Below are 144,179 nucleotides of genomic sequence, written 5' to 3'. Positions count from 1 at the left end.
ATATTGTGGAAAAAGTTAAGGGGTGTGAATACTTTCTGAAGGCTCTAATTTAAGACCATTTTAGTCATCTAAGGTGTCAGTCTCCATCGGGCAAAAACTGGTTGAATCTACGTTGCTTCCACGTCATTTCAACAAAGAAAATCAATGTGATGATGTTGAATCATCTTGGAAAACTGATTGGATTTGCAAAAAGTCATCAACGTAAGGGAAGATGGTATTTTCTTCACTCACTTTAAAAAAATTTTTTTTGCTGAATTTATCTTCAATTCACGTTAGTTGACACCTCAACCAAATATAAATCAAAACTACATGTTGAACCAACGTCTGTGCCCAGTGGGTACGGCCCACTATCCTTGATTGATTATAAAGTTTAATTGTAGAAGCATTGAGACAAAACAGCTCCTGTTATTACCTGCCTAGTTGACAACTCTGTGTTGTTCCCAGAACGACATGGCGTCTTCAGATGAAAGTTGAGCCTCGAACAGATGAATCATTAAAGAGCGATATGTCTCCCACCTCGTTATTGTTTTTACACAATCATCCTGCCGCCACTAGATCGAAGCCAGCGTGGGCTCTGTTTGGATAAGGTGTCTGGGACCACCTGGACGAATGGAACTTCTGTTTACCAGACCGCACGTTGCACACCTGTAGATTTTTAAACGTTTTTTTTTTTTTTACAATGGGCTTTCCTCCACCTTCACAGTTTAAGCTTTTCATCTTTACTGGCTTCTTCATCTACAGAGGGGGAGATGTGACGACACGTTGCTACAGAAGAAACGACTGACTGACTGACTGACACTGACTGGGCAGGCAGAAGTTGTAGCTAGCCTAGTGGAGCGGATGTCTTGTCTGTACACAAATGAACAAGAATGGGAAATATTTCCCAACACTGATGAGGCCAGAGATAAAAGCAGGTGTTTGTGTTTGAAGGTAAAGGAGGAAGATTGAAGGTGTGTTTGAAGGTAAAAGAGAGATTGGAGGCTGAGGAAGACAGACAACAGTTGGTTACTGTAGAACACAAGGAAACCTAATCCCTCCTTATATTTTCCTTTCACAGCTGTTTTCATAGCTGTACTCCTCTTTCAACTCAATTTGGCACCAGAGAACTATGACCTTGCCATTCCAAACATATTTACTTTGCATTTTATGACTACCGATGACAACAACATAACATATTTCCCAACTTGTTTACATCATATTATTTCCAGCAATTCAAACCATATTTTTTGTCAATCATCTTTTTCATGGGGACAGATAAAATCTACCCCTGCTGCCTTTTCCTGAGCCTCTTACACACATATGTAGTCATCCACCCTGGACTCTGTGGGTAGGAAACCCTGTGTCATTGTAATCCAGAGTTCCTAGGTCTATCCCTGTACTGAAGAAACCCTCTTCTCTGCTGCAGCTTCAAAGCATTTTTCCCTGAGTGGCAGAGTTACAGGCTCTTTGTGGCTTGGGCTATTTGTAAGAGGGTTTGGAGAGTGACTTGTTTCCCTCTGCTTTCTGAAAGGGCCCAGTGCGTGTCTGAGGCGGTCTAAAGTTACGGCCAGGAGCACCGGCATTACAACCCGACGACTGACTGGAAAAATGGGGTGAGCTCCCTTCGACCAGCTTCTAACAAAAACACCAATAGGACGGAGCAGAGTGAGTGGAGCAGGAAACAACAGATTAGAGCTCTGATCTCAATCTAGCCTCCTCTGGTTATTGAGAAATAATAGCACTGAAGAGGAAGTCATTTAAACTGCCTTTAATCAATTTCTCTTTGACGAACGAGGGGAACGAGCAGCATGAAAGGCCAGAGAGAAGAGGAGAGAAGAGAGGAGAAGGCAGAGTGGGGTCGTACTAGCTCTAACCAACAGGGGCTGGTGGGTGTAGAAGGGAAGGGATGGGCTCTAATTTGTCTTCTCAGGGTGTCTGGGCATCTGAAGACGTGATCATCACCGCAGTGCAGCCCAGCACAGCTCACAGGTCTTGAAGCCATGTGTAAGTGTAAATGGTTCCAAGGCTCCCTGACAGTAAAATCACGTTGCCAGAATTACCACCAACTCCAAATGAAACACTAACCCACTTTTAAAGGTCTCATTCAAAATCCTGTGGCTTTTTTTAAATGGGACATAAGGGAGCAATTTCCCCCAAAATATGGTATAGCCTAACAAGTGTTGAAGAAACTGACACAGTGTCAGTGTAAATCAAAGAGATATCTCAGATAAGTATGTTGCATTATTGAAGCATAATACATTAGTATTCATGTATGATGAATTACAAATGCAAATAATGTAATATACAAGAGACTTTAGGGATTGATTAAACAAATACAAAGTTTAGAGTTTGCTCTGAAAGACACCATAATTGTTACGTTTCGTGCTTTGGTTTTACAGCTATGAAATGCACATAAATTGTAGCTATGTGTGCCTATCCACTCAAAAGACTGCAGCCTACAAATCTGCCCATTTTAAATTCAAGAGAGGAGGAACCCTTTAATTTAAGCCCTGAAAAATGAAGTCATTCATTCCGTGCTGAACTGCACCACGACCCACGAGGTTAGATAAACAAGTCCCTTAATTGCATTACTGTCAAAACACCCTGCCCTTGTTCCTGCCATGATGTAAACTCCCTCCCACTATCACATTACACTTACATTAGCCAGTGAAACTGACAGATGACAAAAAGACAGCAGGATATTCATGCCTGGTTTTGAGGATAGGGAGGGAGAGAAGCAGGGTGGGCCTGTAGCTGCAACCTGGACTCAAGAGTAGACATAACATAGTAAATTTAAATCTGAGACACTCCAATTAATATGATATGTTACATTTTGTATGGTATATATACATTTGTGGATGTCCATCATCCATTTCGTTTGATAATTGACTTATTTGATACATGTATAATACAATATGTTACGAGTTCCAATTTGTTGTGGCTAATGTTAGCTAGGTGTCTAACGCTAACGTTATGTAGGTGGCTAACGTTAGCTAAACTAGGGGTTAGGGGTTAAGGTTAGGGCCAGGAGTTAGGTTAAAGGGCAAAGGTTAGCTAACATGCTAAGAAGTAGTAAGTAGTTGCAACGTTGCTAAATAGCTAAAATGCTGAAGTTGCTAGACGTTTTGCATTATACGCCTACCCATCCAACCTAACCAACCATCCTACTTGAATTTTTACCTTAAGTAACCTTCTGTCTTATGGTACCTGGGACTGTTCTCAGCTAGTTGTCTAAAGGGAGAACAGTGGAACATGATAGAAAAAGTGAAGGAAGACAAGAACCAAAGTCCTGCGTTATGTTAGGATGAAGACAGGCTACAAACCACCAACCCAGCTGGTCTCCCAGATCTTACCATCCTACAGTACATAACAGCCCCTACAGGAATATCCGGAAGCCTACCAGACTGCTGGGGCTCCAACCTCAACACCGGAGTCCAATCTGGACCTAATACTGTGTTCATCCTCAGTTTCTCCAGTTTTCTGACCTGTTTGTTTCTGCTCAATAGGATTTGTAGGGCTGTAAGAACGGTCCAACAGCAAAAAGGCCATAAAGGCAAAAAGGATCTGAGGAGCTATAGGTCCACATGGGAATGTTACGTTTTCAACTAAAATCACGGAAGCTGGGTATGGAAGCCATCTTTCCCTTTGAAAGCAGTTCAGCCAAGCCTTAATTGTTTACAATTATAACCAGTCCAAATGTCGTGAATGATATACAGTACCAGTCAAAACTTTGGACACACATACTACTTCCAGGATTTTTCTTTAGTTGTACTATTTTCTTCGTTGTAGAATAATAGTGAAGACATCAAAAATATGAAATAACACATATGGAATCATGTAGGAACCCAAAAAGTGTTAAACAAATCAAAATATGTTTTATATTTGAGGTTCCTCAAAGTAGCCACCCTTTGCCTTGATGACAGCTTTGCACACTCCTGGTAATCTCACAACCAGCTTCTTGAGGTAGTCACCTGGAATGTGTTTCAATTAACAGGTGTGCCTTGTTAAAAGTTAATTTGTGGAATTTCTTTCCTTCTTAATGCATTTAAGCCAATCAGTTGTGTTGTGACAAGGTATGTGGTATACAGAAGATAGCCCTATCTGATAAAATACCAACTCCATATAATGGCAAGAACAGCTCTGTGATGTGCACGCCGAGGAACTTAAAACTTTCCACCTTCTCCACTGCTGTCCCATCGATGTGGATTGGGGGGTGCTCTCTCTGCTGTTTCCCGAAGTTCACGACATCTCCTTTGTTTTGTTGACGTTGAGTGAGAGGTTGTTTTCCTGACACCACACTCAGTGCCCTTATCTCATCCCTATAGGCTGTCTCGTCGTTGTTGGTGATCAAACCTACTACTGTTGTGTCGTTTACAAACTTGATGATTGAGTTTGAGGCGTGCGTAGCCACGCAGTCATGGGTGGACAGGGAGTACAGGAGAGGGCTGAGCACACAGCTTGTGCAGCCCCAGTGTTGAGGGTCAGAAAAGTGGAGATGTTATCTACCTTCACAGCTGGGGGAGGTCCGTCAGGAAATCCAGGACCCAATTGCACAGGGCGGGGTTGAGACCCAGGGCCTCAAGCTTAATGATGAGCTTGGAGGGTACTATGGTGTTGAATGCTGAGCTGTAGTCAATGAACAGCATTCTTACATACAGTTGAAGCCAGAAGTTTACATACACCTCAGCCAAATACATTTAAACTCAGTTTTTCACAATACAGAGCTGGTGTAACTGAGTCAGGTTTGTAGGCCTCCTTGCTCGCACACACTTTTTCAGTTCTGCCCATAAATGTTCTATAGGATTGAAGTCAGGGCTTTGTGATGGCCACTCCAATACCTTGACTTTGTTGTCCTTAAGTCATTTTGCCACAACTTTGGAAGTATGCTTGGGGTCATTGTCCATTTGGAAGACCCATTTGCGACCAAGCTTTAACTTCCTGACTGATGTCTTGAGATGTTGCTTCAATATATGCACATAATTTTCCCACCTCATGATGCCATCTATTTTGTGAAGTGCACCAGTCCCTCCTGCAGCAAAGCACCCCCACAACATGATACTGCCACCCCTGTGCTTCACGGTTGGGATGGTGTTCTTCTGCTTGCAAGCCTCCCCCTTTTCCCTCCAAACATAACAATGGTCATTATAGCCAAACAGTTCTATTTTTGTTTCATCAGACCAGAGGACATTTTTCCAAAAAGTACGATTTTTGTCCACATTTGCTGTTGCAAACCGTAGTCTGGCTTTTTTTATGGCGGTTTTAGAGCAGTGGCTTCTTCCTTGCTGAGTGGCATTTCAGGATATGTCTATATACGACTCGTTGTACTGTGGAAATAAATACGTTTGAACCTGTTTCCTCCAGTATCTTCACAAGGTCCTTTGTTGTTGTTCTGGGATTGATTTGCACTTTTCGCACCAAAGTACGTTCATCTCTAGGAGACAGAACGCGTCTCCTTCCTGAGTGGTAAGACTGCTGCGTGGTCCCATGGTGTTTATAGTTGCATACTATTGTTTGTTCAGCTGAATGTGGTACCTTCAGGTGTTTGGAAATTGCTCCCAAGGATGAACCAGACTTGTGGAGGTCCACAATTATTTTCTGAGGTCTTGGCTGATTTCTTTTGATTTTCCCATGATTTCAAGCAAAGAGCCACTGAGTTTGAAGGTAGGCCGTGAAATACATCCACAGGTACACCTTCAATTGACTCAAATTATGTCAATTAGCCTATCAGAAGCTTCTAAAGCCATGACATAATTTTCTGGAATTTTCTAAGCTGTTTAAAGGCACAGTCAACTCAGTGTATGTAAACTTCTGACCCACTGGAATTGTAATACAGTGAATTATAAGTGAAATAATCTGTCTGTAAACAATTGTTGGAAAAATTACTTGTGTCATGCACAAAGTAGATGTCCTAACCGACTTGCCACAACTATAGTTTGTTAACAAGAAATTTGTGGAGTGGTTGAAAAACGAGTTTTAATGATTCCAACCTAAGTGTATATAAACTTCCGACTTCAACTGTAGGTATTCCTCTTGCCCAGATGGGAAATGCTAGTGTGCAGTGTGATGGCGATTGCATCGTCTGTGGACCAATTGGTGTGGTATCCAAATTGAAGTGGGTCTAGGGTGGCAGGTAAGGTGGAGGTGATATGATCCTTGACTAGTCTCTCAAAACATTTCATGATGACAGAAGTGAGTGCTACGGGGCGATAGCCATTTAGTTCAGTTACCTTTGCCTTCTTGGGTACAGGAACAATGGTGGCCATCTTAAAGCATGTGGGGATAGCAGACTGGGATAGGGAGAAATTGAATATGTCCGTAAACACACCTGCCAGCTGGTCTGCGCATGCTCTAAGGACACGGCTAGGGATGCCGTCTGGGCCGACAGCCAAGCGAGGGCTAACATGCTGACCAGACCGGACACGTCGCGTGCGCGAGCGTCGCAAAATAAATTTAGAAATCCATGTTATTCAATTATTGCGCGCGCCAACGAGCGTCTGCGGTGCCAAGGGCTAAAAGAGAACTCTTTCTATTTCTGACGCAGATCGCGCTGCAAATCCTGCCTCTCCCATCTCATCATTGGTTTATAGAAGCTGGTACCCACGTGCCATCTCCTCATTGGTTATACCCACGTGGGTGAGTGAAAGACGAACTGTTTTGCCAATTGTTGTGGTAATACTATGAAAGTGTAGATGCCAAGTGTCAAGTGAACAAAAGGACTTGAGTTCCTGTATGTTGTTACGATAACACCATGAGTCGTTAATCATGAAGCGTACACCCCAACCTTCTTCTTCCCAAAGAGATGTTTATTTCTGTCGGCGCGACGCATAAAGAATCCCGGTGGCTGTACCGACTCCGACAGCATATCCCGAGAGAGCCATGTTTCCGTGAAACAGAGTATCTTACAATCCCTGATGTCTCTCTGGAAAGCAACCCTTGCCCTAATTTTGTCTACCTTGTTATCTAGAGACTGGACATTGGCGAGTAATATACTCGGAAGCGGTGGGTGGTGTGCACGCTCCCGAAGTCTGACCAGAAGGCCGCTCCGTCTACTTCTTCTGCAGCGACGATGTTTTGAGTTGGCCTCTGGAATCAGATCAAATGCCCTGGGTGGGGGTGCGAACAAAGGATCCGCTTCGGCAAAGTTGTGTTCCTGGTCGTAATGTTAGTAAGTTGACGTCGCTCTGATATACAATAGTTATTCCCGGCTGTATGTAATAAGACTTAAGATTTACTGGGCTAACAATGTAAGAAATAATACATAAAAATACAAAATACTGCATAGTTTCCTAAGGACTAGAAACGAGGCAACCCTCTCTGTCGGCGCCATCTTGCTTTCTTCTATGAGAATGCACAAGATTTAACAAGGCAATCTAATTAGAATGACCCACATGACCGCAGTGAAACGTCACTCCATGAGGTACTGTAGCTACCTATCTGGCCATGGAGGAGGAAGCCTAAAGAGGACTACGCCTCATAAGGAAGATTTTGGTGCAGCAGATTAGTAACAGGCTCTGCTTATCAGTAATACAACAGTAATTGCTCCTTGATGCTGGAGAGAGTGAGAGATGGAGAGAGAAAGAAAAGGAGAAAAAGAAAGAGAGAAAGGGGAATAAAGAGAATGATAGACAGAGAGACAGAAAGAAACAGAAAGACATACAGCCAGAGAGAGAGTGAGAGACAGATGGAGAGACAGAGAGAGAGAGACAGAGAGAGAGAGACATACAGCCAGAGAGACAGAGGGAGAGACAGAGAGAGAGACAGAGAAAGGGAGGGACAGAGAGAGAGACAGAGAGAGAAAGAGAGAGAAAGGGAGGGACAGAGAGAGAGAGAGACAGAGAAAGGGAGGGACAGAGAGAGAGAGAAACACAGAGAGAGAAACACAGAGAATGAGAGAGAGAGAAAAGAAAAGTCCCCTCATCGAGCTGATCCTGGGGCGGAGTTCATAAACTTGTTCTACTAACACACTGAAGCCTCAGGACCAGAACATCCAATCAATCAGAATAAACCAAATTACAACACAGTCAAAACAAAACTACATTGCTTATTGGGAAATACAAGCACAAAACAAAATGCAGTGCTATCTGTCCCTAAATCGACAGTACACCGTGGCTAACTATTTGACCATGGTTACTGATCAAAACCTTAGAAAAACCTTGACAAAGTACAGGCTCAGTGAGCACAGCCTTGCCATTGAGAATGGTAGACACAGGGAAACCTGGCTCCCTGTAGAGGAAAGGCTGTGCAACCACTGCACAACAGCAGAGCCTGAGACGGAGCTGCATTTCCTGACAAAATGTCAAAAAATATCAAACAATTAGAGTGTCATTTCCCCAAATTTGAAACCCTTATTCAAGGTTTCAAAGACCTCTCTGATGAGAGTAGGCTACCCGTCCTGTTGGGGGAGGATGCAGAGAGCCGCGCACTACATTGCTGCCTGCCATAATTTGAGGGACAGTGTCTGACAGACTAATCAACCTGCACATGTCCTCTACTGTATGCTTATTGTTATTGTTCAATGTATGGTTATTTTGACCCTTGGTTATTGTTGTCCCGTAAATATCCAAAGTAAGCTTTGGCAATATCAAATCAAATGTATTTATATAGCCCTTCTTACATCAGCTGATATCTCAAAGTGCTGTACAGAAACCCAGCCTAAAACCCCAAACAATGCAGGTGTAGAAGCACGGTGGCTAGGAAAAACTCCCTAGAAAGGCCAAAACTTAGGAAGAAACCTAGAGAGGAACCAGGCTATGAGGGGGACAGAGAGAGAGAGAGAGAGCGAGAGAGAGAGAGAGGGAGAGGAGATCCCTTTGCTCTGACTGACTGAAGGTAATGACTGCCAATTGACTCCCTGTTCCCATAATCCCCTGTGTCACCATCGACAGATCCTCTTGACCTCTGACCCCTGAATGTAAGGGAGGAATGACAGGAAGTGACAACTTAATAAAACAAACTCATAGGTCAGGGTTCAGCAGAGAAGGTGGCAGTACTTTGACTGCAACCGTTTAGGACAGAGCTAATGAATTAATGTCACAAAGATGACCAAAGGATTCTGACTTTCATAAGTGCTTGACTCAACAGTGAACCCAACAAAGCAGAAACGGCTAAATATTCTGCAGTTTAAAATCTGTGTTTACAAATGTGTTGTGCTTCTATCTTCAGTATCTGTGATGGAAAGACCTTGCATTAGTCTACATCCCTGTTCTTTTGGATTCTATGGCTAGTTCACTGTGTAACCTTTCGGTAGGCTACTCCAACCCACCCGGTCAAAGAACAGTGGACAGGTGGTTTGTTTTTACACTTAAACACATGCAGTGATGTGACCTAAGCAGTGAGTTTGTATTTGAATGCTCAAATGTATGCAGTAAATATTTCCACTCGAGCTCAAGTGACTGACTTCATGGCTGAATCAAAGGTTGTTAGCATTGGCACACACATACTCAACAAGTTTGAACTGAAGCTAAATCACAGACAGTTAACTTCACCAGTAAACACAAGTTATAGCATTACATTGGGACTGGAATCAACAGCTAAACACATATAAAACTCATACATGTAAGCATCAATAATACTATGACACCGTCAGTTAGTTTAATGCACAAACTCAAGCAGCTAGAACCATTCCAACATAAGCAACCATTAACTTTCAAACACTTACTTGTCATAGTATAAGTTAACCCCGCACACATTTCCCAGCTCTAAACAAACAGTCATACTGGAATCAAACCCCCTGAGCATTTAGACAGCTATGTCTGTAACTATGTAACTTCTGACAAGGCAGGCTGAATGGCTTGGGACTGTCTGCTAGCAGCTAGTTATCTCTCTCCCACATTACAGGGGTATCTATAGAGCTGAGAGAAGGAGCTGTGTGAGTGATCTACATGTCAGCAGCCTGCTGAGCCGAGGTCTGAAGAGACCAGCCAAATCAGGGAATTTGTCATCGATCCCTCCGCCTTGTCATCCACCTTATCTGATCCTGCTACATTTCTGCTTCCATCCATGTCCCCTTCCTCCTACATGCACTGCTCCTTCCCCTCCATGCGCCCCCCTCCTCCTCCTCTATGCCCCCTCCTCCTCCTCCTCCTCCTCCCCCTCCATGCACTCCTTCTCCTCTTCCTCTAACCCTCCTCTTCCTCCCCCTCCATGCCCTCCTCCTCTTCCTCATCCATGCCCTCCTCCCCCTTCATGCACTCTCCTCCTCCTCCCCTCCATGCACCCCTCCTCCTCCTCCTCTTCCTCCATAGCCTCCTTGGCCTGCTCCTGCTGCTCCTCTTCCTCCCATCCCCCTCATCCTCTCTCGGAGCAAATAGAAAAATGGAATCTGTCCTTGGGAATGCAAAGTATGTATTAGAACAATAAAGAAATGTTGTTTTGATTTTCACCAGATGTCTTTACGTTTCACCAGATGTCTTCACGTTTCACCAGATGTCTTCACGTTTCACCAGATGTCTTCACGTTTCACCACATGGCTTCACGTTTCACCAGATGTCTTCACGTTTCACCACATGGCTTCACGTTTCACCACATGGCTTCACGTTTCACCACATGGCTTCACGTTTCACCACATGGCTTCACGTTTCACCACATGGCTTCACGTTTCACCACATGGCTTCACGTTTCACCACATGGCTTCACGTTTCACCAGATGTCTTCACGTTTCACCAGATGTCTTCATGTTTCACCAGCTGTCTTCACGTTTCACCAGATCTCTCAAGTTTCACCAGCTGTCTTCACGTTTCACCAGCTGTCTTCACGTTTCACCAGATGTCTTCACATTTCACCAGATCTCTCAAGTTTCACCAGATGGCTTCACGTTTCACCAGATGGCTTCACGTTTCACCAGATGGCTTCACGTTTCACCACATGGCTTCACGTTTCACCAGATGGCTTCACGTTTCACCAGATGGCTTCACGTTTCACCAGATGGCTTCACGTTTCACCACATGGCTTCACGTTTCACCAGATGGCTTCACGTTTCACCAGATGGCTTCACGTTTCACCAGATGGCTTCACGTTTCACCAGATGGCTTCACATTTCACCAGATGGCATCATATTTCACCAGATAGCTTCACGTTTCACCAGATGACTTCACGTTTTACGTCTGCCGTTTTGGGTACAGAATATGCTAATATTTTCTCAATATCACCTTCACTTCCCTTAATAGACCATATTGTTATATGTAATACATTGTGAAAAGCCTTAGTATGTTTCATTTTACCAGGTTTGAATGCTCTAATGTTATAACTCCAGTTACACTGTGGCCTAGACCATCTCAGTGGTCTAGGAGATGAGTCCTTCATGCACCATGTGCTTGGAAGTGGTTCCAATCACATGGAAACTATAATCAACCACCCACTCCGGTCTCAACAACACGTCTGCTGGCTCCTAGCATGTCCAGGCTACGTGTGTCTACAGTGCAGGGTTTATTCTCTCTGTCTCTGTGGGTCTGGCTTGGTGTCACTAGGTGATTTATATGACTGGGAGAGAAAGGACTGCTCTGGATATTCGTCCTGTGTAACCATGTCATCTTCATGTTTCTGGCTCTCCTCTCTGCAGTCTCTCTGCTGCACCGACAATTTGGTGGACAAATATACAATCAACCTCGCTACAGACAGCCCCTTTAGTTAAGGCCGAGCAGTGTGTGAGTTATGGTCGCCAAATGGAAACTGTGGAATTATGGGTGAGCTGCAGGGACTCTTGTCCGTGGGAGGAGGGAGGGAGTGAGAGAGAGACAGATGTCTACAGCCTTGTGGCACAGCATTCACTATAGAACTATACTCAACAAACGATCAGAAACATTGGTTGTTCTCGACAGTGTTTGTGTGCTTGAGCGTGCTTGTATGTGTGCACAGTGTGTGTGTGAGGTAAAGAGGAGGTTACTGCTAGCCCTCTCACCATGCACAAGCTTCTGTAAAGACCAACGGCAGGCTCAAAAACAGCATTGCAGGAATTCCTTCCTAATTGTACATTTTGGCGTCATTTCAAAGAGGAGAAGAAGAGAAGTGCTAGGGCCAGATACTGAGAGTCTTGTGATAGGCCGATATGGGCCAGCACCAACCTCCCCTGGGCTATTTAAAGGTACAGTAGGCTATATTTTCCGCTGTGCAGCGGGGCACCCACCCTTCCGCCGGTCTCCATATTGGAACCAGATGCTGCTGGATGCGAGGCCCCACTAATTGAAGTGGACAGGGCAGATGGAAGTTCCTCGCCCTGCCTGCATACCACCCCCTGTTGGCTTTCATGTGATCGAAAATCTCTGCTGCATGGGTGGTGATGGGTGGGGTGGTCCACCCAGGAACACATACACACATACACACACATGTACGTACACATGTACACACATGCATACACATGCACAAACTCACTCACACGTAAACCCCCCCCCCCCCCCAGGTCCAGCAGCAGCAGAGAGGAAGAGGACTTGTCTGACCTTTAGAAGATAGATAGATGTTCCACAGCTGGAGTTAGAGGGGTTACGTACTGTGAAACATCCATGCAATACTTATGACAACGCTGATAAGATTGGCATGTTTACTACAGTTCGCCAAACTCTTCACCGTGGTCTACATGGCACGTGGTGTCACTGAAAGAGAAAAGAGTTCAATGAAATGTTGAAAAACACATTTATAGAGTTGGGAAATAGCTTGAAGGAATTGCATATACAATGTGTATAGCCCCATAGTAGTTAATTTCATAATTTCATAAATTATAATAGTATTATTATTATATTTTTTTTAATGCATCGTTGAACTTTTATTTGTGTGTTACCAGATTTGTTAAAATTGCTACAAAAACACTACACACATCATTTAAAGAAGTATTAATAGCAGCTCATAAGCAGTGGTTCCTATGTGGACAAATTCATTCAGGTTTTAGCTACCGATTGGTTTCATTATGTTATAGTGTTCACAAGTTATTGACATTGTCCTATTGACTGGTAGGGACTCTGGGAGTGTTGTGTGTAGTGGAGCTTGTGTCTACTTTGAGTTCGACCAGAGAGTCTGAAGCCCTTTGAGCGTTCATCACCTGGCCGTAAAACACTGGCATGGCGCTAAGCCTGCAACTCTATCCAGCCATAAATTACTACAGCGCCTAGCAACCATAAGAACACTTGTATGATGTGTGTGTGTGTGTGTGTGAACAAGAAATAGAGCTCCATAGTGTGTTGCAGGTGGTAAGTGAGGCAGAGAGGTAGGAGGAATTATGTCAGGGAGGCAACTTGAAACGCTGCATGGCTTTACACAGCCAAACGCTTGCTGTTTGGTAACCTAACATCGTGACACAACCGTGCACACGTTTGCATTTATTTTTTGTTTTATTTAGTGTAATAATGTTTGATATTTTGACACACAAACATGGCCTTGCAAGTGACCAAAATGTGTCATTAAACACATTATTTTCAGTTCAAGTCAGGTCAAACTGATGCAAATAATGAAATATTCCTTTTATAGGCTTTACAGTGGATTAGAGGCTGCTGAGCACACCTCTTATCTACAGACATTAAAGCATTAGATGCTTTTTAAACTTGATTTAACTAGGCAAGTCAGTTAAGAACAAATTCTTATTTACAATGACGGCCTACCCCGGCCAACGCTGGGCCAATTGTGCACCGCCCTATGGGACTCCCAATGACAGCCGGGTGTGATACAGCCTGGATTTGAACCGGGGACTGTAGTGACACCTCTTGCACTAAGATGCAGTGCCTTAGACAGCTGCGCCACACGGGAGCCAGATATTGTCAGAGTGTGAAGGAAAAGCCTGTGGATTGACAGGAAATGTCTTCTGTGATAGTGTGTGGTGTGTAGCTGGACTTGGTTGACCTGCTGCGACCTCTCCGTTCAGCCTCAGCAATCTCTGCCTGGACCAAGATGCAAGACAACATTAACAACAAATCCCCATCTGTGTAGATTTGGAATATAATCTGATCTATAGTCTGAATATAATCTGACCTGTAGGAGAAGGTCATGACTTGAGGAGTCTGTTGCTATTACAATCATTCTATTAGAAACCTTTCCTGGCTTAGAAACTGTAAAATGCACAAAAAAATACATTTTATAGGAATACCCTGTAGGTTTTCAGATTAAAGGGATTAAATCTGTGAGGGATTCATCCTGACTGAGCCGTGCATTCAGGGACGAGGAAATCAAATGAGTGACAGACTCAGACATGGGTTACCGTACGTTGTCCCCTGAACTGAGAGGTTAAGAGGTTGTATTATAAACACACACACACTCCTTGGGGGGTAAAGAGGTTGTTTTGTTTCTGCTGTCCAAGCCCTATGGCTGTGATTAAGAGAATGTTCCTGTCCTCTGCGTGTCCTGATGTTTATATGTCACAGCTATTGCAGGAATGCTGAGAGGAGAGGCCAGGAGGGGTCATCGCCAGGATGTAAACATCAACAATTTCTTTCTTAAATGGACTTAGGCCACATGAAAGGCCCCTACAGCAGTAGAAAGCCTGATCCAATGGCTAAAAGTCGCCCTGAGGCACCGATCTAGAATCAGATTAAACCCTCCCTAAATCCTAAACTTAACCATTAGGGCGTAAAATGCCAAAATAACCAAAAATCAGCATCTAGGGACAGCTTCATCCTATGTATACTCCGTGGGCGGTTGGCGATTGCACATGAGGTCAGGGTTTGGGAGAGGGGCTTTACACTGAGATGGCTATCAGAAGTCAGGGTTTAACACCCTCTCTGGAGCAGGGCCATGGCAGGGAGCGGACAATAGATCCTTTGTGACTCCCTGATTGGCCTATCTGATCATTACAAACACACTAAATGGGGAAGTCAATGTGGGGGTAAAGAAAAGGCTCTCAGTCACAACTGAAAGTTTCTTTGGCTTCATGTCGAGCTGTCGGTTTTCAGAATGCGAAGTGGATGTTGTTTGAGCTCAAAACAGGGTTTAGTGTTGTACCAGCGATTTACAACTCTGTAACTTTCATTAATCCTTTATTTAGCCAGATAAATCATTGAGAACAAGTTCTCTTTTACAATAACGACCTGGTAAAAGTTAGACAACTGTCAGTATTGTTGTAATGACCATAAAACATTTGCTCCCCCCGTCCTCCCCTCCGTCCCCCCTCCCCAGTGGTCCGGGATCCCTCAGGGTTTTGTTCAATAGGCACTAAACAGCTAAAAACATTTTGAAACAGAATGAGAAGGGGAGGTACTACCTGATCTACTGAACCTGACCCTGTTGACATGGTTTGAATCAACCAGACATACTGACCCTAGTCCTCTGGGGACGGTTTGTAATGATGCAGATATAGATTCTCTGACAAGGCCCTGACACTTGATATGTTGGTCAACTCCCCGGCGCTCCGTGTTCGATTTACCAAACCATAAACACTGTGTCCTTAGGGACTTGTTGCACTATGAGAAAGCCCAGGACATAGGCTGGCAGCCTAGTATATTACTATGGACCTTCAGCCCCATCTACTGTTGCACTAAACACTACCAGGTAGAGGTGCTGATCTAGGATCAGTTCATGATCCAGAATCCTAACCCAAAACCATAACGTAAGAAAACGTCAAACTGATTTTAGATCAGTATGTGGGAGCAATGTGGCTCACAGATACACTACTGACTCCACTTACATAAAGGGGCAATCTGCAAATTAAACAATAACAAAGCCGATTTACCAATCCCAGATTTCCCCTTTAAAGGGGTAGTTCAGGATTTTGGCAACTAAGCACTCTATCTACCTCCCCAGAGTCAGATGAACTCGTGGATAACAGTTTTATGTCTCTGCGTCCAGTATGAAGGAAGTTAGAGGTAGTTTCACAATCTAAGCTAGTTAGCACTGGCTCGCGAAACTACCTCTAACTTCCTTCATACTGGACGCAGAGACATAAAACTGTTATCCACGAGTTCATCTGACTCTAGGGAACGAGATAATTGCCAAAATACTGAATTATCCCTTTTAATGTGTTTTCATTGTGTTTCATCTAATAGCACAACCAAATGACCTGAATTGCCTGTTGAGATTACATTAAAAGTACATAGTGCAAGTGATCAATGCTGTTCTGCACAGATTATTGGAGCAATTGTGAAGATCTCCACAGACCTGCGACCTTTGCATGCTATTTTGAACATGCACGCTTTCAATGATTACATAAGACATTTGTAGCTTATTCATTGACAAAAGTGAACTATCCCTATAAGTTGAGGGAGAGAAACAAATTCATCCTCACAACTACAACCAGACACATTCTTTAAGGTTACAAAAACAAGTTAATGACGTCAGAAAGTAGAGTGAAATTCCCACAGCTGCGGCTGCTGTCCCAGCCCAGGTGAGTGTCTCCAGGACATATGTGTACTGTGTTGTAGTCAGAGTAGATAGGCGTCTGTCTACGTCAGGATGTAGCTGTGAATGACCTCTGTGTGATGTGAGAGTTTCACTACCTCAGGGAAACTTCCTATCTTAACATACAGTACATGTGCATATGTTGGGACTTCAGGGCAAATGATTTACTCAATGAAGTCAATTGGAGATCCTACAACTGCTGCGATGAGTGAAAATGTGTGTTGTGAAAATGTGCCTGAACAGAAAAATTAATACTGCTTAAAATAAGAAGTATCCCCCCTAAAAAGCCTAAATACTTGATATATTGTTATATATAAATACAAAGTTCTATTGAAATCCATATGTGCATTACACATGCAGAATTGAGGTTGGATTGGTCCATCAGAGAGTTGAACACGAACAGTCCCAGCTCCCAGTACCTTCTGAGCTGAGCAGTGTAACCTGAGTTAGTCACAGGTCAGAGGTTCCTTGTCCCCCCTGCCTTCCTTCCTTCTACTGACCTGTATTCTTGTTGGCTTTCTGTTCAGGTTTTCTAATGACAACTAATAATACAAACCCTCACACATCTCCCTCTGTTTATACAGCTGAAGTCGGAAGTTGGCATACACTTAGGTTGGTGTCATTAAAACTCGTTTTTCAAACACTTCACAAATATCTTGATAACAAACTATAGTTTTGGCAAGTCGGTTAGGACATCTACTTTGTGCATGACACAAGTCCTTTTTCCAACAATTGTTTACAGACAGATTATTTCACTTATTTTCACTGTATCACAATTCCAGTGGGTCAGAAGTTTACATACACTAAGTTGATTGTGCCTTTAAACAGCTTGGAAAATTCCCCAAAATTATGTCATTGCTTTAGAAGCTTCTGATAGGCTAATTGACATAATTTGAGTCAATTGGAGGTGTACCTGTGGATGTATTTCAATGCCTACCTTCAAACTCAGCGCCTCTTTGCTTGACATCATGGGAAAATCAAAAGAAATCAGCAAAGACCTCAGAAAAAAAATTGTGGACCCCCGCAAGTCTGGTTCATTCTTGGGAGCAATTTCCAAATGCCTGAAGGTACCACGTTTGTCTGTACAAACAATAGTACGCAAGTATAAACACCATGGGACCACGCAGCCGTCATACCGCTCAGGAAGGAGATGCGTTCTGTCTCCTAGAGATGAACGTACTTTGGTGCGAGTGTAACGGATGTGAAATGGCTAGCTAGTTAGCGGGTGCGCGCTAGTAGCATTTCAATCAGTTACGTCACTTGCTCTGAGACATTAAGTAGGGTTGCCCCTTGCTCTGCAAGGGCCGTGGCCTTTGTGGAGCGATGGGTAACGATGCTTCGTGGGCAACCGTTGTTGATGTGTGCAGAGGTCCCTGGTTCGCGCCCGTTTCGGGGTGAGGGGACGACGTAAAGTTATACTGTTACATTGATGCTGTTGACCCGGATCACTGGTTGCTGCGGAAAAGGAGGAGGTTGAAAGGGGGGTGAGTGTAACGGATGTGAAATGGCTAGCTAGTTAGCGGGTGCGCGCTAGTAGCATTTCAATCAGTTACGTCACTTGCTCTGAGACATTAAGTAGGGTTGCCCCTTGCTCTGCAAGGGCCGCGGCCTTTGTGGAGCGATGGGTAGCGATGCTTCGTGGGCAACCGTTGTTGATGTGTGCAGAGGGTCCCTGGTTCGCGCCCGTGTCGGGGCGAGGGGACGACGTAAGGTTATAACTGTTACATGAAAAGTGCAAATAAATCCCAGAACAACAGCAAAGGACCTTGTGAAGATGCTGGAGGAAAAAGGAACAAAAGTATCTATATCCACAGTAAAACGAGTCCTATATCGATATAACCTGAAAGGCCGCTCAGCAAGGAAGAAGCCACTGCTCAAAAACCACAATAAAAAAGCCAGACTATGGTTTGCAACTGCACATGGGGACAAAGATCGTACTTTTTGGAGAAATGTCCTCTGGTCTGATGAAACAAAAAAATTGTTTGGCCATAATGACCATCGTTATGTTTGGAGGAAAAATGGGGAGGCTTGCAAGCTGAAGAACACCATCCCACGGGGGTGTCAGCATCATGTTGTGGGGGTGCTTTGCTGTAGGGGGGACTGGTGCACTTCACAAAATAGATGGCATCATGAGGTGGGGAAATTACATGGATATATTGAAGCAACATCTCAAGGCATCAGTCAAGAAGTTAAAGCTTGGTAGCAAATGGGTCTTCCAAATGGACAATGACCCCAAGCATACTTCCAAAGTTGTGGCAAAATGACTTAAGGACAACAAAGTCAAGGTATTGGAGTGTCCATCACAAAGCCCTGACCTCAATCCTATAGAAGATGTGTGGGCAGAACTGAAAAAGTGTGTGCGAGCAAGGAGGCCTACAAACCGGACTCAGTTACATCAGTTCTGTCAGGAGGAATGGGCCAAAATTCACCCAACTTATTGTGGGAAGCTTGTGGAAGGTTACCCGAAACGTTTGACCCGAATTAAACAATTTAAAGGCAATGCTACCATCTACTAATTGAATGTATGTAAACTTCTGACCCACTGGGAATGTAATGAAAGGAATAAAAGCTGAAATAAATCATTCTCTCCACTATTATTCTGACATTTCACATTCTTAAAATAAAGTGGTGATCCTAACTGACCTAAAACAGGGAATTTGTACTAGGATTAAATGTCAGGAATTGTGAAAAACTGAGTTTAAATGTATTTGGCTAAGGTGTATGTAAACTTCCGACTTCAACTGTACTGACTGAGACCTCTGTCTGTGTCTGTGTGTGTGTTCCCTTTCATTCCTTCTCCCACCCCCTATTTCCTTCAGTTCTGAAATCTTTAGCCTGAAGGTAAAAACACCTACCAGGTTTTTTCTAGGTAAATGTGAGATAAGACAATAGGATCTGTAGAGGTGTCTTGTTACAGACAGAGAGGCAGAGCTGGGTCCAGACACTGTAAACCTCTCCTTTCTCACCTACAAGGTCGCCTCCACACACCAGGTGTGAAAAATGCTACAAAAACAGCAGCGTTGGGGACCAAAAACGTTTCAGCATTTGCCCCCAAACTCATAATTTGACTTGAACTGTGCCGGGTTGGTTGCAGCTTTGCAAGCTGTTAAGTTTTTGATGTATTATTTTCAAGTGCACATGTTCCGTGTTATGCTAGTCACTGTGGAGGAATGTGGAGTTAATGGACAATGAAGTTATTGAAGAGAGAGATAGAGAGAGAGAGTGCTTTACCTATTTGCACATCGTTACAACACTGTATATAGACATAATATGATATTTGAAATGTCTTTATTATTTTGGAACTTCTGTGAGTGTAATGTTTACTGTACATTTTTGTTGTTTATTTCACTTTTGTTTATTATCTACTTTACTTGCTTTGGCAATGTCAACATGTGTTTCTCATGCCAATAAAGCCCTTAAATGGAATTGAGAGAGTGAGAGTGAGAGATAGAGACAGAGAGAGAGAAAAGGAGAGAGAGAGAGAGAAAGAATTTGACCCCAATAACTACCGTGAAATATGCGTCAACAGTAACCTTGGGAAAATACTCTGCATTATCATTAACAGCAGACTCGTACATTTCCTCGATGAAAACAATGTACTGAGCAAATGTGAAATTGGCTTTTTACCAAATTACCGTAAAACAGACCATGTATTCACCCTACACACCCTAATTGACAACCAAACAAACCAAAACAAAGGCAAAGTCTTCTCATGCTTTGTTGATTTCAAAAAAGCCTTTGACTCAATTTGGCATGAGGGTCTGCTTTTCAAATTGATGGAAAGTGGTGTTGGGGGTAAAACATACGACATTATAAATCACCACCTTCCGGAGACACCTGAAACCCCACCTCTTTAAGGAATACCTAGGATAGGATAAAGCAATCCTTCTGACCCCCCCCCCCCTTAAAAGATTTAGATGCACTATTGTAAAGTGGCTGTTCCACTGGATGTCATAAGGTGAATGCACCAATTTGTAAGTCGCTCTGGATAAGAGCGTCTGCTAAATGACTTAAATGTAAATGTAATAAAATCCATGTACACAAACAACAAGTGTGCGGTTAAAATTGGCAAAAAACACACACATTTCTTCACACAGGGTCGTGGGGTGAGACAGGGATGCAGCTTAAGCCCCACCCTCTTCAACATATATATCAACGAATTGGCGCGGGCACTAGAACAGTCTGCAGCACCCAGCCTCACCCTACTAGACTCTGAAGTCAAATGTCTACTGTTTGCTGATGATCTGTCACCAACCAAGGAGGGCCTAGAGCAGCACCTAGATCTTCTGCACAGATTCTGTCAGACCTGGGCCCTGACAGTAAATCTCAGTAAGACCAAAATAATGGTATTCCAAAAAAGGTCCAGTCGCCAGGACCACAAATTCCGTCTAGACACTGTTGCGCTAGAGCACACAAAAAACTATACATTCCTCGGCCTAAACATCAGCGCCACAGGTAACTTCCACAAAGCTGTGAACGATCTGAGAGACAAGGCAAGAAGGGCATTCTATGCCATCAAAAGGAACATACATTTCAACATACCAATTAGGATCTGGCTAAAAATACTTGAATCAGTCATAGAGCCCATTGCCCTTTATGGTTGTGAGGTCTGGGGTCCGCTCACCAACCAAGACTTCACAAAATGGGACAAACACCAAATTGAGACTCTGCATGCAGAATTCTGCAAAAATATCCTCAGGGTACAACGTAGAACACCAAATAATGCATGCAGAGCAGAATTAGGCCGATACCCACTAATTATCAAAATCCAGAAAATAGCCGTTAAATTCTACAACCACCTAAAAGGAAGCGATTCCCAAACCTTCCATAACAAAGCCATCACCTACAGAGAGATGAACCTGGAGAAGAGTCCCCTAAGCAAGCTGGTCCTAGGGCTCTGTTCACAAACACAAACACACCCCACAGAGCCCCAGGACAGCAGCACAATTAGACCCAACCAAATCATGAGAAAACAAAAAGATAATTACTTGACACATTGGAAAGAATTAACAAAAAAACTGAGCAAACTAGAATGCTATTTGGCCCTAAACAGAGAGTACACAGCGGCAGAATACCTGACCACTGTGACTGACCCAAACTTAAGGAAAGCTTTGACTATGTACAGGCTCAGTGAGCATAGCCTTGCTATTGAGAAAGGCCGCCGTAGGCAGACATGGCTCTCAAGAGAAGACAGGCTATGTGCTCACTGCCCACAAAATGAGGTGGAAACTGAGCTGCACTTCCTAACCTCCTGCCCAATGTATGACCATATTAGAGAGACATATTTCCCTCAGATTACACAGATCCACAAAGAATTCAAAAACAAATTCAATTTTGATAAACTCCCAAATCTTCTGGGTGAAATTCCACAGTGTGCATCACAGCAGCAAGATTTGTGACCTGTTGCCACAAGAAAAGGGCAACCAGTGAAGAACAAACACCATTGTAAATACAACCCATATTTATGGTTATTTATTTTCCCTTGTGCACTTCAACCATTTGTACATTGTTACAACACTGTATATATATAATATGACATTTGTAATGTCTTTATTGTTTTGAAACTTCTGTATGTGTAATGTTTACGGTTAATTTTTATTGTTTATTTCACTTTTGTATATTATTATTACCTCACTTGCTTTGGCAATGTTAACACATGTTTCCCATGCCAATAAAGCTCCTTGAATTGAATTGAGAGAGAGAGAGAGAGGGCCTTCCTAGTTTGTTTCAGAATGATATTGTAGCTCCCTCTGCTGGTGACACTACCACATCGTAACATAATACTACATGGAACTCCTCACTTGAAAGCCTTGTTCTTTTTAGAGGATCGACCACATCCCTCATGGCTTTGAACTGCTTATATTCACTAAGTAGTAGTTTGGCCTGCCCGGCATGACTGACTCACTGCTTTATAAGTTTGAGGGGGAGAGAAACTCTTTGATCCACTCCCATTTAGGCTCCTCCAACTCACTGATGGCTTTATAATCTAGTGGTAAGTATTACATGGATGCCATCTGAGTGACTGTAGATTCTCAGCATGAGGCTTTTGCTCCAGCCCTGCTCTAACACATTTGAATCAGCTAATCACGGTCCAAATGTGAAAATGATTAGTAGTATCAGGTGTTTTAGAGGGGGCAGGAGCAAAAGCCTCCTCCTACAGTTGGCCACTCCTGTATGCTGTCAGTCTACCACAAGTATCCAGTGGATGGCAGGCTTGAGTCATTATTACCCATGTAGTCCTACTATTCAATTAAACTTCTGTGTGTCAATGATTGGAGTTTCTAAATGTGTACATTCTTATGTAACATGTTGGACAGTAACTCAAATGATATTTGATCTTTAGTTTTGTGAATGGATGTGTAATGCCACTACATAAATCAATAAATAAATAGGCTATATTACATATTGTAAGTGTAGTGTTATGATTCATACTGTACAGATTTACACATAGAGACAGGATGTTATTAAAGTAAGGGAAGGTGAGCTGACTATCTGATTCATAAAACTCAGACTATCCTAAATAGGTAGGTTAGGCTACATGTGCTTCTTCCTCACACCTATTGCAAATTATAGTCAGCCTTTGAGAAGTAAACAAGATTATAAAATACAATATGGCCAAAAGTATGTGGACACCTGCTCGTCAAACATCTCATTCCAAAATCATGGTCATTAATATGGAGTTGGTCCCTCCTTCGCTGCTATAACAGCCTCCACTCTTCTGGGAAGGCTTTCCACTAGATGTTGGTACATTACTCTGGGGACTTTCTTCCATCAGCCACAAGAGCATTAGTGAGGATGGGCACTGATGTTGGGCGATTAGGCCTGGCTGGCAGTTGGCGTTCCAATTCACCCCAAAGGTGTTAGATGGAGTTGAAGTCAGGGCTGTGTGCAGGCCAGTCAAGTTCTTCCACACCGATCTCAACAAATCATTTCTGTATGGACCTCACTTTGTGCACTGGTGCATTATCATGTTGAAAGAGGAAAGGGATCCCAAACTTTTGCCACAAAGTTGGACACATAGAATCGTCTAGAATGTCATTGTATGCTGTAGCGTTAAGATTTCCCTTCACTGGAACCAAGGGGCCTAGCCCGAACCATGAAAAACAGCCCCAGACCATTATTCCTCCTCCACCAAACTTTACAGTTGGTACTATGCATTCGGGCAGGTAGCGTTCTCCTGGCATCCTCCAAACACAGATTCGTCCCTTTGGACTGCCAGATGGTGAAGCATGATTCATCACTCCAGAGAAGACATTTCCACTGCTCCAGGTATCCATTGGTGGCTAGCTTTACACCACTCCAGCTGATGCTTGGCATCGCACATGGTAATCTTAGGCTTGTGTGCGGCTGCTCGGCTATGGAAACCCATTTCATGAAGTTCTTGTGCTGATGTTGCTTCCAGAGGCAGTTTGGAACACGTAGTGAGTGTTGCAACCGAGGACAGACGATTTGTACATGCTTCAGCACTCGGTGGTCCCGTTCTGTGAGCTTGTGTGGCCTGATGTAAAAAGGGCTTTATAAATCAATTTGATTGTGGCCTACCACTTCACTGAGCCTTTGTTGCTCCTACAGATTTCCACTTCACAATAACATTGCTTACAGTTGACCGGGGCAGCTTTACCAGGGCAGAAATTTGATTAACTGACTTGTTGGAAAGGTGGTATCCTATGATGGTACCACGTTGAAAGTCACTGAGTTCTTCAGTGTTGGCCATTCTACTGCCAATGTTTGTCTTTGGAGATTGCTGTGTGCTCGATGTTATACACCTGTCAGCAACGGGTGTGGGTGAAATAGCCGAATCCACTAATTTGAAGGGGTTGTGTAGTTGTTCGTAATTTTAAGAGTAATACAGACAGCAGAACTTCATGCTACTGAGACATTTTACAAGACAAGGCTGAAACTTCTAGGCTAGCCTACTTCCTTAACTGTGTGTATGGGGCGGGTACCTGTCCTGAGCGAACGGGACAGCAGACCGCATGAGACCGCACCACACACCACAGGAAAAAAAAGAGAGAAGAGGTTTCAAACTTTTATCAAGGTGAGTTTTCTAACATACCTGTGTTCTGTTACGGTTTTAGCACGATAATAGAGATTGTAGCCTACACATCGCTGAGGTTTCGGTTGCGGCTCATTCGCGGTTGAGCCTTTGAATAGGTCAATCAGGTGAGCTAGTTCAGGGCTACAACAAAATTGTGAAACGTCTGGGGATCCCGAGGAGGTTTGAGAAAAAAACTGGGCCAGTATACAATCGAATCCCCATTTGTTATGGCATGTGCTACTGAATTTAACCTACTCTATTGTAAATCGACATATGAGTCCTTATATATATATATTTTGTCATTCATATTTCACCATAGATGTGTCTCAGAACAGTTTTGAGACCTAAATACGTTTTTTTTTTGTTGCAGATTTCCTCCTGCGAATAAAAATAAGACTTATTTAATAACCAGGTTTCCATCGAAACGTTTTATGCGCGTAAAGTAGATATCGGTAGAAAAAAATGTAATGACAGGCCTGGTGGAAAAATAAACTTTTTCGGTAAACTTTCCAAATACGCTAGACATGGTGGGATATTTTTGTGTTGGTCAAATTAATTATGCTCCCACTACGACGTCGGAAAAGCATGCAGTGTATGAACCCAAACCGGCTGCGCGCGTGCGCTATCGTGCATAAATGTATTCCTAATTTTTCCTGGGATATAAACATTGAGATGTTATTTTACCTGAAATGCACAAGGACCTCTACTCCGACAATTAATCCACACATAAAACGGCCAACCGAATCGTTTCTAGTCATCTCTCCTCCTTCCAGGCTTTTTCATATTTGAACTTATATGGTGATCCCATCTAAACTTTCATTGTATTACCACGACAACCGGCAACACGTGGGTATAACCAATGAGGAAATGGCACGTGGGTACCTGCTTCTATAAACCAATGAGGAGATGACTTTCAGCGCGATCTGCGTCAGAAATAGGAACGACTTCTATTTTAGCCCTATTGAGATAAACTTTTGTTATTGACCAAATACTTATTTTCCACCATAATTTGCAATTAAATTCATAAAAAATCCTACAATGTGATTTTCTGGATTTTCTTTTCTCATTTTGTCTGTCATAGTTGAAGTGTACCTATGATGAAAATTACAGGCCTCTCTCATCTTTTTAAGTGGGAGAACTTGCACAATTGGTGGCTGACTAAATACTTTTTTGCCCCACTGTATAAACATCCTATGTGTTTTAATCAAATAAACAGTGCATTCGGAAAGTATTGAGTTTTGACATTTTGTTACGTTACAGTGTGAGTTACCACTACAATGTAGAGCACTTTTAATTGAAGAAACTGCTATATACCGTAATTTCCGGACTATAAGCCTCTACTTTTTCCCATGCTTTGAACCTAACGGCTTATACAATGACGCTAATTTATGGATTTTTCCCGCTTTCACAAATTCATGCCGCCAAAAAACTGAGCACCGTCACATAATGTGTGATGTGATGAAAGTGACGAGAGCGACAATGAAAACGATCCAACATCGGATGAAGCAATTCTGAGGCTATTCAACTCCGACACCGAAGGAGATGATTTCAGTGGTTTCAGTGCACAGGAGGAAGATGGTGACCAATGACTTTCTTGGTAGGCTACTGTTTACTGCTATTTTTTTATATTTTTGTTACAAGCCGTGTTTCGTTAAAGCCTATTTATTTTTGTTACAAGCCGTGTTTTGTTTAAAGGCTGTGTAAAGTTAATTTGTTTCAATGTACCGGTAGGCACCTGCGGCTTATAGACATGTGCGGCTTATTTATGTACAAAATACTTTTTTTTTTATTCAGTGGGTGCGGCTTATATTCAGGTGCGCTTAATAGTCCAGAAATTACGGTACAGTGCATCCAGAAAGTATTCAGACCCCTTGACTTTTCCACATTTTGTTACTCTACAGCCTTACTCAAATTTAATAGTTTTTTTCGCTCATCAATCTGCACAATATATCATAATGACAAAGCAAAAACAGGTAGATTTTTTTGCAGATTTATAATAAAAAACAGAAATATTACATTTACATAAGTATTCTGACCCTTTACTCAGTACTTTGTTGAAGGACCTGAGGCAGCGATTACAGCCTTGAGTCTTCTTGGGTATGATGCTACAAGCTTGGCACGCCTGTATTTGGGGAGTTTCTCCCATTCTTCTCTGCAGATCCTCGCAAGCTATGTCAGAATAGATGGGGAGCGTCGCTGCACAGCTATTTTCAGGTCTCTCCAGAAAGGTTTGATTAGATTCATTCCGGGCCACTCAAGGATATTCAGAGACTTGTCCCAAAGCCACTCCTGCGTTGTCTTGGCTGTGTGCTTAGGGTCATTGTCCTCTTGGAAGGTGAAGCTTCACCCCAGTCTGAGGTCCTGAGCACTCTGGAGTAGGTTTTCGTCAAGGATCTCTCTGTACTTTGCTCCGTTCATCTTTCCCTCGATCTTGACTAGTCTCCCAATCCCTGCCGCTGAAAAACATCCCCACAGCATGATGATACACCACCATGTTTCACTGTAGTGATGGTGTCGGGTTTCCTCCAGACGTGACGCTTGGCATGCAGGCCAAAGAGTTCAATGTTGGTTTCATCAGACCAGAGAATCTTGTTTCTCATGGTCTGAGAGTATTTTAGGTGCCTTTTGGCAAACTCCAAGCGGGCTGTCATGTGCCTTTTACTGAGGAGTGGCTTCGGTCTAGCCACTCTACCATAAAGGCCTGATTGGTGGAGTGCTGCAGAGATGGTTGCCCTTCTGGTAGGTTTCTCCCATCTCCACAGAGGAACTCTGGAACTCTTTCAGATTGACCATTGGGTTCTTGGTCACCTCCCTCCCTCCCCATATGTGTGCCTTTCCAAATCATATCCAATCAATTGAATTTACCACAGATGGACTCCAATCAAGTTGTAGAAACATCTCAAGGATGATCAATGGAAACAGGATGCACCTGAGCTCAATTTCGAGTCTGATAGCAAAATGTCTGAATAAAATGTCTAAAAACCTGTTTCTGCTTTGTCATTATGGGGTATTGTGGGTAGATTGATGAGGGGGGAAATGTATTTAATCAATTTTAGAATACGGCTGTAACGTAACAACATTTTGAAAAGGGGAAAGGGTCTGAATACTTTCCGAAAGCACTGCATATAGTAGATTTTTTTTCATGTAGGTTGTGTCTATGTATGGAAAAATACACATTTAAAAATGTCAACCAATCGAACAGACAACTTTTGGTTGACCAATATTTGTTTTAGTTGGGGGCAGCCCTACTATATAGAGAATAGGGTGCTATATTTCTTTTAGTCAGTCAGTACTGCAGATGAGACTGAACATGCCCTTTCGCTGACCTGTCTCTTCAGTCAGTGTTTTGGGGAAGCCACAGCAGGGTCAGTCGCTCAATCATCTTTTATTCATACAACACTCTTCACAAATACATTTGTTAATTAATAAGTCCTCAATCTCTCACCTAAACTCCCTGCTCTCCAGGCAGGGTCATGATAAACACGGCAGAGTATGGCAACATGTCGTGGGAGCTGTCAGTACAGGTGGACCAGAGAGATGGAGACGAGGGTATGAGGTTTAAATTCAGAGTCAAGGGAGACCTGCACATTGGAGGACTCATGCTCAAACTGGTGGAGAAGATCAGTAAGTCTCTTTCTCTTTCATTCTCTCTTCCAACCCTCTCTGTCTCTCTCTCTCTCTCTGTCTCCCCCCCTCTCTCAGACACAGTACTAGCCTGGAGAACACACCCTTGTTTGCCCTACATTCATCTATAGTGCTGAGTAGTATTGTACTCCCACAATGCTTCAGTACCACAGCCAGAGGGGCTAAAGTCCACCACTTTATCTTATGTTTATTCACCTGGGAGAAATCTCAAAAGACACCCTATTCCCTGTGTAGTGCGCTACCTTTGACAATTATTACGTCTACAATATGAGTGTCCTACATGGAGAATAGGGTGTGATTTAAGACACATCCTGCCTTCATTCAGGAGGATTAGACACTATGGAATTCCCCTAGTGTAAGAGGGTATGAAAGTGACCTAAGCCTTGGTTTATTTCACATAGATACAAGGTGTGTTGTGTTTGTTACAGCGGAGGTAAGGGGGTGTATGACAACATGTACTTTATATGACTAAGCCATATACAGTTGAAGTCGGACGTTTGCATACACCTTAGCCAAATACATTTAAACTCATTTTTTCACAATTCCTGACATTTAATCCTAGTAAAAAGTCCCTGTCTTAGGTCAGATAGGATCACCACTTTATTTTAAGAATGTGAAATGTCAGAATAATAGTAGAGTGAATTATTTATTTCAGCTTTTATTTCTTTCATCACATTCCCAGTGGGTCAGAAGTTTACATACACTCAATTAGTATTTGGTAGCATTGCCTTTAAATTGTTTAACTTGGGTCAAACGTTTTGGGTAACCTTCGACAAGCTTCCCACAATAAGTTGGGTGAATTTTGGCCCTATCCTCCTGACAGAGCTGGTGTAACTGAGTCAGATTTGTCGGCCTCCTTGCTCGCACACGCATTTTCAGTTCTGCCCACAAATGTTCTATAGGATTGAGGTCAGGGCTTTGTGATGGCCACTTCAATACCTTGACTTTGTTGTCCTTAAACCATTTTGCCACAACTTTGGAAGTATGCTTGGGGTCATTGTCCATTTGGAAGACCCATTTGCGACCAAGCTTTAACTTCCTGACTGATGTCTTGAGATGTTGCTTTAATATATCCACATAATTTCCCTACCTCATGATGCCATCTATTTTGTGAAGTCCCCCAATCCCTCCTGCAGCAAAGCACCCCACAACATGATGCTGCCACCCTGTGCTTCACGGTTGGGATGGTGTTCTTCGGCTTGCAAGCCTCCCCCTTTTTCCTCCAAACATAACGATGGTCATTATGGCCAAACAGTTCTATTTTTGTTTCATCAGACCAGAGGACATTTCTCCAAAAAGTACGATCTTTGTCCCCATGTGCAGTTGCAAACCGTAGTCTGGCTTTTTTTATGGCGGTTTTGGAGCAATGGCATTTCCTTGCTGAGCGGCCTTTCAGGTTATGTCGATATATGACTAGTTTTACTGTGGATATAGATCCTTTTGTACCGGTTTCCTATTAGACGAGAGAATAGAGGTTTTAATTGTGGATAATACATATTTAATGGCAATGTTTGTGCCTTGTGGAAATACTGTCCTTTTACCCAACCATATATCCTCTCTTTCGCTCTTTCCCCCATCTCCATCTCTCCGTCAGAGGCCCCTCAGGACTGGTCAGACCATGCTCTGTGGTGGGAGCAGAGGAGTTGTTGGCTGCTGAAGACCCACTGGACCCTGGACAAGTACGGTGTCCAGGCAGACGCTGACCTGCGATACACTCCCCAGCACAAACCCCTGTGCCTGCAGCTGCCCAACATGAAGACGGTCAAACTCACCGTCAGCTACTCTGCCGTCGTCTTCAAGACCGTCGTAAAGATCTGCAGAGCACTCAGTGAGTACCCTACCCGTGTATGAGGCCCTATCCTCACCCCCTAGCCCCTAATCCCTAAGCACTAGTCCCTTATCACTAGTGTACTGTAGATCTGAATGGATTGGATCAGTGTTTAATATGGTCAAGTTCCCATTACTGATTGGTGGCAAAGAAAACGTTTGTCATATTGTTTATACTTCTCCAGTCCTCTCACATCTTCACCGGGACTGAGGGGGGTAGGGGCTAGGACCTAATGGTTAGGGATTTAAATCTAGGTATAGGGGTTTAGGGATCTAAGGAAGTGGTTCTCAAACCTCTCCTCGGAGACCCTTCCATGTATTTTATCTATTCCAGAGCCAGCACACCTGATTCAACTTGTTAACTATTCATCAAGCCCTTGAATAGGTGAATCAGGTGAGCTAGTTCAGCTCTACAGCAAAATTGGGAAACGTCTGGGGGTCCACGAGGATAAATTTGAGAACCACTGGTCTAGGGGCAAGGGTGTAGGGTTTAGGGGCAGGAACTCTCCTTGACCTCCTCTCTCTCCTCTAGACATCAGGAGGCCAGAGGAGCTGTCCCTGCTGAAGCCTCCAGATAACCCGTCCAAGAAGAAGAAGATGAAGAAAGACAAGAACCCAGCGCTGGAAGACATCTTAGATATGGACATCTTCAATGGAGGCTCTGGGGGAACAGGTGAGAGAAGCAGAGTTAGAATCATGTGTTAATCGACATGGATATTTTCAGTAGACCGTCAGATTCTTCCCGTCTGTTTTCATGTAAAGACTTTTCAACCAAGTTAGCCATATCCTAGGTGACTGCCTGTTTCTGCTTTACCCAACACCATTGTTGTTGTCACTCTGTCAATATACCTTTTATTGAATCACAGAAACCATCAGGACCTCAGGCTAAGTTATCCGCATGGTGAAGTTAGCCTGGCGTAAACTTTCCTCATATCTCGTAGGTCATCTTCAATCATGCTGTGAAGGGATTTCATTCATCACCATGGCAACACAGTCAAAGTTTAGAACCTCAGGCTAACTCAAAGTGGATCTTTTCTGACTTGTATGTCTCACACCACCAGATTAAGCCCACATGGTGGCTTCTGTAGACTTCTGAAACAATCTAAGAAGGAATGGAGAATTGTGAAGATCTAAAAGAATAGAGCGATCACGACGGATATTTGAAAGAATAGTACAGTACGCTGCAATGTTCTCAAGGCTGAAACGCAGACACACACACTTTCTGAGTCTGTTTCAGTAGCTACAGTATAGAGCAGCCGAGGATTCCAACTCATAAAATCAGCATCATTTTGACTGTAGTTCTGAACCATTTCAAAGGAGTTTAACAAATGAAGACCGGCCCATTTTTCCCATAATGCTGCTGGTCCAGGATCAGGTCCCCTTGATATAATCTTATTTGTTATGATCTAAAAGGCTAAACTGATTCTAGATCAGCACTCTAATTATGAATATGGTCCCTGAACTGTGTCTCCTCCTCCACCTGACCCCTCCAGGCAGTCCCTTGTACAGTAAGACCATGGTGCCCACCTATGACCCAGAGAACGGGACTCCAGCCTCGGCCACCAGCTTATGGTTTGGGGACAACCCCCTGACCTCCAGCCAGCCCAACCTGCCCCCTGTAGAGCTGGCCAAGATGTACCAGCAGTTGTCCATGGTGGACAAAGCCATCATCAACGCAGGGTAAGAGTTCTCAGAAACAAAAACCTTGATATGAACCAGACTATGGCTGTACAGGTAGAAGAGTTACTAGTTGTTGGATTTGCTATGCTGGAGGGCAGTTCTGTCTCTTCCCTGAACACTTCCTGGTTTACTGTGATAGGCTGCTGATGTGATTGACAGGTGGCTGGACTCCTCCCGCTCCTTGATGGAACAGGGCATCGGAGAACATGACAGATTGCAGCTACGCTTCAAATACCACTGCTTCTTCGACCTCAACCCAAAGGTAACACTAACCCCTAACTTTAAACCTAAGTGAGTGTTTGAATAACACTGAACCTCAACCCGAAGGTGAGACTAACTGTAACCATAACACCAGCTCTAACCCTAACATTGACTGATTTATTGATGTGTGTTTCAGTATGATGCTGTGAGGATAACCCAGCTGTATGAGCAGGCTCGCTGGTCCATCCTACTGGAGGAGATCAACTGCACTGAGGAGGAGATGCTCATGTTCGCCTCCTTACAGGTACACACATACGCACGCCGCGCACACACACACACGCACACACTATTATCCATCTGGTTTGGTGTCTCAGTCCCAAAGGAGGCATGATGGGAAAGAGGACAATCCCACAGGAGGCAGAGAGGGAGTCTGGTTATCCTCCTGAACTCCTTCGGGTGAGAAAATATAAATAACACAAAAGTATTAAGTGAAAAACATATTGAATTTTAACTGTTCTTCATCTCTGACTGATTTATTCTCAACTGATCTATAAAAATGATTAAATCCATGAGATGGTTATTGCTCTCACCTGCATAGTTACTGGAATCACAAGGCTCTCTCTGTCTACTCCCAGTCTGTGTCATCGTCTGGCCTCAAGTGTTGAACTAAAAGCAGTTTCTAGGTTCAGACCTGCCTTTTACACAGCACAAGACTGGGTATATTTAGGTTTTCAAACCTATCTGTTAGTTTTCTACTCTTCTTATCTACTGTGTATTGTATTCTTATCTACTGTGTATTGTATTCTTATCTACTGTGTATTGTATTCTTATCTACTGTGCATTGTATTCTTATCTACTGTGTATTGTATTCTTATCTACTGTGCATTGTATTCTTATCTACTGTGTATTGTATTCTTATCTACTGTGTATTGTATTCTTATCTGCTGTGTATTGTATTCTTATCTGCTGTGTATTGTATTCTTATCTGCTGTGTATTGTATTCTTATCTGCTGTGCATTGTATTCTTATCTACTGAGCATTGTATTCTTATCTACTGTGTATTGTATTCTTATCTACTGTGTATTGTATTCTTATCTACTGTGCATTGTATTCTTATCTACTGTGTATTGTATTCTTATGTACTGTTTATTGTACAATCTCCTGTTGGTCTTAGTATGATATATCCCCCAATTCCCATCATTAAGTGATGATTATTAATGATTTTGTTAATATTGTTTCAGTATCACATATGTAAGATGAGCATTTCCACGGAACCTCTGGACTTCTCCAATGAACCGGAGATAGATGAAGTAGAGGCTGCCTTATCCAATCTAGAGGTCACACTTGGAGGAAAAACAGACAGAATATTGGTAAGTGGAGTTTTTATTATTTTAAACGATTCATATTCTTTAAATACAGTATAAATGATAAACAAGTGTGTATGTTTTCAACAGTTTCAGAGGGTGCAACACCTGTATTTAAGCAAGGGTTGATGGTTTGTCTGCTTCGATTGCATGTCTCAACATGATGATGTCACTAAGTCACAGGATAATTGACAGTTGCTTGCACCCCCCCCCCCCCCACCACCCCCCCCCCCCCCCCCACCCCCAGGAAGACATCACAGACGTTCCAAAGCTGGCAGACTTCCTTAAGCTGTTCAGGTAAATCCTAAAGGCCCCTGTATATGGCCAGAAACACACATTAATAGGGTATTGTATACTGTAACTCTATATCTGTGTAACAAATGGAAACATGGGTTTTAGAAACCTAGAATGATAAGTCGTAGAAGTAAAATGCCATTACTCTTTACAGAAGGAAAGGTTAATATGCTACACTGTAGATAGTCCATGACACAGACAGTTCACACAACAACGTGCAACAGTGTGACTGTGTGGGGACAATCGTTTTTATTTTGGGGGGATTTTGTTTTGTACCCCAGGCCTAAAAGGCTGGCATTGCGTTCGTATAAGGAGTACTGGTTCGTGTTTAAAGACACCACCGTCTCCTACTACAAGAACAAAGAGGCAGCTAGTGGAGAGCCCATAGAACAGCTGCATCTCAGAGGATGTGAGGTGGTCCCTGACGTCAATGTGACGGACAAGAAGTTTGGCATCAAGCTGCTGCTCCCAGTGGCTGATGGGATGAGCGAGGTCTACATCCGCTGTGACAACGTAAGATGCAATTTCTTATTGAACCAAATTATTATAATATTTTTTTGGGGGGGGCACCAAGAACATGACTCCATTGTTCTCCTTACATATTGTGATGATATTCCTGTTTTTATCCAGGAGACGCAGTATGCCAAGTGGAAGGCAGCATGTACTCTGGCCTCCAAGGGCAAGACCATGGCTTACAGCTCCTACAGGTCACACGTTCTTACTTAATACTTCCCATGCCTTACCACATTAATAGGGTTCTGACTGTAAACTGACTAGGAGAAACTGGGATTGGTCTAGGTCGGAGGTGAAGAACATCCAGTCCTTCCTGCAAATGAAGAGTCTGGCGCCCCCCCCTGGTCAGTCTGCTCCAGACCTGGAAGCCATGGAGATGAACGCTGAGTGCTTTGTCTCTCCTAGATACACCAAGAGGTACAAGACCAAACAGGTGGGGGTCTATCTGCAATATAGGGTGATGATCAATCAAACATGATTCAGTGTTTGTGTGCCACAGACAGGGAGAGGATGTCATCAGAGCTTTCCAGTGGTTTTATAATCTCAGACTGACAATCTATCGACATCCAGATCATTCTATTCCATTCACTTACCCTCTCAGTATTTGTTAAAGGACTGACATAATGTCTGTGTAAAGTAGCCTAAATGTTTCTGTTCTGACTCCTGTCTGCTGTCCAGCTGACAGCGAGGATCCTGGAGGCCCATCAGAACATTGCCAGTCTCTCTCTCAATGAAGCTAAAATGCGCTTCATCCATGCCTGGCAGTCCCTGGCTGAGTTTGGTATCAAATACTACATTGTCAGGTACGTAAATGTGACCGACCAGGTTCAAACACCTCAAGCCTGAGATAATGCCTTAGCCTTAGGCGTTAGCTCAGCGAGCTAATGTAAATCTTCAGGTCCCAGGTAAAGTTACTTATCACACAATCATTGTGTGTGTGTGTGTGTGTGTGTGTGTGTGTGTGTGTGTGTGTGTGTGTGTGTGTGTGTGTGTGTGTGTGTGTGTGTGTGTGTGTGTGTGTGTGTGTGTGTGTGTGTGTGTGTGTGTGTGTGTGTGTGTGTTCCAGGTTCCGAGGCAGTAAGAAGGATGAGCTGATGGGTATCTCCTATAACCGTCTGATCCGTATTGACATGTCCACTGGCCTGCCTGTCACCACCTGGAGATTTGCCAACATGAAACAGTGGAATGTCAACTGGAAGATCAGACAGGTAAATGGCTCTAGATTGATTGATTGCTTTTTACAGATTAGAAAGCAAGGATAATAGTTGTCTTTGTAATAAGATAAACCATTTTTTTACTGAAAATATACTTAGCCTTGCAAAACTATTCAGACCCCTTAGATGTATTCACATTTTATTTTGTCACAAAGTGGGATTAAAATTTATTTAATTGTCATTTTTTTCCAACAATCTACTTAAAATACTCTGTAATCTCAAAGTGGAAGAGAAAATCCCCCCAAAAATTAAGAACTAAAATATAGTCGTTGCGTAAGCATTCAGCCCCTCTGTTCAGCCAAGCCTAAATTAGTTCAGTAGTAACATTTGACTTAACAAATCACATAAAAAAATTACATGGACTCACTCTGTGTTAAATAATAGGGGTTGACTTTTTTATGACTAACTCTTCCACTTGTCCCCCATACATACAACATCTGTAAGGTCCCCTAGGCAAGTTTTGAATTTCAAGCACAGATTCAATTACAAAGCCCATGGAGCTTTTCGAAAGCCTCATAAAGAAGGGCAGTGATTTGTAGATGGGTGACGATAACAAATCAGACATTGAATATCTCTTTAAGCATTATGGTCAAGTTAATAATTATGCTGTGGATCATCCATAAACCACCCAGACACATCAAAGATACAGTCGTCCTTCTGAATTGAGCTGCAGGACAGGAAGGAAACTGCTCAGGGATGTTGGCATGAGGCCATTGGTGATTTTAAAACAGTTAGAGTTCAATGGCCGTAATGGAAGAAAACAGAGGATGGATTAACAACATTGTAGTGAATCCACCAGAGTGAAAAGAAGAAAACAAATATACAGAATAAAAATATTCCAAAACATTCATATTGTCTACAACAAGGCACTAAAGTAATACTGCAAAAAAAAAACATGTCAAAGCCTTATGTTCAGGGCAAATCCAACACAACATATCACTGAGTAACTGCCTCCTTATTTTCAAGCATGGTGGTGGATTCATCATGATATGGGTATGCTTGACATCGGCAAATACTGGGGAATTTTTCAGGATAAAAATAAATGGAATGGAGCTAAGCACAGGCAAAATCCTAGAGGAAACCCTGCTTCAGTCTGCTTTCCACCAGACACTGGGAGAGAAATTCACCTTTTAGCAGGATAATAACCTACAACACAAGGCCAAACCAACACTGGAGTTGTTTACTAAGAAGACAGTGAATGTTCCTGAGTGGCCGAGTTACAGTTTGGACTTAAATCTGCTTGTAAATCTGGCAAGTCTAGAAAATTGGTGTCTAGCCATGGTCCTAAACATCTTGACAGAGCTTGAAGAATTATGAATCTACAGTCGTGGCCAAAAGTTTTGAGAATGACACAAATATTAATTTTCACAACGTTTGCTGCTTCAGTGTCTAGATTTTTTTGTCAGATGTTACTATGGAATACTGAAGTCTAATTACAAGCATTTCATAAGTGTCAAAGGCTTTTATTGACAATTACATGAAGTTGATGCAGAGTCAATATTTGCAGTGTTGACCCTTCTTTTTCAAGACCTCTGCAATCCGCCCTGGCATGCTGTTAATTAACTTCTGGGACACTTCCTGAGTGATGGCAGCACATTCTTGCATAATCAATGCTTGGAGTTTGTCAGAATTTGTGGGGTTTTGTTTGTCCACCCGCATCTTGAGGATTGACCACAAGTTTTCAATGTGATTAAGGTCTGGGGAGTTTCCTGGCCATGGACCCAAAATATCGATGTTTTGTTCTCCGAGCCACTTAGTTATCACTTATGCCTTATGGAAAGATGCTCCATCATGCTGGAAAAGGCATTGTTCATCACCAAACTGTTCCTGGATGGTTGGGAGAAGTTGCTCTCGGAGGATGTGTTGGTACCATTCTTTATTCATGGCTGTGTTCTTAGGCAAAATTGTGAGTGAGCCCACTCCCTTGGCTGAGAAGCAGTTCCACACATGAATGGTCTCAGGATGCTTTACTGTTGGCATGACACAGGACTGATGGTAGCGCTCACCTTGTCTTCTCCGGACAAGCTTGTTTCCGGATGTCCCAAACAATCGGAAAGGGGATTCATCACAGAAAATTACTTTACCCCAGTTCTCAGCAGTCCAATCCCCGTACCTTTTCCAGAATATCAGTCTGCCCTTCTTGACATCAGGCCATCCTCAAAGTCTTCTCCTCACTGTGCATGCAGATGCACTCACACCTGCCTGCTGCCATTCCTGAGCAAGTTCTGTACTGGTGGTGCCCCGATCCCACAGCTGAATCAACTTTAGGAGACGGTCCTGGCGCTTGCTGGACTTTCTTGGGCGCCCTGAAGCCTTCTTCACAACAATTGAACCTCTCTCCTTATAGTTCTTGATGATCCGATAAATGGTTGATCTTACTGGCAGCAATATCCTTGCCTGTGAAGCCCTTTTTGTGCAAAGCAATGATGACGGCACGTGTTTCCTTGCAGGTAACCATGATTGACAGAGGAAGAACAATGATTCCAAGCACCACTCTCCTTTTGAAGCTTCCAGTCTGTTATTTGAACTCCAATCAGCATGACAGAGTGATCTCCAGCCTTGTCCTCGTCAACACTCACACCTGTGTTAACGAGAGAATCACTGACATGATGTCAGCTGGTCCTTTTGTGGCAGGGCTGAAATGCAGTGGAAATGTTTTTGGGAATTTAGTTAATTTGCATGGCAAAGAGGGACTGCAATTAATTGCAATTCATCTGATCACTCTTCATAACATTCTGGAGTATATGCAAATTGCCATCATACAAACTGAGGCAGCAGACTTTGTGAAAATTAATATTTGTGTCATTCTCAAAACTTTTGTTCACGACTTTAGGTGAGGAAAGTACTTAGAGACTTACCCAAGAAGACTCACAGCTGTAATCACTGTCAAATGTGTTTCTAACATGTATCGACCCGGGGAGCTGAATACTTATGCAATGACTACATTTAAGTTATTTCATTTATACATAAAACCTTTTTTTTTTTTTACAAATGTTCTTCCACTTTGACAATACAGAGTATTTTGTGTAGATTGTTGACATAAAATGACAAATATATTTTAATCCCACTTAGTAACACAATAAAATGTGAAGAATTCCAAGAGTTGTGAATACTTTTGCAAGGTACTGTATCTATAAAGTACATGAATCAATATTAATCCATACTGTTTAATGTCTTCAGGTGGCCATAGAGTTTGACCAGAATGTGTCGATAGCCTTCTCCTGTGTGAGCTGTGACTGTAAAGTGGTCCATGAGTACATAGGAGGATACATCTTCCTCTCAACACGCTCCAAAGACCAGAACGAGACACTGGATGAGGAACTCTTCCACAAACTCACTGGAGGGCAGGAATGAACCCGGCACATCAGCTTTCACTTAGTGCTGCTGGCAAGAAATAATTTAAATATATTGTTGATATGGTTAAGCAGACTACATCAACTATTTGTTCATATTGTAAATTGCAGAGAAAAGTAGAATGTCTTTGTCACTATATTTAATCCCGAGACCATCTCTACAGGATGGGTAGACCATCTCTACAAGGCCACTTTGTCTGACGGTTAGGCCTGGCCTACTGCTTTGATTGCATGGTCCATCTGCAGAGACAGCAATTAATTCAGCACATGGGCTGTACATCTTGTCACTTATTTGACTTGGTGTAGCCCAGTCTTTCAATTCAATGTCGTAGGCTACTTTCACAAACAATATATGTTCATTGCCCTGTTTTATACATATTACTTGGATGATGTTTTAGAATGTAACTTTTTTGCAATTTTATTACAAGTCCAAAATATATTTCTGAGATAGTTCTGGTGGTGGATTATTATCGTGTTGAATGAGACATTTGTTTTCAGAGAAAACACTGGAATTTCTGCTGACTGAGATGCACTGAAATAATGATCTAGGTGGGGGCCACAGAAAATCCCATTGCGACCAAAACATCTTAGTGGTCCCCCTATTCACAGAGGAGATATATATATATTTTTACGTTTTAGAGTACATTTTGTGCAAATCTACACATTTTATCATGGGGTGTAGAGCAAATGTTGCCGTTTGCTGCAATGCTACACATTTTGTCAAAATCAATGGAGGGCCCCCGGCTGGTAATTTGGCCATGATAATAAGTCTATATAGCAGGCCGCTAAACTTACTTGGCAATCTAAAAATGTTTTGCTGACATGGGCTAATCACTGACTGAGATAACAATAGTAAAACTGCTGATGCACAACCACATTTGCACCTTGTGTAGTCTACTTTTTTGGGGGGGGTGGGATTGATCCGAGGGCCTTCAAAAGAGGGGCCGCCAGTTGCCCGTCCCTGGTGTAGGGAATCATTGTAAAATTATTTTTTACAGATGTTTTAAGCTGGTGGACCAAAACCGAAAGTAAAAGGCTCAAGAGTGAGTCTCTGCCATGTTACAGGGGAATGTGGTTTAATGTGTGGTTTAAATGCTGCCTTGTGCCATTGCAATTCACCTAGCTTCCACATAGGGCAGAAATTGTATGTGTAGCATCATTAATATAATGTTTGTCATCTTCGCCAATCAACTGCATTATAATAAAAAATCACTTCAACTTGAAACAGTACAATGTCACCATTCCAACAAGTTTCTGCCCTACTAGAGCTGCCCCAGTCAACTGTAAGGGCTGTTATTGTGAAGTAGAATCATCAAGGAGCAACAACGGCTCAGCCGCGAAGTGGTAGGACACACAAGCTCACAGAACGGGACCGCCGAGTGCTGTAGTGCGTAAAAATCGTCTGTCAAGCGTCAGCTGGAGTGGTGTAAAGCTCCCCGCCATTGGACTCTTGAGCAGTGGAAACGTGTTCTCTGGAGTGAGAAATCCCGCTTCACCATCTGGCAGTCCGACGGACGAATCTGGGTTTGGCAGATGCCAGGAGAATGCTACCTGCCTGAATGCATAGTGCCAACTGTAAAGTTTGGTGTAGGAGGAATAATGGTCTGAGGCTGTTTTTCATGGTTCAGACTAGGCCAGTGAAGGGAAATCTTAACGCCACAGCATACAATGACATTTTAGATGATTCTGTGCTTCCAACTTTGTTTCAACAGTTTGGGTTAGGCCATTTCCTGTTTCAGCATGACAATGCCTCTGTGCACAAAGCGAGGTCCATACAGAAATGGTTTGTCGAGATCGATGTGGAAGAACTTGACTGGCCTGCATAGAGCCCTGACCTCAACCCCATCGAACACCTTTGGGATGAATTGGAACGCCGACTGCAAGTCAGGCCAAATCGCCCAACATCAGTGCCTGACCTCACTAATGATCATGTGGCTGAATGGAAGTCCCTGCAGCAATGTTCCAACACCTAGTGGAAAGCCTTCCCAGAAGAGTGGAGGCTGTTATGGCAGCAAAGGGGGACCAACTCCATATTAATGACCATGATTTTGGAATGAGATGTTCAGTGAGCAGGTGTCCACATACACTACATAACCACAAGTATGTCAAAAGTCAACATTTTATGTCAATTCTATCGGAATGTCCTGTAATGTTGCGTTCATCTGGAGACACGCGAACAGACTCCTCCATCTTGTGTCTTTCTCCTCCAGGCTATGGGTCAGTGGTGCAGATGTACCCAGGAGGAGGTCCTGAGAGGGCGGGGTTAGAGAGCGTTGGCTTCCCCTCCCACTTCCACGATACGCTCCATGAGTTTCCCATCTGTCATGTCAACGCACTGCTGGCAGGGACACTGGACACGGAGGCCAAAGACATAGACGTGGGTGTGTGGAATATAATCCTTTGACAGACCAACAATTTAATACTGTCTCGTCTATTGAATTGATTGATTTATTGTCACAACTCTAGATGCTGGACAGGCCAATGGAGACAAGTCCAACCTGACCCAGAGAAAGCAGAAGGCAGCCCAGACACAGAGGACAGGGGCATGGAGACTAGTACCAGTACAGACCCTGCCGAGGACAAGGAGAGACAGGAGAGGGAGAAACGGAGAGAGATCAGAGTATGACAACACATAGTTAAGCAGCAAGTTGTCTCTGTTATTTGTCACACTTCCTGGTGCTTGTGTGCTCCAAAGATTTCAACGGTGTACAATTGAAGAGCAACTGTATGTTGTGTTTCAGGCCCAGGAGAAGAAGGTGAAGATGGAGGAGCAGAGGAAGAAACTGCTGCTGCAGGGGAGGAATGCTGACGGGTGAGTCTGTTATTCTGTCTCGCTCTCACCTCTGTTTTAATGATACTAAGTTACAGAGTGAACTCTAAACCATTAATGTGCTGTTAGTAGACATGTATAAGCAGTAATAAACAGTATAACAGCTTTTTGGCACTAAGATTACATACCCCTGACACATGAGTTAGTTTCTGCTCTGTTGGTGTTGTCTTGCACTGTCTGAAATTAGTCAAACATGTCAATGTTAACATCTTCATGTCAACACAAGCAACAAAACAGAAGTGCTTAGTAGTAATCTTGATCCGAAGTGAGATAGGTGTGAGATGTCTAGTTAAAGATGATTGATGTTGGGGCTGCAGCAGATGTCATCTGATCCTGTGTTTATTGATAAGTTTGTCGAGGATTGGGGAAACTCATGTTTCCAGGTAGTCTACATCCCTAGTATGTCTCTACACCTGAGTTCCAATACTTTCAACAGGCCTTCTTCCATCCTCCCTCCTTTGAAGTACTCACTAATCTCACCAAATTGGTTAGTTGAAAGAGTTCTACTGTCCAGTTCTACAGTATAATATCTCTGGTTCTTCTCCTCAGGTTGGTGATAGCCAGTCGGTTCCACCCCTGTCCAGTTCTACTGGGCCTCAAGTTCCTCGCCGCCTTCAAACCCTTTGTAGTGTACTCTCAATACAAAGAGGTATGCATCTGAGTGTTCTCTAGTATGCTTCCTAGTGTGCTCTAGTGTGTGTGTTGTGTATTTAATAAGCATATTACTGTTATTATTCTTTCTAGTAGACCCTAGTGTACTGCCGTGTTCACCCCGGTCGTGTTCACCCCGGTCGTGTTCACCCCGGTCGTGTTCACCCCGGTCGTGTTGTTATTAAACTCTTGTCATTTCCGTCTCTTTCTGTCTGTCTCTTTCTGTCTGTCTCTTTCTGTCTGTCTCTCTCCCACAGCCTCTGATAGATTGCTATACAAAGCTCAGGGAACAAGGCGGAGCGGTCAGCCTGCCTGGATCAGACATTACCAGGTATAAGCCTCATCAAACTGTACAACTGTCTCTGTGGAAACGTCCATGTTTGTAATACCAGCACTACCTCTGACCTCACTGTCTCTGTGTGTAGGTGTTGCCTAACAGGACGCACCCTGTGCTGCTGATGAGTGGGGCGGGGGTTACCTCCTCTCCGGGACGACCGTTACTACAGATAGACTAAAGCTAAGACAGGCTCAACTACAGCAGAAGAGCCGGCCACAAAGAGACTGAAACTCAGAGACAACAGGGGGATGACACTATTGAGGGGTTTTTAGACACTATTGTCTAATTTAAATCATTGATGACTTGATTTACATGTACTTGTGGAGGTGGGGATAGAATCACTGAAATGTCTCTCCCTCCTCCTGCTACCAGTTATAAACGATCATGGTTGTTATTCAGCCCTGGAGCTGCTCTGCAAAGCTCTAAGCTCCCAAATCTAGCATTTTGTTTGTATTTGATACTTTTTTAGCAGAAAGTGCCATGATGTAAAGCAGCCATTTGCTATCACAGCCTCCTTACTGTGTTGCATTAGTGTGAATTTCAATAAATACAGTGCTGTTAAAATACTATTACTCTTGATAACCAACTGCGTTCCTGAGGTATTCAAATCCTGAGATACGTGTTAGTTTTGGTCCCAGAATAATTCATTTTATTAAATGCAGACTGAACAAACAACCATTCAAAAGTTTGAACAAAACAGTGATGCGTACTTTAATATATAGATATCCGGACAAATTAGCAAAGCATCTACTTTATCTTTATACTATTATATTATACTTCTATATGAACTAAACAGTCTCTTTTGAGAACATCAACATTTCACAGGTACAAGGGTTAACACAGCAGAATTTGCAGCAAGGCTCTTGGATGTTGTAGTTTTTTTTTCGGAACTCTGACGGGTCAGTCTACAGCTCTCTTTTTAGTCTTTTGTTACTATCTCAGTGTGCTAACCTTGTGTATCTTAGCATCCCTGTCTGCATGCTTCTGCCTGTCTATCTAGTCACTCCTGTTCTCATGCATCTTCTGAGATATCTGCTGTAGCTCCATGTCCATAGCTGCTATGTTCTCCAACTCCTTCTCCTGAAAACACAACACACACACACACAGAGAAAGCGTTATTACTGCTAAATACACTGAACAAAAATATAAATGCAACATGTAAAGTGTTGGTTCCATGTTTCATGAGTTGAAATAAAAGATCCCTGAAATTTTCCATACGCACAAAAAACAAAGTTCTCAAATTTCCTGCACAAATTTGTTTACATCCCTTTTCGCAAGCATTTCTCCTCTGCCAAGATAATCCATCCACCTGACAGGTGTGGCATATCAAGAAGCTGATTAAACAGCACGATCATTACACAGGTGCACCTTGTGCTGGGGACAATAAAAGGACACTAAAATGTGCCGTTTTGTCACACAACACACTGCCACAGATGTCTCAAGTTTTGAGGGAGCATGCAATTGGCATGCTGACTGTAGGAATGTCCACCAGAGCTGTTGCCAGAGAATTGAATGTTAATTTCTCTACCATAAGCCGTTTGAGAGAATTCGGCAGTAGGTCCAACCGGCCTCACAACCGCAACCGCAACCACCTCCAGCCCAGGACCTTCACATCTGGCTTTACCTGTGGGATCGTGTGAGACCAGCTACCCGGACAGCTGATGAAACTGGGTTTTGCACAACCAAAGAATTTCTGCACAAACTGTCAGAAATCGTCTCAGGGAAGCTCATCTGTGTGCTCGTTGTCCTCACCAGAGTCTTGACCTGAGTGCAGTTCGGCGTTGTAACCCGCTAGAGGACAAATGCTGACCTTTGATGGCCACTGGTACACTGGAGAAGTGTGCTCTTCACGGATGAATCCCGGTTTCAACTTTACCGGGCAGATGGCGAACAGCGGGTATGGCGTCGTGTGGGAAATGTTTTCTGATGTCAATGTTGTGAACAGAGTACCCCATGGTGGCGGTGGGGTTATGGTATGGGCAGGCATACAACTACGGACAATTCCTGGAAGCTGAAAATGTCCCAGGTCTTCCATGGCCTGCATACTCACCAGACATGTCACCCATGGAGCATGTTTGGGACGCTCTGGATCAACCTGTACGACGGCGTGTTCCAGTTCCCGTCAATATCCAGCAAACTTCGCACAGCCATTGAAGAGGAGTGGCACAGCATTCCACGCACCACAAACAACAGACTGGTTTTCTGATCCACGCCTATCTTTTTTTAAGGTCTCTGTGACCAACAGATGCATATCTAAATCCATAGATTAGGGACATCTAAATCCATAGATTAGGGACACATTTATTTATTTCAATTGACTGATTCCGTTATATGAATTGTAACTCAGGAAAATCTTTTAAATTGTTAGATGTTGCATTTCTATTTTTGTTCAGTGTAGCTTCATTTTGGCCTCCATCCAAGGAAGAAAGAACACATAGGTATTTATTCTGTAAAAGTGCAAGCCTTTCAATTAAACCCCTTGCTTCTGGAATCTGACTCCCCCTTAATTAGCCACTGCTTTCCCTGGATCTTAATACAGTCAATAGTGTAGATATTCCCACTACCGGAGTCCCATTGTAGGGGATGCTGCTGCAGTGTAGTCTGAAGACTGTCAGGATGAAAAATAATACTCTAGAGTCATCCATTCTCCCCCTCCCCATTTGTATTTCCTCGCTCCAGAGCAGGTGGTATGATAGAGAGTTTATACCCGGGCCGGCCACTATCAGCTCTTATAGTGGTGGGTTGTGAGGGGATGTAATAACTTCGGTTTTGGTGCAATCGCTGCTGCAGCCATGAAAACCATGCAAGGGAGAGAGGAAAAAGAACAGCCTTTTTCTCTGCAGCTAGATGCACATTCTCTAAACTTGTGATTTTATTGCTTTCAGATGAATCCCACAGTGCAGAGGACACCATTTCTTTCAGGGACACACATCTCTTGTTTAGCCTACTATCTCTCATCACTGTGAAGACTGTCAGTGCCAAAGAGTTGCAGAATAATATATTCATTACATTATTAATTTGCTTAGTGAGCCACCACCACTATCTAGGAAGACATGCCTGGAGTCAAAGGGCTTTTCTCTGTAGGCATTTGTACCTGCGCTCATTCACACACAGGCTGTTTCCATTCTAGAATATCACGGCTCATTTTGAGTTGTGAAGCCTCAACCCGAGCCAGGTCTCCTAGAGATAAACATATGGCTTCTGCATGGTTATGTAACAGAGAGGGTATAGTCACTTCCCACAGCAGACTACAGAGAGGTTAGAGTCTCTTCCCACAGCAGACTACGGAGAGGTTAGAATCTCTTCCCACAGCAGACTACAGAGTGGTTAGAGTCTCTTCCCACAGCAGACTACAGAGTGGTTGGAGTCTTCCCACAGCAGACTACAGAGTTGTTAGAGTCTCTTCCCACAGCAGACTACGGAGAGGTTAGAATCTCTTCCCACAGCAGACTACAGAGAGGTTAGAATCTCTTCCCACAGCAGACTACGGAGAGGTTAGAGTCTCTTCCCACAGCAGACTACAGAGAGGTTAGAGTCTCTTCCCACAGCAGACTACAGAGTGGTTAGAGTCTCTTCCCACAGCAGACTACAAAGAGGTTAGAGTCTCTTCCCACAGCAGACTACAGAGAGGTTAGAGTCTCTTCCCACAGCAGACTACAAAGAGGTTAGAGTCTCTTCCCACAGCAGACTACAGAGTGGTTAGAGTCTCTTCCCACAGCAGACTACAAAGAGGTTAGAGTCTCTTCCCACAGCAGACTACAGAGTGGTTAGAGTCTCTTCCCACAGCAGACTACAAAGAGGTTAGAGTCTCTTCCCACAGCAGACTACAGAGGTTAGTCTTTTCCCACAGCAGACTACAGAGGTTAGAGTCTCTTCCCACAGCAGACTACAGAGGTTAGAGTCTCTTCCCACAGCAGACTACAGAGGTTAGAGTCTCTTCCCACAGCAGACTACGGAGTGGTTAGAGTCTCTTCCCACAGCAGACTACAAAGAGGTTAGAGTCTCTTCCCACAGCAGACTACAGAGTGGTTAGAGTCTCTTCCCACAGCAGACTACAGAGGTTAGAGTCTCTTCCCACAGCAGACTACGGAGTGGTTAGAGTCTCTTCCCACAGCAGACTACAAAGAGGTTAGAGTCTCTTCCCACAGCAGACTACAGAGTGGTTAGAGTCTCTTCCCACAGCAGACTACGGAGAGGTTAGACTCTCTTCCCACAGCAGACTACGGAGAGGTTAGAGTCTCTTCCCACAGCAGACTACAGAGTGGTTAGAGTCTCTTCCCACAGCAGACTACAGAGTGGTTAGAGTCTTCCCACAGCAGACTACAGAGTGGTTAGAGTCTCTTCCCACAGCAGACTACGGAGAGGTTAGAGTCTCTTCCCACAGCAGACTACGGAGAGGTTAGAGTCTCTTCCCACAGCAGACTACAGAGTGGTTAGAGTCTCTTCCCACAGCAGACTACAGAGTGGTTAGAGTCTCTTCCCACAGCAGACTACAGAGTGGTTAGAGTCTCTTCCCACAGCAGACTACAGAGTGGTTAGAGTCTCTTCCCACAGCAGACTACAGTGGTTAGAGTCTCTTCCCACAGCAGACTACAGAGTGGTTAGAGTCTCTTCCCACAGCAGACTACAGAGTGGTTAGAGTCTCTTCCCACAGCAGACTACAGAGTGGTTAGAGTCTCTTCCCACAGCAGACTACAGAGTGGTTAGAGTCTCTTCCCACAGCAGACTACAGAGTGGTTAGAGTCTCTTCCCACAGCAGACTACAGAGTGGTTAGAGTCTCTTCCCACAGCAGACTACAGAGTGGTTAGAGTCTCTTCCCACAGCAGACTACAGAGTGGTTAGAGTCTCTTCCCACAGCAGACTACAGAGTGGTTAGAGTCTCTTCCCACAGCAGACTACAGGGAGGTTAGAGTCTCTTCCCATAGCAGAGTACAGAGAGGGTAGAATCTCTTCCCACAGAAGACTACAGAGAGGGCAACATCCAATATTGGACTGGTTCATCATTTTAATAGCTTGAAAAAGTTTTTTTTACTTCAATATAAAGCAGGATTGTGGTGTCTAAGCGCATGAAACATCCAAAACCTTGTGATATGTCATCTTTCAAGATATATTTTCTGAGAAGTTTAAGAGGAGGCTTATGATATGGTAATTCACCATTGAATTGTTCTGTGTCATGTTTCATAAAGGTTATTTGTGATGGTCAAATGTTACCTCCTCTGGGGTTAGAGATACGCTCCTCTTCTTTTCCTCATCCGCCGGCTCTGATTGGCTGGCCAGCTGGTGATTCTTATAGGTCAGCAACTTCACCAGTTCCTCCATCTTAGCCAATCAAATCACATAACACTTTAGTGTATTAAAACATTTCTGTACAATTAAAAATCTAATTGGAAACAATTGATAAGCATCATGATAGATTAATATAGATCCCGCTTTAAATGAGGTGCAGCTTATAAAGGCTTCATAAAGCCTTCATGAACACTACATACATGTGCCACAAATCAATCATCTATAACTGTATGTCATGCTCTATAAAGGGTTCATAAATGTGGCATAACTGTGTGACCTAACCACCAATGTCAAATATGACATAAACCTGTGCTTTTTAAAAGGTGCCATAAGCATCGCTTAATAAAGGCTTTATGAATCATATTAAATTGAGGCTTCACAAAGCATTTATAACCATCTTGGTAGAGTATTGCAACGCCGGGATAGTGGGTTTGATTCCCGGGACCACCCATACATAAAACTGTATGCACGTATGACTAAGTCGCTTTGGATAAAAGCGTCTGCTAAATTGTAAATGTTATATTACTCTAAAACAATTGTAGGATGGCCCAACCCCTTCCCCAATGAAGGTTTATGTGTTGGTCCACTAGATCTTCGTGTATTTGGACAGAGTGTCTTGGAAGCAAATTAGGTGTAACGTGACTAACGTGACTTCCTTCAGCACAACATGTCACCCTTTATAAAGCACATGTTAATATCACATTTGACATAGTGGGTTATGTCACATTTGACATCGGTGATTGTCACACAGTTATGCCACATGTATTAACCCTTTATAAAGCATGACATACAGTTATAGATGCTGTGTAACACATTTATGTAGCGCTTATAAAGGCATTGTGAATGCTTTATGAAGCCTTTATGGACTGAACATCATTTAAAGTGGGACCTTAATATATAAACGAGTAAAGAACAAGAAAAGTGATTGAAAAAAATAATTAAAATAGCTCAAACTATACAAACTAATACAGCAGTAGTCCAGTCTAAAAATGTAGGTTATAATAGGTTGTACATAGAAACCTTATGCAATGGTGTGTGTGGGTCTGTGCTTCTCTTCCACCAGGCAGGGTGGTAGTATCCTCTGTAAACCCAGGGAGAACGTTTCTCATCCACCTCGCCCTCCCCCAGGAGACGACTCTTCTCTGCCAGGTACCTGTCACACAAACACCAGCACAACCTATACTCAGTGCCAGTTTCCCGGACACAGATTAAGCCTAGTCGTTGGTCTCAAAAGCATGTGTCTAAAATGTCCTTTGGTAAAAATTGTTATGGTTGAAGATTTATAGCCTGGAAAAAATATGAATATATAGATACACACCTCAGAGTCTCCTGCCTATCCCTCTGTCTCTCATCCTTCTCGACGTCTCCATGCCTCTCCTCCTCATGTTCGTCCGAATCGCTCCTTCGTTCCTCGTCTTCCTCCTCTGAGGAATCCCCATTGCGTTTGTGATGCTTCTTGTGGTGGTACCTGTGAGTTGGTTTCCAAATCCTCTTCTCTCTCTCATCCTCATCCTCCTCTATCTTCTCCTTTCCATCTCCCAGACTCCAGGACTCTTGGCTGCGTTCTTCATCTGGCTTCTCTCTCCCTTCTTCTGAAAGCTCCTCATCACGTTTGTGGTGTTTTTTGTGGTGGTATCTGTGTGTGGGCTTCCAGATTCTCTTCTCTCTGTCCTCTTCCTCCTCTTCCTCTGACTCTTCTGATCTCTTTTCCTCTGATTCCTCGTCCGATGAGTCAGCACCTCGTTTGTGGTGTTTCTTGTGGTGATATCTGTGTGTGGGTTTCCAAATTCTCTTATCTTTCTCCTCTTCCTCTGAAGGATCTTCACTGCGTTTGTGGTGCTTCTTGTGGTGGTACCGATGGGTGGGTTTCCAAATCCTCTTCTTTCTTTCCTCATCATCCTCCTTTCTCTTTTCTTTCTCATCGCCCAGACTCCAGGACTCTTGACTGCGCTCTTCGTCTTCTTCATCTCGTTTGTGGTGTTTCTTTGGGGTGTACCGATAGGTAGGCCTATATCTCTTCTCCTTCTCCTCGCCCAGACTCCAGGATTCCTGACTACGTTCCTCTTCTGGCTCTTCTCTCTCTTCCTCTAAACCCTCTTCATCTCGTTTCTGGTGTTTCTTTGGGGTGTACCGATAGGTAGGCCTATATCTCTTCTCCTTCTCATCGCCCAAACTCCAGGATTCCTGACTACGTTCCTCTTCTGGCTCTTCTCTCTCTTCCTCTAAACCCTCTTCATCTCGTTTCTGGTGTTTCTTTGGGGTGTACCGATAGGTAGGCCTATATCTCTTCTCCTTCTCATCGCCCAGACTCCAGGATTCCTGACTACGTTCCTCTTCTGGCTCTTCTCTCTCTTCATCTAAACTCTCTTTGTCTCGTTTGTGGTGTTTCTTTGGGGTGTACCGATAGGTAGGCCTATATCTCTTCTCCTTCTCATCGCCCAGACTCCAGGATTCCTGACTACGTTCCTCTTCTGGCTCTTCTCTCTCTTCATCTAAACTCTCTTCGTCTCGTTTGGGGTGTTTCTTTGGGGTGTACCGATAGGTAGGCCTATATCTCTTCTCCTTCTCATCGCCCAGACTCCAGGATTCCTGACTACGTTCCTCTTCTGGCTCTTCTCTCTCTTCATCTAAACTCTCTTCGTCTCGTTTGGGGTGTTTCTTTGGGGTGTACCGATAGGTAGGCCTATATCTCTTCTCCTTCTCATCGCCCAGGCTCCAGGATTCCTGACTATGTTCTTCGTCTGGCTCTTCTCTCACTTCTTCAGAAACCTCCTCATCACGTTTGTGATTGGGTTTCTTATGATGATACCTGTGCGTTGGTTTCCAAATCCTTTTCTCCTTCTCGTAGTTGAGGTCCCATGACTCCTGGCTGCGATCTTCGTCCTCCAGTGTCTCTCTCTTCTCCTCCACAGACTTCAGGAGGTCCTCAATGTCTTTCACGTCGGCCCCTGGTGCCTCAGGCTCAGGTTCATGTTCTTTGCCCTCTTCATGTGTCAGCACCTCATCACTTTTTTTCTCCACAGGTGCAGCATGTTGGGCACCTGTAGAGGGGGTGGAAGAAGAAGAGACACTCAAAGGGCATTCAATAATGTGTTGACAATATCCACAGTGTCTACTACTTTATCCTTGTCTCATGTTGTCCAACTCAAGCCCCACTGCAAGTTCCCCCTCAATTCAAACATTTCAGAGACAGAAGAGCTACTCGGAGGCACTGGCACTTTTTTCCAGCACTGCACTGACACCTGATTCAACTAATCAGCTACTCATAGACCCTTGATTAGTTCATTTTGGTGAGCATTGTAAAATGGCTCTCAACAATATGTGGGAAAAGCCCAGGCATTATCTGTCTCCCATAACAGCATATTTAAATTCAGTAGAATTTCCATCAATACAATTTCCATCAAGAATTTCCATCAATACAGAAGCAAATGCTAATTTAGGTGTCTCTACTCATGTCTCCTCAGCTGGTTGCCAGGTTGTAGCTCTATAGCTCTGTTCTCTGTGTTAGCCGAAGCCCCACTGAGTCCTATGACCTACAGTAACCCTGTGTAATATTACTGTCAAGCGAGAGGGTCCACTCCTGTCAAAATCTGTCCACACAGGAATACAGCATTAAGCAGACCGATAAGCAGATCACCTGCCTTCCAGCCTTTGGGACAATGACTCCCATTGTTAGGGCGGAGACAAGACCATCTCCTCATTATATACAGTACTGGTATCTCTGGTTGTACTCATTCTTTCACCATCTCTGCCTCCAGTCAACACGGGGCTGCATCTCAATAGTCTAAAGTGGCTTCATCTGCTTGTCTCCTTTCCTTCATTTCCATTGACATTACAGAGAAAGACAGGCAAAAGTGATTTATTGGTAGCATCATGGCAGACCAACATTTGACATTTTATTCATTTAGCAGATGCTATTATGCAAGCAACTTACAGTTGGTACATTAATCTTAAAATAGCTAGTTGGGACAACCACATTTTTCCTTGAAAAAGTAGCTATCCGCAAAGTCAGTGCTGGTGGAGGGGCGGGGGATGGGTGAGTCAAGTGCATGTGTTAGTTTATGAAAGGCAAGTGCAAGGTTCATTAACTCCAGTCTTGTAAACAAACACTGACATCATATTGCTTTCACAGTTTATGAAATTATATATTGCTATCTTTTCAAAATCATTCCTATATGCTGCCTTTGAAATACAACAATTAGTCATGTAAAGACTGCTTGCCTGCTTTGAGAATATCTTTGCATTCCTGATCCAGAGGGTGAGAGTCAGGTTTAGTCAACGCCTTGGACAGGACCTCAACCAAGCACCGTGTTACCTAGAAAACAGTAACAAGCAACCTGTTACAACATTAAAGCGTACAGTGCAATTTCCGTTATATAATAATGCTATTTCTTTTTAATATGAGTTATCCAACAAGAGACGAAAAACATTTTGCGTACCACATCCTCTCGCTGTCGTTCTTTTCCAACGGGAAGTGATAGATTTTCTGTAAATTTGTGACAAAATGGGTCAGAATGTGGTTCTGTGTTGAAAAAATCTTCTCCATAACTATATGATATTACATTAGATTTAGTTTTGCAAAATAAATATGCGATATAGATGAGCAATTATAAAAACATTACTCAAGAAGATTAACAGAGAAAATGCACCATACAATGCATGACTGACTACTGCATGCAACTCTCTCTCTCAAGCAGTGGCGCTCTCCGTGGTGCTGAAACGCGCTACAATACACGCAAGCCCTACAGTACACGCACAACGAAACACATTGAATTTACCAATAGCTTACCTGCAAAGAAATACGCAACCACAGCAAAAACAAACACAAGTTTCATCATAGAAGACTTAGATTTTCTCCCCGTAGAAATGACCTAAGAAAGAGCTGATAAATAAAGCAAAAAGTCTAAACACATCACCGCCAAGCCAGCTCCCGTTCTCCATCCGCGTGTGTAGGAGCGCTTGTGTGGGATCTGCTGCGGTAGCTGGACTCTTGTAGTCTGAGAAGTAGAGGGAGGCACACCATATATCAGGACTGAACTGGAAGAGGTGTAGGAGGGATGTGGACGTCACCTGCGTCATTATTAGATTAGATCCTAGTTAAAAAGGCAATAGCCTACAGCAAGACGTCAACAGTCGTTTTAATAAAGTGGTTTGAGGAATGCAACAACTGGCACCCCAATTCTAAGCTGTGTCAGTGGATTTACATCAGGCTAGTGGTCAGCAATCCAGACTTGGGTGCAAAACAAGAAGTTTAACTTCATTAAAGAAAGGTTCAGGCCACGAAATAAAGAAACCATTTCATCTCTCCAGAACATTTCAAAGTGTCATGTAAGTAGCTATCAGCAAAGTTAGTATTGCTTTCACAGCTGGAGAAGCCACAATAGAATAAATAAATATATGTTCAATATGACACTATCATTTCACAATCCTTATTACATGTGTGCAAAGCTGTCATCAAGGGAAAGGGTGGCTACTTTGAAGAATCACAAATATCAAATATACACTGCTCAAAAAAATAAAGGGAACACTTAAACAACACAATGTAACTCCAAGTCAATCACACTTCTGTGAAATCAAACTGTTCACTTAGGAAGCAACACTGATTGACAATAAATTTCACATGCTGTTGTGCAAATGGAATAGACAAAAGGTGGAAATTATAGGCAATTAGCAAGGGTTGTAGACTCCGTCTCATGCTACCACTAGAGTGAGAGCACCGCCAGCATTCAAAAGTGACCAAAACATCAGCCAGGAAGCATAGGAACTGAGAAGTGGTCTGTGGTCACCACCTGCAGAATCACTCCTGTTTTGGGGGGTGTCTTGCTAATTGCCTATAATTTCCACCTTTTGTCTATTCCATTTGCACAACAGCATGTGAAATTTATTGTCAATCAGTGTTGCTTCCTAAGTGGACAGTTTGATTTCACAGAAGTGTGATTGACTTGGAGTTACATTGTGTTGTTTAAGTGTTCCCTTTATTTTTTTGAGCAGTGTTTTTTGATTTGTTTAACACTTTTTTGGTTCCTATATGATTCCATATGTGTTATTTCATTGTTTTGATATCTTTACTATTATTCTACAATGTGGAAAATAGTAAAAATAAAGAAATACCCTGGGATGAGTAGGTGTGTCAACTTTTGACTGGTACTGTATGTCTTATATGTTTCAGAGACACTATGTTCAGTATATAGCCAACCATCTGAATAATTCATCAGAGCATGCCATTTAAGTAAGCAGTAAAAATTCCATAGGAGACAATATTGCAGTAGGCAGGGTTTACAATATTGCACACATGTAGCCTAAAGAATGGCAATGGTTACTGAATGGTATTCAACAGCATTTGCTGACTCTAAAATAAACAACTCCTTAACGTTCACTGTTCACATTGTATGGAATGCCTGTTAACTGAATTAATCTATTGATTTTCTCATATCTCATTCCGTATCATCTAATATCGTATAAATTAGCCGACCAAATAAACTAGTGCAATTTTTTTTTAAATAAACAGGAAGTCATGCTCAGGGCTATCAGGAGAGAAAATGTTGTGAAAACACCAGCGCATTTAAAAGAGAAGCATAAATGATTCAGAGCTGGTTGGCAGGAGAATGAGTGGGGGTTCGTAGTGATACTGTTTTGCTGGATATGTGATTATGATCTCTTGGTTTTCAATAGTTGAAGCCTCCTTTCTGATATATACTAATGGTTCTGCCAAGTCTGAATCTATATGGCACCAATATTACATGTTAAATGAATATCTAGGGCTTAAGATAGGGGTGAGAAAGAGAGAGAGAGAGAGTTGGTGGGGGAGAAAGAGAAAAATATAGAGAAAGAGTTGGTGGGGGAGAAAGAGGAAAACACAGAGAGAGTTGGTGGGGGAGAAAGAGAAAAGCAGAGAAAGAAAGAGAGTGTTGGTGGGAGGAGAAAGAGAAAAACAGAGAGAGAGTTGGTGGGAGGAGAAAGAGAAAAACAGAGAGAGAGAGAGTTGGTGGGAGGAGAAAGAGAAAAACAGAGAGAGAGCGAGAGAGAGAGTTGGTGGGGGAGAAAGAGAAAAACAGAGAAAGAGAGAGAGAGAGTTGGTGGGGGGAGAAAGAGAAAAACAGAGAGAGAGAGTTGGTGGGGGAGAAAGAGAAAAACAGAGAGAAAGAGAGAGAGAGAGTTGGTGGGGGGAGAAAGAGAAAAACAGAGAGAGAGAGAGTTGGTGGGAGGAGAAAGAGAAAAACAGAGAGAGAGCGAGAGAGAGAGTTGGTGGGGGGAGAAAGAGAAAAACAGAGAGAGAGAGAGTTGGTGGGAGGAGAAAGAGAAAAACAGAGAGAGAGAGAGTTGGTGGAAGGAGAAAGAGAAAAACAGAGAGAGAGAGAGTTGGTGGGAGGAGAAAGAGAAAAACAGAGAGAGAGAGAGAGTTGGTGGAAGGAGAAAGAGAAAAACAGAGAGAGAGCGAGAGAGAGAGTTGGTGGGAGGAGAAAGAGAAAAACAGAGAGAGAGAGAGTTGGTGGGAGGAGAAAGAGAAAAACAGAGAGAGAGCGAGAGAGAGAGTTGGTGGGGGGAGAAAGAGAAAAACAGAGAGAGAGAGAGTTGGTGGGAGGAGAAAGAGAAAAACAGAGAGAGAGAGAGTTGGTGGAAGGAGAAAGAGAAAAACAGAGAGAGAGAGAGTTGGTGGAAGGAGAAAGAGAAAAACAGAGAGAGAGCGAGAGAGAGAGTTGGTGGGGGGAGAAAGAGAAAAACAGAGAGAGAGAGAGTTGGTGGAAGGAGAAAGAGAAAAACAGAGAGAGAGCGAGAGAGAGAGTTGGTGGGGGGAGAAAGAGAAAAACAGAGAGAGAGAGAGTTGGTGGGAGGAGAAAGAGAAAAACAGAGAGAGAGCGAGAGAGAGAGTTGGTGGGGGGAGAAAGAGAAAAACACAGAGAGAAAGAGAGAGAGTTGGTGGGGGAGAAAGAGAAAAACAGAGAGATGTATATGAGTGTGAATGAAGTCTATTGCTATGCCTCTAGAGGTTCCCACGCGGGATCTTACCAGCTCAGATGCACTGAATTATAAAGGCATCATGCTCCCCAAAGGCTGTGTGTGTGTGTGCACGCGCCTCCATGTTAGCATGTTCTCCCCGTGCTCAGATCCCCATTAGTACTTAATCCATCCAAAAATAGTGAAGGGGGATTGGGACAGGAACCCAAAGCATTCAGACAGGCACTGTCAACAAGCTTCTGAACTGTCCCCGTGTACGACAACCAACTCTGGCGTTTCATCCCATTAGCAAGGACAAAAAGCACCAGGAACAAGAAAGGAACCATGAAAGCCTAATGGAGCTTTGATCGTTGTGCCGACGATACATTACACTTGGCTCATCTCTGACTCAAGAGGGATAAAGAAGATGACGCATCAGGCAACTACAACAATGGAATAGTCTGTGTAGTGATGTTGGTCAAAAGATGCACTGTTGTTTGTTTTTGTGTGAGTTCTCAGCTGAGTGCACTTTCTGTTGTAATTATTGTGATTATTCATGTATGCCTTTCAGCTCCCTCAGAGAACATTCAGCTCGTTCAGAAAACATTCTGCTCCCTTAGAAAACATTCTGCTCCCTTAGAAAACATTCTGCTCCCTTAGAAAACATTCAGCTCCTTTAGAAAACATTCAGCTCCCTTAGAAAACATTCAGCTCCCTTAGAAAACATTCAGCTCCCTTAGAAAACATTCAGCTCCCTCAGAGAACATTCAGCTCCTTTAGAAAACATTCAGCTCGTTCAGAAAACATTCAGCTCCCTCAGAAAATGTTCAGCTCCCTCAGAAAACGTTCAGCTACAGTATAAGCACATCTATATTCATCTGAAAATAACCATGGAAGCACCACATTGAGCCTGCAAGGGGGCAAAACTTTGATTACTACTCCGATCAAATGATTACTTAGAGAACCTATAATTAATCCCTGCAATACTAGGATTTCTTCTCAGATCCAGTTGAATCAACAGTTGCTAGAGAGGGATGTGGGGGAGGAGAGAGACTAGGGAGGAGACAAATTGGGAGTAGGGTCATTATGACCTGTGCAGGTGTGATTTCAAAGCTCTCTGATTACTTATGCATTCAGGAAACTGATGATTGGAGTGGGCTGCTTTGTCTCTGTGTCTTTGTAGTGCCCACTGCTATTGTTTCTCCACTCCCACACCAGATGACTACAATCCTCACGATCCTAGAATCACCATTGTAACTTAGGATGCCTTATCAATATACTCCACATCAGGACCCGTCTGTATGCTAGCAACAGGCCATCAGCAGAGACCAAACTGGTACACATTTACCTCAAGGAGATTCAGATAATAATAATTTTACAGGAGTTGGGAAAAGCTCAATGAATATGTAGGCTAGACTAGACTAGCCGATGCCTGATTACAATAGTTTCTGTTAATTACTAGCTGATCCTTCCATCTCATCTCTGTGTCATTCAGTTCTCCTGGTTAGAAATGAGCATTGCCCTTGGAATATATTATGGACAGACACAAATGACTCAAAGAAATGAGACTGCAGAAACCTGGTTCTCTTTTGCATTTGAATCACAATCTCTCTCTCTCTCTCTAAATATAAATACTATTGTAAATGATAATGGTGTATCTGTGACCCACAGTCCTATATGTAGGTCTGTGTGAACCAGAGAAAGTGAGAAGTGCCTATGGTGAGTGAATATGTTTTTTTGCAGAATCACTTATTGACAGGGCAATGGGTTCTAATGCAAAGCAGCTTTATCACAACCCCTGGGCCTGGGCAAGAATTGTGAGAGCCAACTGAAGAAACTCTGCTAACAAGTTCTTTAGGGAGATGAGAATGTGGGGGAAGAAATATATGAATATCAAATGAACAGAACAGATAACAGTTCCCTGTAATACTGAAAGTATTTTCTGGGTGAATAACAAATAGAAAAACAAACTTAGGAAATACACAGTAGATATCACAACTGGGCAAATAACCCACTGGGCAAATAACCTACTGGGCAAATAATCCACTGGGCAAAAACTGCTTGAATCTCCGTTGTTTCCACGTCATTATAACAAAACAAATCTAGGTGATGATGTTGAATCAATGTGGAAACTGATTGGATTTGCAACAGGTCATTAAAGTAAGAGAATTCTGTCTTTCTTCCACGCAACTTTTAACCCTTTGTGTTCAAGTTAGTTCAAAACTAGATGTTGAGCTGGCATCTGTGCCCAGTGGCAACATCTTTGGTTGCATTCTCCTGATAATGTTATACATATTGTCTCTCCCATATAATGTATGAATCTCTTGTCTTGCATGGTGTTTAACTTACGACATGATTGCAATAGTCTAAAGACTAAAAATATAATTTGTCTCCCTCTATTGTAGTGAAATAGGGTTTGTCTTTAAAGGTGTAACGGTAGTCCTCCTCCTCATGGATTGAACCAAGGCGCAGCGTTGTGAAATGACATTATTTATTTAAGACACGACAAAACAACGAAGACAGAAAACGAACTATACTTGAATTAACTAACAAAATAACAAAACGAATGTAGACAGACCTGGACGACGAACTTACATGAAAAACGCAATAACAGGAAAACTGACTACACAAAAACCGAACGAACATACTGAGAACAGTCCCGTGTGGCTTAACATACTGACACAGGAGACAACCACCCACAAACAAACAGTGTGAAAACACCTACCTTAATATGACTCTCAATCAGAGGAAATGAAAAACACCTGCCTCTAATTGAGAGCCATATTAGGTCACCCTTTAAACCAACATAGAAACAGAAAACATAGACTGCCCACCCAAACTCACGTCCTGACCAACTAACACATAAAAAACTAACAGAAAACAGGTCAGGAACGTGACAAAAGGGGCAATCGGCAAACGATTGGATATGCCACCAGGGAGACCTATTGTGGCCTCCATTGGCTCATTGACCGAAAAACTATCTGCTTTTGTAGATTTATTTCTAAAACCAAGTGTGGTGTCACTCCCTGCATATGTACGCGATTCTATGGACATGATAGACAATGCACAAGACAATGCACAATATCAATGGGGAGATGCTTATGGATTGCTTTGATGTTGAATCCCTGTATACTAATATCCTCCATCAGGGAGGCCTAGAAGCCATGGCACACTGTCTTAGTCAACGACCCACTGGCACACTGTCTTAGTCAACGACCCACTGGCACACTGTCTTAGTCAACGACCCACTGGCACACTGTCTTAGTCAACGACCCACTGGCACACTGTCTTAGTCAACGACCCACTGGCACACTGTCTTAGTCAACAACCCACTGGCACACTGTCTTAGTCAACGACCCACTGGCACACTGTCTTAGTCAACGACCCACTGGCACACTGTCTTAGTCAACGACCCACTGGCACACTGTCTTAGTCAACGACCCACTGGCACACTGTCTTAGTCAACGACCCACTGGCACACTGTCTTAGTCAACGACCCACTTGCACACTCCCTAGCGCTAACTGTATTGTTGAACTTGCTGAGATTGTGCTGACTAAGAACTTTTACATATTTGAAAATGACATATTCATTCAACAGAAGGGAACTGCTATGGGTAGTAAAATGGAACCGAATTATGCCAATCTGTATGTGGGGTTGTTTGAGGAGAATTAGATTTTCAGCCCATTCTTGAGATATATCAGACTCTGGAAACGCTTCACAGATGACATATTTCTTCAATTCCAGGGCACAGCAACGGAACTTCATCGATTCCACTCCTTCATCAATACAAGCGGGGAACATTAAATTCACCGTCACCTATGACGCGCATCAAACAAGTTTTCTTGACATTTTGATTGAGAGGGAGGGTGGCGGTTTTAGTACGGATCTATACAAGAAGCCGACGGACAGGAATTCCCTGTTACGCGGAGACACCTTCCACCCTACACCCCTAAAAAAGAGCCTCCCCATTAGCCAATACAGTCGCATACGCAGGATTTGTAGTACAAAGTGTGTGTATGACAAACAAGCCAACTATCTGGGTGAGCGTTTCAGACAGCGGGGTTATCCAGAGGAATGCTGCATGACACAAGGGAACGTTTAAAGAAATATGACCCAGGATGACAGCCTCACGCCCAAATCTCCACTCCCTCCTGACCAACGCAGTCAATGTTTCCTTCAATACTCCCCACCTGGTAAACAATAAAAAACCAGGCTAACAATTACATTGTTTACAAACACAGGAGTAAAACAAAGGTATATTTTGGTTCTGATTGGGTAGATAGTTAAACTAAGCTCATGAGTCATTTCTAAGTTATATTCTTCGAGAATAAAGGGCTATATCATGCATTTAAAAGTTTTAAAAAATGGATGTAGCAATCACATATTGCCCCTTTAAGGTATTTGTGAGAGGGTTTTAGATGGAGATACACTATATATACAAAAGTGTGTGGACCAGTGCAGTTCTGCCCCGCTAGAGCTGCCCCGGTCAACTATAAGTGCTGTTATTGTAAAGTGGGAACGTCTAGGAGCAACAATGAATCAACAGCAAAGTGGTAGGCCACACAAGCTCACAGAACAGGACTGCCGGGTCTTGAAGCGCGTAGCTCGTAATAATCACCTGTCCTCGGTTGCCACACTCACTACCGAGTTCCAAATTTCCTCTGGAAACAAACGTCAGCACAATAACTAACGGGCTAATCTGGGTTTGGCGGATGCCAGGAGGATGCTACCTGCCCGAATGCATAGTGCCAACTGTAAAGTTTGGTGGAGGAGGAATAATGGTCTGGGGCAGTTTTTCATGGTTCGGGCTAGGCCACTTAGTTCCATTGAAGGGAAATCTTAACGCCACAGCATACAAAAGCATTCTAGACGATTCTGTGATTCCAAATTTGTGGCAACAGTTTGGGGAAGGCCCTTTCCTGTTTCAGCATGACAATGCCCCTGTGCACAAAGCGAGGTCCATACAGAAATGGTTTGTCAAGATCGGTGTGAGTGGCCTGCACAAAGCCTGACCTCAACTCCCTTGAACACCTTTTGGATGAATCGGAATGCCGACAGAGCCAGGCCTAATTGCCCAACATCGGTGCCCGACCTCACTAATGCTCTTGTGGCTGAATGGAAGCAAGTCCCAGCATCAATTTTCCTACATCTAGTGGAAAGCCTTCCCAGAAGAGTGGAGGATGTCATAGCAGCAAGGGGGGCCAACTCCATATTAATGGCCATGATTTTGGAATAAGACGTTCGACGACCAGGTGCCCACATACTTTTGGTCATGTGGTGTACTAATTAATACTTGAAAAGAGTTGAAAAGGAGGTAAAAAATCTAGTGCTGATAACACAATAGAGTGACATAACTAGGACAAATATCAAAGGAAGTGTATTTCTTCATCCGTTCCAGGAGCTAATACTGTACTGTATAGTGCTCAATGTTTTCTTTGTCAAAGCTTACAGTAATCCTCTTCGTTAATGCTTGACATCCAATGCAACAAGCCTCGGGGGTATATTCTACACAATTATCTTTCTCTGGCCACTGATCTATTTATATATCTATGCCTCTACCACTTCAAGACAGATACTGCCATTTACCGTAATTACATCGACATTATCATTTCCCCAAGGCAGCATTATAATTATGCTGGCCCCTATGGGTGAACTCATCAGCAGAGAAGCAGAATAGAAGGTCTTTCCATTGTAGTTTCAAACGAAGAGATTATGATAGTGCCTTGAGGACAACAGTAGTTATCATAAGAGTGAGGTCATTCCTTCACCCAGTCCATATAGATATGCCCCCTCTACACTGAGCTTCTGTGGTTTGAAAGCCTTTAAAACATTAATGGGGAATGTGTAGCTGTGTTACATCTAAACGTGCTCTCCTTCCCTGCGCTTTCATAACGCTAACATCAGTATAGATCTCAAAGTGTTAACGCAATATAGCAACCTTATAAACACAACGCTGTCTGGCCAGCAGGAATCAATATCCACAGACAATTTAACTGTCCCCTGACTGGTTAATCAACAACTGAACCAGGGCCACAATTAGCTTAGTAAAATGCAATTATAGCCTCATAGGCTTGTGTTGTATTCAATCTTGATCTTACGGACTGTGAAGAGACACACACACGCATATGTACACTCTACACACACTCTACACACAGCCACACATTGTCATATTGTAATGTGGTACATTTTATACTGTAAATGTGTAGTAATGGAGCAATGTACATACTGCACAATGTCTGGTTTGATGTACTGTTTTATTTACGATGTACGTTATTGTTTTACATTGATGTATTGTTTTATTCCTGTTTGGACCCAAGGAAGAGTAGCTGCTGCCTTGTCAGTAGGAAGGTGTACAGTCAGGGCAGGGAAAGTACCCCAGCTGAAGGTCCCATTTTTGATCGGGAGAGACTGTCCCCTATATAAAGAGCTTCAGCAGTTGACGTTATACACGGGATGAAGGGGGACAGGAAGGAAGAAAAAAACAAAATCCAAGCCCGAGGTAGTAGTCCTACAAGGAGACGTAGCCTCGACCTCGTCCTCTGGAGCAGAGGAAGAAATAGTGACCCAACGTTTACGACAGATATTCCAGGAAACCACCGATGAAGACACCTGCGAAGGGTTATATACAACGCAAGAAGGAAGGAGCAACCAGGCGCTAAGGGATATATTTGAAGCTCCATCCGAGGAGGGAACCTGGAAGGGATTCTCCTAGGTCACCCCTGGCGGGGATGGGGAACCACCTCCTTACCCCTCTACCGAGGTTGACCTGCCCCAGGAATTAAAGGGACAATTCGGCACCTCGCAGCATAGAGACCCAGACCTAAGGGAGGCCATGAGGAAGGTGAAGGTGATCGATGGGAAGAACGTAGACAGATCAGGTGAGCCCCCTCTTCCTTACTATGCAATCAGGCGGGGTCTCTAATATTGGGTCGTGCAACGAAGGGGGGAAAACCAGGAATTACTAATGGTGCCTAGACCATACAGGGATACAGTCATACAGTTAGCCCATTCCCACGTCCTAGGAGTACACCTGCCACGGGACAAAACTATCGACAGGATCATGCAGAGATTCTATTGGCCCCGTGTCACCCGGGATGTGGCCAGGTATTGCAGGACGTGTGATCAATGTCAGCGTACAGCCCCACGACCACACCTACATAACCCTTTGATTCCTCTCCCCATTATAGAGAACCCCTTTGATCGCATAGCTATGGACCTCGTGGGACCCCTCCCAAAATCCGCCATAGGACACGAGTACATCCTAGTGGTCGTAGATTACGCTACCAAGTTCCCAGAGGCCATACCCCTGCGTAACATGGCGTCAAAGGGAATTGCTAATGAATTTTTCCTGATGTTCTCTCGGGTGGGCCTTCCCAAGACGATCCTAACTGATCAGGGAACCCCATTCATGTCCCGGTTGATGAAGGACTTGTGTCGGTTATATCAGGTTCAACAGATACGTACAAGCATATTCCATCCTCAAACGGACGGGTTGTGCGAACGCTTGAACAAAACGATTAAAAGCATGTTGAGAAGAGTGGTGTCCAGAGACGGGAAAAACTGGGACATGCTTCTCCCACACTTAATTTTTGCTCTGCAAGAAGTACCCCAGGCGTCCACTGGATTCTCCCCATTTGAATTGCTCCATGGCAGACCCTGTCGAGGGATCCTCGACTTAGCCAAGGAGACCTGGGAGACCCAACCATGCCCCTTTCGGTCCACAATAGAACATGTTACCCTGATGAGAGACCGCCTGTCGGCAGTGTGGCCCATAGTAAAGGAGCATATAGCGAAGGTGCAAAGGACCCAAGGCCGGGCCTACGATAAGTCCGCGACACCCCGTGAGTTCACCATGGGAGAAAAAGTGATGGTGCTCGTGCCCACGGCTGAACACCGTTTGCTGGCGCAGTGGAGGGGGCCCTACAAGGTAATGAAAAAGATATCACCGGTCAATTACCTCATCAAGTAACCTGACAAGAGGAAGATGGTCCAACTATATCATATAAGCCTGTTGAAGAAGTACCATGGAAGAGAGGAGGAGATGGCTTTGATGGCCCTGGAGGGCAAAGGAAAAGAGGAGGCTCCACCACAGGTGCGTCATGGCCAAACTCTCCTGCCGGAGGAGTCGAGACAGCTAGGCAAGCTGATGATGAACTTCAGCCGGGTATTCTTTCCATTCCCAGGATAAACAGATGTCCTGTTCCACCATATCCACACTGAACCCGGCAAGAAGGTAAATATCCAGCCTTACAGGATTCCTGAGGCCCGCCGAGTCATCGCTAAGAACGAGGTAAGGGAGATGCTGAGGATGGGCCATCTACGAGTGAGTGGTCCAGTCCCATAGTCCTGGTTCCCAAATCCGATGGTAGTATGAGACTCTGCAATGACTTTAGGAGCATGAACGCCATCTCTACATTCGACGCATATCCCATGCCCCGCGTGGATGAACTCTTGGAGCGCTTAGGAAAGGCCAAGTTCATCACCACCCTGGATTTGACAAAGGGATAGTGGCAAGTGCTGGTGACCCTGGAGGATCGCCCAAAGACTGCCTTCGCCACACCGGAGCGGCTTTTTCAGTATGTGAGGAAGCCCATCGGACTGCATGGTGCTGCTGCAACTTTCCAACGCCTCATGGATGCCATTCTACAACCACATCAAGAGTACGCAGCGGCGTACATAGACGATGTGGTCATCCACAGCGAGGACTGGGATAGTCACCTCTTGAGCTTACGGGCAATGCTAGGGAGCCTAGAAGCCACAGGGTTGACGGCCAATCCAAAAAAATGCTGCCTGGGTCTGTCCGACGCGGAATACCTGGGGTACACCGTGGGGAATGGGAAAATACGTCCACAGGCAGAAAAGACCAGGGCAAATTGGGATTGGCCTCAACCCCGGACAAAGAGGGATATTCGGGCCTTCTTAGTGATAACGGGATATTATCGCCGTTTCATCCCTGGATATGCAACCACTGCCACCCCCCTCACAAACCTCTTCAAGAAAAACTTGCCAAACCGGGTAGAGTGGAAGGACGAGACGGAAGAGGCCTTTCAATTGCTAAAAGATAGCCTATGTTCTGATCCCGTCCTACAGGCTCCGGACTTCTCACAAGAGTTCATTGTGCAGGTAGGCGCTTCGGATACCTGGGCTCGGGGCTGTCCTAGCTCAGGGTGAAGGCGAAGCAGAGAAGCCTATCCTCTTCATAAGTAGGAAGCTCAGCGATCGGGAACAGAGATATGCTACCATAGAGAAAGAGGCCCTAGCCATTAAGTGGGCCCTCAATTATCTCTGGTACTACCTACTGGGTCGTAGGTTTGCATTAGTTACTGACCATGCTCCCCTCACGTGGATGGCTGGTAAGAGAAACAATAACCACAGAATAGCCAGAGGGTTTCTTGCTTTACAACCGTTCTCTTTCCATGTCATCCACAGGGCCGGATGGAGGAACAGGAACGAGACCAAGACGGTGCGTCTGGCTCCCGACGCTCCGGTTCGGTCAAAAGGGGGAAGGTCTGTAGGGGGACCACCAGAGGGCAGGCTGGACTCACGGATAGTAGCCCAACTAGGCATGTGAGTCAAGGGGACCTGAGGCAATTAAGCACAGCTGATGGTACTAATGACCTATTATTTTTTCCCTACCAGAGAGAGGAGGGAACCAGCAAGAGAGAAGAAAAACCTATCTCTGGAAGATGGCTACCAAGAGAGAGAAGCTAACCACGAAGAACCATTAAGACGGTGAAAAACACGTGACATTTGTTGTAGTTTAAAGATAATCGTATTGTCTTCCTGTTTCATCTGGAGAAGAAGATGTATGTTTTTCCTTGGGAGATTTTCATTGATTATGTTGGTGTTTGTATTGACCAAAATCCCTCGATAGAGAACTGTGTTCAAACAAAGAAACCAACTCCTGACTCGTTTATTCCACCTTTCCGCTTTACAGTGACGTCAAATTAAATGGTCCGCTCACAATATAGATACTTTTGTTCCTGTTTCCTCCAGCATCTTCACAAGGTCCTTTGCTGTTGTTCTGGGACTGATTTGCACTTTTCGCACCAAAGTACATTCATCTCTAGGAGACAGAACACATCTCCTTCCTGAGCGCTATGATGGCTGCGTGGTCCCATGGTGTTTATACTTGTGTACTATTGTTTGTACAGATAAACGTGGTACCTTCAGGCATTTGGAAATTGCTCCCAAGGATGAACCAGACTTGTGGAGGTCTACAATGTTTTTTCTGAGGTCTTGGCTGATTTCTTTGGATTTTCCCATGATGTCAAGCAAAGAGGCACTGAGTTTGAAGGTAGGCCTTGAAATACATCCACAGGTACACCTCCAATTGACTCAAAGGATGTCAATTAGCCTATCAGAAGCTTCTAAAGCCATGACATAATTTTCTGGAATTTTCCAAGTGGTTTAAATGCACAGGTAACTTAGTGTATGTAAACTTCTGACCCACTGGAATTGTGATACAGGGAATTATAAGTGAAATAATCTGTCTTTAAACAATTGTTGGAAAAATGACTTGTGTCATGCACAAAGTAGATGTCCTAACCGACTTGCCAAAACTATAGTTTGTTTACAAGAAATTTGTGGAGTGGCTGAAAAACGAGTTTTAATGACTCCAACTTAAGTGCATCTAAACTTCCGACTTCAACTGTAGCTTGTAACCCAGAAACTAATTTAATTGATTAAGAGACAGCTAAATTGAAAAGGGATTAAGTTTGGCAGATATTTCATAGCTAATTTTCAAGCAAAAAAAAACATGCAGTTGCAATTTTGGTACACAAAAAGTAAGATTATGTCAGGTTAAAGCAACATAAGGATGAGGAAGGAAGAATGATTTGTATTGAGGATCTGTAAATGGTAGTAAGGTTAAAATGTGTAATATTTATGCACCCAACAAGGAGGATCCTGGGTTTTTCCAAAGGTTTTAAGGTTATGAATGTACGCAGAAGCTCTGGAACTGGAGCAGCTCCCTGAGACTTTTAATAAGGCAGTAATTTAATGAATTCTCAAGCAGGATAGAGACCCCACAGACCCAGGGAGTTTTCGCCCTATCAGTTTAAACCTTTTCCCTAAATGCGAAGAAGGCATTTGATAGCGTGGAGTGAGGATTTTTGACATATACCCTTGAAAAGATTGGCTTTGGCCCTGGATTTATCAAGTGGATTAAGGTATTATAGATGATATAAAACATATCTGGTTATAAGATTAATTGGAAGAAGTCAGAGGCTATGCCTGTATCCAAATGATGTCATCCTGAAATACCTGGGTATAAGACTAAACAAAGAACTACAGAATATCAGGCAAATTAATATGATGCCACAACTACAAAAAAATAAAGAATAATCTTGATAAATGGAGGTTGCTCTTACGTTATGGGTCAAAATAAGTACTGCTAAAATGGTTGTGTCCATGATGCTCCCTGTGACCATTTCTCCCTTACTATTTAAGCAGTGCAATCAAATGATTAAGGATCATCTTTTGGATGGGAAAAAAACTGAATAAATGTGAACAAGTTATATGCTCCAATGGATAGAGGAGGACTAGCATTACCCAATGTGGAATCATACAACATATCATTTGATGTAGCCAAATTGGCCAGACTGGGGCAATTATGATTCCCATTTGGGATGGACTTAGATTGAGAGGTCTATCACGGCCACGTTTAAGCCTATTGAGGCCTTATTACCAAACATTGTGCAGAGGCAGCCAACATCCTACAATATTCCCGAGAGGTATGGATAAAGATTACTAAAATGCTTGGAATTTCCCAGTATAAACAAAAATATTCTTCCAAATGACACAATTAATCAGTTTGCATGGGAAAACATACATTTATCTGGGAGGTATGGCTTAAACAAGGCCTGCAGGGCATTAGGCGATCTATATGAGAGAAGCGACATAATGTCCTATCACGACCTGAAGGATACATTTCATTTGCCAGGTAAGGGATATTTCTGGAAATACTTACAACTAACGAGCTGCATGGGTCTCTTATGAGTATTAACCTCCAGAGAGATGAAAACATGTTAGAACAATATTTCATGTTACCAGGAATATCACATTCCACTTCAGTGTTTTATAAAAGAGTCTCGTATGCACAAAATGGAAACTGTAATAATTTAAGGTTGATTTGGCAGAGGGATCTTAATTGTGACATTGAGGACGATGTATGGAAAAATATTGATTCCAATTTAGGGTGGTGTACCCGGGACACAAAGAGTAGATTTACACATTATAAGATTGTTCATATACTATTGGACCCCAGTTAGATTAAATAACATGGGTTTATTGCAAAATAATTTATGCTGGAAATGCAAGGGTGAAGTAGGTACCTTTCTGCATGCTATATGGGGATGTCCCATGGTGCTCGCTTTCTGGAAGAAGGTTCTTATAAAGCTTGAAGAATGTTTGGAACAGCCTATCCCAGAGTCCCCACAGCTGTGCTTATTAGTGGATATATCTATTTTACCACCAGGTGTTAGCAAAGAAGAGTTTGGTCTTGCCTCAGTGGGTTTTCCTACAGCAGCTAGACTCATACTATGCAACTGGAAGAGAGCAGATAGTCCAAAGTCAACAAATTGGCTCAAACTCATGATGGAGACTGCATCTTATGAATCAATAATAACAAAATTACAGGAGAGGAAAGGGACATTTTGTATGGTATATGAACACTTTTTGAATTACACTACCATTCAAAAGTTTGGGGTCACTTAGAAATGTCCTTGTTTTCCATGAAAACATACATGAAATTAGTTGCAAAATTAATAGGAAATATAGTCAAGATGTTGACAAGGTTATAAATAATAATTGTCCTTCAAACTTTGCTTTCGTCAAATAATCCTCAATTTGCAGCAATTACAGCGTTACAGACCTTTGGCATTCTAGTTGTCATTTTGTTGAGGTAATCTGAAGAGATTTCACCCCATGCTTCCTGAAGCTCCTCCCACAAGTTTGATGGGCTTGATGGGCACTTCTTACGTACCATACGGTCAAGATGCTCCCACAACAGCTCAATAGCGTTGAGATCTGGTGACTGTGCAAGCCATTCCATTATAGAGGTGTCTGTTTCTCAAACTAGACACTCTAATGTACTTGTCCTCTTGCTCGGTTGTGCACCGGGGCCTCCCACTCTTCTTTCTATTCTGGTTAGTGCCAGTTTGCACTGTTCTGTGAAGGGAGTAGTACACAGCGTTGTACGAGATTTTCCGTTTCTTGGCAATTTCTCACATGGAATAGCCTTCATTTCTCAGAACAAGAATAGACTGACGAGTTTCAAAAGAAAGTTCTTTGTTTCTGGCCATTTTGAGCCTGTAATCGAACCCACAAATTCTGATGCTCCAGATACTAAATTATTCTAAAGAAGGTCAGTTTTATTGCTTCTTTAATCAGCACAACAGTTTTCAGCTGTGCTAACATACTTGCAAAAGGGTTTTCTAATGATCAATTAGCTTTTTAAAATGATAGACTTGGATTAGCTAACACAACGTGCCATTGGAACACAGGAGTGATGGTTGCTGATAATGGGCCTCTGTACGCCTATGTAGAAATTCCATAAAAAATCTGCCGTTTCCAGCTACAATAGTCAATTACAACATTAACAATGTCTACACTGTATTTTTGATCAGTTTGATGTTATTTTAATGGACAAAAAATTGTTTTTCTTTCAAAAACAAGTACATTTAAGTGACCCCAAACTTTTGAACGGTAGTGTATATAAGGGAGTTGCGGGTGAAAAGCTGGGGCATAAGTTAGTACCAATGTATGTGTAATGGATGTTTTTGTTTATTATGTATTATTACTCTTTTATATTATTATTATACATTTTTAATATTCCAACCACTGATATATGGTTGAAAGGTGCTGTCTTGTTTGTCGTCTTGTTGGGTGTTGTGCTTTTGTTGTTTTTAATGTTGTAAAGGTTTTCTTCCAGGGGTGAAGGAGAGGACCAAAGTGCAGCGCGGCTAGTGTTCAACATGTTTAATACAAGAACAAGTGAAACACTACAAACAACATACAAAATAACAAATGTGCAAAACCGATACAGACCTATCTGGTGCAGAACACAAACACAGAGACAGGTAACAAACACCCACAAAAGCCCAACACAAAACAAGCCTCCTATATATGAGTCTCAATCAGAGACTGTCATGTTTTGTCATTGATTATCATGTCTTGTCCCTGTGCTTCCCTTCTATTCGTTTCCCTCTGCTGGTCTTATTAGGTTCTTTCCCTCTTTCTATCCCTCTCTCTCCCCCTCCCTCTCTCCCTCTCTCGCTCTCTCTCTCTATCGTTCCGTTCCTGCTCCCAGCTGTTCCTCATTCTCCTAACTACCTCATTTACTCTTTCACACCTGTCCCCTATTTTGCCCTCTGATTAGAGTCCCTATTTCTCCCTCTGTTTTCCGCTTCTGTCCTTGTCGGATCCTTGTTTGATGTTTGCTGTTCTGTGTCCTTGTTCCGCCCTGTCGTGTTTTTGCCTTCTTCAGATGCTGCGTGTGAGCAGGTGTCTATGTCAGCTACGACCTGTGCCTTCCCGAAGCGACCTGCAGTCAGTGGTCGCGTCTCCAGTCGTTCCTCTCTACTGACGAGAGGATTTCAGTTTTCCTGTTTTGTATTTACCTAAGATAGATCCAGGAGTATCGTTTTTGTTTAAGACTGGAATAAAGACTCTGTTTCTGTTAAGTCGCTTTTGGGTCCTCATTCACCAGCATAACAGAAGGATCCGACCAGGAATGGACCCAGCGACTACGGATTCTCGCAACACTGCCATCGAGATCCAGGGAGCAATGCTCGGCAGACACGAGCAGGAATTGTCTACTGCTCGTCATGCCGTTGAGACCCTGGCCGCTCAGGTTTCCAACCTCTCAGGACAGTTTCAGAGTCTTCGTCTCGTGCCACCTGCTACTTCCTGGTCTTCCGAGTCTCCGGAACCTAGGGTTAATAACCCACCATGTTACTCTGGGCAACCCACTGAGTGCCGCTCCTTTCTCACCCAGTGTGATATTGTGTTCTCTCTCCAGCCCAACACATACTCAAGAGAGAGAGCTCGGATCGCCTACGTCATATCACTCCTTACTGGTCGGGCTCGGGAGTGGGGCACAGCTATCTGGGAGGCAAGGGCTGAGTGTACTAACGATTATCAGAACTTTAAAGAGGAGATGATACGGGTTTTTGATCGTTCAGTTTTTGGGAAGGAGGCTTCCAGGGCCCTGGCTTCCCTATGTCAAGGTGATCGATCCATAACGGATTACTCTATAGAGTTTCGCACTCTTGCTGCCTCCAGTGACTGGAACGAGCCGGCGTTGCTCGCTCGTTTTCTGGAGGGACTCCACGCTGAGGTTAAAGATGAGATTCTCTCCCGGGAGGTTCCTTCCAGCGTGGACTCTTTGATTGCACTCGCCATCCGCATAGAACGACGGGTAGATCTTCGTCACCGAGCTCGTGGAAGAGAGCTCGCGTTAACGGTGTTCCCCCTCTCCGCATCTCAACCATCTCCTTCCACCGGCTCACAGACTGAGCCCATGCAGCTGGGAGGTATTCGCATCTCGACTAAGGAGAGGGAACGGAGAATCACCAACCGCCTTTGCCTCTATTGCGGTTCTGCTGGACATTTTGTTATTTCATGTCCAGTAAAAGCCAGAGCTCATCAGTAAGCGGAGGGCTACTGGTGAGCGCTACTACTCAGGTCTCTCCATCAAGATCCTGTACTACCTTGTTGGTCCATCTACGCTGGTCTGGTTCGGCTGCTTCCTGCAGTGCCTTGATAGACTCTGGGGCTGAGGGTTGTTTTATGGACGAAGCATGGGCTCGGAAGCATGACATTCCTCTCAGACAGTTAGGGAAGCCCACGCCCATGTTCGCCTTAGATGGTAGTCTTCTTCCCAGTATCAGATGTGAGACACTACCTTTAACCCTCACAGTATCTGGTAACCACAGTGAGACCATTTCCTTTTTGATTTTTCGTTCACCTTTTACACCTGTTGTTTTGGGTCATCCCTGGCTAGTATGTCATAATCCTTCTATTAATTGGTCTAGTAATTCTATCCTATCCTGGAACGTTTCTTGTCATGTGAAGTGTTTAATGTCTGCTATCCCTCCTGTTTCTTCTGTCCCCTCTTCTCAGGAGGAACCTGGTGATTTGACAGGAGTGCCGGAGGAATATCATGATCTGCGCACGGTCTTCAGTCGGTCCAGAGCCAACTCCCTTCCTCCTCACCGGTCGTATGATTGTTGTATTGATCTCCTTCCGGGAACCACTCCCCCTCGGGGTAGACTATACTCTCTGTCGGCTCCCGAACGTAAGGCTCTCGAGGATTATCTGTCTGTTTCTCTCGACGCCGGTACCGTGGTGCCTTCTTCCTCTCCCGCCGGAGCGGGGTTTTTTTTTGTTAAGAAGAAGGACGGTACTCTGCGCCCCTGCGTGGATTATCGAGGGCTGAATGACATAACGGTTAAGAATCGTTATCCGCTTCCCCTTATGTCGTCAGCCTTCGAGATTCTGCAGGGAGCCAGGTTCTTTACTAAGTTGGACCTTCGTAACGCTTACCATCTCGTGCGCATCAGAGAGGGGGACGAGTGGAAAACGGCGTTTAACACTCCGTTAGGGCATTTTGAATACCGGGTTCTGCCGTTCGGTCTCGCTAATGCTCCAGCTGTCTTTCAGGCATTAGTTAATGATGTACTGAGAGACATGCTGAACATCTTTGTTTTCGTTTACCTTGACGATATCCTGATTTTTTTTCACCGTCACTCGAGATTCATGTTCAGCACGTTCGACGTGTACTCCAGCGCCTTTTAGAGAATTGTCTCTACGTGAAGGCTGAGAAGTGCGCCTTTCATGTCTCCTCTGTCACATTTCTCGGTTCTGTTATTTCCGCTGAAGGCATTCAGATGGATCCCGCTAAGGTCCAGGCTGTCAGCGATTGGCCCGTTCCTAAGTCACGTGTCGAGTTGCAGCGCTTTCTCGGTTTCGCTAATTTCTATCGGCGTTTCATTCGTAATTTCGGTCAAGTGGCTGCTCCTCTCACAGCTCTGACTTCTGTCAAGACGTGCTTTAAGTGGTCCGGTTCCGCCCAGGGAGCTTTTGATCTCCTCAAGAAGCGTTTTACATCCGCTCCTATCCTTGTTACTCCTGACGTCACTAAACAATTTATTGTCGAGGTTGACGCTTCAGAGGTGGGCGTGGGAGCCATTCTGTCCCAGCGCTTCCATTCTGACGATAAGGTCCATCCTTGCGCTTATTTTTCTCATCGCCTGTCGCCATCGGAACGCAACTATGATGTGGGTAACCGCGAACTGCTCGCCATCCGCTTAGCCCTAGGCGAATGGCGACAGTGGTTGGAGGGGGCGACCGTCCCTTTTGTCGTTTGGACTGACCATAAGAACCTTGAGTACATCCGTTCTGCCAAACGACTTAATGCACGTCAAGCTCGTTGGGCGTTGTTTTTCGCTCGTTTCGAGTTCGTGATTTCTTATCGTCCGGGAAATAAGAACACCAAGCCTGATGCCTTATCCCGTCTATTTGGTTCTTCTGTGGCTTCTATCGACCCCGAGGGGATTCTCCCTGAGGGGCGTGTTGTTGGGTTGACTGTCTGGGGAATTGAGAGACAGGTAAAGCAAGCACTTACTCACACTGCGTCGCCGCGCGCTTGTCCTAGTAACCTTCTGTTCGTTCCTGTCTCTACTCGTCTGGCTGTTCTTCAGTGGGCTCACTCTGCCAAGTTAGCTGGCCAGCCCCGGCGTTCGGGGTACGCTTGCTTCTATTCGCCAGCGGTTTTGGTGGCCTACTCAGGAGCGTGACACGCGCCGTTTCGTGGCTGCTTGTTCGGACTGCGCGCAGACTAAGTCAGGTAACTCTCCTCCTGCCGGTCGTCTCAGACCGCTTCCCATTCCTTCTCGACCATGGTCTCACATCGCCTTAGACTTTATTACCGGTCTGCCTTCGTCTGCGGGGAAGACTGTGATTCTTACGGTTGTCGATAGGTTCTCTAAGGCGGCACATTTCATTCCCCTCGCTAAGCTTCCTTCCGCTAAGGAGACGGCACAAATCATCATTGAGAATGTGTTCAGAATTCATGGCCTCCCGTTAGACGCCGTTTCAGACAGAGGTCCGCAATTCACGTCACAGTTTTGGAGGGAGTTCTGTCGTTTGATTGGTGCTTCCGTCAGTCTTTCTTCCGGGTTTCATCCCCAGTCTAACGGTCAAGCAGAAAGGGCCAATCAGACGATTGGTCGCATATTACGCAGCCTTTCTTTTCGTAACCCTGCGTCTTGGGCAGAACAGCTCCCCTGGGCAGAATACGCTCACAACTCGCTTCCTTCGTCTGCTACCGGGCTATCTCCGTTTCAGAGTAGTCTTGGGTACCAGCCTCCTCTGTTCTCGTCCCAGCTCGCCGAGTCCAGCGTTCCCTCCGCTCAGGTTTTTGTCCAACGTTGTGAGCGCACCTGGAGGAGGGTCAGGTCTGCACTTTGCCGTTACAGGGCGCAGACTGTGAGAGCCGCCAATAAACGTAGGATTAAGAGTCCTAGGTATTGTCGCGGTCAGAGAGTGTGGCTTTCCACTCGTAACCTTCCCCTTACGACAGCTTCTCGCAAGTTGACTCCGCGGTTCATTGGTCCGTTCCGTGTCTCTCAGGTCGTCAATCCTGTCGCTGTGCGACTGCTTCTTCCGCGACATCTTCGTCGCGTCCACCCTGTCTTCCATGTCTCCTGTGTCAAGCCTTTTCTTCGCGCTCCCGTTCGTCTTCCTTCCCCCCCCCCGTCCTTGTCGAGGGCGCACCTATTTACAAGGTACGGAAGATCATGGACATGCGTTCTCGGGGACGTGGTCACCAGTACTTAGTGGATTGGGAGGGTTACGGTCCTGAGGAGAGGAGTTGGGTTCCATCTCGGGACGTGCTGGACCGTTCGTTGATTGATGATTTCCTCCGTTGCCGCCAGGGTTCCTCCTCGAGTGCGCCAGGAGGCGCTCGGTGAGTGGGGGGGTACTGTCATGTTTTGTCATTGATTATCATGTCTTGTCCCTGTGCTTCCCTTCTATTCGTTTCCCTCTGCTGGTCTTATTAGGTTCTTTCCCTCTTTCTATCCCTCTCTCTCCCCCTCCCTCTCTCCCTCTCTCGCTCTCTCTCTCTATCGTTCCGTTCCTGCTCCCAGCTGTTCCTCATTCTCCTAACTACCTCATTTACTCTTTCACACCTGTCCCCTATTTTGCCCTCTGATTAGAGTCCCTATTTCTCCCTCTGTTTTCCGCTTCTGTCCTTGTCGGATCCTTGTTTGATGTTTGCTGTTCTGTGTCCTTGTTCCGCCCTGTCGTGTTTTTGCCTTCTTCAGATGCTGCGTGTGAGCAGGTGTCTATGTCAGCTACGACCTGTGCCTTCCCGAAGCGACCTGCAGTCAGTGGTCGCGTCTCCAGTCGTTCCTCTCTACTGACGAGAGGATTTCAGTTTTCCTGTTTTGTATTTACCTAAGATAGATCCAGGAGTATCGTTTTTGTTTAAGACTGGAATAAAGACTCTGTTTCTGTTAAGTCGCTTTTGGGTCCTCATTCACCAGCATAACAGAGACAACGACTACCATCTGTCTCTGATTGAGAACCCACACTAGGCTGACATAGAAACAGACAAACTAGACACACAACATAAAATTCCCACCCAGCTCACGTCCTGACCAACTAAACACATACAAAACAACAGAAAACAGGTCAGGAACGTGACAAATGTCATGTAATGGTGTTATGTCATATCGATAGAAAATGTATAGAAAACTTGATTGACACAGTATATGCATTCGATCTGGTAATATAAAATAACCCCAGATCCTCATGGTGATATTAATAGCTCAATCATCAATCAAGTTTATTTTATATAGCCCTTCGTACATCAGCTAATGTCTCGAAGTGCTGTACAGAGACCCAGCCTAAAACCCCAAACAGCTAGAATGCAGGTGTAGAAGCACGGTGGCTAGGAAAAACTCCCTAGAAAGGCCAAAACCTAGGAAGAAACCTAGAGAGGAACCAGGCTATGAGGGGTGGCCAGTCCTCTTTTGGCTGTGCCGGGTGGAGATTATAACAGAACTATGCCAAGATGTTCAAAAATGTTCATAAGTGACAAGCATGGTCAAATAATAATCATGAATAATATTCAGTTGGCTTTTCATAGCCGATCATTAAGAGTTGAAAAACAACAGGTCTGGGACAGGTGGCGGTTCCATAACCGCAGGCAGAACAGCAGCAAGGCCAGGCGGACTGGGGACAGCAAGGAGCCACCACGCCCGGCAGTCCCGACGTATGGTCCCAGGGCTCAGGTCCTCCGAGAGAAAGAAAGAGAGAAGGAGAAAATTAGAGAGAGCCAAGATTTTCAAAATGTTCATAAATGACAAGCATGGTCAAATAATAATCAGGAATAAATCTGTTGGCTTTTCATAGCCGATCATTAAGAGTTGAAAACAGCAGGTCTGGGACAGGTAGGGGTTCCGTAACCGCAGGCAGAACCGTTGAAACTGGAATAGCAGCAAGGCCAGGCGGACTGGGGGCAGCAGGGAGTCGTCATGCCCGGTAGTCCTGACGTATGGTCCTAGGGCTCAGGTTCTCAGAGAGAGAAAGAAAGAGAGAACGAGAGAATTAGAGAAAGCATACTTAAATTCACACAGGACACTGGATAAGACAGGAGAAGTACTCCAGGTATAACCAACTGACCCTAGCCCCCCGACACAAGCTACTGCAGCATAAATACTGGAGGCTGAGACAGGAGCGGTCAGGGGACACTGTGGCCCCATCCGAAGATACCCCCGGACAGGGCCAAATAGGAAGGATATAACCCCACCCACTTTGCCAAAGCACAGCCCCCGCACCACTGGAGGGATATCTTCAACCACCAACTTATAATCCTGAGACAAGGCCGAGTATAGCCAACAAAGATCTCCACCACAGCACAAACCAAGGGGGCTGCAGCAGTAATTGTTAATGAAGAAAAGCTACCAGACCACTATCCATACACTTGAGAGCTATGGGTTTTCATCATTACAGGCAATTGCTGCAGTGGTCTTTGTTTGTTTGGTCCTGAGCAGGTCTCTCAGTGTGACCATGCTGGAATATCCCAGTTTACTTTACCTAACCTGACATAATATTTTACATTTTCATAAAATACAAGCGTGGGCTGCTAGCACACAATACTGTTGCTCCTGGATTGCCATTTAGTTGTGTTCACCCTGGGTAGTTAGCTGTGTTAATTCTGCATCGGAATTTAGCCGTGTAGATCCTAGATCATCATTTACCTCCTATTGATACTGGATTGTCATTTGATACTACTGAAAGGAAAGGGGGATACCTAGTCAGTTGTACAACTGAATGCATTCAACTGAAATGTATCTTCCGCATTTAACCCAACCCCTCTGAATCAGAGAGGTGCCGGGGGCTGCCATAATCAACATCCCCGTCTTTGGAGCCCAGGGAACAGTGGGTTAACTGCCTTGCTCAGGGGCAGAACGAAAGATTTTTACTTTGTGAGCTCGGAGATTCGATCAAGCAAGCTATCGGTTACTGGTCCAACGCACTTGGCTACCTGCTGTCCCTGACAGCTCTTAGATCATGCTACGATTAGATATAAAGCATATTCACCAAAACCAACACCTTGGGATGGACGACTGATTGATATTGGCACTGTCGTTCACCCTTCTCTGTTTACGAGGAACATTCACAATGACAGATGCCTTTTCAATCTGGCCAAACCACAGGCAGTGGCCTTTCAGCACATTGGGTTAAATTGACACGGATTCTTAAGGGATTTTATTTTCTCAGGGGCCTGTGGAGATGTGAGTAGACAGGAAAGACAGCAGACCTGTCTCTATGACCTGGAGAGGGTGTGAGAGAGAGAGAGAGAGAGAGAGAGAGAGAGAGAGAGAGAGAGAGAGAGAGAGAGAGAGAGAGAGAGAGAGAGAGAGAGAGAGAGAGAGAGAGAGAGAGAGAGAGAGAGAGAGAGAGAGAGAGAGAGAGAGAGAGAGAGAGAGAGAGAGAGAGAGAGAAATACAAATATAGGGAAGAGAGAAAGAGGGAGAGAGAGTGTTGGATAGGGGCAGAACGGATTCTTAAGGGGTTTTATTTTCTCAGGGGCCTGTGGAGATGTGAGTAGACAGGAAAGACAGCAGACCTGTCTCTATGACCTGGAGAGGGTGTGTGAGAGAGAGAGAGAGAGAGAGAGAGAGAGAGAGAGAGAGAGAGGGGAGAGAGAGAGAGAGAGAGAGAGAGAGAGAGAGAGAGAGAGAGAGAGAGAGAGAGAGAGAGAGAGAGAGAGTGAGAGAGTTACAAATATAGGGAAGAGAGAAAGAGGGAGAGAGAGTGTTGGAGAGAGGTAAATTAGATTGTTTTGTTTACCACCTTCTTCCCCCAGGCTGTAGAGATGAATGGGGGTGGAGGCAGAGCCAGCACACAGCTTCAACCATTTGGACATGATGTGATAAAAACCTGACCTTAGATCAGCCCTTATGGGCATATTTATATATGCTAATAATATAGGCCATTTGAGTCAACTGTAATAATTCTTCACCCATGTCTTAGTAATAGGCTTGGCGACTGTCTCACAACTCAGAGATTGACACTAAGCACTGGAGTCAGGTCAATGGCAATTTACAAGAACAATCCAGTTTTTCTTAACCTCACAAAACTTTGAAACAGATTGGAGTTGATGTGGGGTTTGTTTTCTAGCTGGTCCTGTGGTGTAGGACTATAGGCAGGATACACGCTGGATGAAGATGGATCTCTGACGGAGAAAGAAGCTAATTTCTCCTGAGGGCAAGTGCCTCAATAGCCTCTCCCCTGTCAGAGAGAAGCTCTCACAAGCCCTCCAACTGCCTTTCAGGAAACACCAATGTGTGATATCAACATGCTGTGTGGTAGAAGCTACAAAATACTACCATATCAACATGCTGTGTGGTAACAGCTATAAAATACCACCATATCATCATGCTGTGTGGTAACAGCTATACCATACCACCATATCAACATGCTGTGTGGAAGAAGCTAGCTATAAAATATTACCATATCAACATGCTGTGTGGTAACAGCAATACAATACCACCATATGAACATGCTGTGTGGTAACAGCAATAAAATACCACCATATTAACATGCTGTGTGGTAACAGCTATACAATACCACCATATTAACATGCTGTGTGGTAACAGCTAAACAATACCACCACATCAACATGCTGTGTGGTAACAGCTATACAATACCACCATATCAACATGATGTGTGGTAACAGCTAAATAATACCACCATATCTACAAGATGTGTGATAACAACTATACAATACCAACATATCAACATGCTGTGTGGTAACAGCTATAAGATACTACCATATCAACATGCTGTGTGGTAACAGCTATAAAATATCAACATGCTGTATGGTAACAGCTATAAAATATCAACATGCTGTGTGGTAACAGCTATAAAATACCACCATATCAACATGTTGTGTGGTAACAGCTATACAATACCACCATATCAACATGCTGTGTGGTAACAGCTATAAAATACCACCTTATCAACATGCTGTGTGGTAACAGCTATAAAATACCACCATATCAACATGCTATGTGGTACCAGCTATACAATACCAACATATCAACATGCTGTGTGGTCGAAGTTAGCTATAAAATACCTCCATATCAACATGCTTTGTGGTAACAGCTATAAAATACCACCAAATCAACATGCTGTGTGGTAAAAGCTATACAATACCACCATATCAACATGCTGTGTGGTAACAGCTATAAAATACCTCCATATCAACATGCTTTGTGGTAACAGCTATAAAATACCACCATATCAACATGCTGTGTGGTAACAGCTAAACAATACCACCATATCTACATGCTGTGTGGTAACAGCTATACAATACCACCATATCTACATGCTGTGTGGTAACAGCTATACAATACCACCATATCAACATGCTGTGTGGAAGAAGCTAGCTGTTAAATACTGCCGTATCAACTTGCTGTGTGGTAACAGCTATACAATACCACCATATCAACATGCTGTGTGGAAGAAGCTAGCTGTTAAATACTGCCGTATCAACATGCTGTGTGGTAACTGCTATAAAATACCACGATATCATCATGCTGTGTGGAAGAAGCTAGCTATAAAATATTACCATATCAACATGCTGTGTGGTAACAGCAATACAATACCACCATATCAACATGCTGTGTGGTAACAGCTATACAATACCACCATATCTACATGCTGTGTGGTAACAGCTATACAATACCACCATATCAACATGCTGTGTGGTAACTGCTATAAAATACCACGATATCATCATGCTGTGTGGTAACAGCTAAACAATACCACCACATCAACATGCTGTGTGGTAACAGCTATAAAATACCACCATATCAACATGCTGTGTGGTAACAGCTATAAAATACCACCATATCAACATGCTGTGTGGTAACAGCTATAAGATACTACCATATCAACATGCTGTGTGGTAACAGCTATAAAATATCAACATGCTGTATGGTAACAGCTATAAAATATCAACATGCTGTGTGGTAACAGCTATAAAATACCACCATATCAACATGCTGTGTGGTAACAGCTATAAAATACCACCATATCAACATGCTGTGTGGTAACAGCTATAAGATACTACCATATCAACATGCTATGTGGTAACAGCTATAAAATATCAACATGCTGTATGGTAACAGCTATAAAATATCAACATGCTGTGTGGTAACAGCTATAAAATACCACCATATCAACATGCTGTGTGGTAACAGCTATAAAATACCATGATATCATCATGCTGTGTGGAAGAAGCTAGCTATAAAATATTACCATATCAACATGCTGTGTGGTAACAGCAATACAATACCACCATATCAACATGCTGTGTGGTAACAGCTAAACAATACCACCATATCTACATGCTGTGTGGTAACAGCTATACAATACCACCATATCAACATGCTGTGTGGAAGAAGCTAGCTGTTAAATACTGCCGTATCAACTTGCTGTGTGGTAACAGCTATACAATACCACCATATCAACATGCTGTGTGGAAGAAGCTATACAATACCACCATATCAACATGCTGTGTGGAAGAAGCTAGCTGTTAAATACTGCCGTATCAACATGCTGTGTGGTAACTGCTATAAAATACCACGATATCATCATGCTGTGTGGAAGAAGCTAGCTATAAAATATTACCATATCAACATGCTGTGTGGTAACAGCAATACAATACCACCATATCAACATGCTGTGTGGTAACAACTATACAATACCACCATATCTACATGCTGTGTGGTAACAGGCATAAAATACCACCATATCAACATGCTGTGTGGTAACAGCTAAACAATACCACCACATCAACATGCTGTGTGGTAACAGCTATATAATACCACCATATCATCATGCTGTGTTGTAACAGCTATACCATATCACCATATCAACATGCTGTGTGGGCCTCCCGGGTGGCGCAGTGGTCTAGGGCACTGCATCGCAGTGCTAACTGCGCCACCAGAGTCTCTGGGTTCGCGCCCAGGCTCTGTCGCAGCCGGCCGCGACCGGGAGGTCCGTGGGGCGACGCACAATTGGCATAGCGTCGTCCGGGGTAGGGAGGGTTTGGCCGGTAGGGATATCCTTGTCTCATCGCGCTCCAGCGACTCCTGTGGCGGGCCGGGCGCAGTGCGCGCCAACCAAGGGGGCCAGGTACACGGTGTTTCCTCCGACACATTGGTGCGGCTGGCTTCCGGGTTGGAGGCGCGCTGTGTTAAGAAGCAGTACGGCTGGTTGGGTTGTGCTTCGGAGGACGCATGGCTTTCGACCTTCGTCTCTCCCAAGCCCGTACGGGAGTTGTAGCGATGAGACAAGGTAGTAATTACTAGCAATTGGATACCACGAAAAATTGGGGAGAAAATGGGATAAAAAAAATAAAAAAATAATAATAATAATAATTTAAAAAATAATAATAATAATAATAATAAAAAAACATGCTGTGTGGAAGAAGCTAGCTATAAAATATTACCATATCAACATGCTGTGTGGTAACAGCAATACAATACCACCATATTAACATGCTGTGTGGTAACAGCAATACAATACCAACATATTAACATGCTGTGTGGTAACAGCTATAAAATACCACCATATTAACATGCTGTGTGGTAACAGCTATACAATACCACCATATCAACATGCTGTGTGGTAACAGCAATACAATACCACCACATCAACATGCTGTGTGGTAACAGCTATACAACACCACCATATCAACATGCTGTGTGGTAACAGCTATACAATACCACCATATCAACATGCTGTGTGGTAACAGCTATACAATACCACCATATCTACATGCTGTGTGGTAACAGGCATAAAATACCACCATATCAACATGCTGTGTGGTAACAGCTATAAAATACCAACATATCAACATGCTGTGTGGTAACAGCTATAAAATACCAACATATCAACATGCTGTGTGGTAACAGCTATAAAATAACACCATATCAACATGCTGTGTGGTAACAGCTATACAATACCACCATATTAACATGCTGTGTGTTAGAAGTTAGCTATTCAATACTACCATATCTACAAGATGTGTGATAACAACTATACAATACCAACATATCAACATGCTGTGTGGTAACAGCTATAAGATACTACCATATCAACATGTTGTGTGGTAACAGCTATAAAATACCACCATATCAACATGCTGTGTGGTAACAGCTATAAAATACCACCATATCAACATGCTGTGAGGTAGAAGCTAGCTATAAAATACCACCATATCAACATGCTGTGTGGTAACAGCTAAACAATACCACCACATCAACATGCTGTGTGGTAACAGCTATAAAATATCAACATGCTGTATGGTCGAAGTTAGCTATAAAATACCTCCATATCAACATGCTGTGTGGTAACAGCTATAAAATACCAACATATCAACATGCTGTGTGGTAACAGCTATAAAATACCAACATTTCAACATGCTGTGTGGTAACAGCTATACACTACCACCATTTCAACATGCTGTGTGGTAACAGCTATAAAATACCAACATATCAACATGCTGTGTGGTAACAGCTATACAATACCACCATATCAACATGCTGTGTGGAAGAAGCTATAAAATACCAACATATCAACATGCTGTGTGGTAACAGCTATACAATACCACCATATCAACATGCTGTGTGGAAGAAGCTAGCTGTTAAATACTGCCATATCAACATGCTATGTGGTACCAGCTATAAAATACCACCATATCAACATGCTGTGTGGTAACAGCAATAAAATACCACCATATTAACATGCTGTGTGGTAACAGATATAAAATACCACCATATCAACATGCTGTGTGGTAACAGCTATAAAATTCCACCATATCAACATGCTGTGTGGTAACAGCTACAAAATACCACCATATCAACATGCTGTGTGGTAACAGCTATACAATACCACCATATCAACATGCTGTGTGGTAACAGCTATACAATACCACCATATCAACATGCTGTGTGGTAACAGCTATAAAACACCAACATATCAACATGCTGTGTGGTAACAGCTATAAAATACCAACATATCAACATGCTGTGTGGTAGAAGGATTTTTCTTTACTTTTACAATTTTATACATTGTAGAAAAATAGTGAAGACATCAAAACTATGAAATAACACGTATGGAATCATGTAGTAACCAAAAAAGTGTTTCAGCAAATCAAAATATATTCTTCAAAGTAGCCACCCTTTGCCTTGATGATAATTTGCACTCTCTTGGAATTCTCTCAACCAGCTTTATGAGGTAATCACCTGGAATGCATTTCAATTAACGTGTGCCTTGTTATAAGTTAATTTGTGGAATTTCTTTCCTTCTTAATGCGTTTGAGCAAATCAGTTGTGCTGTGACAAGGTAGGGGTGGTATACAGAAGATAGCTGTGTTTGGGAAAACACCAAGTCCATATTATGGCAAGAACAGCTCAAATAAGCAAAGGGAAATGACAGTCCATCATTACAATAAGACATGAAGGTCAATCAATCCAGAACATTTCCAGAACTTTGAAAGTTTCTTCAAGTGCAGTCGCAAAAAACATCAAGGGCTGTGATGAAACTTGCTCTCACGAGGACCGCCACAGAAAAGGAAGACCCAGAGTTACCTCTACTGCAGAGGATAAGTTCATTAGAGATAACTGCACCTCAGATTGCAGCCCAAATAAATGCTTAACGGAGTTCAAATAACAGAATTCAAATAACAGACACATCTCAACATCAACTATTCAAAGGAGACTACGTGAATCAGGCCTTCATGGTCAAATTGCTGCAAAGAAACCACTACTAAAGGACACCAATAAGAAGAAGAGAATTGCTTGGGCCAAGAAACATGAGCAATGGACAATAGACCGTTGGAAATCTGTCCTTTGGTCTGATGAGTCCAAATTTGAGATTTTTGGTTCCAACCGCTGTGTCTTTTTGAGATGCAGAGTAGGTGAATTGATGATCTCCGCATTTGTGGTTCCTACCGTGAAACATGGAGGAGGAGGTGTGATGGTGTGGAGGTGCTTTGCTGGTGACACTATCTGTGATTTATTTAGGATTCAAGGCACACTTAACCAGTATGGCTACCACAGCATTCTGCAGCGATACTCCATCCCATCTGGTTTGCGCTTAGTGGGACTATCATTTGTTTTTCAGCACAACAATGACCCAACACATTTAGGCTGTGTAAGGGCTATTTGACCAAGAAGTGCTGCATCAGATGGAGTGCTGCATCAGATGACCTGGCCTCCACAATCATCCGATCTCAATCCAATTGAGATAGTTTGGCATGAGTTGGACCACAGAGTGACGGAAAAGCAGCCAACGAGTGCCCAGCATATGTGAGAACTCCTTCAAGACTGTTGGAAAAACATTCCAGGTAAAGCTGGTTGAGAGATTGCCAAAAGTGTGCAAAGTTGTTATCAAGGCAAAGGGTGGCTATTTTGAAGAATCTCAAATGTAAAATATAGTTTGATTTTTTAACACTTTTTTGGTTACTACATGATTCCATATGAGTTATTTCATTGTTTTGATGTCTTCACTATTATTCCACATTGTAGAAAACAGTACAAATTAAGAAAAACCCTTGAATGAGTAGGTGTGTCCAAACTTTTGACTGGTACTCTATACTTCCATTAATTCTTTTAACAGGTACCAACCTCCCTTCAGAAAAGTTTTGTGAGGCCTGGGGCATCCTAGAGTAAAACAACATGTACATTTTTGTGAGAGTCTCACCTTTCAATAGTGGGGTCATATTAGTGTGTAGCCCAAACCGTTCGGATGCTACAGACAGAAGTTAGCAGATCGGCGGTACCAACTTTAGACGAGTCCCGTGCGCATGTGGGGAGCAAAACGGAGAACATCATCATGTTTGTGAGAGTTTCATCTTTCTATATTAGTTTTTAGGCCAAACCGTTCGAATGCTACAGACGTTTTCGTGAGAAGACCAATTTTCGAGATGTCTCCTGGTGTGACAAACAGCTCTGCCACCTTCCACCGCAGATGCAGAAGGCCGACATCGCTGGATGCGTTGGATTGAGACGCAGCCCATGCAAAAAACCCAGGCCTCTCTCTAGCTTAAACAGACGGATTTTGATGAGGAATTGTTTATTTTGCAAATTAGATGTCCGCTTGGCCATAACCTAAGGGCAGTCTTAGGTTATAGTGAGCAGGTGTGGTGGTGTTTCTAGGTGATGTCCCACTCAGTAATGACAAGGTTGTAATGGGAATTTCCAGGTGAACAAAAAGGAGCGCAGTTGTTGATAACTTCAATCAAAAATACTTTTGGTTTAAGTACAAGTTGCAACAGGGAGACACCTCCAGCACTGAAGCAGAGAAAATATCTGACCTGGCCTTCTCTGAGAAGGCCTTATATCCTAATTACACAGCACCAAATGTTCTGTAAACACCAGCTGAGAGGCTTGTAGGAAGTCACAACATCTTTGTCAACTGTTGTAGAATCACACAGTGTTTAGTAAAAATACAATCATTAATCAGTGTCCTTGGTCCTTGTACATCCAGTCTGGCGTCAATCACTATCAACAGATATGAGTTGAATCCATAACATACAGCATCAAGTCTAGTGACCATCAACTCACACCTTCACACACCCAGAACACTGGAAAACAAGTGTATTACAGACAGTGAAAACATATAAATATGCTAAGCATTGTGTTAATAACTCTATACTGAATAGGAACTTTATTCACCTAATTTTTCCCGTTACAAAGGTAAGTACTGCTCACATACAACACTCAATATATGTTTACCTTGTAGTTAAAATTATTTTTCTTATCTGAGATGGAAATGCCCTAAGAAGTTATACAGGAATCCTGCATAAAATTTCCTCCATGAGTCCTGCAGAAAATATATCCTGCAGGAATAAGTAGTCCTGTAGGATATCCCACAGGATTTTCGGGGCCACTTTCCTGTAGGACAACTCTTGCAGGATCCTGTAGGAATCCTGCAAGTTGTCCTTCAAGAAAACATTCCTGCAGGAATCCTGCAGATAGTGCTCAAATAAATCCTGCAGGACTACATGCAGGAATTGTCCTACAGCAAAATCCTGTAGGTAAGAATCCTGCAGGTTATGCCACAAGATTTTCAGTGCCATTTTCCTGTAGGACAACCTGCAGGATCCCTTCCTCATCCTTCAGAGAATGTCCTGTAGGACAATCCACATTCATTCAAAAGAATGGACAGAAAGCACAAGATTAATTGTTTTATTCACTGCAGCAACAGCAGTTTGATTGTCCATTTCAACAACACAGCATAAAAGATGAATCCTAAGAGAAAGAAAATAATTATGGTAAAAGCATAATTTGTAACAAGAGTGAGAGTAATGGTGACATCACATGAACAGCTTATGTGTATTGGTGTGAAGGGAAATGGATGTCTGCAATGGTGAGGTTGGTGATAGTTGGTTTTAACATGGCTTGTACATCAGCAACATCTGTGAGTACTGCTCTGTGTGTGTGTTAGACTCCATTTTAAAGGTATAAATGAGAGGCTGAAACTCAGCGTGGTGTTACCTTGGCCTGCATGGCTGTCCAGTGCTGCATTCTGTGGTAGTCAGTCTCACTGTTGTTTATGGGCTCTGTCTTAACTGGGGAGGAGAAGAGAGAGATGAGAGGGGCAGAGTTCCAAATATAATTGCAGAACATCTCTGTGTTTGTGTTACATGAAAAACAGCGACAAAATAGTGCAAATGAGATACTGTAGCAGTAAAGGAAACCTACTCACCTTTAACTAGTAGGCTACTGGACTAATTGAGCTACGAATGAGAAAAATAATCATAAACAGATTCATTAGTAAATGTATTGTTTTCTCGTGCACTTACCAACTCTAATGTGGTGTGGTGGCCTTCTGCTAAACTGTTAGAAATACAAAGATTACAGTGAAATGCTAGGTGTGTGTGTGTGTACTGTAATTCAGTGAAAATAATGTGATACAAACCATGTTGTAAACCACTCTTCACTATTTAGATGCAATCACTTCTTTATTTACAGTTGAAGTCTGAAGTTTACATACACGTTAGCGAAATACCTTTCAACTCAGTTTTTCACAATTCCTGACATTTAATCCTGGTAAAAATTCCGTCTTAGGTCAGTTAGGATCACCACTTTATTTTAAGAATGTGAAATGTCAGAATAATAGCAGAGAGAATGATTTACTTCAGCTTTTATTTCTTTCATCACATTCCCAGTGGGTCAGAAGTTTACATACATTCAATTAGTATTTGGTACCATTGCCTTTAAATTGTTTAACTCGGGTCAAACGTTTCGGGTAGCCTTCCTCAAGCTTCCAACAATAAGTTGGGTGCATTTTGGCCCATTCCTCCAGACAGAGCTGGTGTAACTGAGTCAGGTTTGTAGGCCTCCTTGCTCGCACACTTTTTCAGTTCTGCCCACAAATTTTCTATAGGATTGAGGTCAGGGCTTTGATGGCCACTTGACTTTGTTGTCCTTAAGCCATTTTGCCAAAACTTTGGAAGTATGCTTGGGGTCATTGTCCATTTGGAAGACCCATTTGCGACCAAGCTTTAACTCCCTGACTGATGTCTTGAGATGTTGCTTCAATATATCCACATAATTTTCCCTTCTCATAATGCCATCTATTTTGTGAAGTGCACCAGTCCCTCCTGCAGCAAAGCACCCCCACAACATGATGCTGCCACTCCCGTGCTTCACGGTTGGGATGGTGTTCTTTGGCTTGCAAGCTGCCCCCTTTTTCCTCCAAACATAACGATGGTAATTATGGCCAAACAGTTCTATTTTTGTTTCATCAGACCAGAAGACATTTCTCCAAAAAGTACGATCTTTGTCCCCATCTGCAGTTGCAAACCGTAGTCTGGCTTTTTTATGGTGGTTTTGGAGCAGTGGTTTCTTCTTTGCTGAGTGACCTTTCAGGTTATGTTGATATAGGACTAGTTTTACTGTGGATATAGATACTTTTGTACCCGTTTCCTCCAGCATCTTCACAAGGTCCTTTACTGTTGTTCTGGGATTGATTTGCACTTTTTGCACCAAAGTACGTTCATCTCCAGGAGACAGAACGCATCTCCTTCCTGAGTGGTATGACGGCTGCGTGGTCCCATGGTGTTTATACTTGCGTACTATTGTTTGTACAGATGAACGTGGTACCTTCAGGTGTTTGGAAATTGCTCCCAAGGATGAACCAGACTTGTGGAGGTTTACAATGTTTTTTCTGAGGTCTTGGCTGATTTCTTTGGATTTTCCCATGGTGTCAAGCAAAGAGCCACTGAGTTTGAAGGTAGGCCTTGAAATACATCCACAGGTACACCTCCAATTGACTCGAATGATGTCAATTAGCCTATCAGAAGCTTCTAAAGCCATGACTGTAAACAATTGTTGGAAAAATTACTTGTGTCATGCACAAAGTAGATGTCCTAACCGACTTGCCAGAACTATAGTTTGTTAACTATAGTTTGTTAACTATAGTGATTGAAAAACGTGGTTGAAAAACGAGTTTTAATGACTCCAACCTAAGTGTATGGAAACTTCCGACTTCAACTGTACATGACAAGTGTAGATTGATGAGGGGAAAAATAATTTAATCCATTTTAGAATAAGGCTGTAATATAACTTAATGTGTAAAAAGTCGTGGTCTGAAAACTTTCCGAACCCACTGTACATAAGGGGAACCTAGAATAACAGTGGCTGCGTGATCTCTGTCAGACAGGAGAAGTTAATCACTGTACATAAGGGGAACCTAGAATAACAGTGGCTGCGTGATCTCTGTCAGACAGGAGAAGTTAATCACTGTACATAAGGGGAACCTAGAATAACAGTGGCTGCGGGATCTCTCAGTCAGACAGGAGAAGTTAATCACTGTACATAAGGGGAACCTAGAATAACAGTGGCTGCGGGATCTCTCAGTCAGACAGGAGAAGTTAATCACTTTAGAAGGTTGGTATCTCTTTATCTACCTCCCTGTTATGTCTTGTTAAGGTTTAGGGTATTGGAGGGTGGAAATGTTGTGTTAGATCAAACGCTTGGTCCAGTGGAACCGTCAGGGGCTGGGAGGAGATGGAGGCAGGAATCAGTCACGCTGTCTGTCTGTCTCCGTTCTGCTTTCAAAGGAAATAGAAGAGGGCTTATTGCTGAATTAATCATCACACGGCACTGTTACCTCTCGGATCAAAAAATCTACTCAGAAGCTTTAAAGCAGTGGTGTACACTTATCGCAGCTGCAGGGGTTCTTGTTGGCCTTTTATCTACCGTCACAGTTGGATGGTGTGTGTGTGTGTGTGTGTGTGTGTGTGTGTGTGCGTGCGTGTGTGTGTGTAGAATAGTAATGACTGTCATTCTTTCATTCTTCTCCCTCCTCTACTACTTCTCTTCCTCTTTCCATCTTCCTCCATCCTACCCTCTTTCTTCACCTCCTCCCCGTATTTCTTTCTTTCTAAATGTTCTCTCTCATCCCCCTGTCTTCAACCTCTTTCATCCCCCCTCCCTCCCTTTCCTCAACCCCTCCCTCCCTAACATGTCCTGTCTGTAACCAGTTTGAACAGGCAGTTTGGATATTACATGATTCTCTGGTCAGTGGAGGTCCCCAGGCAGGCCAGTCAGGGCACCATCAGATCCGACAATCGGTCAGTAGAGATCTGGGAGATATCTGCACTCTGTAATGCCTGCTCAAATACCTGCCATTCAGTTTTACATTAGAGGGTGGGTTCCCTCGCTGATGAGTGTACGTATCCCAGGCCACTCGACGGGGTTGTGGCTGCAGGCATACATTTTTCGAAAAAAGGGTTCCAAAAGGGTTATTTGGCTGTCCCTATAAGTGAACCCTTTCGAGTTCCAGATAGAACCCTTATTTGGTTGCAGGTAGAACCCTTTTGGGTTCCATGTGGTACCCTATATGGAAAGGGTTGAAATAAAATAAAATAATAATGTATTGGTCACATACACGTGATTAGCAGATGTTATTGCGGGTGTAGCGAAATGCTTGTGCTTCTAGCTCCGACAGTGCAGTCATATACACTGCTCAAAAAAATAAAGGGAACGCTTAAACAACACAATGTAACTCCAAGTCAATCACACTTCTGTGAAATCAAACTGTCCACTTAGGAAGCAACACTGATTGACAATAAATTGCACATGCTGTTGTGCAAATGGAATAGACAAAAGGTGGAAATTATAGGCAATTAGCAAGACACCCCCCAAAACAGGAGTGATTCTGCAGGTGGTGACCACAGACCACTTCTCAGTTCCTATACTTCCTGGCTGATGTTTTGGTCACTTTTGAATGCTGGCGGTGCTCTCACTCTAGTGGTAGCATGAGACGGAGTCTACAACCCACACAAGTGGCTCAGGTAGTGCAGTTCATCCAGGATGGCACATCAATGCGAACTGTGGCAAAAAGGTTTGCTGTGTCTGTCAGCGTAGTGTCCAGAGCATGCAGGCGCTACCAGGAGACAGGCCAGTACATCAGGAGACGTGGAGGAGGCCGTAGGAGGGCAACAACCCAGCAGCAGGACCGCTACCTCCGACTTTGTGCAAGGAGGTGCACTGCCAGCGCCCTGGAAAATGACCTCCAGCAGGCTTACATGGCACCAGCCTTACGCATGGTGTTCCCGGTTCGCCTACATAGCCCGGTGCAGGTTATTCCACCTCCCCGCACTGGTCGGGCGACGGGGAGCATTCAACCAGGTAAGGTTGGGCAGGCTCGGTGCTCAAGGGAGCCAGTACGCCTGCACGGTCCGGTATTTCCGGCGCTACCTCCCCGCCCCAGCCCAGTACCACCAGTGCCTACACCACGCACCAGGCTTCCAGTGCGTTTCCAGAGCCCTGTTCCTCCTCCACGCACTCTCTCTATGGTGCGTGTCTCCAGTCCGGTGCCTCCAGTTCCGGCACCACGCACTAAGCCACCTGTGCGTCTCCAGAGCCCTGTACACACTGTTCCTTCTCCCCGTACTCGTCCTGAGGTGCGTGCACTCAGCCCGGTGCCACCAGTGCCGGTACCACGCACCAGGCATATAGTACGCTTTGAGAGTTCAGTGTGCCCTGTCCCTGTTCCCCGCACTAGGCTTGAAGTGCGTGTCTCCAGTCCGGTGCCTCCAGTTCCGGCACCACGCACCAGGCCTACAGTGCGTCTCAGCCGGCCAGAGTCTGCCGTCTGCCCAACGGCGCATGAACTGCCCGTCTGCCATGAGCCTGCAAAGCCGCCCGTCTGCCATGAGCCTGCAAAGCTGCCCATCTGCCATGAGCCTACAGAGCCTTCCGCCAGACAGGAGCCGCTAGAGCCTTCCGCCAGACAGGAGCAGCCAAAGCCTTCCGCCAGACAGGATCAGTCTGAGCCATCCGTCTCCGCAGCGCCATCTGAGCCATCCGTCTCCTCAGCGCCATCTGAGCCATCCGTCTCCTCAGCGCCATCTGAGCCATCCGTCTCCCCAGCGCCATCTGAGCCATCCGTCTCCCCAGCGCCGTCTGAGCCATCCGTCTGTCCCGAGCCATTAGAGCCGCCCGTCTGTCCCGAGCCGTCAGAGCCGTTAGTCAGTCAGGAGCCGCTAGGATCTGCCAGAGCCGCCAACCAGACAGGATCTGCCAGAGCCGCCAACCAGACAGGATCTGCCAGAGCCGCCAACCAGACAGGATCTGCCAGAGCCGTCAGCGAGCCATGAGCGTCCAGAGCCGTCAGCCAGCCATGAGCGTCCAGAGCCGTCAGCCAGCCATGAGCGTCCAGAGCCGTCAGCCAGCCATGAGCGTCCAGAGCCGTCAGCCAGCCATGAGCGTCCAGAGCCGTCAGCCAGCCATGAGCGTCCAGAGCCGTCAGCCAGCCATGAGCTGTCCCTCAGCCCAGAGCGGCTATTTATCCAGAACTGCCCCTCAGTCCAGAGCTGTCTCTCTGTCCGGAGCTGCCTTTCAGTCCGGAGTTGCCCCTCTATCCTAAGTTGCCCCTCTATCCTGAGTTGCCCCTCTATCCTGAGTTGCCCCTCTATCCTGAGTTGCCCCTCTATCCTGAGCTACCTCTCTATCCTGAGCTACCTCTCTATCCTGAGCTACCCCTCTGTCCTGAGCTATCCCTCTGTCCTGAGCTATCCCTCTATCCCGGTGCTGCCCCTTGTGTCGATGTTACCCAAAAGATTAAGTGGGGGTAATATGAGGGTGGTCATTTGTAGGAGGAGAGGTAAGCTGGGATTGACTATGGTGGGGTGGGGACCTCGCCCTGAGCCTGAGCCACCACCGTGGTCAGATGCCCACCCAGACCCTCCCCTAGACTTTGTGCTGGTGCACCCGGAGTTCGCACCTTATGGGGGGGGTTATGTCACGTTCCTGACCTATTTCTGTTAGTTTGTTGTATGTGTTAGTTGGTCAGGACGTGAGTTTGGGTGGGCATTCTATGTTTTCTGTTTCTATGTTGGTTTAGGGTTGCCTGGTATGGCTCTTAATTAGAGGCAGGTGTTTGGCATTCCTCTAATTGAGAGTCATATTTAGGTAGGTTGTTTCACAGTGTTCGTTGTGGGTGGTTGTCTCCTGTGTCAGTGTTTGTCGCACCATACGGGACTGTTCGGTTTGTTTTGTACATCGTCATTTTGTGTAGTCTATTTTTCCCTGTTCGTGCGTTCTTCGTGTTTATGTGAGTTCGTCGTCCAGGTCTGTCTACACCGTTTGTTGTTTTGTTAGTTTATAGTCAAGTTCGTGTTTTCGTGTTTTCTTTAAATAAATTATGTGTTCACAACCCGCTGCGCCTTGGTGCCATCACTACTCCTCCTTTTCGGTTGAAGAGGAGGAGGACCGCCGTTACATCAATAAAGGGTTCTCCTATAAGGACAGCCAAAGATCCCTAAAAGTGTAGAACCACAGGAGACCTCTTCACAGCAATGCACTGATGTGTTCAACAATCCTTTAAATTGGTTAAGAAAACCTGTATACATTCACATTGCTATTGAAGCCATTCCCTTGACCAAGCAGTAATTCATTTCGCTGCCCTCTTTTATGATGTAATCATGAACCAGATCTGCCTATCATCACTTTTCTGCCTGCAGGCCTGGATCTCCTTCATAATCCGCTGTAGACTAGCAGAAGATCAGCACACAAGAGATGATTAGATCTGGAGGAGGAAAACTCAGAACTCTGCTTTAATGAACACCCTAAAGGGGAAGGTTTCTCAATCTACAGTTTGAAGGTTCTTTTTAAAATCATTTCTTCATTCTGATTTTATGCATGACAACTTAGATTCTCCTCACAGGAATTGGTCACTGAATTTACGATTTCTCTTTGACTTGAGAACCTGCAGAAAGTGGTTCTAACTTTATTTTACAGTTCTATTTTATCTGGTGTTTACCTGGGATTGTAGAGACCCACTCACAGAATATGCCTAAAGAAATGACTAATTAACAAATCTTATTAGCAACATGTTTGGGTCAGTTTAAAGGAAACTCATTCAAGTTGATTCCTAACTGTTACATATACAGCTGCTCTCATCAAGTTTTTAATAGACCACATTCAATATTCAATTTGGCCTTAAATCAGGATCAAGCAATTTTGGAGATGTTCTAGGATTTGTTCCTTCCTTACATAAACCAGCTCATCCCAGAAATAAATCAGAACAGCACATGAAATTACAAATAATTTCAGGCTGATTCAAAATCCACAGAGAAGCAAATTATTAACTAATGTTCTCTGTTAAAAATAATGTTTTTAATGACTTTTAAATATGATACAGATGATGAAGACCTACTTACGAATGGGAATGCATATTAACCTGACCATAATATGCTATTCGAATGGGAATGCATATTAACCTGACCATAATATGCTATTCGAATGGGAATGCATATTAACCTGACCATAATATGCTATTCGAATGGGAATGCATATTAACCTGACCATAATATGCTATTCGAATGGGAATGCATATTAACCTGGCCATAATATGCTATTCGAATGGGAATGCATATTAACCTGACCATAATATGCTATTCGAATGGGAATGCATATTAACCTGGCCACAATATGCTATTCGAATGGGAATGCATATTAACCAACCATAATATGCTGTTATGAATGCATATCAATCATAATCCATACAGTGTGGCATGCATTATGATAGTTAATGGTAATGAATACCTTTGAGGGGAGCCCTGAAATAGAGTGGTCATTAAGAACCTCAGCACTGCTAATTTAGTCTGGGCTACAAACTACCCTATTATACAACAGCATTACTCTATTGCCAACACATCTGGTCATACATTGCTAAGTGCATATACGTGCATTCCCCAGAAATACTCGATACTCAAACTTCCCCAGAAGTTTGCATGATACTCAAACTGGATTTGAAGTGTTCTTAGGCATATTGCTGTGTACTTATAAATACAAGCACTCTTCATCACATCAGCATCAGTAGTGTTTTAATGTTTGAGTCTGTGGCAGTGAGTTATCTCTGAGAGAGGAGGAGAGAAACGCAATAAAGTTGAGGAGACGAGAGAAACACTCGCTCTGGGAGGGTTAAATATTTAGAATGCTGCAGTTTCTCCCATCATCGTTTTCTCTTTCTTTCTCTCTCTCACCCTCTTGCTCTCTCTCTCCCTCTCTCTCACCCACTGCAGTAGCAGCCACTGCCAGACATCGATCAGTGTTGTGTAGCAAGACACAATCTCTCCCCTTTCTATTTCTTCTCTCTCCCGGAAGTCTTCAGCGTATTCTTTACTCATAACACAAACAAGCAACAATTGTAATTGCAGCAGAAATGCTTTTCAACATATTGCCACAGGCACAGCAGGCTCCCGAAAAATGAATCTGCCTCTTTTTCCCCAGGACCGTACCATGGCTCACTGGTGTCCCACTAGACTCCCACTGGAACACAGTCCACAGAAGAATTTAATAATATCCTGGTCCAGAAAAAATATCACACAGTGGTTTTCTATGGTTCAACATTCATCATAATGTGCTGCAGCTTTCAGAATTGATTTCCCCCCCAGACTCAACATCATAAAGTGAGAGACAGAGATCAGATTCCAAATCTATGAATATAAAGTACATGGTACATGACCGTGCTTTCAGTTTATCGGTGTTTGAAGGGTGTTTGAAAAAGTGTTTCAGCGTGTTGGGTGAGGAATTATTGATAGGTTAAGAAACTGTCTTTTAAATCCGCTTCTTGCCTCTTTTGTCCTCTCGGCAGAAAGGAGGGATACTTCCTGCTTTGCAATATGCAATACCCTTTGGGAACATTGGAGGGGGCTAAAGTCACATAAAATCTTTATGCAATCACTACTTCTCTGGCCTGGTCTGGTGAATGAACATGTTGTCATGACAACACAAACTGCTACAGCAAAATAATGTGTGGCTGCCACCACGGTATAATTAACTTGGATGTTGTGCTTCTTGACAATAATTCAAAACAGTTGAATGGTTCTATTACTCCCTAACCCCACACACACATAGTCAGTCATGGTTGTGTAAGTGGGAACCCCAGTAGCCCAGGACACATGATGCCTGTCATCCACTTTGGTATTTAGGTTCAGTCTGTCTCTCGGTCGATTCTCTTGCGAAAGAGGGTCAGGGCTAATGCCACTATGTAAGGTCATTGTCTGTACCCATATTCTGTAAGCCAGGATCCTAGTTCAACCTCATGAACAGAAGCCAGGATCCTAGTTCAACCTCATGAACAGAAGCCAGGATCCTAGTTCAACCTCATGAACAGAAGCTATGATCCTAGTTCAACCTCATGAACAGAAGCCAGGATCCTAGTTCAACCTCATGAACAGAAGCCAGGATCCTGGCTCAACCTCAAAAACAGGGGCCTTATGAGGTCAGAAACACAGGCAATTGATGGATGGTTAGAAGGTGTGCTGACCTACACAGTATACATATCCGTAGCCTGTACATATATTGCCTTTGAACTATAAATAGCTGTTATGTATTCCAGCAATACAAGGACAGAAATACTAATACTGCACACAAGGCTAAGTCAAGATGGGTTTCCCTAATATCATTAGGCTGTACTTCAGAAAAACATGCTGGTCTTTTCCTTAAGCAAGCATTATAGGCACTCATTTGACTGGTACATAGTTTTTTTGTCATGACATAGGGACTAATGCTTTACAGTCATTTACTCACTTAGCATGTAAATGGACAAACACAATAACAGGTAGCACAGTACAGGAGGTGTTAGTTTAAATTTATAGTCCAATATTTACACGTGTTTTAGGGAAGGGGGGATTGGGGGGCAAGTGTTAAAATTGTGCAGTATTTAGCAATACTGCACAATTTAGGGAACATGAGAAGCTTGTTTTTCTCAGTGATCCTGTAATAATCCAATCCGAGGAACGGACACTTGAGCGTGGCCTAAAAGCACCTGATCCCGCTCTCCTTCAGGCAGAGACAGGCACACATTCACTGGTGGGACTGTAAATAGTCGACTGACTGTTAACTGCCTTATAGCTGTAGTGGGACATTGATGTTTCAGAGCTGCTGATAGTCCTAAAGTAAAATATTGTGTGTCCTGTTAAGCAATGTCTTCATTTAATATTTAATATTTATTTATATTTTCCTTCTTTTGCATTTGAGAGTGATAGCTGAAATCAAATGGAAACTGAAGCAAAGCAAGCATATCAACAAGAGTTGAATTTTGGCTGTGAGTCAGGGGGGTTAACAGGTTTATCCTTGGTGGAGGTTTAGCCTCGCTGACGCGACCCACGTGATTCACAGCGCAAGGGGAGCTGTGAGGCCTTGGAGAGGTGTATGCCGCATTCAAAACAAATGGGAAGTCTGAACTCAGAAATCTCCGACTGGGATTTTTTTTTCCAACTTGGAAAAAATATATATATGGAATTCCAAGACGGGAACGGAGATCTTTCTTGATTTTTTTCCAAGTTGGATGACCGTTCAAAAAAATTATATATAATTTATTTATTTTCTCCCAAATTTCGTGATATCAAATTACGATCTTGTTTCAACGAGCATCTTTCTTGAGCTCCGACTTTCCGACCTAAGATCACTGACGTCATGATTTGACCTTCGTTTTTTTCCTAGTTCCCAGCTGTCTTGACATGACTATCAGCTAGACTTGTAGTGCTTTCAAGACAACCGGGAACTCGGAAAAAACGAGGTCAAATCATGACGTCAGTGATCGGATTTCTTTTCAGACCTTAAGATCACTGACGTTATGATTTGACCTCGTTTTTTCCGAGTTCCTAGTTCGGAAGTCGGATATTTCAGGCTATGTGCACATTGCCCACAACATGAGTTTGACTTCCTAACCTCCTGCCAAATGTATGACCATATTAGAGACACATATTTCCCTCAGATTACACAGACGAACAAAGAATTTGAGAAAAAAAAATCTAATTTTGATAAACGCTCATATCTACTGGGTGAAATACCATAGTGTGCAATCACAGCATTAATATTTGTGACCTGTTGCCACAAGAAAAGGGCAACCAGTGAAGAACAAACACCATTGTAAATACAACCTATTTTCCCTTTTGTACTATAACTATTTGCACATCATTACAACACTGTACAGTATATAGACATAATATGACATTTGTCTCCCGAGTGGCGCAGCGGTCTGAGTTTTTTAAATATTTGAAATGTCTTAAAAAGCCGCTTAAATTTAAATTAATTTTCGAGTTCCCAGTTCCGACTTCCCACTTGTTTTGAAAGCTGCAATAACTGCTAGTCCCTGCTAACTGCTAGCTTGCCAGCCCCGGTCTGCTAACTGCTAGCTTGTTTAGCCCCGGCCTACTAACTGTTAGCATGTTAGCATCGGCCTGCTAACTGTCTGAATCGCCGTGTACCCAGTAAGCCCAACCACTCACTGGACCCATATGTTCACTTGGCTACGCATGCCTCTCTCTAATATTAATATGCCTCGTCCATTACTGTTCTGGTTAGTGATTACTGTCTTATTTCACTGTAGAGCCTCTACCCCTGCTCAATATGCCTTAACCAACCATGTTGTCCGACCTCCTACATATGCGATGACATCACCTGGTTTAAACGTCTCCAGAGACTATATCTCTCTCATCATTACACAATGCCTAGGTTTACCTCCAATGTACTCACATCCTACCTTACCTTTGTCAATCAATCAATCAATCAATCAATTTTATTTTATATAGCCCTTCGTACATCAGATAATATCTCGAAGTGCTGTACAGAAACCCAGCCTAAAACCCTAAACAGCTAGAATGCAGGTGTAGAAGCACGGTGGCTAGGAAAAACTCCCTAGAAAGGCCAAAACCTAGGAAGAAACCTAGAGAGGAACCAGGCTATGAGGGGTGGCCAGTCCTCTTCTGGCTGTGCCGGGTGGAGATTATAACAGAAGTATGCCAAGATGTTCAAAAATGTTCATAAGTGACAAGCATGGTCAAATAATAATCATGAATAATTTTCAGTTGGCTTTTCATAGCTGATCATTAAGAGTTGAAACACTATGCATTGAATCTATGCTTTCGTGCCCAGAAACCTATTCCTTTTACTCTCTGTTCCGAACGTGCTAGACGGCCAGTTCGTATAGCATTTAGCCGTACCCTTATCCTACTTCTCCTCTGTTCCTCTGGTGATGTAGAGGTTAATCCAGGTCCTGCAGTGCCTAGCTCCACTCCAACTCCCCAGATGCTCTCATTTGTTGACTTCTGTAACCGTAAAAGCCTTGGTTTCATGCATGTTAACATTAGAAGCCTACTCCCTAAATTTGTTTTACTCACTGCTTTAGCACACTCCGTCAACCCGGATGTCTTAGCCGTGTCTGAATCCTGGCATAGGAAAACCACCAAAAACCCTGAAATCTCCATCGCTAACTATAACATTTTCCACCAAGATAGAACTGCCAAAGGGGGCGGTGTTGCAATCTACTGCAAAGATAGCCTGCAGAGTTCTGTATTACTATCCAAGTCTGTACCCAAACAATTCGAGCTGCTACTTCTAAAAATTCACCTTTCCAGAAACAAGTTGCCGCTTGCTATAGACCTCCCTCTGCCCCCAGCTGTGCCCTCGATACCATATGTGAATTGATTGCCCCCCATCTATCTTCTGAGCTCGTGCTACTAGGTGACCTAAACTGGGACATGCTTAACACGGGCAATCAATTCACAGCACCCCCTATTGAGAAAAGGTTTTAACACCCCGGCAATCCTACAATCCAAACTTGATGCCCTCAATCTCACACAAATTATCAATGAACCTACCAGGTACAACTCCAAATCCGTAAACACGGGCACCCTCATAGATGTCATCCAAACTAACTCCCCCTCCAAATACACCTCTGCTGTTTTCAATCAAGATCTCAGTGATCACTGCCTCATTGCCTGCATCCGTAATGGGTCTGCGGTCAAACGACCACCCCTCATCACTGTCAAACGCTCCCTAAAACACTTCTGCGAGCAGCCCTTTCTAATCGACCTGGCCGGGGTACCCTGGAATGACATTGACCTCATCCCGTCAGTAGATGATGCCTGGCTATTCTTTAAAAGTGCCTTCCTCCATCTTAAATAAGCATGCCCCATTCAAAATATTTAGAACTAGGAATAGATATAGTCCTTGGTTCACTCCAGACCTGTCTGCCCTTGACCAGCACAAAAACATCCTGTGGCGTTCTGCATTAGTATCGAATAGCTCTCGTGATATGCAACTTTTCAGGGAAGTTAGGAACAAATATACACAGGCAGTTAGGAAAGCTAAGGCTAGCTTTTTCAAACAGAAATTTGCATCCTGTAGTACTAACACAAAAAAGTTCTGGGACACTGTAAAGTCCATGGAGAATAAGAGCACCTCCTCCCAGCTGCCCACTGCTCTGAGGCTAGGAAACCATCTCACCACCGATAAATCCACTATAATTGAGAATTTCAATAAGCATTTCTCTACGGCTGGCCATGCTTTCCACCTGGCTACCCCTACCCGGGTCAACTGCCCGGCACCCTCCACAGCAACCCGCCAAAGCCCCCACCATTTCTCCTTTACCCAAATCCAGATAGCTGAAGTTCTGAAAGAGCTGCAAAATCTGGACCCCTACAAATCAGCCGGGCTAGGCCCTCTCTTTCTAAAATTATCTGCAGAAATGGTTGCAACCCCTATTACTAGCCTGTTCAACCTCTCATTCATAACGTCTGAGATTCCCTAAGATTGGAAAGCAGCCGCGGTCATCGCCCTCTTCATAGGGGGTGACACTCTAGACCCAAACTGCTACAGACCTATATCTATCCTACCCTGTCTTTCTAAGGTCTTCGAAAGCCATGTTAACAAACAGATTACCGACCATTTCGAATCCCACCGTGCCTTCTCCGCTATGCAATCTGGTTTCAGAGCTGGTCATGGGTGCACCTCAGCCACGCTCAAGGTCCTAAACAACATCATAACCGCCATCGATAAGAGACATTACTGTGCAGCCGTATTCATCAACCTGGCCAAGGCTTTTGACTCTGTCAATCACCACATTCTTATTGGCAGACTCAACAGCCTTGGTTTCTCAAATGATTGCCCCGCCTGGTTTACCAACTACTTCTCTGATAGAGTTCAGTGTGTCAAATCGGAGGGCCTGTTGTCCGGACCTCTGGCAGTCTCTATGTGGGTGCCACAGGGTTCAATCCTCAGGCCAACTCTCTTCTCTGTATACGTCAATGATGTTGCTCTTGCTGCTGATGATTCTCTGATACACCTCTATGCAGACGACACCATTCTGTATACTTCTGGCCCCTCTTTGGACACTGTGTTAACTAACCTCCAGACGAGCTTCAATGCCATACAACTCTCCTTCCGTGGCCTCCTACTGCTCTTAAACGCAAGTAAAACTAAATGCATGCTATTCAACCGATCACTGCCCACACCTGCTCGCCCGTCCAGCATCACTACTCTGGATGGCTCTGACTTAGAATACGTGGACAACTACAAATACCTAGGTGTCTGGTTAGACTGTAAACTCTCCTTCCAGACTCACATTAAGCATCTCCAATCCAAAATTAAGTCTAGAATCGGCGTCCTATATCGCAACAAAGCATCCTTCACTCATGCTGCCAAACATACCCTCTAAAACTGACCATCCTACCGATCCTCGACTTCGGTGATGTCATCTATAAAATAGCCTCCAACACTCTACTCAACAAACTGGATGCAGTCTATCACAGTGCCATCCGTTTTGTCACCAAAGCTCCATACACTACCCACCATTGCGACCTGTACGCTCTCGTTGGTTGGCCCTCGCTTCATACTCGTCGCCAAACCCACTGGCTACAGGTTATCTACAAGTCTCTCCTAGGTAAAGCACCGCCTTATCTCAGCTCACTGGTCACCATAGCAGCACCCAGTCGTAGCACACGCTCCAGCAGGTATATCTCACTGGTCAACCCAAAGCCAATTCCTCCTTTGGTCGTCTTTCCTTCCAGTTCTCTGCTGCCAATGACTGGAATGAACTGCAAAAATCTCTGAAGCTGGAGACTCATATCTCCCTCACTAGCTTTAAGCACCAGCTGTCAGAGCAGCTCACAGATCACTGCACCGGTACATAGCCCATCTGTAAACAGCCCATCTATCTACCTACCTCATCCCCATACTGTATTTACTTATTTATCTTGCACCTTTGCACCCCAGTATCTCTACTTGCACATTCATCTTCTGCACATCTACCATTCCAGTGTTTAATTGCTATATTGTAATTACTTTGCCACCATGGCCTATTTATTGCCGTAACTCCCTTTTCTTACCTCATTTGCACTCACTGTATGTAGACTTTTTGTTTTCTTTTGTTCTACTGTATTATTGACTATGTTTTGTTTATTCCATGTGTAACTCTGTGTTGTTGTATATGTCGAATTGCTATGCTTTATCTTGGCCAGGTCGCAGTTGCAAATGAGAACTTGTTCTCAACTAGCCTACCTGGTTAAATAAAGGTGAAATAAATAAATAAAATAAAATAGAACCGGCTACGGCCCTCTGACGTAACCTGGCAAAACCAGCGGGTGAAGAGACCAGTGTGAAATTAACAGCATTAGTGGTGAGTAGCAATAGTGGAATCAGCATTTCGCCTTTTTCAAATACAAGTCCCACATTGAAACTGATGCAAGCAGGTACAAATAGGCGAATCATACCATAATTGGATTAGATAATGATAAACAAGGTTGGAATGTTGTTTAATGAATTCAATAAAATACAATAATTATTAATTTTACAAAAAAATAAAAAATAAAATAGTTGAAATCTCACTCTGGATGTATTGGACTACATAAGTGCATAGGGAACATACAGTATATGCACTGTAGGATTACCTGTGAATCTTGGGTTCATGAAATGGGGTATCAGCCTACTCTTATTGCAAAACTTTGACTGGGAAATCTGCCCGATTTGACTCTGATATGCTTGTAGAACATGCACAGCACACAATTTTCTATAAGGTAGGCTATATGTCGCAGTAAAAGTGAGATCCATTCAACTGGAGCACCTCTAGTATCCAAATCCACAATGTTTACACACCCAGGGTTGTCTCTGCCCTTATTGTGGCCCTTAAAGACAATCTGCCAGATTATCTGATATGTGTATTGAACATAGGCCTACATATTACACTGTCAACAAATTTCTGTACATTGTGGTGCAATAAAATGGGGACTCTTCTACTCAGGAGAAACTCTGGTACGGATTTTTGTTTAGCATGATCTATTCCAATTATGGCATGGTGATTACACTATTTTAATCCGGTTGCATCAGTTTTAATGCGGGACCTTTATTTTGAAGGTTAAACGTTGAGTTCACTATTGTTTCTTATCATTAATGTGTTCATTTCACACTGGTGAAAACAAGACTACTCGGCATCACAGACGTTGTTAATAACTATGCCAAATACACCACATCGAACAAGATCTGGCCGCTGATGGAGAAATGTAAATGGATACCATCTGTGCTTTATGCGACGGTATTGTTTAGTTACAATGGTTACGTTTTGTAGCGAGAGAAAGTAAAAACACTTTTGTGGCTACGTTAGCTAGCCAACGTTAGTTTACTGGTTGTGTCTGCCCGCATTGGCGTAAAGGGCGCAGCTAGCTTGCAAGCTAGCGAACTTACTGTAAATCGCTGGTTAGCCGGTTAGCATGGCTAACTGGCGTCAGTTTTGTTGACAAATCCTGAATTCCGGAATTAGGCGGTCTGAATTTAACTACATCATACGCAGTGTGCCAAAGACAATAACGTTAGCTACCTCAGACATGAGAACGATCTAATACTAGTTTTATATATGTTATCCTGGTAATGTTAACTTGTTAGGTAACGATAGTTAGCTTGTTGAAAGTGCCCAAGTGATTGTGTTGATATGGTAATTTTTTTTTCTTATACAGCACAACGCAGCTGGACCGAACGGTGTTCATTCCAGTCTGATACTTCAGCATGGAATAGCCAGCACGGCTTCTCTTGAATCAAGCCTATAACGTTAATGTTAGCTGTCTACCCCCTTGCAAATAACTAAAAAGCAAGGTATGTAGATATTCATTTTGTCTTAAAGAGATAGCTAGTTCCTAGCAAAGAGAGCTGATTTTCAACATAACAATTGTAATTGTTCTCTAATTGTAAAATGGGTTCCCTGAAGACCTAACTAGTAAGAATTTAACTCCATTGTTTGACAATGTTATGTAATCTAAAGAAGAGATGACAATTAACGTATCTTTTTAGTCATATATATGGCTAGCTAGTACCCAGCACAGCTTTGTTGGACGTTTGTTGATCCACTAAATCTATGCCTAAATCCATGCCTGTTTTACAATTAAGTTCCTGGTTTTCCAGCTTGATTGCACCTCCAATTGACCTTGTTTGTGCCTGTGTCAACTATGGAGACAACTCAAGTGACTTTGGCAGTTAGGGGAGACACATCCCCAGGTAAGACCAACCCCTACTGCAGGGCAACAGACTAATCTGAAACAAGAAGACTATTCAATTCAAGACAACTTTAGACAGAAAAATTGACAACTAACCAGACAGTCAGTCAGGAATGTCATCTTTTAGCTAATCTCAGTTAACCTATATCTAAAATCGTGCGTAATATGGTAAGATTCTCGATTACAAGCCTCTCCACGAGAGTTTGGCTTTTGGCTAAAAAGTCCTTGATCTTTTGAACCTAATAAGGGGTGGGGGGGGTTTGTGAAAATGCGTGCAAGGTGAGTGTGTGTGGCGCGGCGCATTAATGGAACGTAATAATATGGTGTATGACTAGGTGAGGTGATAGCCGTGGTTGGTAGCTGTGAAGCTTTAGGAGCCTGGTGCCATCAGAGAGCTGTGACCCTACAACCTGCTGAACACGATGGGTACATATCACTTTTCTCTTGGAATGCGATCTGAATGATTTCTGTGTTGATGTTTGTAGCTACAGGGTGTTTAAGTAATTACACACATTATGTTCCTTCCCCAGCACATTGTGGAAGAGGATCATCAGTGTGCCCAGAGGTGCTGTGTCAACCTACCGCTATTTCAAAGGCCACTTCCTGGAGTCAAAGGTGAGCTCATTTTATGTGCTGTCAGCATGATGTAATGAGTAATATTAAACAAAATACATTGTGGTTGGTCTTTAAAAATTATTGTACCATAATCCAGTTACGTAAGTAGTTGCTTTAGTGGTAATCTCATGTTGGTCATTGAGTGACAGTTGACAAAGGATTGACAGTATTGTGTATTGTGAGACTAGTATTGTGAGACTAGGAGTCTGGCTCTTAAACCTTCCTTTTGATGATGGTGATGAATAGCCTACATACAGCGTGATCAACATTTTATATCCCCACTTCAGTTCTGGAGCCTGCTGATATTTTCACAGCTAATCTCTTATGAAATTGAATGTCATTTAAATGTAATGTACTTCATACTAAACTGTTTAGAGGATGTTTTAATTCACACACAGTTTTTCTTCTATGGAGCCACTGTAATCCAAGTGTGACCGAGTTAGTCTATGAGTAAGTCTGTTTTGAGTGAACACTAGAAAGCATTAGATTAGCTACGCTATAGCATATCTAAGATCATTAATGGGTTATTTAGCTCACTTTCCCCACATCTGTGTTGATCCCCTCTAGCTGTCCTCTCTGCAGTTGCTACATAACTCTTAGAGAGGAGAGCATGCCTGGAGCTCTGCCAGCTGGCCATAGCTGAGCTCTGATCTGTGCACATGACGTGAGCCTCTCCCATGTTATTTAATGCTGCGCTAGACTTGGAAGTTGGAACAGACACACACACACACAAGCACAGTATGTTCTTTACCATTCCAATTATTAATGCCAGTACTCAGTAATGCTCTCTATATGGCCAGCTTGGAGGCTCAAATTACACCCTTTTTTAAAGCTCTTCCTCTTTCAGAGAGGGATAGCTAGAGAGAGAGAGCACGTCTGGTTGTTGTGTCCTACAGACAGTAGCATATGAAGTAACACTATCACACCCGTGATGCGATGTGGAAACGAGGAAAAAACAACTAATTTGAACTGTGCTGTCCCTTCCTGGTCTGAACTACTGTCAGTGGACTAGCAGCATTACTAACTTGTCAGAGAGCATAATTTGTTGACTCATGGGGTGGTGCTCAGCACACACATTCAGATAGGCCAGCTGTAATGACAACACATTTTACTATGTCTCTATGGCCAGAAACCTAAAACCAGGACCACATTCAATTATTTTTGTGATTTAACCTGTTTTTAATACCAATTATAAAATGAGTTGTTTGGATGCTGGTTGGTTGATAGCAGGGAGTTATTCACCACAGTCCCTGGGTAATGCCTGTTACAGTTTCAATAGAATGATCCACTGCCCCACATCCCAGCCAGGCAATTTATAAACTTCATCTTCCCAGTAAAAAAGTGACTAGACATTATTTCTCCATGCCACTAGGCTAGCATTTGGTTTGTCTAAACCTTTCTGCCTGGCTCTGATCTGTGCAACAACTTTGCAGGTTTTTACACTGTGCCATAGAGAGAGTGAATGTGACGAGACTGAGCTCCTCTGAGCCAGCCAAATTCATTTTGGAACATTATAATGGATATATCAAAAGAAATGGCAAAGGGAAAACAAATGAAAATGCACATAGTTTGTCATTTCAGCTGCTTGGTGTGATTGTGTTAGCTTTAGTTGGCTAGGAGAATTAACTAGCCTGCATGGCAACCTTTTTTGCTTAAAACGTTTGGAATGGACGACCAGCTCGTTTGGCTATATTTGGACTAAATTGTCTGATGGAAGGATGAAATAAAACAAATGTACTCATTAAAATATCAAAAATGGTGAATGTCTCCCTCCTAAGGGCTGTTTCCCGGCCCTCCGTTCCGCGTTGTGCCTTCGAACAACCCTTAGTCAAGAGTTATTCACACAATCATCTCCAGGTTTTCATGCCTTATTGCTTAAATATTGTAGCAGACCAACTATGTTGGACCGGAGAAAAAAGGATCATTCTAAAATGTTTTAAAGTAAGTATTCAAAATCTTTCAGAGAAGATAGCAAAATATTTTAGTGTAGTAGAAGAGATGATGCCAAAGTTCTGCCTCCTGTCAACTAATAGAACCCCTTTGCAGATATCAACCAATGGTTGCTGACTGGCTTGCTGATTGGTAACCAAAGTGACGTTGACTATATCTGTCTTAATGCTGTACTAAACATTGGCATTGCAGAGTGCAGGTGGTCCCTGTCAGGTGATAGTCACTAAGTGGGAGACCCACCAGCAGCCACGCCTGATGAGCCCCACAGGTATATAAACCAGAACGATGCCCGGCTTGGTTTGGGAAATGTTTCTATGCTTAGTTGAGGCAAGGGGATTCAGCAGCCATATAAGACTGCTGAACAATTTAATCAAATGGCCACCCGGACTATTTACAATGTACCCCAGCGCATTGACTGGGTACCGGTACCCCCTGTATATAACCTCGTTATTGGTATTTTATTGTGTTACTTTTGATTTGATTTTCTACTTTACAGTTTATTTAGTAAATATTTTCTTAACTATAAGTAAGCATTTCACTGTAAGGTCTACACTTGTATTGATTTGAGGCCACTCAAACACCATTGTTTCAGAACTCAGACAAAGCTCATTCAAAATCAACTTGATGGGAACAAATGTAATATACTGTAGTTTCACCCTCAATCCTACAGCCTGACACTTTTTGGTCAAGGTTTAAAACATCAAATCTATATCATTATTATTACTATTTTATGTTGCTTTTAGAAGTTGATATGGTTTGTTTTCTATAGACCTCATGCCTGTTTATTCTCTTGCAGAATCACACCTTGATATTGACAATGGCCAATTTGGATTCCACAGTAAGTCCAACTAAATATATCACATCTTGATTTAATACATTTTGGGAAAATATCTTTGACACCCATTCAAATTAATGGATTTGGCTAGTTCAGCCACACCCGTTACTGACAAGTATATAAAATCGAGCACACAGCAATCTCCATAGACAAACATTGGCAGTAGAATGGCCGGTACTGAAGAACTGTGACGTTCAACATGGCACTGTCATAGGATGCCACCTTTCCAACAAGTCAGTTTGTCAAATTCCGGTTACTGGCCCAACGCTCTTACCTGATAGGTTGACCTAACCTTAATCCTTACCTTAACCACACTGCTAACCGTATGCCTAACCATTACCTCAAATTAAGACCAAAAAGCACATTTCTGTTTTCATGAATTGTTACTATAGCCAATTTTGACTTTGCCCATGAGGTGAAAATTGCTCAGTTCTGCCTCCAAGGCAAGATTTATGACAATAAACATCAAACTGCTACTAAGTACCTGAGGAATGACTCAAACCGCTGGTTGAACTGAACTCTTCACAGGTTACATGTAAAGCACATCCCCATTAGAGACTGCTAAGATTTCAGGTTACAGTTATCTGGTAAAACATTGTGAATTTGACTGTTTTCCCACCCTACACAATATGTTTAAACAATGGCTTTTTATTTCCATAGCAATTTTCTCAAAGTGCTTTGCATTGTGTGCGAATAGCTAACCTCATCCACCACCAAGTACTGTTACTCACCTGGGTGATCCAGCAGGAGCCAGTTTGTGCCAGAACACTTACCACATGTTTCCCTGCGACTCCTTTCTGCAGATGGCTTAGAGTGTGTGGACTCTGGGTGGCTGACGTGCCAGACAGAGATCCGTTTGCGTCTGCACTATTCAAAGACGTCTCCTGTATCCATCACCAAGAAGAAATATAAGAAGTCTCGTTTCAGGTGAGGCCGTGAGACACGCGGCTCTTATTCAACACTGTTTGCTGCCTGAGTGCTTATCTAAGAGGCTGTGGCTTGGATCAGAAGGGGCAGAATTTCCTCAAATGCAGATAGAAATTATCCCAAAATAACTTATGGAATCAAACCAAACATGGCACTAAAATAAATCCTCTTTATTCATGAAATATGCAGACAACTCCTGTAAAGGTATTGATGAGAACACTTGTCCACCTGTTCAAATTCATGACTTACTAGTCAGGCTTGTAAGGTCTCAAATCTTTCCCAATTTGACCTCTGTTGACCTGTGACCTTTCCTCCCTGACCTCAGGATCAAGCTGACACTGGAAGGTGTAGAAGAGGAGGAGGAGGATGATGAAGAGCAGGAGCAGAGCGCGGTAGCGTGGCACAAGATGACCACCACGCTGGAGACCAGTATGATCAGTGGAGATGGGTACAAGTCCCGCCACTCCCAGCCTGAGTGTGGTTATGCCCTGGAGGCCTCACAGTGGACAGAGTACGTCATCCACACCATGGACCCTGACAACCTGGAACTCACCTTTGACTTCTTTGAGGTACAGTTCACAGCAGGATGACTATTGTCAACTCTACAGAAACAACTAATTTTTGTGTTGTAACTATACTCCCAAACCAGTGTTTTAGCAGAAAGTCAGTGTCAGACCGTGTGTGTGTATATATACAGTACAGAGTGAATCTATTAACCCTTTCTTCCCCTCCTAAACAGGAGGACATGGGTGAGCATGTGGTGGCAGGGGATGCCCACCCGGGGACCGTGGGTACGGCCTGCCTTCTCTCCTCATTCTTTGTGGAGAGTGGCAAGGACACGGGTGTGGTCACTCTGCCCATCATGAAACGCAACTCCAGACAGACCCTGGGCAAAGTCCGAGGTGAGCAACCCTACCCCTCCTGGAACAAGTGGTCTTGTAATATTTTATTTTTAAAAAAGCTACTACTTGACACCCATGTAGCTCTTTGTAAATCAGGTATTAATATCAATGGGATATTTGCAGAAAACTTGATTTGGACTTATTGAATATACTCCCGAGTGGTGCAGAGGTCTAAGGCACTGTATCTCAGTGCAAGAGGCATCACTACAGTCCCTGGTTCGAATCCAGGGCACATCCGCCCCAATTGGCCCAGCGTTGTCCGGGTTTGGCCGATATTATAAATAAGAAGTTGTTCTTAACTGGCTTACCTAGTTAAATACAGGTTAAATTTGAAAACTTCTATATTTCCCTCAGAGTAACTGACTATGTTAAATAGATAGTCTAAAACTCAGATTCAGCCTGTATTGACTGACAGGTCTTTCAGAAATGGAATTAGAGTCAGTTAATTCACCGAAACTGAAATTCTATTTCAATACTAAAAATAAAAAAATATTAATCAATAAATTGAAAGGGAGGAACTTTTTATTTCAAAACTTTTATATTGTTTAATTCAAATCCCTTCCTAAATTGGATGACCTAAATTTCAATTGATTCCTTACCAATTGGATATTAATGAAATTGGGGAGAAAAGGGAGTGGGGTAAAAAAACAAACATTTTTTTTACCCCAACCCTGTAGAATACTGTAGGTCAGCACATCCATATCCTCCTGCAGCCCTTTTCCCTATGTAAACAGTCAACTTTCCGCTTAGCATGTAACTGTCAAACAGGGTGGGAAATAGGTCAAAACAGGAACTAGAATGTAAATGCAGGATTAGATTACTTGGGGCCAGAGGGTTAGCTAAGATGTTTCCCTGGTAAAAAAATAAAAGTCAGATTAAAGTTAATTAATGAGTACAATTCACATAAAAAATAAATAAATAAATAAATATATATATATAAGAATGTAAAGTCATGTATTTTTCTGTTCCAGTGGACTACCTGGTGATCCGTCCTATCGAGGGACTACAGTGTGAAATGAGCTCGTCCTTCACCAAGTACTGGAGGAAGAGGAGTGCCCCCCTGGACGTAGGCCACAGAGGGGCCGGCAGCACACACGCAGCCAAGTGAGAGATGCACACACGACACAATTGATTATTAGGTGTTGATGTACCTAATGATTGTCTATGTGTGTGTTGAAGCAGGACTCTACTCAATAACAACACAGTCCCTCTGTTTTATTAAATGTTTGAATGCAATTGTCCTGTTCTGTCCGGCTTCAACGTTTCAGTGCAAGTTAGGACATGCTCAGTCAGACTGAGACATCAACAGAGGAAGTCGAGGTCAACGAACAACAACAAAGACATTGTTCTTTCTGGTTTCTTGTCATGTCACTGTACTGGGAAAACCTTGCCTCTGAATCTCAGCCAGAAGTTGTCAGAGTGCAAGTCATTAACTAGTAGTCTGACCGTACACAATTGGTTTGGTATCTGTGTTATACTGTAAATTGTGATTTGGGTGCCTTTGCCTTTGGTTTTGTGCAAAAATGTCTGGTTTTGATTTTCAGACATACCAAAGTTAGGGAGAACACCATTGCCTCGTTTAAAAGTGCTGCCAATCATGTGAGTATTCCTACAAAACGTAAAACACTTGAAAATGTATCTGATCTGGTTTTACATCAGAGTTGACTGCATGTGTGTTGTATGTTTCTGAAGGGGGCTGCCTATGTAGAGTTTGACGTCCATCTCTCCAAGGACTGCGTCCCCATCGTGTACCACGATCTCACCTGCTGCATCTCCACTAAGAAGGTAAACAACAACATAAATCCTGTCGGGTGCACCCTGTACAGTTTCCTTACTTTTAATTTTATTTTCCTCTCCTCCTGTCAGAAAGGAGACAAGCTCTCTCTGGACCTGTTTGAAGTTCCTGTCAAAGACCTCACATACGACCAGCTACAGCAGCTCAAGGTAGAAGAGCTTTTAACTACAGCTAGCTTCTGGCTTCTCCGTTACTAGTTAATACACTCAGACGCCAGTCCTTGAAATGGGTTAATATGAAGTATTTTTTGTCATGTAGACTATGGTTTACCCCACACTATTTAGGAGTAGGCCTATATGATGTGAAAGATGACTTGGTTTTGTGTTTGATTAACAGTTGGGCCATGCTTCTGCCTTGAAGGTGAACGACCACAAAGGTATAGTGTATTTTCTTATATTTCGCTGGCTATAATACCCACCACAAAATCCTACACACAATACCCCATAATGACAAAGTGAAAACAGGTTTTTAGAAAAAAAATACAAAACAGATACCTTGTTCACATAAGTATTCAAACCCTTTGCTATGAGACTCAACATTGAGCTTGGGTGCATCCTGTTTCCATTGATCATCCTTGATGTTTCTACAACTTGATTGGAGTCCACCTGTGGTAAATTCAATTGAATGGACATGATTTGGAAGTCACACGCCTGTCTCTATAATGTCCCACAGTTAACAGTGCATGTCAGAACAAAAACCAAGCCATGAGGTCGAATTAATTTTCCCTGGTGCCCCGAGACAGGATTGTGTCGAGGCACAGATCTGGATAAGGGTACCAAAAAATGTCTTCAACATTAAAGGTAAACAAGAACACAGTGGCCTCCATCATTCTTTAATAGAAGAAGTTTAGAACCACCAAGACTTCCTAGAGCTGGCCAAACTGAACAATCGGGGGAGAAGGGCATTGGTCAGGAAGGTGACCAAGAACCCGATGGTTACTCTGACAGAGCTCCAGAGGTCCTTTATGGAGATGGGAGAACCTTCCAGAAGGACAAGCATCTCTGCAACACTCGACTAATCAGGCCTTTGTGGTAGAGTGGCCAGACTGAAGCTACTCCTCTGTAAAAGTCACCTGCCAGCCCGCTTGGAGTTTGCCAAAAGGCATCTAAAGGACTCTGACCATGAGAAACAAGAGTCTCTGGTTTGATGAAACCAAGATTGAACTCTTTGGCCTGAAAGCCAAGTGTCACGTCTGGAGAAACCGTAGGGGTGGTGCCAGGTTAAAGCATGGTGGTGGCAGCATCATGCTGTGGGGATGTTTTTCAGCAGCAGTGACTGGGAGACTAGGATCGAGGCAAAGATGAACGGAGCAAAGTACAGAGAGATCCTTGATGAAATCCTGCTCCAGGGCGCTGAGGACCTCCGACTGCGCTGAAGGTTCACCTTCCAACAGGACAAAAACCCTAAGGACACAGCCAAGACAACACAGGAGTGGCTTCGGAACAAGTCTCTGAATGTCCTTGAGTGGCCCAGCCAGAGTCCGGACTTGAACCCAATCGAACATCTCTGGAGAGACCTGAAAATAGCTGTGCAGCGACGCTCCCCATCCAACCTGACAAAGCTTGAGAGGATCTGCAGAGAAGATTGTGAGGAACTCCCCAAATACAGGTGTGCCAAGCTTTTAGTGTCATACCCAAGAAGACTTGAGGCTGTAATCGCTGGCTGAGGTGCTCAACAAAGTACTGAGTAAAGGGTCTGAATACTTATGTAAATACTTATGCACCCTAATAGCACCCTATGTGATATTTCAGTTTATTTTTTAATACATTTGCTAATATGTTTTAAAGAAACTGTTTTGGGGTATTGTGTGTAGATTGATGAGGAAAAATAAACAATTGAATCAATTTTAGAATAAGGCTGTAACGTAACAAAATGTGGAAAAAGTCAAGGGGTTTGAATACTTTCCAAATGCACTGTATGTCCGCTGCTTGCATCATTGTTTTAAAGCAGTTGAAGATGAACCATCAGAGCAGCTGAACTGTGTATCGGCCTGTGTGTGAAGTGCATGGTTTACTCCCACTTTGTTTCTTAGATGATGATGAAGAGGAGGAGGTTGACGAGCATCAGCCCTTCCCTTCCTTTTCCCAGGTAGATAACCTCCTAGTAGGCGTCACCGCTGTCGAGGTTACCATATGATGGGGTTATTTGGTGATCTTTGTGAACTAGCCTATCCCAACCTTGAGGTTCTGTGTCCTATTATAACTGATTCCCAATGTCATGTCATGTTCCAGATATTCCAAGCAGTGCCTGAAAATGTGGGCTTCAACATCGAGCTGAAGTGGGTTTGTCAGATGAAGGTAGGTACAGCCAGTCAGTGATACTGGAGATGGGAAGTCACGAGGTGGTCATGCTAGAAAGTACCTAAGTGGCTGAACCGATGAGCACGTACATGACCCATCTGTTTTTTTAGGGTTAGGGCTTGTGGTTCAAGTCAAATAGGAACACTTTGTACTTTTAACTCCTATCATGGTCCGATAGTAACAACCCTTATCACATTGGACGGTTGTGATTTTGTTTACAACAGGATGGTTCGTGGGAAGGAAACCTGTCCTCGTACTTCAACATGAACCTGTTCCTGGACATCATACTGACCTGTGTGCTGCAGAGAGCTGGCAAGAGACGCATCGTCTTCTCCTGCTTCGACCCTGACATCTGCACTATGTAAGCACCGCTTACACACCAGTTATCCAACAGTCAGACTGAAGACAGTGTTAACCTGCCGAGCTGAAGCCTTGTTTACATAGGCAGTCATAAACATACATATTACAACTATGACACATGTGTTATGTAGCTGTTATGAAGGCTTTATGAATGCATACGTAAGGGGGGGGGGGGGGGCTACAGTGAAGTTAACCATAAATGCTGTATTCTCCCCCAGGGTTCGTCAGAAGCAGAACAAGTACCCAATCCTGTTCCTGACCCAGGGCATCTCTGAGATCTACCCGGAGCTCATGGACATCCGCTGTCGCACCACACAGATCGCCATGAGCTTCGCACAGAGCGAAAACCTCCTGGTGAGTGGTGGAACTGGGATGGATGGATGGATGGATGTGTCTGTGCTAATGTAGGGGATCAGTCAACTCTGATTGTGTCTGTAGGGTATTAGTGCCCACACTGAGGAGCTCCTTCAGAACCTGGAGCACATCCGAGAGGCCCAGTCTAAAGGCCTGGTAGTGTTCTGCTGGGGAGACCTCAACAACGACCACGACAACAGGACCAAGCTACGGGAACAGGGCATTGACGGACTCATCTACGACAGGTAAACATTCGTCTGATGATGGTCGATGACTGGTAAATCCGTTTGGCTCATATAGGGGCAGGTTACCAGACACAGATTAAAGCTTGTGCTAGACTAAAAAGCTTGCTGTTTTACTCCAAGACTAGGCTTAATGGAGAGGACTATCTTGCGCAATGTGCTGTTTTTAGTTCCCGAGAGGCCTAGCCAAAGGTTAGCTATAATAAAATATTTTGTTAGGACTTAAGAGTTTGTCCCTCAGGCAGGTACACCCTGTTCTCATGTAGTTATGTAAACCAGTGTCTAAGTATCTATCCTGATCACACTATCAACAGCTGTTGACTGTTGCTCAATGTACTTGATTGGACTTCTCAACATTGCTCTAGAGTTTATTAGTCACATGCACAGGGTCAAAGATGTAATTACAGGGTACAGTGAAATTCTTAAGCTTCGAGCTCCAACAGTGCAGGTCAAGAGAAGTGAATGGGAGAATAATAATATATAAATTTTTACAACTGCAACAATGAAAATGGTACATTATGGGTCAGTAATTGTAGTGTAAACACAATCAGCATATCAGTTAAGGACATCATAATATGAGGTTACATATTATTACAACCTAAAAACACAAAGTAGGCAAATATGGAATCACTCGTCGTTCAGCCAGCGTAGCTAGACTAATGAAAGTAATAGTCGTTATGTAATTAGAAAATTCAAGTAGATATAGCTGGGTCAGAGAGAGGCTTCCTTCAAAGAACAGACATGTCATGTGACCTGACCTCAGCGAGAACTGGTTTTATAATACTGCCTCAGCAGTATAGACCTATTTTATGTAAATTGCACCTTTGAACTGTGGTCTACATGTTTGGCCGTGATGGGGTTTACGGATTAAACCATTCAGTGGGATTCCTGCGAGTCAGAAATAGATTGCCAGAATTTCTTCCAGCTGTATCTTATCACTGGAATACACCAGATACATTTTCTCCAGTCCCCTGCTTATTGTCATGACAACTGGGAGTTGGTAAAAGTTGCCCCTAACAGCAGATGCAGGGTCATATATTCTTTCAACCCTTATTGGGAGTAATATAATCTGACCCTAGATCTGTGGTTAAAATGGCCATTTCTACCTGGAGCTGATAACTGTGCCTCTTTCTTTCAGAATATGTGAAAGCTGGTGGCCAAATCATGTCATTGACTCTCACCCTACTGGTTCTTCTGATGCCAGTAATGTTTCTCTGGTTCCTGGTTGTGCTTATTTACTCACCCCTGATTTTGGATCTTTTGTTTCCTCGTGACTACTGCCTGAATGAAAGCCCCCTGGTCTGGTCAATAACTGGAACAGACCAGCAGGGTTCCATGACAATGATGCAAGACAATTGACTTCTCATTTGGCTAAACTGTGTGGAGAACTAGGCTATGTTCCTCTTTTCCTGCGATAGTCTGCCTAGAGTTTGCACTTCTTATGAAAAAGTGTGTTGGTAGCAACATTTTACCAGACTTTATATTAAAATGTTAATATTGATTGTTTAAAGCAACGATTGATTGGTCAACTGCCTGTCTATCATTTTTTAGATGAGACGTCCCCAGTGGATAAAGGTTGCTCCTTATATTCATGCTTTTATCAGTTTGTTTATTTTCAGCTTTATTACTCCTGCTTCCAGCTCTTCTTCAGCACTGACCATTTGCAGACAGAGGCCTATGTAGATGCATGGCGTATAAAGCACCCAGTTAGAGCGACTGGCTGTTTTGCTGGAATGTCAGGTAGTCAGGCAGCATGGCTGATTCACGAGCAAGTGGCTGTAAGAACCTGTTTACATTGAGCTGAATTCTGTTGTTGGTCCATGGGTGTGTGCACTGTTCTTTTGAATGCCCGTTGGAGACATTATATTCACTGCACATTCTGGTTTTCACCTGCAAGTATTTAACCTTTCAGATTTGCATGCTCTTTATTTAGGGCCAAGGAAGTATCATGAGTTCGGGGTCACTAATACGCCTTCCAGCTAGTTGTAGAATGGATGTTCCCAAACTGGTGACATCGTCCTGTGTGCACAATGTTCCAGTTCATGACTGATAACAGCTTGAGTTCAGCTCGCTGCTCTCAAGGCTTTGCAGAGTATTGTGTATTTCAGTCTATTACAACTTCTCAGGGATTTCATAGCTTGACGGATGAACAATTATTTGTTAATGAATTATTTATAATGATTAAGAATCAGCATAGATGCATGAAAAATATGGGTGTTAGCGTAGTGGTCTTATCCATTAGTGCATGTAATGTAGAGTGGTTGGGAAAAAAGCCTATTGGTGATTGTTGCAGTTGTGTTGTCATGAATGATACTGCTAGAAGCTAATCCCTTCTCTTCTGCTTTATGCTACAACATTGTACAGTAGCTGATCATGTAATGTGAGTTTGTTTTTATTGCTAAGTTTAGGCCTATATTGACATGCTATCGATCATGTTGATTAGCCCTTTGTTATGTAGACACTGAGAAACCAGATACCAGACATCTTTATTTTGAACAGCACTTCCGTGTTCCCTTGTGTACCTGAGGTAGTTCTTCTGTCTTTGGCTCATTAACAGATGTTTGTTTCTCTCCTTTCTCCATCTTTTTCTCCAGGATCTGTGACGACCAGGTCGAGCAGCCTAACATCTTCAAAGTAGAGGAGCAGCACACGCTGCAGGAAACGCTCAAGAGCTTTGTGTGTTCCTGCTACACCATCCCCTGCCAGGCGGCTCCTGTCTGCCCCTCCTCCACCTCCAAGAAGCACAATGGCAGTGCAGAGTCTGACTCGGGCCTCAGCTCCTCCTGAACAACTCACTGCCCCCTAAGTTTGTCACTAGATAGGACAGAAGCGTAAATCCATATAGACAGAATTGATGAGTAAGTGTACACTACTGTGTTACATAGGAGCCACACTAGGGAAGAGGGGAAATTATAATTGTATTAACCTGTTGTACTGGAAGTGTAACTTTTTGCCTGTGTGAGCAGAGCGCAAGCCACTTTATCCTAATGTTCTCAGGTGTGAGCTGCTTGTCAATCTTTTAAGCTTGAGCAGCGCAAGCCTCTCGCAAAGCTACCGGGCTTACGCCTGGTTTCATTGAAGTGATTTGGAGCGTATCACACTCTGAAAAAGTTGCGCGTCCGGTGTAGCGCCTATGCTAGGGGTTAGGCGTTGTGTTGGTAATCACAATGTTGGTTTAAAAAACACTTCTATCCTCTCTAGCATGACCAGAAAGTGACAACCCTTACTGAACTGACCTCCACTCGGTCCACTGAAGCCATACACAAGCTGTGTCCAGATCAGTGTCCTCTTAGCTGTTTGCTTTAACTGGAAAAAGGATGGTTTTGAAAAGGGATGTTTTGCTAGAAAAGGCTTCTGGCATTTGTTATTTGGATTTTAGTTCTATACAGTTGAATGACTGTGGGATATGCACCTCAGTCACAATAATAATGGAATTCCCTGTACATTCACAGGTCTTCACTTACAAATTAATGCCTACTCAAGGAATTTATTTTCAAGTGCATCTTTTATTTAGCAAATTTGCTAAATACAAATCAAACTAAAGTGCTGAAATGAACTGTATATTAGCTTTTCCAGATATAAAGTTTATTCTTGGAGTATCATAGGTTTAATTTAAGCATATGCTGTAGTTTGAAGTCTTTAGGCAGATAATGATTTGCATCTGCGTTATGATTTTCCTCATATGATATAGCCAACATTTTACAACAGCAGTGTTATTTTTGTCACTCATATAATTTTGATAGGGAGTATTGCAGTAGAACAAGATAATTCGGGACTGTGACCAAAACTTTCTCAGGTGGTTTTAAATTCAAATGTCCATTTGAACTTAAACTCATACAATGTGATTTGTATTGGGAGTGCCCTGAGCTGTGCCATTAATGAAGTGTCATTACTGGATGACCAGATTATAAAGTGTTGCTGTGGGTGCCTAAATCTGAACAGATTAATAATATCACTTTAATGACCTGTTGAATGACCAGTAGAAAAACAGTTTGTTTGTGCTCTCAACACCACCTTGAATCTGTGAGCTCAAAAGTCACCATTAGGGAAAGGTATACACTCCTACATATTTATTTGTACAGTGAAGCTAAAATGTTTAGTGTTGTTTTGTACTCAAGCATTTTGGATTTGAGGAAATGTTTGAGGCGACAGTTACACATCTGTAACTTTTTCACTCGTCATTATTCACCATTTATTTGTGATTATCCAAAAAGTGTGGTATTAATATAGAAGTGTTCAGAAACCTGTTCTATTCTTATTAACAATAAAAATAAAAATAAATGAGACTGAATTCATTTCTAAATGGTAAAACATGTATTTAAAATGCTCTCAAATTAAAGGTGATTACTGTCGCCTCATTTAAAACATTGGATCCCAAATGCTGGAGTACAGAGACAAATTCAAAGTTTTAGCTTCAATGTCCAAATAAGTAGGGGAGTATAGGTAGCCCTTTGTTATGGCTAGGTCTAGTCCACACAACTCAATCCCTATCTCCCTTTGATGAGAAGGGTTTTCTTAGTAGCTGTGCTTGCTCAACACACAATATATGCCATTTAGCAGATTCTTTTTTTTTGTTGAGTGGTCCCGGGAATCAAACCCACTATCCTGCCGTTGCAAGCGCCATGCTCTACCACCTGAACTACAGAGGACCACATCATCAGAAAGCCTTAATGGAGAAGTTTTATGATTTCACTAGTCTGACTGCCACTTGTTTCAGTCTCTTCATACCTCTGATCATTTCATGTAATAGAAGACCAATATTTGTCTTGCCTCCACTGAACAAAAGTTTTTTTTTTTTTTCCTTGCAAAGTTTTCCTGCACATTGCAACTCACATTTTTCCTACGTCCGTATTTTGTTCTACAATCTTTTATTTAAATGCACATGGAAGACATGTAACTGTCTATTTTTCCTAAACGGTGTACATGACATGTAAACATTTCACTTGAACACAGAGAAGCAAGCACAGCTTGCATTGTTGTAGAAATGTATAGTCTGTCTGCTCGTTTGTCTGTTTTAAGTTATAAAAGTAAGGCAAAAAAAAGTATCTTAATGTTTGACACTTTTACTGTATGTATGGCCTACTGTTAGTCATAATGCATGCCCCTCAGACAGAGTGCTATGGTGGACTGGGTGACTGGGTGATTGTATCCACGGTCACTCGTTCATGTCACACCCCTGCTACTCTGTCTGGACAATACAATGCTAGCTAAATGAATTGAAAAATTAATAAAATGATTTAGAAACTTATATTGTAAGACTTTCTTTTACACATCGCAAAAATTGACATACCGGTCGCTACTAGTATTTTAAGAGTGTGTATGATGAGAGTGTGTATGCACAGTATGATGAGTGATTTGTTTATTAGAGAAATAATGTTGATCTGGTTCTGAATTTACAACCACTGGAGGCCTTTGGTTTGCCTTGAACATTGTCACCAACCAAAATTATCTTGGGTGTACTTTAACTCTTTCTGCCTTGGCAAGGTGCCATGTTTGTCTTCTGCAGTGCTGTTTCCAGCACCTGTACTAGTTTAGTGGACAGTGTAATGTTAGGAGTTATGTCACCACACAGGCACAGCTGGAACTATTATTATCTGTCAACCTTATGCTGACATCCAGAGGCTGCTTTTACACAGCTGACTTCTGACATATTTTTCACAAATTAGTATTTTGACCAATCAGATCAGCTCTGAAAAATATCTGATGTGAAAAGATCTAATGTGATTGTTCAAAATACACATTTTGTGGAAAAAATATCAGAATTGGGTTGCATGTTTTAAACCAATGATGTATAAACCCTGGATTGCTGAGACTACCTACTATGTATTAGGTGGATTCAAAGCCTATCAGACATATTGGCTCTCCCCAGTTGGAGCAGTCCTCCATAGGAATTAATGGAATTGTATTTCAATTGAATGTTTCAAGTACAAAATGAAATGTATTTAAGTATTATTTTTGAAGTGGGGACAGTAACATTAGTAATCTAATAAAGACTTAAGGAAAATGTTTTTATTTGTATGTTGAACACACATAATATAGTAAAGTATGCATTAAGTTGTCCGTAATAGAATACACGTCAAAAACAAATGTAGACATTAATAAATTAATTTATATAGCTTCCAAAACATTTTTTTGCAATGGAGGAGTACCAAGATGGCTTCACGGCTTCTTCAATACAGCGTACCGTGTCAGTTATCCAGAGTTTATACACATTGGTTTAAACGCAGCCAGAGTAACACACACACACAGAAGTATACATTTGATAAAATCCTGGGTGTCTAATGTGGCTTTGTCCCTTCATCTGCACTACTGCTAACATTGCCATTTTGCACTCGTCAATCCCATTCTTTCAGAATTCAGATGGAGAAGATTTAACTTTAGTTTAATGCACGGCACACCCATTTCCTCTAGACAGGTGGTTTTGTGCAGTGTGTTTAAGCCATGATTTTATTGCTACCTAGTGCTCAATGATGGAAACAGACTTGAACCTTCTCTTAATGTCTAGGTGTGATGATAGGAGATACTTTTGTATGTATAGCATATGTGGACACCCCTTCAAAATAGTGGATTTGGCTATTTCAGCCACACCCTTTGCTGATGTGTATAAAATAAAGCACACAGCAATCTCCATAGACAAACATTAGCAGTAGAATGGCTTTACTGAAGAGCTCAATGACTTTCAATGTGGCACTGTCATTGGATGCCACCTTTCCAATCAGTTCATCAACCTCCTGCCCTGCTAGAGCTGCCCGGTCAACTGTAAGTGCTGATATTGTGAAGTGGAAACTTCTAGGAGTAACAACTTCTCAGTCGTGAAGTGGTAGGACACACAAGCTCACAGAATGGGACTGCCTAGTAGTGCATAAGCGCATAAAAAATAATCTGTCCTCTTTTGCAACACTCACTATGACTTCCAAACTGCCTCTGGAAGCAACATCAGCACAATAACTGTTCTTAAGGAGCTTCATGAAATTGGTTTCCATGGCCGAGCAGCCGTACACAAGCCTAAGACCCCTATGCGCAATGCCAAGCGTCGGCTGGAGTGGCTTAAAGCTCACCACCATTGGACTCTGTAGCAGTGTAAATATGTTCTCTGGAGTGATGGATCACGCTTCACCATCTGGCAGTCCTATGGACGAATCTGGGTTTGGCGGATGCCAGGAGAAAGTTACCTTCCCCAATCCATAGTGCCAACCTTAAAATTTGGTGGAGGAGGAATAATGGTTGCAGGGTGTTTTTTAATGGTTCGTGCTAGGCCCCTTAGTTCCAGTGAAGGGACATCTTAATGCTGCAACATACAATGAAATTCCAGACGATTCTGTGCTTCCAACTTTGTGGTAAAATTTTGTGAAGGACCTTTCCTGTTTCAGCATGACAATGCCCCTGTGCACAAAGCGAGGTCCACGGAAATGGTTTGTTGAGGTCGGTGTGGAAGAACTTGACTGGCCTGCACAGAGCCCCGACCTCAACTCCATCAAACACCTTTGGGATGAATTGGAATACCAACTGCGCGCCAGGCCTAATCGTCCAACATCAGTGCCCGACCTTACTAATGTTCTTGTGGCTGAATGGAAGCAATGTTCTAACATCTAGTGGAAAGCCTTCCAAGAAGATTGGAGGCTGTTATACCAACAAAGGGAGGACCAACTCCATGTTAATACCCATGATTTTTGGAATAAGATGTTCAACGAGAAGGTGTCCACATACGTTTGGTCATGTAATGTAGTTTGCTTCCAAGAAGCTGTTTTACTCTATGATCAGAAATGTCTGGGCTTTAATGAATTAATTTTTCAGATGGGAGTTGTAGTTTAACTACACATAAGGGTAACGTTTTTTGCCTAGATAGAAACTCAGTCCCATGACTCTCTTGGCTACTACTGCAAGGACACGCCTACGCTAAATAAAACCATCGACGGTAATCCTTCATTACTAGAACTTGATGCGAGTACTCTCTGACTGTTAGCAAGCTAGTATTTGCACTGTTATAATCAGAACATGGACAACTCGGGGAAAGAGAAGGAAGCGATTCAGCTTATGGCTGACGCTGACAAGAAAGTGAAAACTTCTGGCTCGTTCTTGGGAGGCATGTTTGGGTAAGAACGCTGCAGCAGCAAGAACGATGTCAATAGGGCTAACGTTAGCTAGCGCATCATCAGTAAGCATGCTAATATCTTGCTAAATCAAACTCTCTGGGTATTATTTGTAGATGCCGTTAGAGGCTAATCATTGGCACCAGGCCATGTAGCTATATAATGCTATCACATGTACATACCTCAGTCTAAGCATGCCGTAGTAAACACATTATAAAAATAACGAGCTAACGTTAGTAGCTAGCTACATCATCACGAAGTCTGAGTTTAACCAGTTGGCTAGCTAGCAATACCATTGAGCCTTCTAATTAGCAAACTACCTATCTAAAACGACCTATCTAGTCAGCTAATCTAAGCCCTGAAATATGCAGACAACGTCACTCTGTAGAATTTGGGCAGTGGCTCTGATGTTAACTAGCTACCTATGCATCTTTTGAATGATTTCTGCACATCATATACATGTAGCTACTGACACTGTCTACCACAAACCAGATAAATTAATCCCTTTTCAAGTGTATGTAAACAACCTAGCAGCCGGTCACGACTCTTGGGCCTGTGCAATGAAAGCTAGCTAAAAACGGCCAAGGCCCTAACTTGCATGCATGCATACATTTTAATTGTTCTAATTGCATTTTTTAACGCCTACTCACAATAAATAAAATATAGGGTCATTTGATACAACACATCAATTCGGTCTTGTTTTTTCTCCAACCCTTTCTGAGTGTATATATCTATGAGTGTAATCGTATATGCCACCTTTGTGTGACATATTTATAAATGCATTTGCCAGTAATTTATTCCAATAGAGCAGTAGATGTCTGCCAATTCTAAGGCAACTGCAATGCAGGCCAGTCAGGTTAGTCTCTGGTGCATATAGCCAACCAGACTTGGGAGGATCCCCAATTTAATAGCCTGTCTGTACCGTACAATATTAGTGAACAGAAGAATACTGTTGTGTACATACACTAAGACTTACTGCATTCAGTTCCTGGAAGACATCCAATTGTCTTCTTAATTAAATGAAATGGCTCTCAAATGGGCACCCTAAGGGGGAAAGCAAAGCAATGTAATGGTAGAGGTCTAAATCTGACACATTTTACTCACACTCATTAGAGAAAAGCCTCCCTATATGTCTGGCCTCAGGGCACAGTCTTTCTACTGTACTATAATGGTGGAAAACCATTAACATGCTGTAATGACAATCGTATCAGTTTTAGGTATATCCATTTGGCATCAGTAATGCCTTGTTACTGTGTAGATTGTCAGGAGAGTGTTTAATTTGGTATGATCAATGACTGAATGTAATTTAACACTCTGTTTTTGACTGCAACTAGGCCATGTAGCTAGAGATGTAATCAACAGGAACAGCTGTCAAACTTGCAGCATACCAGATGTATAAGGATGTCTGGTATGCTGCATCAAATAAGGACTGACACAGGGTGGGGCGTAGCCCGACACAGGGTGGGGCGTAGCCCGACACAGGGTGGGGCGTAGCCCGACACAGGGTGGGGCGTAGCCCGACACAGGGTGGGGCGTAGCCCGACACAGGGTGGGGCGTAGCCCGACACAGGGTGGGGCGTAGCCCGACACAGGGTGGGGCGTAGCCCGACACAGGGTGGGGCGTAGCCCGACACAGGGTGGGGCGTAGCCCGACACAGGGTGGGGCGTAGCCCGACACAGGGTGGGGCGTAGCCCGACACAGGGTGGGGCGTAGCCCGACACAGGGTGGGGCGTAGCCTGCTTGATCTTGAGTCTACACACAACAGAGGAACACGGATGAAGCCTTTAAAAACACTGTTTTCTATGTAACCGTGTGGTTATTGGTCCCATGAGTTGCTAATCACCAGCTGTGTACAATGTGTTCTATCTATGTGAGTGATTGGGCAGGATTCAAGTCAGATTGGGGACATTGATTTGAGTAGGCGGGGACATTGATTTGAGTAGGCAGTGACACTGGGTAGCGTATCAGTGACCTGTGGTGTGGACAGGGATTTCAGTTTTGATCAGGCTAAGGAGAGTGTGAGATGGGACTATGACTCAGTGCATTGTTGCTTTAAGTCTAAGAAGTGACCCACAACATATCTACTCTACTCTCCACTCTATGCTCAGGGTGCCTGTATGATGAAGACAATGGCTGTGTTCAAGAGCATCAAAACCGTGGTGTATAATGGATAAATTGAGACTGGCTGACTGATCCACAAATAATATTGAGTAGTTATTTATGATGCAAGGTGATTTGTAGATTAAAAGTCGTCGGCAATGTCGAACGCACCCAAGGATGTCATCCTGGTCAGAGCATCATCCGTCTACAGCTGGAGGAAACTCATAGGGTGTCAGGTCTGGTACTAGATCAGAGGGAAATCTATATCAGCACTGTCCAATATGGTCAGCTGACTGATGTCTTCACTCTATGCAGCATAAGAGCCTGGTCAATAGAAAGTGCTTGGTTGATGAAAGCACTGCACTGCAATTTCAGATATTTTCCACCACATTGTGTCGTGGTCTGTTAATCCTATGTACTTTTCTCTCTACAGCGGACCTCATAAAGTGGAGGAGGCGTGTGAAATGTATTGCAGAGCAGCCAACATGTTCAAGATGGCCAAGAACTGGAACGGTACACTTCTGTCTGCGCTATTTCACACTAAACACGGTTGACCTTGATGGAATGATTTTCCCATTAGTTATTGTGTCAGAGCCGAGGTGTGTGTGCATCTTTGACGAAGGTTTTATTCAAATTGAAATGTTATTTAAACGCTGTCAGTTTAGGAAGACTCAGTTGACCTTTTTCCAGTTGACTCTATAGATAGGCTAGATGTCTGTAATGTCCAGTAGCCTACACGCATGAAAGACCGTGGCAATGTGCTGCCCTCTGTGTGGCGGGAGGGAGTCATTACAACTGTAGTAGAGCAGCGCTATTCTTGGAGGGCTTCGAAGAACACTATTCTTGGAGGGCCCAATGAATTTGCTTCATGTTACTTTTGTGTGTCATTCTGTCTCTCCAGCTGCTGGTAATGCATTCTGCCAGGCCGCCCGGATCCACATGCAGCTCCAGAATAAACACGACTCGGCCACCAGCTTCATCGATGCAGGAAATGCCTTCAAAAAGTCTGACCCCAACGGTGAGACACACAACCAACCAATCAATCAATGTGGTCAGCAAGCAGGGTAACATGATAACATGCATACAGTACATGCAGAAGAAAGTCAAAATAATCAGTAATTAACATGCACCACACAATCAGTCACTTGACTGCAGTATTTCTCAACAAACAGCCTGCTTTAACTTTCATTTTCTACTTGTGTCCCTTATGAAAGCAGCAAGAACATGTAGTGAATCTGTTGTTGGGTGTTCATTTCTCAGGGCTAATAGAAGTCAGTGGTATGAGTTGGTCAGATAGATCCACAGGCAGCAGTGGGAGTTGAGGCTCTAGAGATGTAACTGGAGCAGACTGGGCTCTCTGCAAGTCTACAGGGACAATTCCAGTAATTTCTTAGTGACGTGTGATATGTCCCCGTCTCTCTGGTAGTGTGTCAGAAATCAGGCCACCCAGTATAGGTTGTCTGTTTGTATCTGACGTGGGCCAATCATAATCTGCTCCAGGGTTAGATCAGAGGAGATGGAGCCCTGCTATGTTGCAAACCAATTGTACTTGAGTACCATACAATAAATATCTATTGAATTGAGAAGCTCTCCAGTGCTCCCTCTCCACCTTTGGTATGATTAATACTGTAGAGCCGGAGTCCCCACCCTGGGGTGGTTATTATTGAGGGTAGTTTTCCATGCTGTCTGACTGGAAGTGGATTTATTAATAAAACCCCGGCTGCCGCTCACCCACCAGCAGTGGTGGCGATGGAATTAAAGCCTACTGGAGCCTAGCATATCCTCCTAGCTAGATTCAATACACAGCCAGATGCAAGGAGAAATTATGATTGAATGTTATGAAACCTTGAAATAACCCTGGAGTACAATACAATTAATATTATATAAGATTTATGACATTTTCAGATGGTAACCTAAACCAGAGTATGTGTGCAGAATTGAGCGGTTGGAAGTCCTTTCTAACCGTTCCGCTGATGCTCCTCGCTCACAGGAAGGGAAAAAAAACTGCCACTCAATTCTCTCCATTAACATTACAATGTAACCAACACCCATCAATTTGTGACTACTTAGACCTACCATTTGATTTTGAAGTATTGAAACCAAACTATATGATTTGAATGAAAAGTATTATTATAAACATGAAAAAGTGAATGTAAGAAGCCCTCATCGTTTCAAATAGGTTACATGTCATATTAAACATCATATAAACACTCTAAATAGGTCAGGAGCCAGACAGCCTAAAATTATTTAGGCTATATTATTTCAAGTCTATAGCCTACAAAGAAATACATTGTGAAGCATTTGCGAGTGTGACACACTAGGCTGGTAGAGACTCGGGGAAATTAAGCACTCAGCATTTAAACAGCATTTTGTTGTATTAAATAATAGTCTATAAATTGCGCATATAGGCTGTGACTTGGAATTAAATACAAATTAAACAACAAATGCCTTATTAGGCTCAGTCTAGAAACACCATTTTGGCCAGTCTGTGGCTTCAGGCTCATGCGATGTTGTCTGGAGAGCAGGCCAGCAGCAGAGAATATCCTCTCCACACTGCAGAGCCACTGGGTGTGCTAAACACCATTTTGCCAGGCTGGACAGGGAGGCCGAGTTATTTATTTTTTCTATCGGTAGGTATTTAGGCAAAATCACACAATCAAAATAAAGCTCATATGCCAGGGCTATTGGGCCAAAATCAATGATGGTCTATTGTATAGATAATAGAACAAAAATGAATGAAACTTTTAAGAGATCTGATTCTTTTTGTTTCTATAAATATTTTGCTACAATGATACTTACTTATCTACCCACCTCATTCCTTTCTGTTAGCATGAGCATATAGTAAATACAACATGTTTTCAGGATATGTGTTTTCAGATTCCACAATCATTCTTTAGTGTGGACACTACATCACCACACTCCCTCTCTTGCTCTTGGTCCTCATGTTTGTAAGTCACCTTGATTTAGCACCTGTGTGTTTTATCAGTTTCTTTATGAAAATATTTAGCGAACTCCATGACAGTAGCTAAAGAAAGGGAAATGGATGCTCAGAGGTGACAAAATATTTGTAATGAAAATTAAATTATTGTGCTTTCACTTTTTTCCACAACTCTCCTTTTGGATGTGAACATTTCGACTGTTGTAATATCTATCTAACCTGCTCTATCTGATACTTTCTCTACCTGTCTAACTCTGCCCTCTTCCTTTAATGCTGCCAATAGAGGCTATCAAGTGCTTAAACGCAGCCGTTGATATATACACAGACATGGTAAGACAGACGCTCAAGAAACGGGGACATGCTTGGCCAGAACCAGATAATGCATTGTCATCACAGATTATTTTCTTGTCAGGATTGATCCTTTTAGCCGTAGTTGTAATATTGTTCTGATAATGCCGGTTCTCCTCTTTACTTCCAATGCTATTCTCTCACTAGCGCCCTGCCTATAGTGTAGCCTAGTCCACTTGAGGACGCTCCTCTCTCTCTGTTTCAAGAGGGTAATGTATTGTATCATTAGTATGGCGTGGACACTCGAGGTCTGAAGGCCATTTCAACTGAAACATTTGTATTGTGATGCAGGTTAAGTTAAAGGACTTGGCTATCTACCGTATCTAGCTGTATTTATGACTGGAGTGGCTCTTCTCCGTAATGTCATTTAGTGATGATTTCACGCCTCTGTCCACTTAGTAATGATCAGGACGCAGAGTATTTCCTTGTCTGGCCACATTAGTAAGGTAAAACTCCCGGCTCCAGTATTGATTCCTGTCCTGTGTTTTGCTCGTCCAGGGAAGGTTCACCATCGCAGCCAAACATCACATCACCATCGCAGAGATCTACGAGTCAGAACTGGTGGATATAGAGAAGGTACGTTTTAATGTTGTATATGGACTAATATAGTATATGGACTAATAAGGTGTTAATCTGTGTATAGCAAGAGTAAAATACATTATTTGGAATAGTTGACCAGTTTCATTTCCTTATTGGTGATTTAAAGAAAAGTGTACATTTACAAATAAAATTCCTTTGCAATTTCTGGATTTTTACTCAAACTGTTATGGTTTCCCATTCCCCCTGGTCCTGCTCTAGGCCATCGCCCACTATGAGCAGGCAGCAGACTACTACAAAGGAGAGGAGTCCAACAGTTCTGCCAACAAGTGTCTGCTGAAGGTGGGGGCCTACGCCGCTCAGTTAGAACAATACTCCAAGGCCATTGAGATCTACGAACAGGTGTGTGTCCCACCTCTGCATGCATTCTTGTGTGTGCGCATGTGTGTCTGAACAGAAACTGATTTGTAAATTAGTGGTTTCCCAATTTAAATTGATGAACACAGTGAATCAACAATGTGTGTCTCTCTCTCCAGGTGGGATCCAGCACCATGGATAACCCCCTGCTGAAATACAGCGCCAAAGAGTACTTCTTCAAAGCTTCTCTGTGTCACTTCATCGTGGATGAACTCAATGCTAAGGTCAGTTAGCAATTAGCAGCATCATGTCCACTACACCAGAAGGTTCAGTGCTTTTCTCATTAGTAATCTGACTGCTCATTAATTTCTGCAGCTTGCTGTGGAGAAGTACGAGGAGATGTTCCCAGCTTTTTCAGACTCAAGAGAGTGTAAACTGTTGAAGGTAGGTCGGTGACTCCATCGAAAGCCTTCTATTTGTTAATTGTATCCCTTTTGTCAGGGATCATCAACTTGATTCAGCCGTGCGCAGCTCGTTTTTCTTAAACAGATGGTCAGGGGGTCAGATATTTGATTAAAATATCATTTCAAACCGTGCTTACATTAGTATATGGTCACATACAGGACCAGTCAAAAGTTTGGACACCTACTCATTCCAGGGTTCTTTATTTTTACTATTTTCTACATTGTAGAATAAAAGAAGCCATCACAACTATGAAACAACACATGCAATCATGTAGTAACCAAAAAAGTGTTAAACAAATCAAAATATATTTTATATTTGAGATTCTTCAAAGTAGCCACCCTTTGCCTTCATGACAGCTTTGCACACTTGACATTCTCTCAACCAGCTTCATGAGGTAGTCACCTGGAATGCATTTCAATTAACAGGTGTGCCTTAAGTTAAATTTGTGGAATTTCTTTCCTTAATCCGTTTGAGCCAATCAGTTGTGTGTTGACAAGGTAGGGGTGGTATACAGAAGATAGCTGTGTTTGGGAAAAGACCAAGTCCATATTATGGCAAGAACAGCTAAAATAAGCAAAGTGAAACAATAGTCCATCATTACTTTGAGACATGAAGGTCAGTCAATATGGAAAATTAAGAACTTTGAAAGTTTCTTCATGTGCTGTTGCAAAAACGACAAGCGCTATGATGAAACTGGCTCTCATGAGGACCGTCACAGGAAAGGAAGACCCAGAGTTACCTCTGCTGCAGAGGATAGGTTCATTAGTTACCAACCTCAGAAATTGCAGCCCAAAAAATGCTTCAGAGTTCAAGTAACAGACATTTCAACATCAACTGTTCATGCAGTCTCCTCTGAATCAGGTCTTCATGGTTGAATTGCTGAAAAGAAACCACTACTAAAGGACACCAATAATAAGAAGAGACTTGCTTGGGCCAAGAAATATGAGTAATTGACATTAGACTGGTGGAAATCTGTCCTTTGGTCTGACGAGTCCAAATTTGAGATTTTTGTTTCTAACCGCTGTGTCTTTGTGAGACGCAGAGTAGGTGAACGAATGATCTCCACATGTGTGGTTCCCACCGTGAAGCATGGAGGAGGAGGTGTGATGGTGCTTTGCTGGTGACACTGTCTGTGATTTATTTAGAATTCAAGGCACACTTAACCAGTATGGCTACCACAGCATTCTGCAGCAATACACCATCCCATCTGGTTAGCGCTTAGTGGGACTATCATTTGTTTTTCAACAGGACAATGACCCAACACCCCTCCAGGTTGTGTAAGGGCTATTTGACCAAGAAGGAGAGTGCTGCATCAGATGACCTGGCATCCACAATCACCCAACCTCACGGCAGTTGAGATGGTTTGCTATGAGTTGGATGGCAGAGTGAAGGAAAAGCAGCAAACAAGTGCTCAGCATATGTGGGAACTCCTTCAAGACTGTTGGAAAAACATTCCAGGTGAAGCTGGTTGAGAGAATGCCAAGTGTGTGCAAAACTGTCAAGGCAAAGGGTGGCTACTTTGAAGAATCTCAAATATAAAATATATTTTGATTTTACTTTTTTTTGTTGGCTACTGCATAATTCCATGTGTTATTTCAGTTATTCTACAATGTAGAAAATAGTACAATTTCAAGAAAAACCCTTGAATGAGTAGGTGTCCAAACTTTTGACTGGTATTGTATGCCTCAATATGCCTGAGAATACTTTGAAACAGATTTCTGATTTGCTGGTGTTATGACAGTCTTATGTCCAACAAGACATAAGAACTTTGGGGCCAAATACACTTACCTGTGGGCTTCCAGTTGAGGAGCACTGCATTATGGTGTTGGTCACGGTAACGGATTGAAGTCACAGTATAATAAATCGCAATGCACTTGCATAATATGACGTATGTCATCCACTACCAATGTGTGCCTCTGATGCATGGCAGCCATTTTGTGGAAGCCACCTGACAACCTCACTGTTTTACAGAAACTCCTGGACGCTCATGAGGAACAGAACTGTGAAGCTTTCACTGAAGCAGTAAGTCTTCATTTTGGATTGATTCACCAGGCTAGCTCCTTTGTTGTTGCTTATAATTGAATTAGTGAAAGTCAGGTCTTCAGTACATGTCTTTCATGATTAGTCATTCAATATGTAATTCTTTAATGGGGGGAGGATGGATTTCTTTATTTGAACAGGTTCTTAGACTTCATCTTATTCCCTCCCTCAGATTAAAGAGTTTGATTCCATCTCTCGTCTGGACCAATGGCAGACTACCATGCTGCTGCGCATCAAGAAGACCATCCAGGGGGATGAGGGGGACCTGAAGTGAGACTACACCGGGGGGAACATTTCACCACAGGGGCACACATGGCATGCCACCCCCACTCCATTACCCCCCCCCCTTACTCTCTCATCTCACATTGCACAAAAACAATGTTGAGGTTCTTATAGTTACAGTATGAGTTAGTTACAAGTTAACTTCAGCTGCAATGTGTAGGCCTATAGAGAATCTGTAGAAGAGTACGTGTACCCTGTTCATTCCGAATGTTATGTTGAATTCTATTATATGAAGTTATCAGTTGCTCTCGTATTAATATTGCCAAACCCTAGTTAGGATGTGGATCTAGTCATACCTCTTAATGGAGGATAGAGCCTGTACATTTCCTGTTTAGTGGTGAGTAACCTCAGTAGGGCAGAGAGGCATTCTACTAATGCATAAACACTGCATGATTTGTACAGTTGTAATTAATTATTATATAGGTTTAGCACATGTGACTAATCTAGAAATTAGTATTTAAATATATTTAAAGATTACTTATGATGTTGTAAGCTTATTTCCATTCTTTCCTTGGCTTCCAACTTGAAAATGTCTTAAAGGGATTTAGAAAGGAAATATCCATTACTTCCAATATCATAAACGGTTGTTGTAAACTAAAGAATTCTAGCCTGAGTGATGACATTTACATTTACATTTAAGTCATTTAGCAGACGCTCTTATCCAGAGCGACTTACAAATTGGAAAGTTCATACATATTCATCCCGGTCCCCCGTGGGAATTGAACCCTGGACCCCCCGTGGGAATTAAACCCACAACCCTGGCGTTGCAAGCGCCATGCTCTACCAACTGAGCCACACGGGACCGAATAAGAATTGTTTCATATCCAAAACAGCCAGGAAAAATGTCTTAATGATGACAATTGATAAACAATCAAGACATGACCAGAGAGCATATGGGAAATAAAGTATCCAAAGTTGGCTTTATTTTTTTTCCCCATATAATCTTATTCTGTATTATTTACGAGGGTGTTCTTTACAAATGTTTTGGTTTACCTGCCAATGTGACTAATTCTGCTTGTGTAAAAAAATAAAGTATTTTTTTAATGCAGAGCAAACAAAGAAGAAAAAAAAGCTAAGAATGAATTGCACTCTTGCCAGAGCAGTGTCACACTGAAATAACAGGCTGGAAGTAACTCATGTTGGTGTATACTAGTGCCCACCTGCTGGCAACTAGCAGAACTGCATGTCATTGTGTGTTTTATAGCATTGTGCAACATTTCCTAGTAGTGATGAACTGAGCCACCCTTGATGTTGGGGGGGGGCAGTCAGCCAGCATATCAAGCTTCTTTCAGGTGGAATAGTGCCCTTTTTTATTTGGTCTGTGAGAATGGACTGTAATAAAGACATATCTATAATTCTCAGTACTGATATTGCTTTTTGTCAAACAGAAAAAGGAAAACCCCATCTGAAGAGTTTGAAAATGATATGTACAGTACCAGTCAAGTTTGGACACTACAATATTTTCTACATTGCAGAATAATAGTGAAGTCATCAAAACTATGAAATAACACATACAGAATCATGTAACAACCAAGAAAGTGTTAAACAAGTCAAAATATTTTCTATTTGAAATTATTCAAAGTAGCCAGCCTTTGCCTTGACAGCTTTGCACACTTGGCATTCTCTCAACCAGCTTCATGAGGAATGCTTTTCCAATAGACTTGAAGGAGTTCCCACATATGCTGAGCTACTTTTCCTTCATTCTGCGGTCCAACTCACCCCAAACCATATCAATTGGGTTGATGTCGGGTGATTGTGAAGGCCAGGTCATCTGATGCAGCACTCCATCAGTCTCCTTCGTCAAATAGCCCTTACACAGCCTGGAGGTGTGTTGGATCATTGTCCTGTTGGAAAAACAAATGATAGTCACACTAAACGCAAACCAGCTGGGATGGCATATCGCTGCAGAATGCTGTGGTAGCCATATTGGTTAAGTGTGCCTTGAATTCTAAATAAATCAGTGTCACCAGCAAAGCACCCCACACCAATCACACATCCTCCTCCATGCTTCACGGTGGGAACTACACGTGCAGAGATCATCCCTTCACCTACTCTGCGTCTCACAAAGACACGGCTGTTGGAACCAAAAATCTCAAATTTGGACTCATCAGACCAATGGACAGATTTACACCAGTCTAATGTCCATTGCAATTCACCTTCTGAATGGCACACACACACAATCCATGTCTCAATTGTCTCAAGGGTTAAAAATCCTTCTTTAACCTGTCTCCTCCCCTTCATCTACACTGATTGAAGTGGAATTAACAAGTGACATCAATAAGGGATCAAAGCTTTCATCTGGTCAGTCTATGTCAAGGAAAGAGCAGGTGTCCTTAATATTTTGTACACTCAGTTACATTCAATTACACATGACGACCTACACCACAGTATATTCAGTGGACACCATGTCTTCCACAGTACCAATGTCCTCTGTTACACTGTGTTGTCCCTCAGTGGAGACTGTCTGTGTCTCAGTCTTCAGTTCTGACGTCTTCACTGTAACACACTCCTGCTCAGAGATAGGGGCACACTCTGGCTCCTCAGGATCCGCAATGGCCGTTATCTCTGAACCAGGCCCAGCTTCCGAACCTGGAGCCAGGATGGTTTGTGACACTGCAGTTTCCAGCACAGATGGGGTCAAAATAGTAGAGGTCTCTGAAACAGAAACTGGGGCAAACATGGCCCCTGAGACAGTGACAGGGACAGAGAGAGACACAGTCTGGACAGGGAGGGTACCGGAGGACGACGGGGAAACCGGGATGGAGTGAGACACAGTGACAGGGATAGAGGACACGGAGAAGGGGACAGAGACAGTGGATCCATCCAGAGAGATGACACCGGCCCCGTCTGTGGTGACAATGGGTAGGTGGGTCCCTGCCGGCATCTCTGTCTGGATGACCGTGAACCCACCCAGGGTGGTGTGGCTGACCAGGGTGATGGTCCCTGAGTCGCCCCAGTTGGCTGAAAGGGTGAAGGGCTCACCATGTACCAACATGGCCCCCTCCTGGAGCCTACCTCCAACTCCACTCTCCCCCTCCACCTTTCCAACCACTACATTTTCAACTTTTACTTTCCTACCAGGGCATCTGGGTTTCTTAGTCTTTACCTCATGTTGTACTTCAGGACCACCAGGTAGTTCTTCCATAGAGTGTTTTGTTCATGAGTCTGTTGATTGAAGAGCACGTCTTTAGGCTTTTGCAGCACAGATGTCTCCAAAATAACTTATTACATGTATAATAATTCTAGGTATTGTGTTAGTATGAAAACTAGAAGGTGTAGTAACATACCATGGTGTCTGTGTACAGTGGACTAGTGTAGTAACATACCATGGTGTCTGTGTACAGTGGACTAGCGTAGTAACATATGGTCTGTCTGTGTACAGTGGACTAGCGTAGTAACATATGGTCTGTCTGCATACAGTGGACTAGTGTAGTAACATATGGTCTGTCTGCGTACAGTGGACTAGTGTAGTAACATATGGTCTGTCTGCGTACATTGGACTAGTGTAGTAACATATGGTCTGTCTGTGTACAGTGGACTAGTGTAGTAACATATGGTCTGTCTGCGTACAGTGGACTAGTGTAGTAACATATGGTCTGTCTGCGTACAGTGGACTAGTGTAGTAACATATGGTCTGTCTGCGTACAGTGGACTAGTGTAGTAACATATGGTCTGTCTGCGTACAGTGGACTAGTGTAGTAACATATGGTCTGTCTGCGTACATTGGACTAGTGTAGTAACATATGGTCTGTCTGCATACAGTGGACTAGTGTAGTAACATATGGTCTGTCTGCGTACAGTGGACTAGTGTAGTAACATATGGTCTGTCTGCGTACAGTGGACTTGTCCGTGAAGAATTCTGAAGGACACATGTAAGGCTTCTTCCCTGTTTGAATCCTCTGGTGCCTCTGGAGGGCATTCAGCGGGGTGAACTGCTTATCACAATCTGTACAGTGGTACGGAAGCTCACCTGAGACAGAACATACAGAGGTCAAACAGGGGTTAAAGGTCAGCAGTAATAAGTTACTATGAATGGAAGCACTCTGGGCGAAGGCCCGACCACAGAGTTCACACTTGTAAGGCCTGGAGCCCGTGTGGATTCTGGAGTGGTGTTTCAGGTATTCTTTAGAGGCAAAGCTTTTCCCACAGCTCTCACACATAAAAGGCATCTCTCCTATAACACAAAACAACACAAATATGTAAAGGCTGGTTTGTGTAGATAGGGTTCACAGATGCTGACACTGAAATGGACACAGAAATGGTATCAAAAGCCCAACCTAACATGTAGAGTATTGTGTCTCTGGGTAAGAGATGAACATCTTACCTGTATGGGCCCTCTTGTGATAACACAACATGTGGTTCTGGCTGAACCTTGCATCACACTGGTCACAGGCGAAAGGCTTCTCTCCTGTGTGAGTCCTGTGGTGTGTCTTGAGAGCTGAGCTCTGGGAAAACTTGGCTTCACAGTCAGTGCAGGAGTAGGGCTTGTCTCCTGTGTGTGTTCTCTCGTGTAGCGTCAACGCTGTCTTAGAGCTCAGCGCCTTGTTACACACAAGACAGGTGTGCCGCACACCACCTCCCTCATGCACCTAGACGTAGAGAAGAGTAGATATTTATTGTCTCAATAAATGATTAGACTTGCAGCAAATAGAAACTGAAGAGGAAATACCATGTTCATATATTGTAGTGCATTTGGTTTAGCCATTTACAGCTCTAGTTAAAAGTAATGCACTAGGGGAACAGGACGTCAATCCAGAGAATCCTACATAAAAGTGCTACAAAAGCAATCCCAAATCCCCCGACTGAGACCGGTCCTAACCTTTCGTCGGAGGCGCGTCACGTCCTTCTTGCATTTGAACATCTTGGTGCAGACCTCGCAGGGGTACAGTCTCTCGTCACTGTGGAATTGTCTCTGATGGATCCTCAGGTTTCAACGGTTGGCAAAAGTCTGCTGGCAGGTGTCACAATGGTATGTCACCTCCCCCTGCACACCGTGGCTCGTCCTGGTGGGCATGGTAACACTGGAGGAGTGTAGTTATTAGAGATGTGATCAGAACAACAATGAAAAGTTGAGATTTTAGGTTTTCTATCCCTTTTAAAAGTGCTCAAAGCACTTTACATTGTACAGTACATTGGGCTCCCCTCATTTGCAAACCCAACAATCCATCCAACAAACGTGTAACTAATGTGTAATGTCCAACTCCACCTCCTTAAAGTGCTTCAGGTAGCTCTTATCATCGTGGAAGGTCTGTTGACACTTGCCACACTTGTTTTGGGTGTCAGCATGTCTGGATGATCTGTTGAGGGCACCTTCCTCACCCATCGCTTCCTTCCTGGGGAAGAAAAGTGAGTCATCAGGACAATCCTATGGTTTATCTCCTTCCATATCATCGACGTCTGTTGACCTCAGCCCCGCCCCCCTTTTTCAGGCAGCAGCTCTGGAAGGGCCTCTCCTGCCTCCTTCTGTGTAATAACAATAAACATCACAATCAATTGGATTTATACAGCACTTTTTCAAAATGCTTCACACACCTCAAAGCATGTCACCATAGCAACTACCTGTGTATTCTCAGTGTTCTCCTCTTGACCGGCTGTCTTGGTCTGAGTGTTGTCAGGCAGATCCTCCGTCTGCGTCTTGGTCTGGTCCTTCATCTTCCTCACGTACTTCTTCTTAGGAATGTCAACGAAGACTCTGCGGCCTGCCAGCCTGTTACTTTTCCTCCCAGAGATCTCAGCATCTTCATTCACCTCTGATCTCTCCTCCTCAGCTGTGACCGGGACTGTTGCCCTTTTCAGCGTCCTCTCCCTCCTCTCTGGTCTTGTTGGATAGGTCGGCCTCTTGGTGGAGGCTCTTTTGGGAATTTTGTTTACTCCGACCCCCAGCACCCCCTCCTCTACATCATCCAAATCAGCCTCCTTGTCTTGTGACATGGATGATTTAGCCCCATGCAGACTCGAGCTGCCTTCATCGAGAACCGAGCTGCAAGACTCCATAAAGCTTTTACACTCAAACAGTGTCGCCACTTCACAGATCACGCCAATCTTGTTTTCAGCAAACTTTTCATCCACCTCCAGTTTGCCAGTGTATATATATTCCAAGAAACTGGTGAAATCAGTGTTTCGGACGTTCCCCAAGAATAGTTTCTTAGGTGGGTCCGGGGCCAGTAGGATGTTCTTGAAGTAGCCGCTGGAGGCAGCTAGTACCACCTGGTGAGCCTCAAACTCCTCCAGCTCACCATGGAAGGCCACCTGGACTGTGACATCACACAGGTGGCTGTGCAGTCTCAGCTGGTGAATTGACTGAAGCATGTCCTCATGGTGGGAGGGTGAGGAGAGATGGACCACTTGGTCACTCATGTTTCATACTGTCAATAGTGGAAAAAGTACCCAATTTTCATACTTGAGTAAAAGTAAAGATACCCAAGTAGAAAATGACAAAAAAAAAGTGAAAGTTACACTGTAAAATACTACAAGTAAAACTCTAAAAGTGTTTGGTTTTAAATATACTTTACTATCAAAAGTAAATGCAATTGTAAAAATTTACTCAAGTATCAAAAGTAAAAGTATAAATCATTTTAAATTGCTCAAATGTTCATGTTTTTTTAATTTACAGATAGCCAGGGGCACACTCCAACTCAGACATAAAAAGAAGCATGTGTGTTTAGTGAGTCCTCCAGATTAGAAGCAGTAGGGATGACCAGGGATTTTCTCTGAACCGTTTTCCAGTCCTGCTAAGCATTCAAAATATAACTGGTACTTTTTGGTGTCAGTGAAAAATATTGGAGTAAGAAGTTCATTATTGTCTTTAGGAATGTAGTGAAGTAAAAGTTGTCAAAAATGTAAATAGTAAAGTAAGGTTAAGATACCCCCCAAAAAGACTTAAATAGTACTTAAAAGTATTTTTACTTAAAAGTACTTTACACCACTGCATACTGTTGTTAAACAAATGTTACAGGAACATATCAATAATCATGCAACGTAATAGCAATCAATTTCTGGCTGAAGTGAACTATTTAAAAAAAATAGTGACCACCATGTAACTTCTCAATTAGTGTGACCATATGAATTATATCTAGATATTCACATAGCTAGTTAGCTAGCAAGCTATAATGGTTTAGGCCTACGCTTGGGGTTATCTAGTTAGATAACCATATAGTTAGGTGGCTGGTTAGCTAGCTAGCTAGACGGTTGGAAAAAGCTACGTTAGGTAAGATCAGAAACGAGTTTGACAATCAGCTGCTTATTGTTTTCACTGGCTAGCTGTCGAAACATTGTACGCGGGGAAATGTCATATACTTGTAACGTTAGCTAGCTAGTTTATTTAATAGCAAACAAGTGAGTTAGCAGCAAGCTAAACTAGCTAGCTAGAAAAAAAGCCACGCCAACAATCTAACTAGTCAAAGACAGAAAAACGATTGATGGTTGTTTTTCAATAAAACACTTTATCTTGCAGTGTTTCAATGTTATGGTCAGTAAGCAACAGTGAACTATGTGCAATGAACGTGTACGCATCTCAACCAGCTCTCTTACCGTAAATTTGGTAAAACGACAGCCCTTCACAAATCCATCATAACGAAAGTATTTTCTGTCAAATCTGCACCCGATATCGAGAGATGCGTTTTAACCACGGGCATATTGGATAGAATCGGTCCACTTCAGCTGATGTGGGATCAGTTCTTAATACCTGAACTCCCCACACCTGGTTGTCTAGGGCTTTATTGAAAGGAAAGACCAAAAACCTGCAGACACAAGGCCCTCCGTGGAATGAGTTTGACACCCCTGACATAAATCATTATTAGACTATAATACAGATCAGGGTGTCTCAATATCTTTTCAAATTGAAGACATTTCATTCGTCATTATGCAGAAGAAAAACAAAACATTTTGAGAAACATGTCTTTTGAATGGCCAGCCTTGAATTCAGAGATTAGAGAATTCCATTCCTTTTTTAAAATCAGTATCCACATGGTGGTGCCATTTAATTGTATTTCAATGTTGTGCCATCAGGCCTGAAGGCCTAGCCTTGCCATAGGCCTGTAAGGCAGCTCTTGGATAAGTGCAAACACTGTAGTTATAGTCTTCTTCAGTCTGGACCTTGATTATTTGAATTCTGGGTGTTAGTGCTGGGCTGGAACAAAAGCCTGCACACCCAGGACTTGAAGTTGGAGATCCCTGGTATTCTCATTTATTAATTTATTGTAAAAGTTGGACATTTTGCCTGAGAAGAGCAATAAAACAGAAGCCTTGATAGTTGATTCCACTTGAACCACATCCACCTCACAAATCAGCCCCATGTTTACCAAAATGTAGTCTGTCATTCCAAGGTTGTATGCTAAGCTACTTTAGGAGGAATCACTGGGGGCCTGTGAAGCTGCCAGTGGTTTTTTATTGACAGAGGAAATCCATATACCTTACATTTCCCATAATGACTTCTGCAAGCATTCGGCCATTTCCGGTGGTGGTGAGTCATCCTGCTAGTGCGCTACTAAGGGCAGGATGCTGTGGTTTTCAGCTCTGGCCTGGAGGCTAGCCACCACCTCTGCCTGTCTGCTGTGCCGACACACACACACACACACACACACACACACACACACACACACACACACACACACACACACACACACACACACACACACACACACACACACACACACACACACACACACACACACACTCAGATGCACGCAAGCAAGTATGCACACTCACCGGTTGCATCTCAAAGTATTCCCTATTCCCCATGTAGTGCACTACTTTTGACCAGAACCCCCCCTGCATTCGGCCATGTTTTCTCTGCCACAGGGCGATACTCCTCCATGCAACCAAAATAACACCGCTGACGTCGAGTGGTACACAAACAACGGGACAAAACATCCACTGTGTGAGAGGAGAAAACAAACCCCCAAACCCTGAAAATACATTTTCTGTTGGGGGTTTTAGAGGACATTCTCATAAACACTCAGTGGCTAAAGGGAATTCAGGCAGGGTTTGTCAGCTGAGGTCATGCAAACACTTTGATTTGGAGCAGGTTAGACTGTGTCCTCGTAAGACCTCTTCATAATTGCCTGGTAGCCTACGTTGAGTCATAATCCAAGCAGATGATGAACTAAAAGGCTGTCGGTGAAGACCAGAATTTACATGGAGCTGCGGCTACTGGCCTCTCTCTCTCTCTCTCTCTCACACACACACACACACCCTGGGGCTAATGCCAGACCGACCCGACTCTGTCCAACTCAGCATTCATTCTGTGTTGACTCTCACTTCTGTCTCATTGAGAAGTGTACTCTGTTTTATGAAATAACTTAATAATGAAGGCTCTTGAATAGCCTGCAGTAATTCTGTTCAAATAGTATTTCTGTATAACACTTTAAATACGGAACATAGTGGACTTAAAAATTCTATATTCCGTCTCTGTTTAGCTTGTGGAGATGTGGGGGAGGCTTATAGTTGTTTTTGTGAATTAATCTTTACCCATAATTACAGTATGTAAGCCATGGAACTGGAGCCAGATAGGTCACTGAACATGCACAGTGTTTCTGTGGCTCTGTCAAGGCTAAGGCCCTGACTCCCTGATACGCCTTATAACTGCCAGGATACACACAGGCCATTCCAGATCTGACACACACACACACACACACACACACACACACACACACACACACACACACACACACACACACACACACACACACACACACACACACACACACACACACACACACACACACACACACACACACACACACATGCCGTTCTGACCTGTCACTAGTAGCTTCTCTCACCGTTTAACTCTCACTCCTTCCCTTTTTTCCTTCTTTCTTTAGTGGCTGGGTTCCAAACCACAGACAGGCTGTCCAGCAGTGGAGGCTGATGGGAGGAGCTATAGGAGGATGAGCTTATTGTAATGGCTGGCATGGAATCAATGGAACGGTATCAAACATATCTCGCTCCATTAATTCCGTCCTCCTATAGCTCCTCCCTCCAGCCTCCTCTGCTGTCCAGAATATAGCTGCAACTCATTAAGTAGACCTGCAATCAGTATGTATAAACCCAATGATTCAGATGTTGGACAGTAGGACAATGTTTCTTCTATTTTTCTTCTTCTCTTTTTGTTTTTTGCAAGAAACACAAAGCAGTCGGGGGCAATTGACATACAGCATTCAATGAGATTTTGCAATATATTGCAACTTCTATTTAGTTCAAGCTATGAGTGCAGATAATGTTGGTTTGGAGAGTGACATATAGGAGGGTGGGGACATTAATAAATATGAATAGACAAACAGTCAGAGTCATTCCAAATCTGGCCCTTCATTCCCCTGAGTGCTTTGTGACAGACAACCGCACACGGATAAAGAACACACTGATAAAGCTAGGAGCACAATATCTATCCATCCCTCTATAAATAGTTTCTATAGCCTTCGGAAAAGCGATGTTTTTCTCGACTGAGTCGGAAATAACTTTCCTTTCATTGATGAAAAGATAGAATGGCATTCAATGGTGAATTTACTTTCAGAATGGCTCTGTTCAACAGTGCTCTCCTCCCTCGGTCTCTCCTTGAGCTGTCTTTGTGTGGCTCTACAGTGTAACTGTATACAGCTCTCAGCACCTCAGGAGAGATAGACACCAAGTGTATGTGCTTCTCAGAAATAGCACCTTTGTCAGTGCATGAAATACCAACCACCTTAACCATTGAGAATGTGTGGAAGGTTAGAGGAGACTTTTGTGTGGTTATGACATTATGTTGTGACCGAAATACACGGACATTGTAATCGATGATATGTGTAGGTGGATTATGTCAACTCCTTTCTATATATTTTTTTAAGGTAACTGCCAATGAAATGTCAAAATGATTGAAGGATTATCCAATCATTTATGTTCTCTCCAAGTGCCTAGATGTTGGGGACAGGGATAGAATAAAACATTTGCACTTGGGTCCATCATGTTCCTTTTTCTCATGAAGTCCTCTCGCAGTTGTTGACAGATAGCAAGTGTTTCCTGGTTCAGTATAAACACAGCAGCAGGTGGTGTCACCTTCTCACTCTTTCCCAGCATGCAGTTCTACTATCTGAACACATTCCCAGAAAGTCGAAACTTCACAACTACCTCTCCATTCGTATATCTACATCCACCCGTTCCTCCCCCTTCCTTCCTCCCTCGCGTCTTCTCCCTCTCTTCCATAGATTGCATCATTCATCTATCTCCCGGCCTCCTCCGTTTGGGCCTCTATGGTCAAACACACACACCCTCCCCCATTGCGGGGCGTGAGGCTTCCTCCTGCCGTTGGTTTCATTGGCGGCAGCAGGAATTTCATGGTTGTTTAGAGACCAGAGTTCTGGAGGCTGGCCAGCTGCTCTACATAGACTCTCTCTCTCTCTCTCTCAACTAAACCTCCTCCCTATATCTCTCTACATCTCTCTCTCTCAACTCAACCTCCTCCCTCTATCTCTCTACATCTCTCTCCTTCCTTCTAGACTCACCCTTTCTTTATCTCTCTATCTCTCAATCCTCCACATCAACCCCATACTTACCCTCTTCATCTCCATTTCTCCCTTTCCTCTCTTCCCTCTCCCGCCTTCCTCTCCCTTTCTGTCTCTTTCTCTCTCTTTGCCTCTAGTTCAGCTCTCTTTTTCTTCTTCCCTTACTAGCTCTCTCCCTCCCTTTTCACAGCAGCCAGACTAACCCTCTTTTTCTCTCATTCTTTTCCTCCCTCTTCCCTCTCTCCTTCCCTGCCCCCAAAGTCAGAAATATCCTGTGGTTTAGGTTTGATCCCTCCGGATACGCCTTCACATAGAACACACACACGGCACACACACACACACACACACACACACAAACACACACACACACACACACACACACACACACACACACACACACACACACACACACACACACACACACACACACACACACACACACACAGACACACACACACACACACACACACACACATAAACTCATAACTCCTGTGCGGCAGCTTCACACAGAGGGGTGTTGCAGGCCCTGGTTAACCCTTCGTTCACCCATCTTAGAGCTGCATAACGTGGCAGCAGTTCAACTCTTGTATAACCAGCTTGGTGAATTAACTGCGGTTATCTGGTCATCCCTTCATCCGCTCACTGTTTTATTGACAAAAAAGAAAAAGACTCATCCCGAGAAAAATAAATCCCAAATTTTATTTCGGCAACACACGACGGTACCGCTACACTCTGCTTGTTGACACAACAGCTCAGATGGAGTGGTTTTCAAATATGCAACTGTTCAAACCATTTCATTCTGCCATATTTCTTCCACCTATCCAGAGCAATCAGACAGGTCAGTGAACATTAGCAGAGGTAAGCGGACAACTTTTTTGCAATGAAATACAAACAACCTGTGTAAAGGTAATTTTATTGGATTCATTGCCCAAGGGTCCTTTTGTCTGAATTTTGCTGACTGAATAGGGGAGTGAATGAGGCCATAGAGAAGGGGACAATGTTTTGAAATGAAACCCAGCCGAAGCAAGTATCTCCATATGTGTTAACAGGTTCCTGTATTTACGGTTGCTAGTTCTTTAACCCTGAAGCAGCTAAAGGACAGCGTGCTGACCTACAGAACATTCCTCTCTACTCTGCTGAACACAGCTAAATCCTTCTCTGTTTTCCCAGGTGCCATCTTGGATTAGCTGTTCGATTAAACTTGTTATCCCTTGAATTACCTCATGATATAGACCAAATATGGAGATGGAGAGAAAGAGAAAGAAAGAGATAAAAAGCGAGAGAGCGACAGAAAGAGAAAAAGAGAGACCGAAAGAGAGAGAGAGAGGGAGAAAGAGAGAGAAAGAGAAAGAGAATGTGTATCTACTGGATGTCTGCTAAAACATACACACTAATAGGTAGACTATTGGACAATCAGTAAAGAGGACCGTT

At 43.3% G+C, this 144,179-nt stretch overlaps 5 protein-coding genes and 1 pseudogene across 10 annotated transcripts; 4 read left to right on the top strand and 2 right to left on the bottom strand.

Moving 5' to 3' along the window:
* Positions 1 to 23,990: 23,990 nt before the first annotated feature.
* LOC129825714 (fermitin family homolog 1-like) lies at positions 23,991 to 39,594 on the top strand. The gene is made up of 15 exons (XM_055885898.1): positions 23,991 to 24,325; positions 27,791 to 27,949; positions 29,565 to 29,798; positions 30,330 to 30,470; positions 31,291 to 31,477; positions 31,637 to 31,739; positions 31,875 to 31,982; positions 32,920 to 33,048; positions 33,290 to 33,339; positions 33,618 to 33,849; positions 33,967 to 34,043; positions 34,135 to 34,282; positions 34,528 to 34,652; positions 34,916 to 35,057; positions 38,244 to 39,594. The coding sequence occupies exons 2-15, from the start codon at positions 27,799 to 27,801 to the stop codon at positions 38,415 to 38,417; spliced, it is 2,001 nt and encodes a 666-aa protein (XP_055741873.1). The 5' UTR covers positions 23,991 to 24,325; positions 27,791 to 27,798; the 3' UTR covers positions 38,418 to 39,594.
* Positions 39,595 to 40,555: 961 nt separating this feature from the next.
* Positions 40,556 to 42,800, top strand: LOC129825656 (tRNA (adenine(58)-N(1))-methyltransferase non-catalytic subunit TRM6-like; annotated as a pseudogene).
* Positions 42,801 to 42,856: 56 nt separating this feature from the next.
* LOC129825347 (trichohyalin-like) lies at positions 42,857 to 52,536 on the bottom strand. Its single transcript, XM_055885373.1, has 7 exons — positions 52,311 to 52,536; positions 51,961 to 52,007; positions 51,743 to 51,836; positions 48,840 to 50,562; positions 48,542 to 48,674; positions 47,447 to 47,554; positions 42,857 to 43,314 (listed from the first exon to the last, which is right to left on the bottom strand). The coding sequence occupies exons 1-7, from the start codon at positions 52,357 to 52,359 to the stop codon at positions 43,231 to 43,233; spliced, it is 2,238 nt and encodes a 745-aa protein (XP_055741348.1). The 5' UTR covers positions 52,360 to 52,536; the 3' UTR covers positions 42,857 to 43,230.
* Positions 52,537 to 102,739: 50,203 nt separating this feature from the next.
* Positions 102,740 to 119,364, top strand: LOC129825346 (glycerophosphocholine phosphodiesterase GPCPD1-like). 3 transcript variants are annotated; one of them, XM_055885371.1, is made up of 23 exons: positions 102,740 to 102,852; positions 103,303 to 103,438; positions 103,745 to 103,837; positions 104,172 to 104,262; positions 104,367 to 104,451; positions 106,594 to 106,669; positions 107,198 to 107,239; positions 108,040 to 108,163; positions 108,489 to 108,732; positions 108,903 to 109,065; positions 110,037 to 110,169; positions 110,610 to 110,664; positions 110,758 to 110,850; positions 110,932 to 111,009; positions 111,197 to 111,236; positions 112,893 to 112,948; positions 113,092 to 113,157; positions 113,385 to 113,521; positions 113,739 to 113,874; positions 113,959 to 114,119; positions 115,255 to 115,319; positions 116,481 to 116,496; positions 116,711 to 119,364. In XM_055885371.1, exons 3-23 carry the CDS (start codon positions 103,789 to 103,791, stop codon positions 116,901 to 116,903), a joined length of 2,103 nt encoding a protein of 700 aa, XP_055741346.1. In that variant the 5' UTR covers positions 102,740 to 102,852; positions 103,303 to 103,438; positions 103,745 to 103,788; the 3' UTR covers positions 116,904 to 119,364. The 3 variants fall into 3 exon arrangements, with proteins under 3 accessions (XP_055741346.1, XP_055741344.1, XP_055741347.1); XM_055885369.1 differs by having other exon boundaries at positions 102,740 to 102,884; XM_055885372.1 differs by lacking the exons at positions 115,255 to 115,319; positions 116,481 to 116,496 and having other exon boundaries at positions 102,740 to 102,884.
* Positions 119,365 to 121,980: 2,616 nt separating this feature from the next.
* LOC129825342 (beta-soluble NSF attachment protein-like) lies at positions 121,981 to 132,635 on the top strand. Of its 2 annotated transcripts, XM_055885364.1 has the most exons (10): positions 121,981 to 122,209; positions 124,741 to 124,820; positions 125,209 to 125,325; positions 127,529 to 127,575; positions 128,092 to 128,169; positions 128,392 to 128,532; positions 128,667 to 128,771; positions 128,863 to 128,931; positions 130,924 to 130,974; positions 131,165 to 132,635. In XM_055885364.1, the coding sequence occupies exons 1-10, from the start codon at positions 122,112 to 122,114 to the stop codon at positions 131,264 to 131,266; spliced, it is 888 nt and encodes a 295-aa protein (XP_055741339.1). In that variant the 5' UTR covers positions 121,981 to 122,111; the 3' UTR covers positions 131,267 to 132,635. The 2 variants fall into 2 exon arrangements, with proteins under 2 accessions (XP_055741339.1, XP_055741340.1); XM_055885365.1 differs by lacking the exons at positions 121,981 to 122,209; positions 124,741 to 124,820; positions 127,529 to 127,575 and having other exon boundaries at positions 125,218 to 125,325.
* LOC129825345 (GDNF-inducible zinc finger protein 1-like) lies at positions 132,051 to 138,955 on the bottom strand. 3 transcript variants are annotated; one of them, XM_055885366.1, is made up of 6 exons: positions 138,805 to 138,955; positions 136,094 to 136,607; positions 135,599 to 135,863; positions 135,111 to 135,448; positions 134,381 to 134,439; positions 132,051 to 133,118 (listed from the first exon to the last, which is right to left on the bottom strand). In XM_055885366.1, exons 2-6 carry the CDS (start codon positions 136,133 to 136,135, stop codon positions 132,962 to 132,964), a joined length of 861 nt encoding a protein of 286 aa, XP_055741341.1. In that variant the 5' UTR covers positions 136,136 to 136,607; positions 138,805 to 138,955; the 3' UTR covers positions 132,051 to 132,961. The 3 variants fall into 3 exon arrangements, with proteins under 3 accessions (XP_055741341.1, XP_055741343.1, XP_055741342.1); XM_055885368.1 differs by having other exon boundaries at positions 135,111 to 135,244; XM_055885367.1 differs by lacking the exons at positions 132,051 to 133,118; positions 134,381 to 134,439; positions 135,111 to 135,448; positions 135,599 to 135,863 and adding an exon at positions 136,834 to 137,639 and having other exon boundaries at positions 136,131 to 136,737.
* Positions 138,956 to 144,179: the final 5,224 nt, after the last annotated feature.

Source organism: Salvelinus fontinalis, chromosome 27 (assembly GCF_029448725.1).
Source record: "Salvelinus fontinalis isolate EN_2023a chromosome 27, ASM2944872v1, whole genome shotgun sequence".
NCBI classification, from domain to species: domain Eukaryota; kingdom Metazoa; phylum Chordata; class Actinopteri; order Salmoniformes; family Salmonidae; genus Salvelinus; species Salvelinus fontinalis.
This window is presented reverse-complemented; position numbering and strand designations above follow the sequence as displayed.

What these genes read in the sequence shown, in the direction of transcription:
- LOC129825714 (XM_055885898.1), top strand. Translation starts at nt 27,799, where the DNA reads ATGATAAACACGGCAGAGTATGGCAACATGTCGTGGGAGCTGTCAGTA. An exon ending in AAAGATCTGCAGAGCACTCA is followed by an intron (nt 29,799 to 30,329) that starts GTGAGTACCCTA and finishes TCTCTCCTCTAG; the next exon opens with ACATCAGGAGGCCAGAGGAG. An exon ending in TCATGTTCGCCTCCTTACAG is followed by an intron (nt 31,983 to 32,919) that starts GTACACACATAC and finishes ATATTGTTTCAG; the next exon opens with TATCACATATGTAAGATGAG.
- LOC129825347 (XM_055885373.1), bottom strand. Translation starts at nt 52,359, where the DNA reads ATGATGAAACTTGTGTTTGTTTTTGCTGTGGTTGCGTATTTCTTTGCA. An exon ending in GATAGGCAGGAGACTCTGAG is followed by an intron (nt 48,675 to 48,839) that starts GTGTGTATCTAT and finishes TTTGTGTGACAG; the next exon opens with GTACCTGGCAGAGAAGAGTC. An exon ending in CACACACACCATTGCATAAG is followed by an intron (nt 47,555 to 48,541) that starts GTTTCTATGTAC and finishes TGATTGGCTAAG; the next exon opens with ATGGAGGAACTGGTGAAGTT.
- LOC129825346 (XM_055885371.1), top strand. Translation starts at nt 103,789, where the DNA reads ATGGAGACAACTCAAGTGACTTTGGCAGTTAGGGGAGACACATCCCCA. An exon ending in TAGGGGAGACACATCCCCAG is followed by an intron (nt 103,838 to 104,171) that starts GTAAGACCAACC and finishes GTGTATGACTAG; the next exon opens with GTGAGGTGATAGCCGTGGTT. An exon ending in TATAAGAAGTCTCGTTTCAG is followed by an intron (nt 108,164 to 108,488) that starts GTGAGGCCGTGA and finishes CCCTGACCTCAG; the next exon opens with GATCAAGCTGACACTGGAAG.
- LOC129825342 (XM_055885364.1), top strand. Translation starts at nt 122,112, where the DNA reads ATGGACAACTCGGGGAAAGAGAAGGAAGCGATTCAGCTTATGGCTGAC. An exon ending in GATGGCCAAGAACTGGAACG is followed by an intron (nt 124,821 to 125,208) that starts GTACACTTCTGT and finishes CTGTCTCTCCAG; the next exon opens with CTGCTGGTAATGCATTCTGC. An exon ending in CAAAAAGTCTGACCCCAACG is followed by an intron (nt 125,326 to 127,528) that starts GTGAGACACACA and finishes TGCTGCCAATAG; the next exon opens with AGGCTATCAAGTGCTTAAAC.
- LOC129825345 (XM_055885366.1), bottom strand. Translation starts at nt 136,135, where the DNA reads ATGTTCAAATGCAAGAAGGACGTGACGCGCCTCCGACGAAAG. An exon ending in TGACGCGCCTCCGACGAAAG is followed by an intron (nt 135,864 to 136,093) that starts GTTAGGACCGGT and finishes CTCTACGTCTAG; the next exon opens with GTGCATGAGGGAGGTGGTGT. An exon ending in TCTTCACGGACAAGTCCACT is followed by an intron (nt 134,440 to 135,110) that starts GTACGCAGACAG and finishes TTCAATCAACAG; the next exon opens with ACTCATGAACAAAACACTCT.